Source organism: Bufo gargarizans, chromosome 3 (genome assembly GCF_014858855.1).
Source record: "Bufo gargarizans isolate SCDJY-AF-19 chromosome 3, ASM1485885v1, whole genome shotgun sequence".
Classification (NCBI taxonomy): Eukaryota; Metazoa; Chordata; class Amphibia; order Anura; family Bufonidae; genus Bufo; species Bufo gargarizans.
Window position 1 is genome coordinate 411,303,627 of NC_058082.1, and position 144,179 is coordinate 411,447,805.

The following is a 144,179-nucleotide window of genomic DNA, read 5'->3' on the forward strand; positions in this document are numbered from 1 at the left end:
CAGCGGGATCTTATTGGTGGCAGGAGGCTATCCAGCTGCTTGCTTTATCAACACATCAGCAACCTACAGTGGGGCAAAAAAGTATTTAGTCAGCCACCAATTGTGCAAGTTCTCCCACTTAAAAAGATGAGAGAGGCTTGTAATCTTCATCATAGCTATACTTCAACTATGAGAGACATAATGAGAAAAAAAAAATCCAGAAAATCACATTGATTTTTAAAGAATTTATTTTAAATTATGGTGGAAAATAAGTATTTGGCCAATAACAAAAGTTCATCTCAATACTTTGCTATATACCCTTTGTTGGCAATGACAGAGGTCAAACGTTTTCTGTAAGTCTTCACAAGGTTTTCACACACTGTTGCTGGTATTTTGGCTCATTCTTCCATGCAGATATCCTCTAGAGCAGTGATGTTTTGGGGCTGTCGCTGCGCAACACAGACTTTCAACTCCCTCCAAATGTTTTCTATGGGGTTGAGATCTGGAGACTGGCTAGGCCACTCCAGGACCTTGAAATGCTTCTTATGAAGCCACTCCTTTGTTTCCTGGGCAGTGTGTTTGGGATCATTGGTATGCTGAAAGACCCAGCAATATTTCATCTTCAATGCCCTTGCTGATGGAAGGAGGTTTTCACTCAAAATCTCACGATACATGGCCCCATTCATTCTTTCCTTTCCACTGATCAGTCGTCCTGGTACCTTTGCAGAAAAACAGCCCCAAAGCATGATGTTTCCACCCCATGCTTCACAGTAGGTATGGTGTTGTTTGGATGCAACATAGCATTCTTTCTCCTCCAAACAGGACGAGTTGAGTTTTTACCAAAAAGTTCTACTTTGGTTTCATATGACCATATGGTTGAAAGAAAAAGGAAAAAGTCTGGTACCGCGTTAGCCAATAGAAAAATAGTTTAGTGCGCTCATTAAGAGAAACAAAATAAGAGTATTGCAGGTTTGATACCTTTTAATGGCTAACAAAAATAGAAGTAATGATGTTACATAGCGAGCTTTCGAGACATCACCAGTCTCTTCATCAGGTGTACTACAAGAATATATGAAGAAACAGCAATATATATACAATAAGAACAGAGGCATGGGGGGAATGAATGGACATTTAAAAAAAAAACAGAACAACATATTAAAGATCTTGAGAATGAGTCCTTAATTATCTTACAGATAAGGGGTGTGAAAGTTTTATGGTCTCTAAATTGATGTTATCTCAGAGACCTGGTGCCCCGACTATGTCTATAGAAGACTCTTTAGATCTTGTAGTGTGTCATAAATCCCGGGGACAATTTCAGTCCAGTATTCAAAGTGTCAAGCAGTGTTATAAATTAGTATTCCCAAATTCTTCTAGCTTTTGGGGTTTTGAAGTTACCTTTTAATATGAGAACTTTCATGTGTTCTACATTGTGTCCTGGGCTACAGAAATGCTTAGCCACAGGAAAGTGTAGCTTCTCTTTAATTGTGTGGCAATGACACTGCTGTCTCTCTCAGAACTGCATACAACTGCTGGGGAGTTTTCTATATAGTAAGGGGTAGGCAACTTTCCTATTGGTTGCTACGGATATTGCTAAGCTCAGACAAAGACATTGCAGCCTTCTCATTGGCCCACAAGCAAGAAGCAGGGAGGGATCATGCGTTCAGATGAAATAAAATCTAGAATATATAGCACTATATTGTAAATCTTTGCTAATTCTTGAAGTGGCGATATTCGCGATTAAAATTCACAATTCGAATATTTGCGCCCAACACTAGTCACAGCAGCCCAGCACAGACAAGTGAGTCTATGTACGAATATAAAGCAAGTCTAGTGAAGATTAGAGCTGAGTCTAGCCAAGGGACTTCACAAGCATCAGTGACCAGGAGGAACTTAAAGGTACCTGGACACAACTGGATGATTAGTGTGCAGAATTATCCTTTTTCACTAAATGGCTTCTGGGACATAGTGAACCTGAATATTTCAGGAGAGCATCCTACATAAATAATGTAGCAGAGAGTTTGCCTGCCACGAGGGAGAATGCCCTTATTGCATTGCTCAATATAAAAGTAAGGAAACCATTATATTCAGTACCTGAGTGCTAGAGATTGAGCGTAGAACTATCTAAGAAGAGAACTTTTGTCTTGCCTGTAAAGTAACATCATTAGGAAAACTCCTTAACTGACAATTGCCAGACCTGTTGTAAGGATCACAGCTAAACTAATTTCTGAATCATCCTTTATGACATATAAGTGCACTTTACTGATGAACTGTACCAACAGTCCTGGGACATTTGATTTAAGCAAAAGTTCAACTGTTTCACTACAACTGACTCCTCATCCTTTCTACTACTCTCAACATTTGCACCTTATGGTGCTGGCATCACAAACACAGTGGCCCAGCCACCAAAACACCTTAGACACCTATACCATCTAGGGCACCTCAACTTCTATCTGGCTGGTGTTCTCTGCAATAGAGAGTGCCCTGGAGGATTTAGTGCTGTCTTCCCCTCCTCTGCAGGCCGGCCCAGGGGACACCTGAACTGTGAGTACTACTACCCTCACTCGACACATCATCACTATTGAACTCACATAACACCCCTATGGCACAGGCGTTGCATATATAGCCACATGTGTTGTGCCCACTGTATATAGTGCCCCCTTTAAATAGCGCCAGGGTATGTGAACCATTTATATAGCACCTCTTGCTCTGTATCCCCTTAATATAGTGCCAGATTTGGTGCCTCCTTTATCTAATGCCAGGATCTATGCCCCCTTTATATAGTGCCTCTTTCTCTTTGCCCCTTTAGTGCCTAGTGCTATGTCTCCCCCTGTAGTGCCCTATGGTCTGCACCCTCCTATAGTGTGGCTCACGTTCTGTGCCCCCCCAATAATGTCCTCATGTTATAACCACTTCTACACAGGCCTTCATCTATGGAACCTTGCAATGCCACCTACATCACAAAAAAGGCTCCAAATAGCGGGACAGGGAGCATTAGAGCCATGCTTTAGCTGCATCTTTGCCAGAAAAAAAGTCCTCTGAAAAAGCCACACATAGCCTGAGCTGAACTCATGCAAAAAGTAGTGTCCTGTTCTGTTTGAACAAACTTTTGGGTAAACTGGGAACCACAGGTAAAAGACCGCTGCAGTATAAAGTTTAGCTACTGAGTTGACATATTACACATACATTATAAGACTAGGTAAGGGTACTTTCAAACTAGCATTAAAGTTTTCCGGTATTGAGTTTCGTCATAGGGGCTCAATACCGAAAAAAAAAAATTAAATGCTTCAGTTTTGTCCCAATGCATTCTGAATGGAAAGCGATCCGTTCAGTTCAGTCCCTTTTATGGTATTTGGCCGGAGAAAATTTTCTCCGACCAAAATTCCGGAACACTTGCCAGATTGCCAGATCCAGCATTAATTTCCATTGAAATGTATCAAAGCTGGATCTGGTACCAGGTGTTCTGGAAAAACTGATCTGATGTGCCAGTCAGCGCATGCGCAGACCTTTAAATCTGTGAAAAAGATCAGTTTTTCCGGATTACATTGGAGAGAAGGATCTAGTATTGCAATGCATTTGTCAGATGGATCCGCATCCGGATCCGTAAACAAATTATATCCGTTTGCATACAGATTTCCATATCCGGCAGGCAGTTCCGGCAATGGAGCTGCCTGCTGGATTCTTCTAACGCTAGTGTGAAAGTAGTCTAAGGGCAAGACAATACTTGCAATAGATGCAGGGAATGTAAATCTTTATGCTACATACAAAGGTGTTTACTCCTTTTGTGTTTATTTGTATACTATACATATTTGATGATTGAATTAAACACCAGAATTTTGTATGCCTTTTTTCTTTCAGAGGACTACCTGCAATTTTGTGAGGTCATTGTAGAGGTTTCCCTGTATATTATATCTCTAAGGCTACTTTCACACTAGCGTTCGTCGGTCCGCTCGTGAGCTCCGTTTGAAGGAGCTCACGAGCAGACCCGAACGCCTCCGTCCAGCCCTGATGCAGTCTGAATGGAGCGGATCCGCTCAGACTGCATCAGTCTGGCGGCGTTCAGCCTCCGCTCCGCTCGCCTCCGCACGGACAGGCGGACAGCTGAACGCTGCTTGCAGCGTTCGGGTGCCCGCCTGGCCGTGCGGAGGCGTGCGGATCCGTGCGGATCCGTCCAGACTTACAATGTAAGTCAATGGGGACGGATCCGTTTGAAGATGCCACAATATGGCTCAATCTTCAGGCGGATCCGTCCCCCATTGACTTTACATTGAAAGTCTGGACGGATCCGTACGAGGCTATTTTCACACTTAGCTGTTATATGCTAAAAATAATGCAGACGGATCCGTTCTGAACGGAGCCTCCGTCTGCATTATTATGATCGGATCCGTTCAGAACGGATCCGATCGAACGCTAGTGTGAAAGTAGCCTAACTAACAATTACTATATGTCCCCTTTCAGACAGACAATAGTAAACCCATATGGCTTCTGGACAGTCAACAAGCACGAGTTTTTAAGCGGCCTACACACAGATGATGTTTGTGTGCGAACCTGTTTTCTCACAGGCCCATTCATTTGCGTGAATGAGTCATATGAAAAAATTAGAGAAGGATAGTGCATACTCAAGTTTTATCACAATGGACCAATGTCTATGCAGGAAATCGCTCATGTGCATATACCCATTCAATTGGGATAATTTATTAAGACTGACTTTTTAGAATCCGGTCTTAAAGGGTTTCTATCACTTCGCTGCACATATTTAGCTGTCAGACACTAGCGATCCGCTAGTGTCTGCTCTGCCCAACCATCCTAATATAATTGCTTTTGGGGCAGCCGTTTTGCTAAAAAAATAACTTGTATTAATATGCTAATGAGCCTCTAGGTGCTATGGGGGCGTCATTAGCACCTAGAGGCTCTGTCTACCTTCAGAAACTGCCGCCGCCCAGCGCGTCCCTCCAGCCCGCCCATCTCCTCCTGAATGCGATCCTCCTTGTGAGCGTATGTATTCTGCGCATGCGCAGTGAATGTCTGACCGCTTCCTTGCTCAGACATCTCCACTGCGCCTGCGCGATGACGCCATAGTGCTCCGAGGAACAGGCGCAGTGGAGATGTCTGAGCAGGGAAGCTGTCAGACATTCACTGCGCATGCGCCGAATACAGGCGCTCACAAGGAGGATCGCATTCAGGAGGAGATGGGCGGGCTGGAGGGACGCGCTGGGCGGCGGCAGTTTCTGAAGGTAGACGGAGCCTCTAGGTGCTAATGACGCCCCCATAGCACCTAGAGGCTCATTAGCATATTAATAAAAGTTCTTTTTTTAGCAAAACGGCTGCCCCAAAAGCAATTATATTAGGATGGTTGGGCAGAGCAGACACTAGCGGATCGCTAGTGTCTGACAGCTAAATATGTGCAACGAAGTGATAGAAACCCTTTAATAACCCCTATAGCTGGTGGTGGATCCACTGAAGTTATGAAGAGATGCAGGACTCTATATAACGTTGGCGTATCCTGCTCCAGTATCTTACATTCTAGTGTCTTAAATTTAGCAGTATCCTGCTAAATGTAAGACAGCTTCCTAGCTGGCTTTCATTTAGACCATTTTCTACACCTAAAACAGGCGTAGAAAATTATGAATAAGGCTGGCCTGCGGGACGGAACTCTTCCCCGCCCACACGCTCTCACTTTTTTAGACCTGGCATATCAGGGACATGCACACATAGGGCTCAAAGGGGGCTTGAGCCCCTGCCACCTTCTGCCCCTGCCCCTTTAATGGCCTTTTTTTTTTTTTCACTTGCGCAAGTGCAAGGCGCCCGCCCAGCCTGCGTGTGTGAGGCCGGGCCCGCACTGTCTATTATAAGGAGAATTATTTCTACTGGGGGGGGGGGGGGGAGCATTATGGTGGGCTTTATTACTCCCCCATAGTATGACCCCCTAGTAGCAGCACCAGCCTCTCCCTGCGTATTTCAGGGAGTGCAGGTTCCACATGTATGCTGGGTTCACTCTGCTTTTTACCATTTTTGGTGCCATAACAGCCTCCATTAAATCCATGTTGGTACCTGCATCCCTGGATTTAATGGAGGCCGTTATGGCACCAAAAATGGTAAAAAGCAGAGTGGACCTAGCATGCATGTGGAGCCTGCACTCCCTAAATTTTATGGTGGCCATTTTGGCACATAACAGGTAGTATTTAGTGATAGGTTCCCATCTTATAGAGATCTCCTTGACGTTTGGCAGATGGGCCCAAATAATTTTCGGCAAAATGTGTGGCGTGCCAGAACCACAGGAGCAACAAGTGATGTGCACGGTGGGCCGATGAGGGACAGTAATAATACAGTTCATCGGTTTACTCACGGTTAGCAGAAAGCCTCCCTGGGCCGGCAGCACAGTGATGAGAAAGACAGCACAAAATCCTCCTGGGCACACTCTGTGGTAGGGAAGCACCAGCCTAGATGGAGGTTGAGGTGCCCTTGATGACGGCAGTGTTTAGGGTGCTTGTGGCGCCTGGGTCCCTTGGTGGTATTTGTAGTGACGCCAGTACCGTTTATGGTGGTACAACCAGTTGTAGTGGTGGTATTGAAGAATGAGGCAGACAGTGGTAGGATACAACTCACAACTTTTACTGTAGCTGGTTTTAGTTGCAGCATATACATCCAGACAGAATATAGTCTCTTGATATTTAGAGGAATTCTGTTGATCCACTGTTAATAGGTTTTGGCTAGGTTCTGACTCAGGCTTCGGCTCAGTATAGGTCTTACTGGTAGGTGACTTGCTTCAGGTCCCTTTTCAACCAGTGTAGTTTGGTGAGGTTGCCCGTGGCTAAAGAATCCTTCACCTGGATTCCCAAAGGTCTTTGATGCCTGGGTAGTGGCTATTATCCTTTGGTTTTTAAGTCCCTTTCTACTTGGACTAGACTTCACTCCTGGGCAGACTTATGCTTGATCTGCACACTCTCTAACTAACAGAAGACTGACCACAGATCAGACCTGAGCTGGGCTAGATGTCCCAGAGTGGTGCTATCCCCATCTAGTGGTGGGATGTATAAAGCACACTTGACCAGCCTATGAACAGGGATACAACAGGTGATGTAATTCAGTAATGCAGTTTTACAGTAATTTTGCAGTTCCCACGTGTCTTGAGTGGGACCCTGCAAATGTATTTGCCAAGAATTTCAAATTTGCTAAATGAGCGTAGCATTAGCACCAGAATGTTTTCTATAATTATGGCATTATTGTACTTTATTTGTGTTTGCAGAGTGCTGTTGCATTGATTTTTTTTCTTTGTGTTTCTAGCCATGGCAGAGTGCACCTGCACATTGGGATGTGCTGACTGATCCCCTTTTTTAGATGCCTTTTAGATATAGAGTCAGGCTAGCTATGTCCTTTTCCCCCAGGGACCTTCCCTCTCGAAGTCACTGCATGGGTCCCTATAATCATATTATAGCATCTTGCTGCTGCCGCCACTCTTTGGGTGGTTAATATTCGCATGTAGCTGTACAGTGGGCCCCCAAAATGAATTTTACTGGTGGGCCCTAGGCACCCCATTCCGACACTGTACAGACTGTAAGATCCAAGAGCATCTTTTTTAGCTGTATTACAGATTCTCTTTAATGGCAATCAGAAAAAGTAGAGGAAGTGAGAGCTGTGTACGTTTCATGTTTTATATATATTCCATCTTTAAAAAGAATGAAAATAACTTTTTTTAAACTTTCAATAACTCGCCAGGACTAGTTCAGTTACAGATGTTTCATTGTTATAGTTCCTGTATGTTCTTTGTTAAAAACTTTACCTACGTAGAGAATGAGTCAGGTAGGCTGTAGGGCAAGGTGGGTGACCTCAGAAAGTTATGCAGCTGGCACATCACCAGTGTTCCTATTATGCCTTCAAACACCTCCCTGTATCTGTCAGACAGAACTATCAACAGTTTGCATTCCATGCAAGCCAAACTTGAGAATTCTTGGATATTACGTAATAACAGGACTGCATTATGGTGTAACATTAAACATGGTCGAGGACCACTCAGACTTGTAAAAAAAAATAGGAACACATCTACCTACTAGAAGTTATATAAACAAAATCTGAAGGTGTCGGCCCTTTACAGCGTAATGAGGGGGGAGTTGCAGAGAGCGATGAGGAGAAAGCAAAGCTATTAAATATTCACTGAGGAAAATAAACTGTCAGATGTAAAAGTTAATTCCCCATTAAAAGTGCCCTAGCTGACCCAGGAAGAAGTACAGCGGTGGCTTAAAAAGATTAAAATAGACAAATCGTCAGGACCAGATGGCATACACCCCTGTATCCTAAGAGAATTAAGTATATCATAGCCAGACCCTTATTTCTGATATTTAAAGACTCTATAATGACAAGGAGTGTTCCACAGGATTGGCGCATAGCAAATGTGATGCCAATATTTAAAAAGGGTCAAAAAACTGAGCCCAGAAACTATAGGCCGGTAAGTTTAACATCTGTTGTGGGTAAACTGTTTGAAGGTTTTCTAAAAGATGCTATCTTGGAGTACCTCAATGAAATTAAGCAAATAGCACCATATCAGCATGGCTTAATGAGGGATCGATCATGTCAAACTAATTTAATCAGTTTCTATGAGGAGGTAAGTTCTAGACTTGACAGCGGCGAATCAATGGATGTCATATATCTGGACTTCTCCAAAGCATTTGACACTGTACCACATAAAAGGTTAGTATATAAAATGAGAATGCTTGGACTGGAAGAAAATGTCTGTATGTGGGTAAGTAACTGGCTCAGTGATAGAAAACAGAGGGTGGTTATTAATGGTACACACTCATATTGGGTCACTGTCACTAGTGGGGTACCTCAGGGGTCACTATTGGGCCCTATTCTCTTTAATATATTTATTAATGATCTTGTAGAAGGCTTGCACAGTAAAATATCAATTTTTGCAGATGACACTAAACTGTGTAAAGTAATGTTAGTACATACTAAATGGTAAAACACTCGGTAACACTGACATGGAAAAGGACCTAGGAATTTTAGTGAACAGCAAACTAAGCTGTAGAAACCAGTGTCAGGCAGCTGCTGCCAAGGCCAATAAGATAATGGGTTGCACCAAAAGTGGCATAGATGCCCATGATGAGAACATAGTGCTACCACTCTACAAAGCATTAGTCAGACCACACATGGAGTACTGTGTACAGTTCTGGGCTCCTGTGAACAAAGCAGACATAGCAGAGCTGGATAGGGTTATGAGAAGGGTAACTAAAGTAATAACTGGAATAGGTGGATTACAGTATCCCAAAAAATTATCAAAATTAGGGTTATTCACTTTAGAATAAAGACGACTGAGGGGAGATCTAATAACTGTGTATAAATATATCAGGGGTCAGTACAGAGATCTCTCCCATCATCTATTTACCCCCAGGACTGTGACTGTGATAAGAGGACATCCTCTGTGCCTGGAGGAAAGAAGGTTTTATACACAAACGTAGAAGAGGATTCTTTACGGTGAGAGCAGTGGGACTATGGAACTCTCTGCCTGAGGAGGTGGTGATGGTGAGTTCAAGAGGGGCCTGGATGGATTTCTGGAGTATAATAATATTACAGGCTATAGCTGCAGCCAGCCAGTAGCTCAGGGGCAACACGTGATGTGCACGGTGGACTGATGAGGGGCCAAATTATAACACACAGTTCATCAGTTTACTCACGGTTAGCAGAAAGCCTCCCTGGGCTGGCAGCATATTGATGAGGTGGACAGCACGAAATCCTCTGGGGCACGGTCTGTGGTAGGGAAGCATCAGCCAAGATGGTGGTTGAGGTGTCCTTGATGTGAGGGGTGCTTAGGGTGCTTGTTGCGGCTGAGTCCCTTGATGGTTTTTGTCGTGACGCCAGTACCGTTAATGATGGTACAACCATTAGTAGTAATAATGAGGTAGACAGTGGTAAGATGCAACTCACAACTTTTACTGGTGTTGACTTTGATGGTAGCAGTACAAAATACAGTCTCTTGCTGGTATGAGAGTTAATCTGCAAATCCACTGTTCCTAGGCTTTCTTAGGCTTGATTTGAGCTGTGGTTAAGGAGTACCTTGTTTCCCTCCAAGCTGAATATTGGGAAAGGTAGCTACCCTGTTTCCCAGAAGTATGGTGTGGCTGCCAGAAGCTATAAGTCCTCCACCATGCACAAAGGTGTCTGTGGCCCTAAATAATGGCTCTTATCACCGATGAATCCTTAGGAAGCTTGTTTCTATTCCAGGGAGGCAAACTCTCTCCTACTGGTCAGGGATGCAAGTGTATAGTCCGGACACAGAAGGAAAACGCTCTTCTGCGCCTCACATCTTGATACTACCTCATAGCGAAGTTGGCTCCACTCACTAATCTGTGTTATGGAGTCTTCACTCTGCATTCTCTCCCACTAATCTAATCTGATCTACTCAGATCTGCTCTAGACTCTGATACATTCTCAACTCTGAACTCCACTGACTAACTAGACCTGACCTATATATATATATATATAAGACCTAAGTTTTATCCCCATCTAGTGGTGGGATGTATAAATTACACCTAATCTGCCTGGTAACAGGGATTTTGCAGATACATTAATACAAAGTCACATAATACAGCATAATACAGTTTTTAGAGCAAAAAGTGCTTTTAAGCAGTGCCCACACGCGTGTAGTGGGATGCTGCATAGCTACTAGAGATGGGTCGTTGATCCAGGGAGTTATTCTGATTGCCTGATTGGAGTCGGGAAGGAATTTATTTTCTCCTTAAGTGGGGAAAATTGGCTTTTACCTCACAGTTTTCTTTTGCCTTCCTCTGGATCAACTTGCAGTATAACAGGCCGAACTGGATGGACAGATGTCTTTTTTCGGCCTTATAAACTATGTTGCTATGTTACTAGAATATCAAGCATTGCATTCTCATTTAACATCTTCAGGCCCAGATAATACTGGCTTAAAGTGAATGAGCTTTGAACATTTTTTACACTAAATTGATTGAAAATTCTGTGACTAGCTAGTGTCAGGATGTTGAATGCTATATTGCACTGCATCCTGAGACTTCTACCTGTCTGAAACCAGAGACACTTTGCAGCATCTCTGTTGGGGTCAAATAAATAAAGGTGTAATAAATTAATCAGGAACATTTGGTTCTTTTTGTAACTCCCATCATCTTCAGTGGGCACCAGACAGGGATATGCCATTAATGCTTAAAATAGTAATGTCCCTTTAAAGACTCATTAATGAGTTTGATCTGTAAAATGGTAGTGTAGCAAGTATAATACCAATATTTAAGTGGTTAAGCTTGTAATATAACATCAGTGTGAGTTTATGAGGGGTTGGTCTTGTCAAACTATGTTGATCAAAGGTAAGGCTAGAGATCTTGCATTTCTGGAATTTTCAAAGGCATTTGACACTGTGCCACATAAATGGTTGGTAGTGAGACTGCTGTGAATAGGGGACATTTGTGCAATTAGGAAAATAATAGTCAGTGATGAAAAAAAGATGCTTATTAATGGAATATACCCAGATTGGAACCATGAGGAACCATATAGGTTAGTATTGGGCTTTTTAATGACCTTGTAGATTACAGGGTAATATTTGAAGATTAAACTTAGGATATGAGGTTTTAAGAGAAGATTAAAATACAATCAGAGAGGCAGTCTAGCCACCAAACAAATTTGCCCAAGCTCTTTTTGGGCTTTGAGAAAATGACATAACAGTTCAGCCTGAGCAGAGCTTTGACAGGAGAGTGAGGGGGAAGCTGCTTTAACCATGAATATATTGGGATCGGTAGCACCTATAGATATTGGTCTGGTCTTGGTTAAAAGCTGACAATCTAATATTTAAAACAAGACCAGAATCTACTTTAGAAGATATATGTCACGGTGGGGAGTGGGGAAAACCCCCACCATACGATGACTGGGGAATAAGGAAAGCAACTAGGCCTGAACACAAGGATAAGGGAGCAGGTCATCTCCTAATGCATCCCTATACCTAGCCCTAACTCCTCACCGTATGAGCGGACCTGTATGGTAGGACCGCTCATACCCTGGATACCTAAGGCCCTGAGTCGCCCTGAGAATCCCTCACAAAGGAGATGAGGAGAGGCGCCCTGTTCTTCCAGGACACAGAACTGCCACCACGACTAGAACCCGTGAATACGCACTGGAGCCCTAACACCAAACAGGACACCGTACCAGCTACTCACACAGGTATCCAGCACACCAGACTCCGCCAGGACCCCATGCCTCAAGGTGCATGGCAGCCCCAGGTGGCACTGCATACAGGCTAGGAATTCTAGCAACCTTGCTGGAAGATTTCACCAAACATACCAGACAAGGAACACCAGGCTAGACAATACAACACACCAAATCATAACCCCACACCAAAAATACAACACATGTAAAGGAGAGAAGACATCGCAGGAGACCTTGATGTCCCACTAGGAGGCCCTCACTCTGGGAGATGGAAACATGAAGACCAGGAGCATAACTCCAACACACACCATGGCTGGAGTACCACTGACTCCTGGCCTCTAGCCCCAGGTAAGATGAAGCACCCAGTGACCACGCCCAACAAGGTTGTTAACCCCTCCAGCACCGAACAGAGGAGGAAACAACTGAAAGCACACACCAGCATAAAAAGCTACATGTTGCCGTAGGCAACAACATGCAAGGCAATCATATCACGGCACACACCACAAAGGCCATGACACTGCCCCCGCATGCTGAAACAGCAACACATTGCCACAGGCAACAGCAAGCGTGGCATAAGTGTCACAGCACACACCAAAGGCCGTGACAATATATCTGTTAGAAATTGGATTAGAAATTAAAGGAGCTGAAAGTGAAAGCAGTTTTCAGCTCCTTTCACTTCCAATGCGATTTCTAACAGCTATACCTCTCTATGTAGTGGAGATAATGCTGAAATTCTGGTCTTGTTTTAAAGCTTAGATTTCAAACAAAATAATTCCCATATATATATATCTGCTACCCAGTCCAAGATATGAAGAGTTAAAGGAGCCCTCCCACCCTTCAGGTGACTGTGATCTCAGCCTGATGGAGGAGGGGAGGGGGCACTAGTCGAGCTGACAGGCTGCAGGGAGAATAGAAATATAAATAATATATACATTTGGCACCATCATAATGACTCACAGAATAAAGTTATCATGTTCATACCACACAGTGAACGCTCCCCAAAATCCCCAAAAATAATGTTAAATCTTTCTCCTACAATAAAATAATAAAAGTTATTTGGTACACTATATGTACCCCAAAATAGTTAATACAGAAAGTCCAACTTGTCCTGCAAAATTCAATCTCCCCTACAGCTAAATGGAAGAAAAAGTTATTACCAGGGAAATGCACTTCAGACATAAATTCAAAATAACAATAAAAACGTGACAGTTTAGGGAGTATTTTCCTAATCTTAATGTGACTGTTAAGGAGTCTAGATGAAAGCAAAGAGCTGCACTTCCAAGGAAACATATCTCACAATTATATATTACATAATAAATGTTAGAAAGATCTGAGAGGAACTTGGGGATACTGGTGAACAGTAAATGTAATGGTCACTAGCATTTAACAAACTTTGCATGAACCAATAGTACAGGTGAATATAACAAACACTGCAATAAGTCTTAACAGAAAAAAAAATCCCTCTTTCTCCGCTTATGAGTGTCACAGTAGGGAGCAGTGAACCCTGACTTGCCTGTCCCACTGTCCCTACCTCCTTGCATGACCTACCCTAAGCAGTGATCCACAACTGGTCGACAATACCTTACTGAAAACGTACTGGGGTCTATGCAAGAAGGGAAGAACAAGGGGAAAAATATTAAACTAATGACAGATCGGTGGCCACAAAAAGGAGTATGATGAAAACAGACAAGCTGGGTCAAAACCAAGAGGGACAAAACCGAATCAGGAATTGTAGATCAAAGTTAGAAATGTGCCAAAGTCAGAAGGAACTTAGAAAACCAGAAACAGACAAATCAGATATGATACGAACGTTGTACACCCCCCTTAGATCAAGCTTGGAAAACCACTAGGACACCAGGATCTGGTTAAACAAATCTGGTCGCCTGAGTGGCCTCTAGAACTATCACCAGGGGTTGAATCTTTTCTGGTGCTGGTTGTTTAGGAGAGCTTTTCAGGAGACCATAGCCTTGGAAGCCTTAGATGGTGGTGCTGTGGCTAACAAAGGTGCAGACATACGTTCTCTCTAGGTCCTTTCTCTAAGACGTCTGCCTATAAGACGTCAGTCCAAAGTCTCGTCTAATGAGTCAGGAGGGGGATATTTAACAAGTATATACTTAAGATATTCAGAGAGCTCCTGATGAATCTGACTCTTGAGTGCTTGGTTATTCCATTTAGATGCAATACACAATTTGCCGCACAATATTACGCACAATAGTCTTCTACTGGTCTATCACCTTGTCAGAGGAAGATCAACTTGGACACTGCTAATGCACTACTATCTGGCTCATCATACAAAATGTGCACAGCTAAAAAAAAATTGTCTACTAAAGGTAATTTAGGGGATTCAGCAGGGTGTGAATAAGCCCATTCCTGTGGGTCCCCCTGTAATAATGAAATAATTTTCCTTACCCTCTACTGCTCTGACCCAAACGAGCAGCGCCGTAGTCTGAAGAACAGACTCTGAAAGACATCAACTGCCTTTTATCTGGTAGTAATGGTCCGGTAGTTTAACTTGGGGTTCCAAAAATGCAGCCTGGACCTCCTCCTGGTGCTGGACTCTTTCAGCAAGACCGTGTACAAGTTGTGTCAGGCCTTGTATCTGTTCCACCAGAGCCACCATACCATCCATTTCAATGACAAGTGGCAACAAAAATTAAACCGCCTGTTATTCTGTCACAGTAGGGAGCAGTGAACCCTGACTTGCCCATCCCACTGTCCCTACCTGCTTGCAGAATCCATCCTAAACAGCGGCCCACAACTGGTTGACAATTCCTTCCTAAAAACATGCAGGGGTCTATATTGGAAGGAAAGAACAGAAGGAAAAATAATAAACTAGTGACAGATCTGTAGCCTTAAAAACGATGAGAATTACAAAAACAGACAAGCAGGGTCAAAACCAACAGAGACAAAAATCAATCAGGAATTGTAGCTCAGAGTCAGAACCGTGCCAAAGTCAATAACTGGAGATCAAACAGGGAAAACCAGAAATAGACAAATCAGATACAATACTAAGCCAGAGGCAAAACCAGGAAGAAATATCAAGGTCCAAAGGTACGACTCTGCTATTTTCATTTTGGTGTTATTCTGGTTCTGGTTAGCCGAGCCATCTCATCGGTTATCCCTGCTCTGTGTCTGTCTATGTTTATTATTTTCTCCTGGTCTTTCATTCCTGTAGACCCCTGCACTTAGTAGGAAGGGACTGCTGTCCAGTTGCAGGCCGTCATTTAGGGCGGATCGTGCAAGTATTTAGGTAGGGACAAAGGTGTGTGTGAAGTTCAGGGCCTCCCTGATCCCTATGGTTACAACAACTATGTACAAATATGCACATGCATAGTACAGTGTGTAGAAGAAGGATCATCATAGACATGGATTATTTACTGTAAGGAAGACTTTTGAGGGACTGTTTTTTTTTTTGTTAATTTGGTGTATTTTAATATTTTAATGTTATTATTTAATTTACTATATCATGCATTGGAAAACTGCATATTTGTGGGATAAAATTGGAAAAAAAGCAATTCTGTCATAGTTTGGATTTAGTTTTTATAGCGTCCATCCTTTAGGCCTAGTTCACACAAACCTTTTTTTTTTTCGAGTGTACGGGCCGTTTTTTTGTGGTCCGTATACGGACTGTATACGGAACCATTCATTTCAATGGTTCCGCATTAAAAACGGAATGTGTTCCGTAAGCATTCCATTTCCGTATTTCCGTTTTTCCGTTCCGTACAAATATAGAGCTTGTCCTATATTTGGCCATAAATCATGGGTCGTGGCTCCATTAAAGTCAATGGGTCAGCAAAAAAAAAGGATGCATACGGAACACATCCGTATGTCACCCGATTTTTGCGGATCATGAATTTTTGAAATGCTAGGCCCAGCCTACTTTTGCCACGTGTTGTGTGTTTACAAACTTTGCCAAGAGCACATGTGCAGGTGCTGAAACTGGCTGCCTTGCAAGATACCAGCATCTCAACATGGATGTTGAAAAGTTGATCTTGCTGATCCAGGAACGTCCCCAGCTTTGGGACACTCGAAGAGAGGAATATCGCGATCGCATCTGCAAGGAGCGGGCATGGGACGAGGTGACCCGTGACATGTTGCCCAGAGAGTGGGAGAAGGCCAGTTCCTCCAAACGCTGCAAATTAGGTATGAGAACTAGGGATCGACCGATATTGATTTTTTAGGGCCGATACCGATAATTTGTTAACTTTCAGACCGATAGCCGATAATTTATACCGATATTCTGGGAATTTTCATTTTTGAAAAAAAAAAATAAATTCCCACAAATCTGCTGAAAATTAATGTTTATTGTTAATGTGTATTTTTTTTTTTTTTGTAAATCTTTCTTTTTCATTTATATTTAATATTTTGGTGTTTTTATTATTATTTTTTGTAACTTTTTTTTTTTAAACAAACTTTTAGCCCCCTTAGGGACTAGAACCCTTGTCCTATTCACCCTGATAGAGATCTATCAGGGTGAATAGGAGCTCACACTGTCCCTGCTGCTGTGTGCTTTGTGCGCACAGCAGCATGGAGCTTATCATGGCAGCCAGGGCTTCAATAGTGTCCTGGCTGCCATGGTAACCGATCGGAGCTCCAGCATTACACTGCTGGGGCTCCGATCAGAGGAGCAAGGGAGAGGGGATCCTGTGGAGGGGCGCACTGCAACTTGGGTGGGGGGGCCCTATGCGCCACCACTGCTTAATACTGGGGGGGGAGGGGGGGGCACACTGCGCCACCAATGCTTAATACTGGGGGGGCTTGGGGGGGAGGCACACTGCGCCACCAATGCTTAATACGGGGGGGGCGCACTGCTCCACCAATGTCTGATACTGGGGGGCTTGGGGGGCGCACTGCGCAACCAATGAAGCTTAATCTCACATTTATTCATATACAGGAGGCGGGAGCTGGCTGCAGGATCACATAGCCGGCTCCCGACCTCTATGAGCTGTAGCTGCGATCCGCGGCACCTGAGGAGTTAACTACCGCAGATCGCAGCTACAGCTCATAGAGGTCGGGAGCCGGCTATGTGATCCTGCAGCTCCCGCCTCCTGTATATGAATAAATGAGAGATTAAGCTTCATTGGTGGAGCAGTGACCATAGCTCCCCCCCTCCTCCTGTCCCCTGTCCTTACATTGGCGGCAGCGGCAGGAGCAGCACAGGGGGAGGAGACACTGCTCCTTCTCCCCTGTGCTGCTAAGGGGAACACGGAGAGCGCTGTCAGCAGCGCGATCTGTGTTCCCCATACACTATCGGAATATCGGCAAAATAGATGCCGATACCGATAGTGTTCAAAATCCTGAATATCGGCCGATAATATCGGTAAATCCGATAATCGGTCGATCCCTAATGAGAACCCATGTTGATGTGTTTTATGTATAAAATGCCTATAATGTAATTGTTACTTGTCAAGCAATGGTGTATATTGGAGTATATTAGAGAAGTAGGTAAATCAGTATCTGTTTATTTTAATGGGCACCATGAGGATGTTGTGTACCACTTGTTTTTTCAATGTGAAAGTGCTCAGCACTATATATTGTTTGATTATTCATCAGCCATGGCCACCGGTGGCTCTCCTGCTGTAGTAAAACGTCAATTATCACCATTGCTGCAGTCTGATATATATTTTCTGTGTGGACATGCTTTGAGGTATACATTTTAAACTGCTTATAGCTTCATATTGTGTATCCCTGTAATGTCAAAATATCAAGTCTGAATAATGTTTAAAGGCCTGTTATGATTACCGGGTTTACAACAACCCTGCTATCTAGTAGTGGTGGCCATGCTTGCATATTATTCTAAAATGTTCCCCACTCTCTGTTGACTGAAACTGGGTTAGTTAATCTTTTTTTCGTGTACTGGTCAAGCACAGTCCATGTGGATGGATTAGTATTTACAACAATAGAAACAAGAAGTTTGTGAAGCGATGTGAACATAAGGTTATTCAGCCTAGGAACATAGAAAATCTCCTGTATATGGTATACAAAATTAAGTATTTGCTAGTTTTAATGCAGTAGTAAACATATTTGGTGGTGTGATTTTATATGTGTGATGACATTTTTTAAGTTATAATTGTTGTTATGTTATAGTTCTACAGTTCAACGCTTAAAGACTCGCTGGCAGTCGTGCCGGGAACTAGTCCAGGCCATAGGGAAAAGTGGCGATGGAGGCGTACGAAAGAAGCCCTATATTTATACCCGGCAGTTGGGTCTCTTAAAACCAGTGCTGGACCTTAGGCCGTGAGTATGAAATGTATAGATTATTTTTTATGTTATCTTAGAAATGTCCCCAAATATATTGGTAGTGGCTTTTTTTTTTTAAATAGTTCTCATTATACCAGTAATGTTTTATAGCCTAGTATACAAATAGGACTGGAGTGCACAAGCCAGGTACATGTTGTTATAATATCTTGTGAGAATATACTGGCCTTGTCACCACAATGATCGTTAAAGTTTTCCAGCTACCATTGTTTATCCTGATATGACCTGCACAAATGGCTGACATTATAAACAGGTAAGGATAGCGATAAGGGACAACCATCTGTGCAGGTCCATATTACATAATAAGGATCTTCGAACCCCGCCTTTTCATATTGATTAGGTATCCTGATAATCAATATGTGACACGTCTACTGGACCCATGTCATCCAGTGTGGTTTGTGAAATGTGGATTATATGTTCATACAAAGTATATATATGTATGTATATATATATATATATATATATATACTGTATACCAATGTTATTTACATTCCTCTCTCAAGACCGAATGTTCAGTGGCCTAGCGCCACTTATAGAACCATTGTCTGCCGAAAAGCAAGACATTTTTGTTTCGGTAATAGCTACTGAGCCAACATTTTAAAAAGCCCTATGGACCCAGTGGAGCTAGTGCGGGCCATCCATAATGTCCATTTCCGTGCTTTAACGCTAAGCAGTGGCAAACCAGCCCAACCTGGGCCCAGTATGCTTTATCAGCATCCCATTCAAGCAACATATTCCCAGCCCCTATTGTCTCAAGAACCAGATTTTGGCCCTCGCCCCCATTGTCCTGTACCAAGGATGAGCTACCCACCACCCCCTAATGTGGCTGGCCCTAGCACACAGGGCCCTTTTATGCGGGAGTTAACCCAACTTTAATTAGTATGTTATGTCTAATTATGTTTTTTATTGCTGAATATTAAGCACTTTTATGTTTTACCTGGGAAATGTTCGTTATAAGTCTAAAAAAATTATCAACAAATCTCTAGCCTTTTATTTTCAAACCATCAACATTTTTACGGTATACAACATTACATGTATTACGGTATTTACATCACTACACTCAAAACATCATACACATCTTTTTAATGGTGAATCATTAAACTCGGGCTGGCAATATACGTAAAGTCAACGCTGCTCAACCTTCCGCCATCCAGCTGTATAAAAACTCTGCGCATTCCCTAAGAGCTCTAGAATATCAACTCAGACTGGGAATTGTAGTTTGTATACAGTTGCAGGGACACAGAGTGGCCAGACCAGCTTAACCCCCAAAAAAACATCATCAACATCTATTCTAGAAACATGTTGTATGTGCTTGAATAATCTCTGAATCCGGGACCTTGAACAGCATCTTGAAGTCTTCTGCATGCCTATGGAAAAATGACAAGTTTGGAATAAGTATTGCAACATATGGGTGCATTTGCAATCATAACATAGGTCCGATTTATTTTTGTGTTTTACGAGGTATTCGTAAAACATTTGTTGTAGACAATCAAATATAAGATTTCTGTAGTTATGAAAATGGCCAAATTTACCAATTTCGACTACACTAATGTTATTTGACTATTCATACAATATAACCCCAGCCCACAAGCCCACGTCAAGGGTCCTCTTTGTCTTGTGAGTCCCTACACTATCAACATATAACCCCACCACCCAAAAACAAATGAAAAAAACTAGGAAAATAAAGTTACTAGGATTACCAGAGTCCAGATTAATTAACACTCTGCCATGAACTACGCCCATCTGCCACGGCACTGCTCCCTCAGGACTTGAAAAATATTCTTCATAGAGGGCCCGAACTGCAAGGGCTGCAGTTCCAGGTCGTCCGTGAAGGGCCTGGTCCAATCCTCCTGATGAAGAAGATGTACCAGATTCCAATTCATCAACTTCTGAGGGACTATCATTATTCCTGACAAAGTTATGCAGGATCACACATGCTTGAATAACACAGGTGGCATTCTCCGGTGCCATCTGTAAGGATGACAGGAATACTCTTCAGTTCTGTGTGAGTATTTCAAACGCACACTCAACATACCGACTGGCTCTACTCAACCAGTAGTTGAAGATACGTCTGCTGTCATCCAGGTTGCGTCTGGGGACGGGTTGCATGACGTGGTGCCAAAGCAAACCCTTCATCAGCCACAATTACAAATGGAGCCGGTGGTCCCGCAGAACCTGGCAGCAGTCTGGGCTCTGGTAGGGCAAGCTGGTTGGCTTGAAGTCTCTCACACATTCTTGAAGCACTGAAAATGCGCGCATCTGCATTGCTCCCATATGCCCCAATATCCACAATTATAAACTTGTAATTACTGTCAGCCAAGGCCATTAGCACGACAGAGAAATACTGTTTATAATTGTAGTACAGGGACCCTGAGTGAGGCGGCTTCTTAACACAAATGTGTTTGCAATCTAGTGCCCCAATGCAGTTTGGAAACTGAGCATCAACATAAAAACCCTCAGCAATTCAGATCCAATCCTCAGCCTTGGGCACTGGCATCACCGCTTCCCTGAGTCGCTGCGTAATCACATCACATGTTTGACGAACTATCAGAGAAATCGTCGAGACTCCCAGCAGGAACTCAAAATGCAGAGATATAAATGAATTCCCTGTTGCCAAAAATCTGAAAAACAAAAACAAAAAGAAAAAAAGATTATATACTATAACAACCACCATTTACAACTAATATAAGCAAAGAAGTGGTTGGTCACCCACTCTGTAAATATGTATAGGTGCTCAACGTCTAGCCTGAATCACCCAGTCAGATAAAATGGAAAATAGAAAAATAGTAGTGTAGACGTGCACTCTATATCTACATGTATGTTTCTCCTGATATAGAGTGTCCGTCTACACTACTATTTCTCTATTTTCCATTTCAAACTTTGGCGCGACACTATCACTCATATAACAACATGATAACATTAATAATGTAATACTATGCACATTCTATAACATAAACGATGCATACCTCAACTTAACGATGAGCCGTTCCTCTGGAGAAATGCAGCGCCTCAGATTTGTGTCCTGGTAGAGGCCACGGTGTGCGGAGTTGCTAACAACAAGTCAAAGCTGTTCACAGACATACAACAATACGGATGAAATTTCTCAGGATGCTGTCGCATTTCCATGTACAGCGTGTGGAAATGACCCTTCCTGTGCCGCTGAGAGACAATAGGGTGAACCCACTGCCTCCTCCTCCTTGGTTCCACGTTTTGCATAGTTGTCTGCGGTTCAAAGTCCCGAGAAAGCAGCCAGCACAAGAGAACCAGTTCCTCCTCAGCCATGATACAGCAGAAAATTGTAGCCAGAAACCAATGTCTGCCGAACACAGGATTCCAAATATGCTCTCAATGCTGAAACAAGCTGATGAAAATCAGTGGTGCACCTACAGGGGGGGTCCAGCGGATCTGGACTTCCCCTAGAACAACCAGACAATATATATATTTTTTTATCCTTCAGGGCCGGACCGCCGATCACCACAGGCGGCGCGGCCCTGGATGTAATTGCGACGGCGGCGGTGGGGGGGACGGGGGGGCAGTAGGAGATGAGCGCTTCCATTGTGGAAGCGCTCATCTCCATATCTAATCCATCTGTATCGCCGTCCTTAGGACAGCCATACGATACCTGTGCTGCAGCAGAGCAGGGGAGGGAGAGGTGTGTTCCTCCCCTGTTCTTCTGATAGGCCGCAGGCACTAATGCCTGCAGCCTATCAGAGGCCGGCTCAGGCGGCGCGATGACGTCAGAAAAGGCCTGCATCACATCGCTGCTGATGGAGGTGAGTATCAGTGTATTTTTTTTGGGGGGGGGGGGGCACTATAGGGGAGAACGGCACTATGGGGCATCTGGTGGTACTTTTTTTTTGGGTGGCACTTCTTACTGGCACATTATGGGGGGGGGGGCACCATGGGGAAGAGGAGCACTATGGGGGCTCTAAAGGGGCTTTTTTTTTTTGCACACTATGGGGGGCACTATAGGGGAGAACGGCACTATGGGACATCTGGTGGCACTATAGGGGCATTATTCGGGGGCATCATGGGGGATAGGAGCACTATGGGGGCTCTAAAGGGGCTTTTTTTTTATTTTACACATTATGGGGGGCACTATAGGGGAGAACGGCACTAGGGGGTATCTAGTGGCACATTATGGGAGGCACTATGGAGGAGTGGATCACTATTGGGGCATATGGTGGCACTTTGAAGGGACATTTTTTACTGGCACATTATGGGGCGACACCATGGGGGAGAGGAGCACTATGAGGGCATCTGGGGGGTCTAAAGGGGCTTTTGTTTTATTGACACATTATGGGGGCACTATAGGGGAGAATGGCACTATGTGGCATCTGGTGGCACTATAGGGGCATTATTTGGGGGCACTAAGGGGGAGTGGGGGCTCTAAAGGGGCCTTTATTCTTATTGGCACATTATGGAGGCATTATGGCATCTGGTGGCACTAAGGGGGCATTTTTTCACTGGCACATTATGGGAGGCACTATAGGGGAGAGCGGCACTATGGGGGAGAGGAGCACTATTGGGGCATATGGTGGCACTTAGAAGGGGAATTTTTTAACTGACATATTATGGGGACACTATGGGGAAGGGGGAGAGGAGCACTATGAGGGCATTTACTGGGGCACTATATAGGGGTATTTTATACTGGCATACATTATGGGGACATTAGCTCAACAGCGGGCACTAAGCGGGGGTATTTCATGTACTGTCATATTGTAGGGAGAATTATTAGTACTAGGAGGTATTATGCTGAGCTTTGCTACTACTGGGAGGCTTCGAGGAACATGTGTAGTGTCCCACTAGGTAAAGATAGGTGCTACACAAGGGTTAATGTGTTTATTGCATTTACTGTCATGTGTAATGTGCATTTCCCTGTGTTATCTGGGTGTCAGGCCTGTCAGGGTGCAGTTTAGCCTCCGAGACGTTAGAGGGGACTAGAGAGCCCTAGATATATATAGGAAGGCCAAACAGGGGAGAGTCAGTGTATGCCATGGGACTAGAAGCGTCACCTAATCAGCCTGAAGCTCCTGAGGCTAAGCTTAGCTCAGTAGAGACACCCCAGTAGTAGGAGAGCACCTCCTGGGAGAAACCTGCAGCCACCTTCCAACCCAGCAGAGAAGTAAGCTGAGAGGCAGAGGTACTGTAATATTTATAGCAAGTGCCAATACTGGAGGAAGGAATTTATATACCAAGGATTCAAGCCAGCAATTAGGCATCCGGGCCTTGGGATCCAGCCAGCTAGAATAGCTGTGGGGATAGAGCAGCATTGTACTGCAAAGCATTAACTGTATACCCTCCAAGTATCTTGCAAGATTGAAACCTGCTGTGCTGTGAAGTAAACCTGCTGTGCATTTGTACTGTAAAAGACTGCATTATACACTACTGCAACTGCTTGTATAAAGTTGGACTGTTTCCTAAAGTAAAGCAACGTTTGGTTTGCCACCTGTGTACTCCATTAATCCTCCTGCAAACCGGTGTGCCACCGTTACAGGCACTGGCGTCACGATTCTTAAAGGGACCTTACCTAAGGCACTCAAAATACCTGCAACATCCAGGGCACCTCACACACCATCAGGCCTGGTCCCTACATCCAGAGTGTGCCCCAGAGGAACTAGTGTCTACCTCTCCTTCACTGTCGCCTGTCCAGGGTTCTCCTCAGAAAAGTGAGTAACCCTTGATTGCCCATAACCGTGACCTCACTATCGCTATACCCTGCAGGCCTGGCTTGCTGCACATGATTACTAGTATGGGCACTATAGGGGCATTATTACTACTAAGTGTGCTCTGGCAGAGAATTATTTCTATTTTAGGGAGCCCTGTTACTTTGGGAGGCACTCTGGTATAGTATCAGCTTAGCACAATAATTTTTTGGGGGACATTATCTTTATACTGTTAGTGTCTGGGCGCAGTTATTTTTTAGAGCACTGTGTGCCTATAATTGTTGAAGGGGGCACTATCTGTGTGGCAGTAGTATTTCCAGTGGGACTGTTTCTGCAGTATAGTATTGGGGGTGGCAGGAAAGGGTGTTCAGAAGATGTGAAGATGATGGAAATGTGGGAAACTAATGTCTGTTTGTTAATCTCTGCAGAGATGGGAGATGGCAGAAAAATCATCATGGCGGTCTGATCTGAATGGAGAAAAGGAGGATAGAGAACGTCTACAACAAAGGTGACATCACTGGATGTAAGAGATATGGGGCGCTATGTAGGAGAGGAGATGCTCCGGCTCCTCCCCCTGCCATTTGCAGAAGGAGGATTCAGAGCTGGGTGAGGACGGTCAAGGGGGGAAGCAGGCCATGGGCGGGTGGCAGATGGTGGGGGGAACTACAGGCCATGAGCAGGATCTGGGGAGGGAGGAGAGCGGAGGAGCTTCCTGGCTGTAGCCGGTTGTCTATTGTATAATGTGAAGCAGGCAGTGCAGCCAGGACAGACCCCCCTTCTCTCCGATTGATGTGTAGAGACAGGCCGCAACTATAGAATGTCAGCTGTACAGTGTTTGTTGGGAGTGGCCTATTATATGTAGGAGGGGCTTTTAATAATGGGCGGGGCCAAAACATTGTTGTATTCCTACAGAGCTTTTAGAATCGCCAAGTAAAAGAATCAACGCAACACACTTACACCCCTTCCTTGCATTTTTAAATCTAAAGGGGGCTTTGAAAAATTGAATTAGCACAGCGCACTACACATGCCACATTTTTTTGTCTTTCGGACCCCCCTAGACAAAATTCCTGGGTGCTCCCCTGATGAAAATGGAGTCACAACTATCACATGACCAAGTTAAATAGGGGGAGTGAAAAAGGGATGTGGCCTAAACTGATGTCAAACCTTTTATATTCTGTTTCTGATCTGCAAAAAACGAATTGCAAACTGGAACCATACGGCAATTTTTTGAGGACATACGGAACGGAAACGGAAACAAAACGAAACTCTAAAACGGAACAACGGACCGCAAAAAACTATAAAAGCCATACGCTCGTGTGAACTAGGCCTTATTCTGTAGTTCATTACCATTATACACTACGTGCAGAATTATTAGGCAAATGAGTATTTTGACCACATCATCCTCTTTATGCATGTTGTCTTACTCCAAGCTGTATAGGCTCGAAAGCCTACTACCAATTAAGCATATTAGGTGATGTGCATCTCTGTAATGAGAAGGGGTGTGGTCTAATGACATCAACACCCTATATCAGGTGTGCATAATTATTAGGCAACTTCCTTTCCTTTGGCAAAATGGGTCAAAAGAAGGACTTGACAGGCTCAGAAAAGTCAAAAATAGTGAGATATCTTGCAGAGGGATGCAGCACTCTTAAAATTGCAAAGCTTCTGAAGCGTGATCATCGAACAATCAAGCGTTTCATTCAAAATAGTCAACAGGGTCGCAAGAAGCGTGTGGAAAAACCAAGGCGCAAAATAACTGCCCATGAACTGAGAAAAGTCAAGCGTGCAGCTGCCAAGATGCCACTTGCCACCAGTTTGGCCATATTTCAGAGCTGCAACATCACTGGAGTGCCCAAAAGCACAAGGTGTGCAATACTCAGAGACATGGCCAAGGTAAGAAAGGCTGAAAGACGACCACCACTGAACAAGACACACAAGCTAAAAAGTCAATACTGGGCCAAGAAATATCTCAAGACTGATTTTTCTAAGGTTTTATGGACTGATGAAATGAGAGTGAGTCTTGATGGGCCAGATGGCTGGATTGGTAAAGGGCAGAGAGCTCCAGTCCGACTCAGACGCCAGCAAGGTGGAGGTGGAGTACTGGTTTGGGCTGGTATCATCAAAGATGAGCTTGTGGGGCCTTTTTGGGTTGAGGATGGAGTCAAGCTCAACTCCCAGTCCTACTGCCAGTTTTTGGAAGACACCTTCTTCAAGCAGTGGTACAGGAAGAAGTCTGCAAGGTAAGAAAAACATGATTTTCATGCAGGACAATGCTCCATCACACGCGCCCAAGTACTCCACAACGTGGCTGGCAAGAAAGGGTATAAAAGAAGAAAATCTAATGACATGGCCTCCTTGTTCACCTGATCTGAACCCCATTGAGAACCTGTGGTCCATCATCAAATGTGAGATTTACAAGGAGGGAAAACAGTACACCTCTCTGAACAGTGTCTGGGAGGCTGTGGTTGCTGCTGCACGCAATGTTGATGGTGAACAGATCAAAACACTGACAGAATCCATGGATGGCAGGCTTTTGAGTGTCCTTGCAAAGAAAGGTGGCTATATTGGTCACTGATTTGTTTTTGTTTTGTTTTTGAATGTCAGAAATGTATATTTGTGAATGTTGAGATGTTATATTGGTTTCACTGGTAAAAATACATAATTGAAATGGGTATATATTTGTTTTTTGTTAAGTTGCCTAATAATTATGTACAGTAATAGTCACCTGCACACACAGATATCCCCCTAAAATAGCTAAAACTAAAAACAAACTAAAAACTACTTCCAAAAATATTCAGCTTTGATATTAATGAGTTTTTTGGGTTCATTGAGAACATGGTTGTTGTTCAATAATAAAATTAATCCTCAAAAATACAACTTGCCTAATGATTCTGCACTCCCTGTAGTATTGCCAAATACTTTTTCTTTTACTACTTTTCTTTTACTACTTAGGAAAAATTGCAGTAATCCAATAACTTTTTTATATTTCCATCTACAGAGTTGTGTGAGGGACCATTTTGTGGTATTATTTTTTTTTTGGGTGGCGAGGTGATGAAAAAATTGCATTTTGATTTGTTTTTCCTCTAAGGTGTTCAATGTGCAGGATAAATACTTTTATACTGCAATAGTTCAGACATTTTCAGATGTGGCGATACCTATTCCGTTTATTTATATCGTTTGTCTGTATATGTGAAATATAGGTAAAACGTGTGATTGAAAAAAAAAGTTCCAATTTTGTTTGTTCTTTATAATTGTTAAAAAAAACTTTTTTCCCACTTATTTTTTTAGCTGCCTTTTTTTATTTTACTTCAGTCCACTTATATCATAGACTGTAATACTAAAGTATTGCAGTCTAGGGTGCTTGTAATTTCTTCCTATAGAAACATCACAATGGAAATCCTGGGAGCTTTCATGAGGCCCCAGGCTGCTATGCCAACCAATCACAATTTTCTAGATACTCCCTGCTTCACACTCCCCTTCCTGCCATAAATATATGGGAAATGTCATTGATTCCCCCCCCCCCCCCCCCATGTGCCTGACCCCTCACAGTGAATATACTTACCTGGGTGCCAGCGCCCTGCGCCGCTCCTGGTCCCCACACTGCTGCTGCTGCTTCTCCCCGTGCACAGATAAAAACATCAGGTGTTGGGGGGAGCAGCCAATGGCAGGCGGGGATGGGGACGAGCCTCTTTAGCATCGCGGGGGACGTTAGGGAGGCTCATCCTCATCCCCGCCATTGACTGCTCGCCCCCGACACTGGATGTTTTCATCCGTGCATAGGGAGAAGCAGCAGCAACGGTGCAGGGACCCAGGTAAGTATATTCCCTGTGAGGGGCCCGGCACATCTATTGATATTGAATAACTTCTTTAAGGGGTTAAAGGTAATCCATCACCATCACCTAAGGATAGCATAACTTCGTGACAGATAACCTTAACCCCTTAAGGACCGGGCTCATTTTCACCTCCAGGACCAGGCCATTTTTTGCAAATCTGACCAGTGTCACTTTATGTGGTGATAACTTTAAAACGCTTTGACTTATCCAGGCCATTCTGAGATTGTTTTTTCGTTGCATATTGTACTTCATGACACTGGTAAAATTGAGTAAAAAAAACAACATTTTTATTTATAAAAAAATACAAAATTTCCCAACATTTTTGAAAAATTAGAAAATTTCCAAGTTTTTTGTTTCTCTACTTCTATAATATATATTAATACATATAAAAATAGCACAGGCTTGTAGTTATGACAAGCTTTGTGTTAACAAACGGACGGTGTTGAACAAGGCCACCAAACGGCTTTGGATGCTAGCCAAACTGGTTGATACAATTGAGGCTAGCATCTGTAAGCCAAAGGAAGTGGCGCTGGTGTCTCAGTCAACAGAGACAATTCCTCTGGCCGTTCACTGCCAGTGCTGTGCCAGTAATTCGGACCAGGTTTCGGCATTACGGACACAGCTGGCGGAGAATGTGCAGTCTACTGTTGACCAAGATGCGCAGGTGGCTAGGTTAGAGTCACAGTTAGTAGAGCTGCAGAGGCAGAAGGAGGAAATTGAGGCTAAGTTGACTCAGTCTTATACTGAGGTCAAGGCCTTCAAGGAGCAGACTGCCTCTACTAATGTGACGGAAGCCAAATTGAAGGCTCAGGTTGCTGTAAGTTCCCAGATAATGACTGGCATGCAACAGGTCATCACCAAGTTGGTGTCGGCCCTTTCTTTTCCTGTAAAGTCAGGGTCGGAAACTCCCCATACTTTGCCCTATGCAGGGCAAAAAGGGGGGAGAGTAGTCTGTGACAGGCCAAATCACCAGACCAAGCCTGTCCAGACTAACAGAGATTTTTCCCTGACTTTGGGGAAAAGTAAGATTGTGAAAAGTGCCTCCCTGAAGATGGAACAATTCAGGGAGCGCGGTTGCAGTGTGGACGGACCTAAGCCATGCCGGGCAAACATCAAATGTTTTGCGTGTGGTGGCTTGGGTCATATAGCGAAACACTGCAAAACACACAAGACAAAAAGCCCAATCAGGTGCTTCAGGTGTGGGAACAAAGGACACATTGCAAGGAATTGCCCTTGTGCAAGTAATTGCAATGTGACCAGTGATGGGATTCGGGTAACAAATCGTGCAGCGGGGTCTAGTCAGCTTGGCCATAAAGGCGTTACCTCTCAGCGACACATGCATCAGGCGCTGAGGGGTCAGAATGGCCAAGCTAAGTCAGGGAACAATTGACACCCCTGTACTATTTTTACACAGTGTGTTCCCTGTGTATGTCCATGTTGTGTTTTTTTGTTATCTGTTTGTACGTTCTTCTTGATGTTGATGGTGGTAGTCCTTGTCTGCGAATGTGTTCCACCATGCTGATTTATGTAGTTTGTTGTAAGTCCCGTCTGCTGTTTTTGTTTCATTCTGTGTCCCCTTGGAGTGGAACTGTGTTATACTGTGGATCGAGAATGTATAGGTTCGCGAGCAGATAATTTCACACGGGAAATCCTGCACAAAGGATGATGCGATATTATTCTGGGCAACCAGGGTCTCAGATCGATACAGATAACATTCAAGCTCAAGGTTTTCGGTAGGGCTGTGTTGCGCTGGGGACTGGGGCAGACAGACAACATTGGTGTAATGTTGTGCTGCGCACTTAATTCTAGTCCGAGCAGGTAGCACAGCTCTGATTGGGATTGGACGCAGAGTGTTTGGCAGCAGAGTGTGGACTGTGTTCTTGTGTTGTGGGGTCCTGGGGAGCCAGGGCATGACTTTGCCATTGGTTCTGCGGGCCTCCACAAGACGGGATCACAGGGGGAAATCAGCCTGGGTACACATGAGTGGACGGAGATACGGTGCCATCAATAACAAGAGGGTGCTTTGTCCACAGCACTTCAGTTATCCTAACCTAGTAGGATGGCCATCCTTATCTGTTGGTGCAGAGGGATGTGTAGCAGAGGACGCGATCCTCTGAAGGTAGGGTTTTCAGACACCAGTGTTGAGATGACGAGGGGTCCTGTGAGATAAAGGGCAGCCCAATACCTTTCTCTACCCATGGGTCAAAGGTATTGGTGCTGGGAATTTATGACATTTAATTGCACTGTTAGGGGAGAAATCCCCCGGGAGCGCCTGGTATTTTCTTCTGACCACTGAAGAAGGGGTGTATACCCTGAAACGCGTCTTGGCCAGTTGGGACAGTGAGCCGTTCCCCAAGAAATCAAGATCTACGAGGAGGAAATAACCATAATCGGGGTGACCTTTTCGCATCTGGAGCACTACCCTGTCTCGAATTAGAGGCTGCATCGTTAAGAAAGATCGATTGTCCTACTACCATTCCAGCCGAGGAGTCACGTCAGACATGACTTTCGAAACTCCATACCACGTGGGACGCCGCGTATGGGTAAGATCGGCTGTGTTTGCGATCCATTATATCAAGCCAGTGACGGAACAGGGTAAGAGATTCCCTTCACGATTACTGATAAATCTGACTATTCTAATTTACTGGAGGATTTAAATCAGACAGTACAGAATACGATTTTTCTGACATAGTCAGATTGTTGATGAGATCCATTTGGAGCCTGATACAGGCTTGAGTTACGAATTTTCCAAGTGTATAAAGTCCCGGTGCGATTATTTCTATTGCGGGGACTGCTGATTATTCGCGTATATGAATTTGTGGACTTTCATGCTTGTCTGACAAATTTTTCTCAGGGCCCTTTTCCATTGGGTATTCATTTTATTTTATGCATTTTATCATATTTTATGGATGTTTTTAACATTGTTATTGTTTGATGCAATGGCGTGTTTATAGGATTAATAAAATCTAGCCATATTCACTTGCTGTTTGTATTCCCTTACACGGAGTGCCCCTCATTTACCTACTATTTTTTCTGATCTATTTGTGCGGTCTGGGTGGACCGAGAGGTGAGCACCCTTATCTATTCGGTCTATAGGTTGAGTCACTGGTTTACACTGGTATTTTCTTATGCCATAGGTGTGTTTTATATGGAGCGGAAGAAAAACCCAGGAGATGCCACAGAAGAGACCAGCTATTCCCCCTGACACTCTTGTGAGGCTCCAGAGGATCCCACTGGATTTTGGCAACCAAGCGACCTCTGTCTAGAGGTGTTCTAGAGATGGAAGACTGTGCCACAATCCAGCGGGAGCATTATCTAAGGCTCTGGAGGAAGACTTGGAGACGTTCGGGTGAAAGAGCTTATTATCACTTGTTTCACCCAGTGAAACTTCTTCTGGTTCTGGTCATCGTCATCTACATTAGACTGTGTATCGGTGGGTCAAGGAACTTATTGACCAAATACACCAGAACCAGACAAGAACTTTACCGAACTAACCGAAGGAGGAGGACATAACGCAAACATTGTTCCTGTAGCCAAATATTGTATGGACACACTTTGTTTCCTATGAGGGTTCGGGACGTATAACTTGCACTACCCTGAAACCCCATAGCACATTGTATTTATTGATTTTGTTTGTCGTCGATTGTGTACCCATAGACACTCTAGGTGCAAATGTGTGACAGCCTATATTTGACTGTACACATTTGCATCCTATAGTTGTTTCCCATTGACACGGGGGTCTACGACCTACCTGTGTCTTTGGAGGTAGAGAGGAATGCCAGGTTGCGTGAGTCTCTATGGGTAAATACATATAATGGAATTTGGTGGTGTTGGGAGGGATGTGACATGTATTTTGTGTGAATGGGGATAAGGTTAGGTCACGATAGGGACAGGCATCCTTTGTTTGCCATTTGCCACCTGGAACCCTGGAACGGTAAAGTTCTTAAGGGAAGGGCTGGATGTGTAGTGTGGCGGAGGTGTTCTCCGCAGTAGAATTTAGGTACTATGACATCACCGCTTAAGAGTCTAACCTGCCTTGTAAAGACCTATTAATCTGTCCACGGGAGAACTGCACCAGTCAAGATGGAAACAGATGTTGGACGAAAGTTGTGATTAAAGAAAGTTGGGACTGAGGTTGTGAGGGTGAACCCGCTCCAGATTCCTTGGAGGCGGGCCATACCTGAAGATCGGCAGAACTACCGAGAGACTGTGGGGGTGTGGTCACTCCAAAGTGGGGGTGGCCGACACTAAAAGACTGTTAAAGAAAGACCAGTTAAAGACTGCGAGGGTGAACCCGCTCCAGATTTGGGGGGGACGACAACACCTGAAGATCGGCAATTACCGAGAGACTGTGGTTGTGTGGCCACTCCAAACGTGGGGAGTCGCCGACACTGTAAGACTCTAAAGATGTCAAGAAAGTTCCCGCGAGAGACTGTGTATCCTGTGGACGGAGGAGTAAGTTACGGTGAAGGGCAGGTTGGAGGAGTATTAGGGATGTCTAAGTACCTAAAGATCAGTGTGCACTACAGTTCTTCCTGAACTTCCACCTAGGATGGGGTTGAGGGGGGGGGGGAAATATCTCAACCCCTTTTCCCCAAGATATTGTCGTAAAATTTCGACAACAGGGGGATTGTTGAGGAAGAGTTGAGACGCTTGCATACAGGGAGTGCTGAATTATTAGGCAAGTTGTATTTTTGAGGATTAATTTTATTATTGAACAACAACCATGTTCTCAATGAACCCAAAAAACTCATTAATATCAAAGCTGAATATTTTTGGAAGTAGTTTTTAGTTTGTTTTTAGTTTTAGCTATTTTAGGGGGATATCTGTGTGTGCGGGTGACTATTACTGTGCATAATTATTAGGCAACTTAACAAAAAACTAATATATACCCATTTCAATTATTTATTTTTACCAGTGAAACCAATATAACACCTCAACATTCACAAATATACATTTCTGACATTCAAAAACAAAGCAAAAACAAATCAGTGACCAATATAGCCACCTTTCTTTGCAAGGACACTCAAAAGCCTGCCATCCATGGATTCTGTCAGTGTTTTGATCTGTTAACCATCAACATTGCGTGCAGCAGCAACCACAGCCTCCCAGACACTGTTCAGAGAGGTGTACTGTTTTCCCTCCTTGTAAATCTCACATTTGATGATGGACCACGGGTTCTCAATGGGGTTCAGATCAGGTGAACAAGGAGGCCATGTCATTAGATTTTCTTCTTTTATACCCTTTCTTGCCAGCCACGCTGTGGAGTACTTGGACGCGTGTGATGGAGCATTGTCCTGCATGAAAATCATGTTTTTCTTACCTTGCAGACTTCTTCCTGTACCACTGCTTGAAGAAGGTGTCTTCCAGAAACTGGCAGTAGGACTGGGAGTTGAGCTTGACTCCGTCCTCAACCCGAAAAGGCCCCACAAGCTCATCTTTGATGATACCAGCCCAAACCAGTACTCCACCTCCACCTTGCTGGCGTCTGAGTCGGACTGGAGCTCTCTGCCCTTTACCAATCCAGCCATAAATACACCATATACATGGTACACATACATAAATACACCATATATACCCTACACACACATACCACCCAACTAAAGAGCTATCAGCAGCGCACAAAGCAATGGAAGTGAACATCTCCAGCTGCCCTGCCACGTCTGCCCATGGTGACCCACAGGGGCTCATGGTGGCCCCTGTGGGAAATATGTGCCCCCTTAGTATATATATATATATATATATATATATGACTGTGGCCCCTTGTTCTATATATATATCTATAATCCCCCTTAGAATAAATATCCCCGTATATGTCCTCCTGATGATACTAATACCCATATATATATATATATATATATCTCCCCCCCCCCTCCCCATACCTGAAACCAGGTGCATCGGTGTGAATGTGCCCCAAGCATTCACACAGATGCAATCTGGGTGATTACATCAGAATGACCGGACTAAGGTCCGGTCATCCTGATGACTACAAAGGACTCAGGTTCAATAGAATCTGAGCCCTTTGTTGTAATTATATCCAGCTTTGCCCCCTGGTAGGCGGCGCGGGAGTGCGGGCCGCCGGGGATAAATATCCAGAGGCCCCTGCACTCAGGTAGAAAGGGTCGGGACCCCACACCTAAGAGGAGAGCGCATCCTGCGCTCAGGAAAAGGACCCCTGCTGCCCCCACCCCCCCAGAAGGAGGAGAGCGCGATCGGCGCTCTGTACAGAGCGGCCCCCTGGCTGGTGAGGATCACCCTAGACGAACGAGCTAAGACTGAGTATCCCCCTCTTATTAACCCCTATCCCACCAATGATACCAATTAACCCTTACCCTATCCCACCAACAATTTCCCCCCTTGTTAATCTCCAACCCCCTACATGATCATATGCCCCTGATTTACCCTTTCCCTACCCTGATATCAACCTCTGGTGGACATTGTGGTATCTGTGCCCCTGATTCTGGTCCCTGATTAACCCCTGGTGGCAACCCCTGACAACCCCTGCATAGTCCCTGCCACCCCCCCCCCCCCTCACTGTACACTTGCAGGGTATTAACCTCTGCATTGCTGTACAGCCCTGATCAGCCCCATTGTGAACCCTTACTTGATATTTGTGGTCTGCTTACACCCCTGTAAGACCACCGTTAACCCTCGTCGTACCCAATAGGGATAGTATATAGTCAGGTGGGGTGGGCTGTTAATATACTTGTATGTGTGAACTGTATAGTTAGTTTATGGGTGGAATTTGGGAACGTGTAGTGTAGTTGAGTACTGTATATTTAGTGCTGTATTGTTAGTGTATTGCGTGCTTAGTGTATTAGGTTTTAATAAATACTGTGTTTTATGTACAACTATCTGTGTAACATGTTGTTATTAACGATAGTTAGTTTAGTAAGGCACATGCAGCTAGCATAGTGATTAGTGTATAGTCAAAGCATTGTATTGTTGTTATATAAAGGTATAAATAGGCGGAGTCATTAATAGATGGCTCCTCCTATTTATGAATATTAATTTATTGATATTTGCATAAATATTGGTGATTAATATTCCCCCTTTACAACTAGCTCATGCAGCTTTATATCTGCTCCCCTATTTTCCTAACATAGCTGGACCAGTGTACAAAACAAGCACTTTTACCTTTTGTGTCACCCCTATCCAGGGGTGGGATTCAAATTTTTCACAACAGGTTCCCTACTCATACACATAAATACACCATATACATGGTACACATACATAAATACACCATATATACCCTACACACACATACCACCCAACTAAAGAGCTATCAGCGGCGCACAAAGCAATGGAAGTGAACATCTCCAGCTGCCCTGCCACCGCCAGAGCACCGGATAGGGACTCAGCCGGTAACACGGTTCTCCGTTCCAGTTGTAATTTTAACAACCGGATCTAGAGAATTGGAGCGAACTGGCTGAATCCCATGCCTGCCCCTATCTCCTCATAGATTGTAAGCTATTGTGAACAGGCCCCTCATTCCTCTTGCAATTATTGAATTATTGACTTGTCTGTTGCTATGTTATTTATGACTGTTTGTACATGAACCAACAAACGGTAAAGCGCTGCGGAATATGTTGGCGCTATATAAATAAATAAATATTATTATTAACCCTTTCATGACCAAGGGTCATTGATGCCCCAGTGTCCAGGTCAAAATTTACAAATCTGACATGCGTCACTTTATGTGGTAATAGCTTTGGAACACTTTTACTTATCCACGCCATTCTGAGATTGTTTTCCCGTGACACATTTTACTTCATGATAGTCATATATTTGAGTCAATATATTTCACCTTTATTTATGAAAAAATCCAAAATTTACCAAAAACTTGGAAAAATTCACAATTTTCCAAATTTCAATTTCTCTGCTTCTAAAACAGAAAGTCATACCTAATAAAATATTTATTACTTAACATTCCCCATATGTCTACTTTATGTTGGCATCATTTTGGAAATGTCATTTTATTTTTTTAGGACGTTAGAAGGCTTAGAAGCAATTCTTACCATTTTTAAGAAAATTTCCAAAACCCACTTTTTAAGGACCAGTTCAGGTCTGAAGTCACTTTGTGGGGCTTACATAGTGGAAACCCCCATAAATGACCCAATTGTAAAAACTACACCCCTCAAGTTACTCAAAACTGATTTTACAAACGTTGTTAACCCTTTAGGCGTTCCACAAGAATTAATGGAAAATGGAGATTAAATTTCTAAATTTCACTTTTTTGGCAGATTTTCCATTTTATAATTTTTTTTCTTTAACACATTGAGGGTTAACAGCCAAACAAAACTCAATATTTATTACCCTGATTCCGCGGTTTACAGAAACACCCCACATGTGGTCGTAAACTGCTGTACGGGCACACGGCAGGGCGCAGAAGGAAAGGAATGCCATACGGTTTTTGGAAGGCAGATTGTGCTGGATTGGTTTTCTGAACGCCATATGTTTTTTATTTTTATGCCGATCGTCTTGTGCAGGGGCTCGTTTTTTGCAGAAAGTGTTGAGGTTTTTATTGGTACAATTTTTGGGTACATAGGATTTTTTGATCATTCATTATTACACTTTATGGGGCAAGGTGACCCAAAAATTGGCTGTTTTGGAACAGTTTTCATTTATTTATTTTTACAGCGTTCATCTGAGGAGTTAAGTCATGTGATAGTTTTATAGAGAAGATCGTTACGGACGTGGCAATACCTAATATGTATACTTTTTCTTATTTATTTAAGTTTTACACAATAATAGCATTTCTGAAACCCAAAAAAATTATGTTTTAGTGTCTCTATAGTCATATAGCCATAACTTTTTTATTTTTTGGGGCGATTGTCTTAAATAGGGTACCATTTTTTGCGGGACAAGGTGACGGTTTCATCGGTACTATTTTGGGGGTCATACGCCTTTTTGATCGCTTGCTGTTGCACTTTTTGTTATGTAAGGTGCATTTTTTTACACAGTTTTTTTTTATGGTGTTTATCGGACGGGGTCTATCATGTGATATCTTTATAGAGACGGTCGTTACGGACGCGGTGATACCTAATATGTGTAGTTTTTTTATTTTTTATAGGAAAAGGCAATTTCTTTATTTTACATTTTTATTTATTTATTTTTACTTTTATTTTTTTTCACATTTTTTTTTATCAAGTCCCTCTTGGATCATGAAGATCCAGTGGGGTTGATGGCTGTACTATACTTTGCAATGCTCTTGCATTGCAAAGTGTAATACATTCTGATGCCCTGTAGGTGGCAACAGCGGACGCTTTTGCAAAGCGTCCGGTTGCCAGGGCAACCATCGGGGCTGCCATCGCAGCACAGCAGCCCCGATGGTGGAGAGAGGGAGCCCCCTCCCTCTATTAACCCCATGGATGCCGCTGCCGCGGCATCTATGGGGTTACAGCAGAGTGTCAGCATAGAGCGGACACTCTGATGATGGCGGCGGCTCAGGAATGGAGCGCCGCCATCAAACACAGCAGGGGGACAGACCGAGCGGGGGGCAGCGCTGGAAGGGGGAAGATGGAAATTGTCGCGGCGAGCAGGAGGAATGGAGGGGGCGGACTCAAGGAGGGAGCACTGTGGACACAAGGGCACAGATAGAGGGGGCACAGATGGGGGGCTGCACAGATCGGGGGGCGGCCTGCAGAGCGCAGATCAGAGCCTGAAACCGGCATTTTTTCACTGCCGCGATCCGATTGGTTAGTCTGCACAAACTAACCAATCGGATCAATTGCTGGCAAGGGGCCACTCTGATTGGTCCCTTGCCGGCATTACTGCACTGTATGCTGTCCGTGACAGCATACAGGGCAGGGGCAGAAGCTTTAATCCAAGCGCTTTGCAGCGCTTGGATTAAAGATCTGCCAGAACGTATATATACGTGGTAGCTGCACGGGGTATGTGCAGCTATCACGTATATATACAGATTGCGGTCGGGAAGGGGTTAATATTATTAATAGGCTGCCCTTACATAAAGCAGATCTGCTTTAATCACTATGTGAGGAAATTACAAGTATAGACATAAAGTCAAATTTCATAATCAGTTTATCATTGTTGGTATACTCATGAGAATACAGAGAAAAGCTGAATGAAGAATTGTGATTTTCCAATAGAAACCTTTCCTGTTTCTATGGTACAAGTCAAAATGGAAAAGGTGAAGGAGACAATTGAGCCTTTGTATAGTGGAGAACACAGGATTCAGTTGAAAGGAGCTACTATGATGCAGTAAATATTCTGTTACAGTTGCGGATGGATTGAAACTGAAATATTGGACATTGAGATAAAGTAAACATTGAATAAAAAATAAATAAATCATTGCTTGCTGTTAAACATTAGGTTAATCCCCAATCCATGTGGCCCATTAGGAAGGGGTCTTCCGCTAGGGTCCCCTCTAATAGCCAGAGCAGAGAACTGTTAGGCCTCATGCACCCGTGGCCGTTGTTCCGTTTTCTGTGATTTCCTGCGGACCCATTCACTTTCATTGGGTCCGTTGAAAACTCGGAAAATGCACCGTTTGTCATCCGCCTCCGTGATCCGTGTATCCTGTCCGTCAAAAAAATATGACCTGTCCTATTTTTTTGACGGAAAACGGTTCACGGACCCATTCAAGTCAATGGGTCCGTGAAGAAACACGGATGCTCACAAGATTGGCATCCGCCTCTGTGATCCGTGGCCGTAGGTACTTTCATACCGACGGATCTGAAGATCCATCTGCATAAAAGCTTTTTCAGAGCTGAGTTTTCACTTAGTGAAAACTCAGATCCGACAGTATATTCTAACACAGAGGCGTTCCCATAGTGATGGGGACGCTTCTAGTTAGAATATACTACGAACTGTGTACATGACTGCCCCCTGCTGCCTGGCAGCACCCGATCTCTTACAGGGGGCGGTGATACATACAATTAACCCCTCAGGTGCCGCACCTGAAGGGGTTAATTGTGCGTATCATAGCCCCCTGTAAGAGATCAGGGGCTGCCAGGCATCAGGGGGCAGACCCCCCTCCCTCCCCAGTTTTAATTTCATTGGTGGCCAGTGCGCCCCCCCCGGCCCCCCCTCCCTCTATTGTATTAATATAATTGGTGGCCAGTGCGGCCCCCCTCCCTCCCTTTATTGTATTATCATTGGTGGGCAGTGTGCGGCCCCCCTCCCTCCCTCCCTTTATTGCACTATCATTGGTGGCCAATGTGCGCCCCCCGGCCCCCCCTCCCTCGCTCTATTGTATTATCATTGGTGGCCAGTGTTCGGACCCCCCTCCCTCCCTCTATTGTATTATCATTGGTGGCAGTGGAGAGCTCTGATCGGAGTCCCAGTTTAATCGCTGGGGCTCCGATCGGTAACCATGGCAACCAGGATGCTACTGCAGTCCTGGTTGCCATGGTTCCTTAGCAATATTAGAAGCATCATACTTACCTGCTGCGCTGTCTGTGACTGGCCGGAAGCTCCTCCTACTGGTAAGTGACAGATCATTAAGCAATGCGCCGCTCAGACCTGTCACTTTTCAGTAGGAGGAGCTCCCGGCCGGTCACAGACAGCGCAGCAGGTAAGTATGATGCTTCTAATATTGCTAAGTAACCATGGCAACCAGGACTGCAGTAGCGTCCGGGTTGCCATGGTTACCGATCGGAGCCCCAGCAATTAAACTGGGACTCCGATCGGAACTCTCCGCTGCCACCAATGATCGGGGGGAGAGAGGGGAGGCCGCACACTGGCCACCAATGATATTAATACAATAGAGGGAGGGAGGGGGGGCACGGGGGGGGGGGCGCACACTGGCCACCAATGATATTAATACAATAGAGGGGAGCCGGGGGAGGGGGGCGCACACTGGCCACCAATGATAATACAATAGAGAGGGGGAGGGGGGGGCTGCACACTGGCCACCAATGATATTCAAACTGGGGAGGGAGGGGGGTCTGCCCCCTGTTGCCTGGCAGCCCCTGATCTCTTACAGGGGGCTATGATACGCACAATTAACCCCTTCAGGTGCAACACCTGAAGGGTTAATTGTGCGGATCACAGCCCCCTGTAAGAGATCGGGTGCTGCCAGGCAGCAGGGTGCAGTTATGTACACAGTTCTTAGTATATTCTAACTTGAAGCGTCCCCATCACCATGGGAACGCCTCTGTGTTAGAATATACTGTCGGATATGAGTTTTCACAATGTAACTCAAATCCGATGGTATATTCTAACATAGAGGCGTTCCCATGGTGATGGGGACGCTTCAAGTTAAAATATACCATCGGATTGGAGAAAACTCAGATCCGATGGTATAATAGGGACTCCTGACTTTACATTGAAAGTCAATGGGGGACGGATCCGTTTGCAATTGCACCATACTGTGTCAACGTCAAACGGATCCGTCCCCATTGACTTGCATTGTAAGTCAGGATGGATCCGTTTGGCTCCGCACTGCCAGCCGGACACCAAAATGACTTTTTCCTTCATGTCCGTGGATCCTCCAAAAATCAAGGAAGACCCACGGAAGGAAAAACGGACACGGATCACTGAACTACGGAACCCGTTTTTTGCGGATCGCAAAAAAACAAATGGTTGTGTGCATGAGGCCTAAAAGAGCTGCATCTTCTCTGCTGAAGACAACCTGATGATGTATAACAAGATCACCACCACCTAATTTTACATTTCCCCTGTGATATCAGCCAGAAGCCAGAACTGTATGCTGATTTTTTATCTGGCTTAATTTGAAAAAGTGCTTGTCGCAGTCAGACAACCCTTTTAATAGTATGGAAGAGTATTTGCAAATGGTCCTGTTTAATATATATTTTTAGTGCAACCTGCAGTAAATTGCTAAAACTTGTTAGAGACCCAAAAGCCCTTTTAAGGACTATAGTTGAATCTGACAGCAATATATATTTTTAGCACAACCTGCGCAAAATAGCTTGCAATTGTTTGGCCACTGCAGACAGCGACATTACGCTACATCTCCTGTCTAACATGTGCGCAGCCTAAAAATATCTGTGACATCCAGTGTACTTTTTCCATAGACGGTGTCTGCTGCGGACAGCTACATTACCTGCGCTACATCTCCTGTATAACGGTTGCGTTTCTGAAATATCAGAGACATTCAGTCAATTTTTTTTGTCCCTGCGCTACATCTCCAATATAACATTAGCGCACCCGAAATATCAATGATATTTAGTGTAATTTTTTTTGCCGCTGGTAACAGCGATATTATCTGCGCTACATCTCCTGTGTAAATTGTGCGCAGCCTAAAAATATCTGTGCCATCCAGCGTACTTTTTCTGTAGGTGGTGTCCACTGCGGACAGTTACATTACATGCGCTACATCTCCTGTATAACGTTTGTGTATCCGAAATATCAGTGACACTCATTCAGTGTAGTGGTGGTGATAGCGACATTACTTGCACTATACCTCCTGTTTAACGTATGCGCATCCTAAAAATATCTGTGACATTCTGTGTACTTTAGTTGCACATACACTTACAAAACCTGCGCTACTGTACGTGTGACATATTTGCAAGCATATATACCATTTAATATGTGCAAGGCGAGCAGTAAGGGACAGGGAAGTGGCCGTGCTGCTGATGGTGCACGCAGAGGCCGTGGCCCTGGGCCTGGTAAAACTGTGCCTGCTGCCAGAGCACAAGAAACACACTCATCCACGATACCTAGCATCATGTCCCAGTTTGCAGGGCGGCGCAGAACACCACTTTTGAAGTCAGACAAGTGCGACTAGGTGGTCGGTTGGATTGCAGCAGATAATGCTTTTAGTCGGTTAAGCACCACCCTGTCTTCCACAGTCTCAGTAGCCAAGAGTATGGTCAACAGAATACTCACCCTGATACTCATTCTACCCACCATGGAGAGTCTTGGCAAACAAGTGATCGCCATTCCTTAATGTGGACCTCTCGCTAAGCCCGCTTGAAGAGGGACATGAGGAGATCTTGTGCCCTGATTCCCAAACTCTGGAGCATCCACAGTCAGAAGAAGATGACGGTGGGCAATGGCAATTAGTGTTTCACAAGGTGGATGATGATGATGAGACACAGTTGCCAATAAGTCAACCTTAATTAGTGTCTCAAGAGGTTCATGATGATGATGAGACACAGTTGTCAATAACTGAGGTTGTTGTTAGGTCAACAAGTCAGGAGGATGACCAGAGTGAGGAAGTGGAAGAGGAGGTGCTGGACAATGAAGTCACTGACCAAACCTGGGAAAGTGGCAAGCAGAGCGAGGGCAGCAGTACGGAGGGGGAAGGATCCTCAGCACTGCAACAGGCTGGAAGAGGCAGTGGGGTGGAAAAAGAGAGAAGACGGGCCACACTAAACAGGCCCACAACTGTTCCCCAGTCTGGCTCTTTATTGAGGAAAGTGCGGACGATAAAAGAATTGTCATTTGCAACCTGTGCCGTACCAAAATGAGCAGGGGCATGAACACTAGCAACCTTACAACCACCAGCATGATCCGCCACATGGCATCAAAGCACCCTAATAGGTGGGCCGAACGCCTGGGCCCACAAACAGTGTCTGCGGGTCACACCAGTGCCTCCTCTTTCCCTGTGTTATGTGCTGGCCAATCCCCTGTCCAAGACCAGGCCCGGATGCCTCCCGCCATGCACCTGGACCTTCGTAAGCACCACAGCTAGCAGATCCACTTCCGAGCCTCAGCGCAGCGTACAGATGTCTATACCCCAGGTGTCACAGACGGTGTACAGGAAACAAGACAAAGCAACATGCATATATGACTGAGTGGATCCAAAGCTAAGGAACCAAAAGGGGGACCCCTGCACAAGACCTGAGACTTTCCCTGGCTGCTCAGCCTATGCAAAGATCCCAGAGGTGGAAGGTTGCATATCCACGTACCTCGACTATATAACCCCTGAACACCCTACAATAGTGAGGGGACACGACCACCGGCTCCCTACACCAGACACGGAGGGAGTCAGGGTCACCTGGGATCCAACAAACAGAAAATAACAGATAAATGTTCAGCACTTAACTTAGTAGCAGACAGGAAAACAAGATCAGCATGCACACATACTCCAGGAAGTAGTATAAGCCGCCCAGTAATGCATTATGGGGCAGAATTTAAAGGGATGCAATCAGTCCAACTCCATGACAGCTGAGAGAGGCTAACGAGATGAGGAACTGAACAGCACAACAAAGAGAACTCAAGGAGGAGGTTCTGAAAGGCCTCTGTCAGAGCTTCTCAGCTGTCTGGTTGTGACAGTACCCCTCCCTCTACGAGTGGACTCCGGACACTCAGAGCCCACCTTCTCAGGATGGGACCTATGGAAAGCCCTGATGAGACGAGAGGCCTTAATGTCCGTCACTGGGACCCACATCCTCTCCTCAGGACCATAACCTTCCCAATGAACAAGGTACTGAGGAGAACCGCGGACAAGACGAGAATCCACAATCCTAGAGACCTGAAATTCAAGATTCCCATCAACCATAATAGGAGGAGGAGGCAAAGGTGAGGGTACAATGGGTTGAACATAAGGTTTCAATAAGGGCTTATGAAAAACATTATGGATCTTCCAAGTCTGAGGAAGATCAAGACGGTACATAACATTTGGGAGTCATGCTCACTTTGAGTTATTTAACCCCTCAATTATCTACATTGTTACCTCTCACATTTATGTCCTATAACCAAACCTGCAATGCTACTATTCTGGCTTGTGCATGTAAATGTCTGGAACACTATATGGGCAAAAGAAGGTGTGTGCTCATGGAGACCACACCTCTATGAGCTTATTGCACATCCCAATCCAAAACTGTAGGCATTAATATGGTGTCAGGGACGGTGTACAGGAAACAAGACAAGGCAACATGCATATATGACTGAGTGGATCCAAAGCTAAGGAACCAAAAGGGGGACCCCTGCACAAGACCTGAGACTTTCCCTGGCTGCTCAGCCTATGCAAAGATCCCAGAGGTGGAAGGTTGCATATCCACGTACCTCGACTATATAACCCCTGAACACCCTACAATAGTGAGGGGACACGACCACCGGCTCCCTACAGCAGACACGGAGGGAGTCAGGGTCACCTGGGATCCAGCAAACAGAAAATAACAGATAAATGTTCAGCACTTAACTTAGTAGCAGACAGGAAAACAAGATCAGCATGCACACACACTCCAGGAAGTAGTATAAGCCGCCCAGTAATGCATTATGGGGCGGAATTTAAAGGGATGCAATCAGTCCAACTCCATGACAGCTGAGAGAGGCTAACGAGATGAGGAACTGAACAGCACAACAAAGAGAACTCAAGGAGGAGGTTCTGAAAGGCCTCTGTCAGAGCTTCTCAGCTGTCTGGTTGTGACACCAGGCGTTTGAACGAAAGCGCAAATACCCAGCGACCCACCCACAGACCATAGCACTAAATGCGCACCTTTCCAATTTGCTGGCCCTGGAAATGTTGCCATTTAGGCTTGTGGATGTAGCAAAAATAACCCCGCCATCTGGTTTTGGAGGGGCCTGTTTGCCAGCATCTTCCCTCAGGATTATGGCCCATATACTAAATTTGAAGGAAAAGATAGACCGGAAAGCCATGCTTGTGGTCTGTCAAATGTGACTTCCATGAAACTCGGGAACCCCTGCTCGGATCTGGGTGAGTTATGGATATGTTATTCGCCCAGATCAGAGCTATCCATGCATGTATAATTTATGGGGATAAGTGGGCTTTTGAGGTGTTTTCTGTGTTTTGGGAAAAATGTGTGTTTTCTGCCTGTGAGGGATTAAGTTAATTGTGTTTGGCAATTGTATCACAGGCGGAGCCCATTGTATTTTGTTAATTGTGTCGCAGGCAATGCCCATTGTATTTTGTTATTTGTGTCACAGGCAAAGCCCATTATATTTGTAGATTGTGTCACAGACAATGCCCATTGTATTTTGTTGATTACGTCACAGGAAGAGGGTTTGTGTTCATTAGCTGGGAGTGTCTAACTGTACAATACTGTGTTAATTGGCTGTTGTGACTTTGTGTCCTGTGCTACACAAGGTCCACATGGGTGGTAACCTTGTGGGGATAGCTGTATATAAGAAATGCTTTTGTGCTCATTAAAGAGGCCTGCTTTACCCCTTCATGAAGTCTTGGCTCATGTTTGGGGGATGGGATAACTACAATCTTGGGGATTGCTATATCACAATACTCCCCTGAGTAGAAGCTCTTGTAAGAGCTTGTTCCTGGTTCCTGCTTCCTCCCCCTGGAAGCTGAAGCCCGGTCTTGGGTCCAGCGTGGGTGGAGGACGGCGAGACCCCAACCAAGCTGCGGCGTTTCCTGGGGTCTGTGGTGGTTACGGTGTTGAGTGGAGTCCTTGGAGCCCTTGGGAAGCACTAGGAGCATCCATCAACGGAGGTATCCAGTCGGGCTGCTAGGCGTTCTGTTACAGTGGACACTGAGGCTTTCCACAGCCTGATGGCAGCAGCTGTCCTGCGGTACTCTGTCCCCAGCCGCCAATATTTCTCACGGTGTGCAGTCCCAGCCTTACACCAGCATGTGTCCCGTAACATCACCCATGCCCTGACCAACGCAGTTATTGGGAAGGTCCACTGAATGTTGCGGAGGCCAGGAGCGAGTCGTACCCTGGGATGGCACAGGTACTACCAATGCCAAGGATTGCAGGCCCTACTTCCATCAGGGTTTCTGCCACCACCTAAGTTAGTGGCTGCAACCCCCCCTTCTCCTCCTCCGCCTCCTCCTCCACTTCCACCTCTGAATTATCATCTTGCAGCACCAATCAGACATCAGTCAGTAGATGGAAACAGTGTAGCACTGCAGTGGGGAAGCTGCAACAGGCCCCGCTTAAACTGATCTGCTTAGATGACAAACAGCACACAGCAGTAGAGCTGTGGCAGGGTATAAGGGACCAGACTGAGATGTCACTCTCGGCACTCAACCTAGAACCAGGCATGGTTGTATCTGATAATGGTCGTAACTTGGTGGCTGCTTTGGAGCTCGGCAAGCTCACACACATACCATGCCTAACCCACATGTTCAACCTAGTGGTTCAGCGGTTTCTCAAAACCTACCCCAATTTGCTGAGCTACTGGTGAAGGTGCGCCGTGTGTATGCACATTTCTGCAAGTCATCGACAGCTTCCTCCGATATGGCAAAATTGCAGCAGCGCTTGCAATTGCCAGCTCACCGACTGTTGTGCGACGTGAGCACGCTCTAGAACTCCACATTCCACATGTTGGCCAGGCTTTGTGAGCAGCAGAGGGCAGTAGTGGAATACCAGCTGCAACATGGTCTATGCCTTTCCAGCCAGCTTCCGCTCTTCACAAGCGATGAGTGGGCATTGATATCTGACCTCTGTGAGGTTTTACACAACTTTGAAGAATCAACAGAGATGTTGAGCGGCGATAACACTATTATCAGCGTAACCATCCCACTTCTGTGTCTATTTAAACGCTCGCTGCTCACAGTTAAGGCGGATGCTATGCATGTGTAAGAGTTGGAAATGGGGGAAGAAAGTACACAGTGTGATAGCCAGACCACCCTCAGTTCATCTTCTTAACACAAATTAGATGATGATGAGGAGGAGGAGCAGGAGACGGTTACCTGCGCTACAAAGGGTAGAACCCATGGAAGTTTTATTCCTTCTGTTCAGCGTGGATGGGTAGAAGCAGAGGAAGAGGGTGAGGAGAATGAGAGTCATCCTCCTGATGATGACAGCAAAGTCCTGTCTGTTGGGATTCTGGCACGCATGGCTCACTTCATGTTAGGCTGCGTTTCCAGCAACCAACGCGTTATACGCATTTTAGACAACACGGATTACTGGTTGTTCATCCTTCTCGACCCCCGCTACAAAGAGAGCTACTCATCTTTCATTCCTCTGGTGGAGAGGACGAGCAATACCAGACGGTGCAAGATAATGCACCTGGGGCATAAAAATCCAAGAGCAGAATATAAAATCATTGATACAGTCCTAACCTCAGTATCTGAGGAAAGGGATTTAGGGGTCATTATTTCAGAAGACTTAAAGGTAGGCAGACGATGTCATAGAGCAGCAGGAAATGCTAGCAGAATGCTTTGGTGTATAGGGAGAGGCATTACCAGTAGAAAGAGGAAGGTGCTCATGCTGCTCTACAGAGCACTAGTGAGACCTCATTTGGAGTATTGAGCTCAGTACTGTAGACCATATCTCCAGAAGGATATTGTTACTTTGGAGAGAGTTCAGAGAAGAGCTACTAAACTAGTACATGGATTGCAGGATAAAACTTACCAGGAAAGATCAAAGGACCTTAACATGTATAGCTTGGAAGAAAGACGAGACAGAGGGGATATGATAGAAACTTTTAAATACATAAAGGGAATCAACAAGGTAAAAGAGGAGAGAATATTTAAAAGAATAAAAACTGCTACAAGAGGATATAGTTATAAATTAGAGGGGCAAAGGTTTAAAAGTACTATCAGGAAGTATTACTTTACTGAGAGAGTAGTGGATGCATGGAATAGCCTTCCTGCAGAAGTGGTAGCTGCAAATACAGTGAAGGAGTTTAAGCATGCATGGGATAGGCATAAGGCCATCCATCATAAGAGATAGGGCCAAGGGCTATTCATAGTATTCAGCATATTGGGCAGACTAGATGGGCCAAATATTTCTTATCTGCCGACACATTCTATGTTTTAGATCCTTGTGGAAAAATTGCTCCAAAAATTTCCAGCTGACAACGCTGGCTGCAGAGTATGTAGTTACTTGGCCAACCAAGGAGGGGAGGCAAGGGGAATACACAGCAGTTCCAACAGAGGCAGTGCAACACTCTCCAAGGCCTGGGACAGTTTTATAACACTGCCAGCACCTTCAACCTGATGCTCGGCCTAGTGTCACAAGGAGGGAAAAATTTTGGAAGATGGTGAAGGAGTACGTAGCAGACCGTGTCAGCGTCCTCAGTGATCCCTCTGTGCCTTACAACTATTAGATGTACAAGCTGGACATGTGGCACGAACTGGCACTCTACGCCTTGGAGGTGCTGGCCTGCCCCACCACCAGCGTTTTGTCAGTGTGTATTTAGTGCTGCTGGGGGCATAATAACTGATAAGCGCATCCGCCTGTCAACTGAAAATGCTGAGCGGTTGACTCTTATAAAAATGAACAAAGCCTGGATTGCCCCTGACTTCTCTACTCCACCAGAGGAAAGCGGCTGAACATAAAGGCACTCTAAATGTGGCTTCTATGGTGTATTGAATACACTGCATTCCCATGCACCCCTTGCACCACTAAAAAGGATATATGGTTCAATCTCCCTTTTCTCGTCCTCCTCCTCCATCATATCAACATGCTTATTAGGCTCACTCCTAATGTTTTAGAGGATCAACTCAGCAGTTGGCCCTCGCCCATACTGTTTTAGAGGGTCACCAGCAGGCCCTCACCCATAATGTTTTTGAGGGTCACCAGCAGGCCCTCAACTATATTGTTTTAGAGGGTCACCAGCAGACCCTCACTCATAATGTTTTAGAGGGTCACCAGCAGGCCTTCACCCATAATGTTTTTGAGGGTCACCAGCAGGCCCTCAACCATAATGTTTTAGAGGGTCAGCTCAGCAGCAGACTCTCAACCTTAAAATTGTTTAGATGGTCAACTTGGCAGCAGGCCCTCCCCCATAATGTTTTAGATGGTCAGCTCGGCAGCAGGCCCTCGCCCAAAATTTTTTTTAGATGGTCAGCTTCACCCATAATGTTTTTGAGGGTCACCAGCAGGCCCTCGCCCCTAATGTTTTAGATGGTCAGCTCAACAGTAGACCCTCACCCCTAATGTTTTAGATGGTCGGATCAGCAGCAGGCCCTCGCCCCTAATGTTTTAGAGGGTCACCAGCAGGCCCTTACTCCTAATGTTTTTGAGGGTCACCAGCAGGCCATCAATCATAATTTTTCAAGGGTGTGTATGATGCCCTACTTTATGTGTAATAAAGGGTGTATTTGGGTGCCGGTTCCTTGTAATTTTTGGAAGCCTTTTCCCTTAGTGCATAGGCTTTATGAGTGTAGAAGTCCCACTACCTGAACAATTGTACCACAATGTGAATGAGGCCCTCCTTTATGTGATATACAGGTTGTATCAGAGTGCCTCTTCCTTGTAATTTTTGGCAGCACTTGCACTTTATATACAAGTAAATATACAGGTAAGAATGTTTCCTAACAATTTTTCCCTTATCTAAAATCGATTTTATCTTCGGTTTGGTGCGTATTATTGTCAGTTTGTAAAAGTGGCGTACTACTCTGAAAAAATTGTTCCCAGCAGCGACCTGGGAGTCTAAGATGCACCCAGATATCCTCCCCATGTTGTTCCCAAATTACTTCACTGGTTTTTCCATCAATTTCTGTCCTTTTACTATGACCCAGACATCCTCCCCTATTCAGAGCAGGGGCTGCCTGGTTTAATGCTCGGGTTCCCCCATTGACTTCCATTGTGCTCGGGTGGCAGGAATTTATCTTCTGCGCTTACTATCTTCTGCTGTCTTGGGGACTGACTAGCTGAGGAGGAATTTGGCTTCTCCTGGGGTCTCTGGACGGTACTCACAGTTAGCTTCACAGGGTATGCTTCATCCTGGAATACTGGAGGTGGCTGCTTGCTTCTACCAGCTGAGGCTGCAAGGCTCAGGCTGGGGATGATGATCAATTGTCTCAGCCGAGACAAGATCCTGGCTTTGGATCCCTATATCTTGGAGCTCCTACACGCACAGCCTCTCCCTAGCCGGGGTGGCTGGCACACTAACACTAACTTCCTTCCCCACACATGAGGCAGGATATGGGATAATCCACTCCGCTCACAGAGGGGGAAGCTGAACTGGAATGAACTATTCCAGTTCAAAAACACTAAACTATAGCTAAGTCCTTGCTGAACACATTGCTGCCACCTGCTGGTGTACATGGAAAATTACAGCAATATATACTTTACAAGGATTTGAATGCACATTTGTGTGGAAGTTACATGAAATTACACAAGATGACAATGTGAATACGCTTAAGAGAGTGTATCGGGGTAAAAGAGTTTTGTAACACAACTCTGGGGTGTTACACATGCACGGTATGTTTGTAATTTTGCCCTGATTCAGCATGCTCAGCAGATTGGCACCATTGTCACACACCACCTTACCAACTGTTAAAATGAGCGGGGTTAGCCACTGATCGGCCTGTGACCGCAGAGCTGAAAGCAGTGCAGGTGTGGCTCTTGGCTTCCAGGCACAACAGCCGCAGCACACCATGGCAACGTCTCACCTTGCACGTCAAATAGGTTTTGGGGAGCTTGGTAGACGCAGCAGAAGAGGTGGTAGCAGTGGAAAAGGAGGAGTCAGCCGAAGAAGAGAAGGAAGATGAAGTAGGAGAAGAAGAGGCATGCAATCCGTGGCGGTAACACCAAATCCACACAGAAGCCACGGGTTACATGCTTGACGGCCGTCAGAAGGTTTACCCAGTGGGCAGTAAAAGTTATGTACCTTCCCTACCTGTGTTTTCTAGACCACGTGTTTGTGGTCATATGTATCTTGGCACCAACACTGTATGCCAGAGATATATTCATTTGCCGCTGAACTTGGCCATATAGCTCTGGGATGCCCTTCTGGGAGAAATATTTCATTCCGGGGACCTTCCATTGTGGTGTGCCAATCCGCAAATTTCTAAAGGCCTCCCTGTCCACCAGTTTATATAGTAGTAGTTGGCAGGCTAGAAGTTTCGACAAGCCAGCGGTCAGCCTTTGGGAAAGAGTGTTATTCGGCGTCATCAACTTTTTATGCTTGAACATTTGGGCCTTGAAAGCCTGCCTTCTGCCAGATGGATGTAACAACGGCACAGTGGAAGATGGAGTGGAGGACAAATTGGAGGAGAGAGGAGAAGGAAAAAAGGCAGGACGTGGAGCACCGGGAGTATGACTTTGTAGGTTCTGACGGCGTTGCTCCCACTGGGCTCGGTTATGGAAGGCCAGGTGCCTTCTTAAGGCGGTCGTCCCTAGGTGAGTGTTCGGCTTACTGCGACTTATGTGTTGACAGCACAGGCTGCGGATGGCAACACTATTGTCAACAGCTAACACATTAAAAAAGCCCACACTGCAGAGCCATGTGCTGCCGTCCTGGGAGTGGTAAAAGTGACTGAGCATGGTTGATGGCTCGCTCCAGATACATTTGCTGTCTGCTTTTTGCCTCCTGTGCCCTGCGAGCTCTGCCTGCTTCTCCTCCTTCTCCTCCCTTTCTGCTGCTCCATCTCTCCCTCTGAACTCCCCTCCTCTTCCTCTCTTGTGGGCACCGACGTGACGTCCATTAATATGTCATCATCACCACCTTCACCACCACTGACATTTGAGATCTCGGAGTAGGCAGTAACAGCGGGGACCTCCCTCTTTGGGTTGATCTGGGTGCTGTCGTCAGAACGCTGGGTGGCAGCCGTTGATACCTCCTCTTCCTCCCTTCTGATGTCAATAATGGCTGCGCATCGGTAAGGTCTGGGACTGGATGGAAAAATAATTCCTCTGACTCGAGTGGAGGGGCTATGGTGGTGGTGGTGCACACAGCAGAGAGTGAGGAGTGTGCAGATACAGAGGATTAGGAGGGTGCAGAAGCAGAAGGGTGAGTGAGCCACTCAACCAACTCTGGTGCGCCTTTTAAAGTAATTGCACGCGCCTTCTCCAACTTGTCACTTAGGCTCTGGCCTGGTGCACCTGCCCGACCCCTACCACCCCTGCGGAACAGCCTGCCTCTTCCTATCTTTTTCAAAATTACCATGTGCCTAAGTCCCTATAAAAGAGCAGTATATGTGGAAGCAGGTATATCGAACCCCTTAATTGGTATTTTGTGGAAGCAGGTATATCGCAGGCCTCAATCCATATTTGGTGGAAACAGGTATATCAAACCTCTTAATCAGTATTTTGTGGAAGCAGGTATATCAAACCCCTTAATCAGTATTTTGTGGAAGCAGGTATATCAAACCCCTTTATCAGTATTTTAATCAGTATTTTGTGAAAGCAGGTATTTCACAGCCCTTAATCAGTATTTTGTGGAAGCAGGTATATCAAACCCCTTTATCAGTATTTTGTGGAAGCAGGGATATCGCAGGCCTCAATCAGTATTTGGTGGAAACAGGTATATCAAACCCCTTAATTGGTATTTTGTGGAGGCAGGTATATCGCAGCCCTTAATCAGTATTTTGTGGAAGCAGGTATATCAAACCCCTTTATCAGTATTTTGTGGAAGCAGGTATATCAAAGCCTTCAATCAGTATTTTGTGGAAGCAGGTATATCAAACCCCTTTATCAGTATTTTGTGGAAGCAGGTATATCGCAGCCTTCAATCGGTATTTTGTGGAAGCAGGTATCTCAAACCCCTTAATCAGTATTTTGTGAAAGCAGGTATATCACACCCCTCAATTTTAATTTTTTTGCCACAACAGTTAAATCATACCACCCTGTTTATTTGGGGAAACAGGTATATCGCAGCCCTCAATCAGTATTTTGTGGAGGAAGGTATATCACACCCCTCAATCATTTTTTTGGGGGGGAAACAGGTATATCACACCCGTTGCATGTAGTTGTTACAATAGCGCTTGTCCCTCTATATGGCTGCGGTATTGCAGCAGAACCGCACACAACTGCTGCACAATAGAAATGCACTATATACTTTCTAAGTTAGAAAGTATATTATAGGTATATCACACCCCTCAATCAGTTTTTTGGGGGGGCCACATGTATATCACACCCATTGCAATTAGTAGTTCCAATGCGGTTGTCCCTCTATAAAGCTGTGGTATCGCAGCAGAACCGCTCACAACTGCTGCACAATACAAATGCACTATAATATACTTCCTATGTTAGAAAGTATATTATAAGTATCCCACACCCCTCAGTATATCACACCTATTGATAGCACACCTATACCAGTCCTCAAAAGGACTTTTGTGGCCCTATTAGCTAGTGTTTGGTGTCCCTAACAGCCTGTCCCTGTTTTACAAAGCAACCTCTCCCTACACTGGCAAATCACAGAATGTAAAATGGCTGCCAGATTGGGTTTCTTTATAGGGTGGGGATGTGTCCATGTGCTGAAACGTCTCAATTGGTTGTCCTGTCCCACCTGATGGATGTGTCATGGGTCAAACTGCAAGGCCATCTCTAGAGCTGATGCCTTCTCAAACAGCTGATCGGCAGGGGTCCTGGGTGTCGGACCCCTACTGGTTAAATACTGATGACCTATCCTGAGTTATAAAATCTTGGAAAACCCTTTTAATTACATTTTGTTATTCATTATTATCTATTTTTCATTTTTCCTTTGCAATGGCTTTTATAATAATGTGTATATTATTTTACAGATTTCCCATAACGAAGCAGCAAATTAATTCGGCTGAATTTCCGCTTTTAGGACTATTGTTTTGCCCCTCCCTGTGTGTCATAACATTAGATTTTTTTTTTTATAGTTTTGTATAATCATGTAATAATCTTGGCCAAAGTATGACAGATCAGAGCTAAGAACAGTAAACATTATAAAGTGTCATTGTTCTGACAAAATTCCTGAACAGGCTGATACTGGTAAGAGGTTTTACACCTTTGGATGTGGTGCCAGTGAACTATGTTACCAACACGTGTTTTCTAAGCTCATGACATGGCTGTATTAGCCATCCATTTTGTATGGATCAGAAATATGGTGTACAGTGGGCCCCTATTATGCCTCCATGAGAAGTAAAAATTATAACGTGCTGTATCACATACCACATTATGCAGGCACTCTCCTCTAGAGGCAGTGCATTGTAATGTGGATCTGTCGAGACTCCATGTGTTATTGTACAGGCTATGCTTATAGACCCTAAGGCCCCTTTCACACGAGCGAGTTTTCTGTCAGTTCTGCGTTGTGTGAAAAACGCAGCATGTTCTATTTTCAGCGTTTTTCACGCAGCCCTGGCCCCATAGAAATGAATGGGGCTTCAGTGAAAAACGCATTACATCTGAAAGGAAGAGCGGATGCAATGTGTTTTTCACTAAGGCCCCTTTCACATTCATTTCAATGAGCATTTTATTTCACACATCAGTTCTGTGTTGCGGGAAAAACGCAGCATGTTCTATACTCTGCATTTTTATAGAATGAATTGGGCTGCGTGAAAAACACATTGCATCCACATGCAGGTGCGGATACAGTGCGTTTTTCACTGATGGTTGCTAAGGGTACTTTTACACTTGCGGCAGAGTGATCCGGCAAGCAGTTCTGTCGGCAAAACATATGCCAACGGATGGCATTTGTAAGACTGATCAGGGTCCTGATCAGTCTTAAAAATGACTGATCAATCAGAAAAATGCATTGAAATGCCGCATTTATTTTATTCACCTTTTTTTCGGTCTGCGCATGCACAGACCCGAAGGACGGATCCAGCATTCTGGTATATTGAATGCCGAATCCGGCTCTAATACATTCCTATGGAAAAAAATGCTGTATCCGGCATTTAGGCAAGTCTTCAGTTTTTTTTGGACGGAGATAAAACCGTAGCATGCTGAGGTTTTATCTTTTGCCTGATCAGTCAAAATGACTGAACTGAAGACATCCTGATGCATCCTGAACAGATTACTCTCCATTCAGAATGCATGGGGATATGCCTGATCAGTTCTTTTCCCTTTTGACGGAACTCAGTGCCAGAAAAGAAAACGCTAGTGTGAAAGTACCTTAGAGATGTTGTTTGTAAACCTTTAGGCCCCTTTCACACGGGCGAGTTTTCCGTGCGGGTGCGATCCGTGCGGCGAACGTATGGCACCCGCACTAAATCCTGACCCATTCATTTCTATGGGGCTGTGCACATGAGCGTTGTTTTTAACGCATCACTTGTGCGTTCAGTGGAAATCGCAGCATGCTCTATTTTGTCCGATTTTGGCGTGACGCAGGCCCCATAGAAGTGAATGGGATGCGTGAAAATCGGATGGCATCTGTGAGGAATATGGATTAATATTTACTGTCAGCCATGTCCTCACACCCCCCATTTGCTGACAGGATTTCCCTGCTTCAAAGCCCCCAGCCCTGATTGTAATTTTATGCACCTCTTGGCATGACTCAGTTGGCCAGGAAGACACCCCTCAGGGGGTCCAAGCTTCAAGGAGAAGTTCACACCTCTGTGCAGCAGTTGGGAGCCACCTGAATCTGCAGGAAAACCCCCCAGCAGGGGGTATCTGCTTTGGCCTGGATCAATGAGATTTCCTAGACATATTGGCACCTACCTCTCATAAGGAATTATGAATCACCTGGCCACCGCAGACGCAAACCGGATACATATTTGTGTCCCGGTGGCCACGAGGTACGGTCCCATGGTCTTTGTTTACTCGTACCCAGTCGGGGTAGGGAGATACCCATATCTCCCCATAGAAGCCACCTACCGGTACCAGGTTTGGGCTCTAATTGTAGCCGGAACCCAGGCAGGTCCATTAGTCCCAGAACCATCTCCCTGTGACCCTCTGGTCTGGAGCTATGACCCCTAAAGGGTTTTGTGGGTCATTCACCGTCAGCCCAGAAGAGGGGGAGTTAACCCCTCCCTGAGGCAGGGAGGGGGTGGGCCAGCTCCAGGTTAAAAGCCTGGTGCCAGCAAGTAGGCGGCGTCTTTTTCTGAAGAGGGGTCACATGCTACACATGTGTTTAGAGGGACCCAGGAAATAGCAGGAGATCACAGCCCCTCGGGTGGCCTCCGGTTCAGGACATCGCCAAGGAACTTTCATCATACTTGGTAACTTACTTTCACCCTGCTTAATCCTATTGTAACCATATACCCTGTAATCTGTAACCTCAGACCACTGTATATATATTGTCTGTGTATAGTGTGTTATATCTAGTGTGCTCTTATAGCGATTAAATCTATAATTTAATCTTGTGCTATCTTGTATCTCGATCACGAATCCCCACGTCCGTGTTTTGGCCTAGTTATAAGCTACCGCGGGTTGGTTTCTGACCCTATATAATCCCGTTAGCGGACCGGGCTTATATCAAACGAGAAACTGGTGGCAGTTACCCGGGCTGAGTGTGGGCTGTTTTCACTGCGGCAGTGAAAAGGCCCTTCCAGCTTGTTGCCTCTCTGTGCCCGCGTGGACAGGAGGTGTGTGTGTAAACTATACCAGCCTGACCTTACGTGCTCCTCTGGAGGGCGTAACTTCATGTTTTTGGTAAACCCCGTGATCATACCAGGTCTCGTGAGCTCGACGTGGTTGACGTCAGCGGACACGAGGGGTGGTATTCATCACAGCATCCGCAAGCAAGTACGGATGCGGTGCGATTTGCACGCACGGTTGCTAGGAGACGATCGGGATGGAGACCCGATCTTTATTATTTTCCCTTATAACATGGTTATAAGGGAAAATAATAGCATTCTGAATACAGAATGCATAGTAAAACAGCGCTAGAGGGGTTAAAAAAATAATAATAATAATTTAACTCACCTTAGTCCACTTGATCGCGAAGCTGGCATCTCCTTGTGTCTCCTCTGCGCTGAGCGGCTGAACAGGACCTGGGGTGAGCTGCTCCATTAAATACCGGTTAAGGACCTTTGATGACGTCACTCCAGTCATCACATGGTCTTTTACCATGGTGAATCACCATGGTAAAAGATCATGTGACGTACCATGTGATGACCGGAGTGACGTCATCACAGGTCCTTAACCTCTATTTAATGCAGCAGCTCACCCCAGGTCCTGTTCAGCGCAGAGGAGACACAAGGAGATGCCAGCTTCGCGAGCAAGTGGACTAAGGTGAGTTACATTTTTTTTAATTTTTTTTTAACCCCTCTAGCGCTGTTTTACTATGCATTCTGTATTCAGAATGCTATTATTTTCCCTTATAACCATGTTATTAGGGAAAATAATACAATCTTCAGAACATCAATCCCAAGCCCGAACTTCTGTGAAGAAGTTCGGGTTTGGGTACCAAACATGCGCGATTTTTCTCACGCGAGTGCAACGCATGACAATGTTTTGCACTCACGCGGGAAAATCGCGCATTTTCTCGCAACGCACCCGGCTCTTATCCGGGCAAAAAAACTGACGCCCGTGTGAAAGAGGCCTTAGTTTTTTTATCACGCGCATGAAAAACACATAAAAACGCATTGCACCTGCGCGGAAAAAACTGAACAACTGAACGTGATCTCAGACAAAACTGACTGAACTTGCTTACAAAATGGTGCGAGTTTCACTGAACGCACCCTGAACACATCCGGACCTAATCCGTCATGCTGGTGTACAAGGGGCCTAAGGCCTTTTTCACACAAGCGTCGCGGATTAGGTCCGGAAGCCTTCAGTGATAATTGAGCAATTTTGCTTGTGCCTGGCGTCCATTTTGTATGCGAGTGTGTTGCGTTATTGCGTTTTACCTGTGTGGATGACAGGCGGATTGCATGCGTTTTTAACGTGCGTAAAAAAAAAAAAAATGATCCATTCTCTAGATTCACCTGTTACTGCAAACACATATAAATCCCCCAGCATGCATTGGTTTTTTGGACAGCTCCATTTGTTTGGGGAGTTTTTGTCATTTTGACCATGTGTTCTTGCACTGGCTGGTATTCTGCTGTTTTGGAGAGCAGCCAGAAATGATAGAGAAGGAACTGCGGAGGAAGCAGATGTTGGTGCATCCTATTATTTTGCATCGGGCCAATTGTTGCTTTGTACTCTGACCTCCGTGTGCACCCTGTGAAGTTCTATAATTATTGCCGCATAGCGGTGGCTACATTTGATCAGATTTTTGTGGAGTTGAGGCTGCCTTGACTTCCAGGGCACCAACATACGGCGGAGTGTGTCACCTGAAGAATGTTTTGGTCCGTGCACTTTTTTTGGTCTTTTTTTTTTTTACCATTTTTAAAATTTTCCAGCTCTGCACCACTTTTTCTGCGTGCGAGCTGTGACCGCCAAGTGCTGTTCACTGCGTACCTGCCTGATCAGCACCTGGGGATTATTTGGGCTGATTTTGTGCTTTGCACCCTGTGAAGTTCTATAATTATTGCCGCATATCGGTGGCTACATTTGATTGGATTTTTGTGGAGTTGAGGCTGCCTTAAAGGGGTTTTACCCATCTTCATGATCATATTTAATTTAATTATATAACCCCCATGGAACAATTGTCTAATTATATTGCTTTAAAAAAAACTTACTGTTCTCTCTATAATTGAATTGATCCTATTTAAATGTTTATATTCGCTGCCCATGGATGCGGCCACCGCTCGCCTGTCGCATCCATGGGCCGCGCCTGCGCAGTTGTTTCCCTTCCGATCCTGTGGCCAGCCTCTCACTCACACTGTGAGCGCGCACATCGCTGGCCGGCCGCGCATCCGCGGATCCATATTCTTTTGAGCCGCGTCTAAAAGAGAGCCGCGCATGCGCGGCTCCAACGCAGCGCAATATAATATAGTTCTGCGCATGCGCGGCCGCCCAAACAGTTTGTGTACGGAAGAGACGAGTCCGGACAGCGTCGGAGAGCCATCGGAGGAACGGGAGACTACTTCATAAGGGGTGAGTATTATTTTTACATGCACCACCAATTCCACCAACGATTGGGGGCATATGGAGGCACTTGGGGGGCTGATGGAGGCATATGGGGGCTGATGGAGGCACTTGGGGCTGATGGAGGCATATGGGGGGCTTATGGAAGCATATGGGGGGCTGTTGGAGGCACATGGGGCTGATGTAGGAATATGGGGGGCTGATGGAGGCATATTGGGGGGCTGATGGATGTAGCAGAACTGAATATGCTGCTGTTCAGCCATAGTTCTAATGGGGAAGGGAATAGACAGATGTAGCAGAGCTGTATATGTGGCGGGTCAGCATCAATGATGGTGGAAGAGAGAAACAGATGTAGCAGAGCTAAATATGCGCTGTTCTGACAGTTCTGGTTGAAGAGATAGACAGATGTAGCAGAGCTGTATATGAAGCTTTTCAGACCCAGTGCTAGTGGGGGAGTAGAATAAAGATGTAGCAGGGCTGTATAGGAAGCCATTAAGCCAAAGTGATGTTAGAAGACTGGAGAAGACACATGTAGCTGAGCTGTATATACATCTATAAAGATACATAGTGTAAGGTTTATATACAACTGGAGTACAGCTGTAATGGAAACAAATCTGTATAGTGCTGGTGGTTGGGGCTGGTCAAGCTTTTGAGCTAATGTATAATATGGAATTATAGTTTTTGATGCACAGAATGGGTTTGTAAAAAACTGTGCAAAACAGCTACGTGTTACTGTACACTGAGATCACTTCACATGGCTCTCTGATGATTCCCCAGCAGGGGAGGGGCCATGTCACAAACACAAGGTGGGGCTGCATAGTAAATAGGCTGATAAACTCAACAAAGTGCCTCAAATCAATTGATCCCTTAGCCTTTGAAGTCACCAGCCACCTGGAGACATATCCACCCCCCTGCAAGAACTAGCTGAACGCCGGGGAAATTTAGGTACATATATATATATATGTATATAGATACTTGGGGCGCATCTATATACATATATATACTCATTATAAACCTGGGGGCATACATGGGCAGTTATAGGCCCATATATATATATATATATATATATATATATATATGTATATGTATATATTTATATACACATACACACCTGGTGGAGAGCCATGGCAGAAACACATATATGTCCTCCTGACAACATATATACACACATATAAGGGGCATAATGTATTCTAAGGGGGATTATAGATATATATATATATATATATATATATATGCTATAAGTGGCCACAGCCATATATATATTATAAGGGGCACGGTCTAAAGGAGGCACATATTTCCCACAGGGGCCACCATGAGCCCCTGGGGATCACCATGGGCAGACGTGCGCAGATGCTGGGCACATCTGCGCACATCGTCCCATGATGCGGTGGTAATGTATGCATATATACCATACATGCCCGCACGTGTTTGCAGGCATGCATGGATATATATGCATACGTCTCAACCCTTCCTCAATAATCCCCCTGTTGTCGGACTATATAATACGACAAAATATATTGGGGGAACGGGTTGAGATATATTTGCCCCCCCCCCTCAACCCCATCTATGGTGGAAGTTCAGGAAGAACTGTAGTGCCCACTGATTTTTAGGTACTTAAACATCCCTCATCCAGCTTCCTCCGACCTGCCCTTCACCGTAACCTACTCCTCCGTCCACAGGATACACCGTCTTCTTCTCGCTCAAACTTTCTTGACATCTTTAGGATCACACACACCCAGTCTCTCGGGAGTTGCCGATCTTCAGGTGTCGTCGTCCCCCCCAAATCTGGAGCGGGTTCACTCTCGCAGTCTTTAACTGGCCTTTCTTTAACAGTCTCTTGGTGTCGGCCACCTCCACTTTGGAGTGACCACACCCCCACAGTCTCTCGGTAGTTCTGCCGATCTTCAGGTATGGCCCGCCTCCAAGGCATCTGGAGCGGGTTCACCCTCACAACCTCAGTCCCAACTTTCTTCTATCCAACGTCTGTTTCCATCTTGATGGTTCTCCCATGGACAGATTAATAGGTCTTTACAAGGCAGGTCAGACTCTTAAGCTGCGATGTCACAGTACCTAAATTCTACTGCGGAGAACACCTCCGCCACACTACACATCCAGCCCTTCCCTTAAGAACTTCACCGTTCCAGGGTTCAAGGTGGCAAATGAATGATGCCTGTCCCTATCGTGACCTAACCTTATCCCCATTCACGCAAAATACATGTCACATCCCTCCCAACACCACCAAATTCCATTAAATGTGTGCACCCATAGAGACTCATGCAACCTGGCATTCCTCTCTACCTCCAAAGACACAGGTAGGTCATAGACCCCTGTGTCAATGAGAAACGACTATAGGATGCAAATGTGTACAGTCAAATATAGGCTGTCACACATTTGCACCTAGAGTGTCTATGGGTACACAATCAACCGACAAACAAAATCAATAAATACAATGTGCTATGGGGTTTCAGGGTAGTACAAGTTCTACGTCCCGAACCCTCATAGAATACAAAGTGTGTCCATACAATAATATTTGGCTACAGGAACAATGTTTGGTTATGTCCTGAGCCTCCTCCTCCGGATAGTTCTGTAAAGTTCTGTCTGGATCTGGTGTATTTGGTCAATAGGTCCCTTGACCCTCCGATACACAGTCTACTGTAGATGACGATCACCAGAACCAGAAGAAGTTTCACTGGGTGAAACAAGTGATATGCTCTTCCACCCGAACGTCTCCAAATCTTCCTCCAGAGCCTTAAATAATGCTCCCGCTGGATTGTGGCACAGTCTTCCATCTCTAGAACACCTCTAGGCAGAGGTCGCTTGGTTGCCAAAATCCAGTGGGATCCTCTGGAGCCTCCCAAGAGTGTCAGGGGGAATAGCTGGCCTCTTCCGTTGCCTCTCCTGGGTTTTTCTTCCGCTCCATATAAAACCTATGGCAGAAGAAAATACCAGCTGCTCCCAGGGGAATTTCTCCCCTAACGGTGCAGTTAAATGTGCAAAAATTCCCAGCACCAATACCTTTGACCCATGGGTAGAGAAAGGTATTGGGCTGCCTTTTGTCTCACAGGACTCCTCATTATCCCAACACTGGTGTCTGAACACCCTACCTTCAGAGGAGCGCGTCCTCTGCTACACATCCCTCTGCACCAACAGATAAGGATGGCCACCCTACTAGGTTAGGATAACTGGAGTTCTGTGGACAAAGCACCATCTTGCTATTGATGGCACCGCATCCCTGTCCACTCATGTGTACCCAGGCTGATTTCCCCCTGTGATCCCATCTTGTGGAGGCCCGCAGGACCAATGGCATAAGCATGACCCGGCTCCCCAGGACCCCACAACACAAGAACACAGTCCACACTCTACTGCCAAACACTCCGCGTCCAATCCCCATCAGAGCTGTGCTACCTGCTCGGACTAGAATTAAGTGCGCAGCACAACATTACACCAATGTTGTCTGTCCGCCCCAGTCCCCAGCGCAACACAGCCCTACCGAAAACCTTGAGCACAACAGTGTTATCTGTATCGATCCGAGACCCTGGTTGCCCAGAATAATATCACATCATCCTTTGTGTGCTGCATGAAGAAGGTCCTTATGCCTTCTCCCGACCAGCGGGATTGCCCGTGTGATATTATCTGCTCGCGACCCTATACGTTCTCGATCCACAGTATAACACTGCTCCACTCCAAGGGGACACAGAATGAAACAAGACAGCAGACGGGACATTACAACACTACATAAATCAGCCTGGTGGAACACACTCATAGACAAGGACCACCATCAACATCAAGAAGAACGTTACAATGGACAACAAAAACACACAACATGGACATGTATAGGGAACAAACGGTGTACAAATAGTACAGGGGTGTCAAATGTTGCCTAGCCTAGCTTGGCCACTCTGGCCCCTCAGCAGCTGATGATTCTGCCGAGAGGTTACCCCTTTATGGCCAAGCTGACTAGACCCCGCTGCACCATTTGTTACCTGCCTCCCATCACTGGACACATTGCAATTACTTGCACAAGGGCAATTCCTTGCAATGTGTCCTTTGTTCCCACACCTGAAGCACCTGATTGGGCTTTCTGTCCTGTGTGTTTTGCAGTGCTTCGCTATATGACCCAAGCCACCACACGCAAAACATTTGATGTTTGCCCGGCATGGCTTAGGTCCGTCCACACTGCAACCGCGCTCCCTGAATTGTTCCATCTTCAGGGAGGCACTTTTCATGATGTTTCTTTTCCCCAAAGTCAGGGAAAAATCTCTGTTAGTCTGGACAGGCTTGGTCTGGTGATTTGGCCTGTCACAGACTACTCTCCCCCCTTTTTGCCCTGCATAGGGCAAAGTTTTGGGATATTCCGACCCTGACTTTATGGGAAAAGAAAGGGTCGGCACCAACTTGGTGATGACCTGTTGCATGCCAGTCATTATCTGGGAGCTTACAGCAACCTGAGCCTTCAATTTGGCTACCGTCACATTAGTAGAGGCAGTCTGCTCCTTGAAGGCCTTGACCTCAGTATAAGACTGGGTCAACTTAGCCTCAATTTCCTCCTTCTGCTTCTGCAGCTCTACTAACTGTGACTGTATCCTAGCCACCTGCGCATCTCGGTCAACAGTAGACTGCACATTCTCCGCCAGCTGTGCCCGTAATGCCAAAACCTGGTCCGAATTACTAGCACAGCATAGGCAGTGAACGGCTGGAGGAATTGTCTCTGTTGACTGAGATACCAGCGCCACTTCCTTTGGCTTACAGATGCTAGCCTCAAACGTATGAACAAGTTTGGCTAGCATCTGAAGCCGTTTAGTGGCCTTGTTCAACACCATCAGTTTGTTCACACAAAGCTTGTCATAACTACAAGCCTGTGCCAACAAATCGGACCACAGCATTTCTGCTGACTTGTATGTGGTGGGGAGGATGGGATTAAATGTGCTGTGTCTGCTCAAGTGTTGCAGTGTGGGGAAGTCCATACTCACCATTTGAGCGTCCATCTTCTCCTTGGGGCCGTACCTCTTCGTCCTAGCAGCTGCTTGGAAGAAGTCCATTTTCCCGGATCGCTTCTTCCCGGACTTGTACGCCGCTCCAATGAAGATGGATCTCCTTCAGTGACGTGTCCTCTTCTCCCTCGCAATCACTTGAGCGATGCAGTGACCGTGTAAAGCAAATAGCAAAATATTAATTCACAGAACAATTATAGATTCTCTGCTAAAGATTTTGATCTGCGCTTGGTGCTGTGAGGAAGAGTAGCGTTACCTGTCCGAATTATCAGGTCCTAGACGCTCAGACCGCTGACCACGTCTCTCCTAGACGCTCAGACCGCTGACCACGTCTCTCTTGCCTGACAATTCACAGGACAACCAACCTCTAGCCTCAAACACCATAAGGAAGAGTCGCGTCACCTGTCCGAATTATCAGGTCCTAGACGCTCAGACCGGTGACCGCGTCTCTATTGCCTGATAATTCACAGGATGACCGACCTCTAACCTCAAAACCAAACACAGATTTCAAAATCTAAGCAGTGGGCCTGACTCGCCAATGTAAAGGGGGAATATTAATCACCAATATTATGCGAATATCGATAATTAATATTCATAAATAGGAGGAACCGTCTATTGATGACTCCGCCTATTTATGCCTTTATATAATAATATCACATACCTTCGCTATGCTTTACACTAATCACTAATGCTAGCTGCATGCGCCTTACTAACTCGCTACCGCTAACAAGTACACGCTACACAAAGGGTACAAATATAACAGTATTTATTAAATACACTAAGCACGCAATACACTAACAATACACAGCATTACACATATACAATCCTAAACTACACTACACGTTCCCAAATTCCACCCACAAACTAATTATACAATACACACATACAAGTAATATTAACAATAACCCACCCGTCTGCACTGTCCCTACGGGGTACAAGGGGTTACCAGTGGCGCTGCAGGGGCGAGTGCAGGCCACAGACACTATAGATTCAGCACTGCAAGGGTTATTTGCCAGTGAGTGCTGAGGTTAATACAAGCAGGAGAGCTGGGGTTCTTGCAGGGAAGGGGTTAATGGATTAGGGACATCAGGGGCACAGAATCAGGGCCACCAGGGTCCTGGCAGGGAAGGGGTTAAACACTCAGGGGTATGAGACCAGCAGGGGAGCTGGGGTGGCAGGGAAGAGGTTAAACAGTAGGGTTAATCAGGGGTAACAAGGGGCAGCATGGGGTCTGGGATACAAAGGGTTAAATCGTTGGTGGGATAGTGGTAGGGAAATAAGGGGGGTGAATATGGTTGGCACTGCAAGGGAGGTACAATGCCATGCCAGCGTATACTCAGCCATCTCCAGGGCCAAATGGGCCTCTCTTCCTTCAGGCATCAGTCCCCATGTGTCTCTGGTTCTAGTCTGGTTGCAAGAGCCCCTTTTTCCTGGTTTCAGGCTCCTATATCAGCCTCCAAACCAGCTCACCTCCCCCCTCCTCAGGGATGTGACATCATAGTGTCACTGTGACGTATGCATGCCAGTTGGCCCCATGAGGCTAGCAGCACCACACGCCCAGCCATGTCACAAACACAAGGTGGGGCCGCATAGTAAATAGGCTGATAAACTCAACAAAGTGCCTCAAATCAATTGATCCCTTAGCCTTTGAAGTCACCAGCCACCTGGAGACATATCCACCCCCCTGCAAGAACTAGCTGAACGCAGGGGAAATTTAAGTATATATATATATATATATATATATATATATATGTATATAGATACTTGGGACGCATCTATATACATATATATATATATACTCATTATAAACCTGGGGGCATACATGGGCAGTTATAGGCCCATATATATATATATATATATATATATATATATATATGTATATATATGTATATATATATATATATATATATACACATACACACCTGGGGGAGAGCCATGGCAGAAACACATATATGTCCTCCTGACAACATATATACACACATATAAGGGGCATAATGTATTCTAAGGGGGATTATAGATATATATATATATATATATATATATATATATGCTATAAGGGGCCACAGCCATATATATATTATAAGGGCACGGTCTAAAGGAGGCACATATTTCCCACAGGGGCCACCATGAGCCCCTGGGGATCACCATGGGCAGACGTGCGCAGATGCTGGGCACATCTGCGCACATCGTCCCATGATGCGGTGGTAATGTATGCATATATACCATACATGCCCGCACGTGTTTGCAGGCATGCATGGATATATATGCATACGTCTCAACCCTTCCTCAACAATATACAGGGAGTGCAGAATTATTAGGCAAGTTGTATTTTTGAGGATTAATTTTATTATTGAACAACAACCATGTTCTCAATGAACCCCAAAAACTCATTAATATCAAAGCTGAATATTTTTGGAAGTAGTTTTTAGTTTGTTTTTAGTTTTAGCTATTTTAGGGGGATATCTGTGTGTGCAGGTGACTATTACTGTGCATAATTATTAGGCAACTTAACAAAAAACAAATATATACCCATTTCAATTATTTATTTTTACCAGTGAAACCAATATAACATCTCAACATTCACAAATATACATTTCTGACATTCAAAAACAAAACAAAAAGAAATCAGTGACCAATATAGCCACCTTTCTTTGCAAGGACACTCAAAAGCCTGCCATCCATGGATTCTGTCAGTGTTTTGATCTGTTCACCATCAACATTGCGTGCAGCAGCAACCACAGCCTCCCAGACACTGTTCAGAGAGGTGTACTGTTTTCCCTCCTTGTAAATCTCACATTTGATGATGGACCACAGGTTCTCAATGGGGTTCAGATCAGGTGAACAAGGAGGCCATGTCATTAGATTTTCTTCTTTTATACCCTCTCTTGCCAGCCACGCTGTGGAGTACTTGGACGCGTGTGATGGAGCATTGTCCTGCATGAAAATCATGTTTTTCTTGAAGGATGCAGACTTCTTCCTGTACCACTGCTTGAAGAAGGTGTCTTCCAGAAACTGGTAGTAGGACTGGGAGTTGAGCTTGACTCCATCCTCAACCCAAAAAGGCCCCACAAGCCCCACAAGTCGGACTGGAGCTCTCTGCCCTTTACCAATCCAGCCACGGGCCCATCCATCTGGCTCATCAAGACTCACTCTCATTTCATCAGTCCATAAAACCTTAGAAAAATCAGTCTTGAGATATTTCTTGGCCCAGTCTTGACGTGTCTTGTTCAGTGGTGGTCGTCTTTCAGCCTTTCTTACCTTGGCCATGTCTCTGAGTATTGCACACCTTGTGCTTTTGGGCACTCCAGTGATGTTGCTCTGAAATATGGCCAAACTGGTGGCAAGGGACATCTTGGCAGCTGCACGCTTGACTTTTCTCAGTTCATGGGCAGTTATTTTGCGCCTTGGTTTTTCCACACGCTTCTTGCGACCCTGTTGACTATTTTGAATGAAACGCATGATTGTTCGATGATCACGCTTCAGAAGCTTTGCAATTTTAAGAGTGCTGCATCCCTCTGCAAGATATCTCACTATTTTTGACTTTTCTGAGCCTGTCAAGTCCTTCTTTTGACCCATTTTGCCAAAGGAAAGGAAGTTGCCTAATAATTATGCACACCTGATATAGGGTGTTGATGTCATTAGACCACACCCCTTCTCATTACAGAGATGCACATCACCTAATATGCTTAATTGGTAGTAGGCTTTCGAGCCTATACAGCTTGGAGTAAGACAACATGCATAAAGAGGATGATGTGGTCAAAATACTCATTTACCTAATAATTCTGCACTCCCTGTAGTTTAGGTGCTCAAGGATTCGGCTCTTGAATTTACGGGTTGTGCTGCCTATGTACATCTGATCGCAACTAGTGCACCGGATAACATAGATAACACCCTCCGTGTTACAATTAATGTAGCTGCGGATGGGAAAACTACATGAATGATCTGAGTTCTCAAATGACTGTATAGGGATCACATAACCACAAGTCTTACACGGATTACCTCCACATCTGGTAAATCCCTTGTATTAAAGGCCAACTTGGTTTGAAATTGGTTCCCATTCTGCTGGAAGTGTAGAGGGATGGAGACAGTGAGCAGGACAATGTAGTGGCTCTTCTAGAAACAATTCTACAGCCTGATTTTAGAGCTTTGTATAAGATGTCATCATCGAACAAGATGGGTAGACATCGCTTTATTGTGGAACTGATTGTATTAAATTCTGTACTATATGTTAAAGAAAGAGTAGGGACATTGTCCCGGTCCCTGTCTCCATGTACTCTCCCACTGCCAGCAGAGACCATTGTTTGTTTGTTGCATCTCGCCTTCCCAAAGAGCATTTCTTTTCTATCCTTACGTATTGCAATGTCTCGCCCTCTTTGTATCATCCACTGATAGCTTCTTGCCCTCAGTCTTTGTTCCACCTTGTTAAATTCCTCCTCAAGTTTCTCTGGTTGACTACAATTCCTGGCAGTGCGTACAAATTCCCCCACGGGAATCGCCCTGATGGTATGTAAAGGGTGGTGACTCCTGGCATTCAAAATTGAGTTGCCAGCCACCTCCTTTCTGTATGTGTGGGTGTACACTATCTCGCCTGGACTGCCGTGGAGTGTCAAGTCGAGGAAATTTATATGGGATTCATGCGCTGAACATGTAAATCGTAGATTATAGTTGTTGTTATTTAAGTACGCCTGGAGGTCTGGGACGGCAGACACACCGCCCGCCCATACCATGAGCACGTCATCGATGTATCTGCCATACCAGACCAAACCAGGCCCAAATGGATTATCCAAATTGTAAATGAACTTTTCTTCCCAATAGGACATGGTCAAGTTTGCCAATGACGGCGAGAACTTGGCCCCCATTGACACTCCACGGGTCTGGAGGTAGTGCACACCATCAAACATGAAGTAATTATGGGTCAGCAGAAATGCCGTCACCTCACAGACAAAATCGATGTAACCAGAACTGAGTCCAGTATATCTGTGAAGGTGATACTCCATGGCCAGCAGGGCAACCCTGTGAGGGATAGAGGGATAAAGGGCAACCACGTCTGCCGTGATCCATCTATAATTTGTCTCCCATACAAAACTGAACATAGCCCGCAGCACATCCGCCGTATCCTTTAGGAACCCCGGTGTGCACCTGACTAGAGGCTGGAGAATATTGTCCAGCCAACTACCCAGGCGCTCAGTGAGGGATCCCATTCCAGAAACTATAGGGCGGAGGAGGGGGGGGGGGGGGTGGACGCCCTTATGGATCTTGGGCAAAGCATGCATAATGGGGGTGACAGGTACATCCACGCACAGATACCTATATTCACTATCACTGAAAATATACCATATAGCCATCCATATATTCTCTTAATGGGTCCTTCAATAGTGTACTGTACGTGGATGTATCTGCCAGCATTTCCCGCAATTGGTTGCCTTATATTTCCTTGTCCATGACGACCACCACCCCCCCCTTATCCGCCATTTTAATGACCAAGGTGTCACACTGCTGCAGCTCTTGAAGTGCTAGAGCCTGAGATTGGCTAAGATTATTAGGCTTTTTACTTTTTATGCTATCTTTATGAATCCTATCTAACTCTTTTTCCAACACTTCTTGGAATACATCCATGCTTCCTGTGCGTGACATCACGGGATAGAACCTGGAATTTTGGGTACGGAATTTGCTGGCTGGTTTCGGCAGCTCCACGATTCCCTGCTCCTCCTGAAGACCCACAAGACAGCACAGGGATAATTGTTCATTGAACATTAAATCTTTGAATGAATGTTCTTCATAAGTCTGTGTTTCATCCGGTGGGGGATCAGGAGGAGCCGGGATATCACGGAAGTGCCGAGACACCGTAATATTACGCACAAATTTGTTAATGTCAAGCATGGTGGAAAACATATCAAAATGGGCTTTAGGTGCAAAGTTAAGACCTAGGGACAAAACATGTTTCTGTTCATTGCTTAAATTGGTACTGGACAAATTAACAACACTTAACTTATCACAATTCATTTCTGTTTCATCTGCAGTCGGGTAGATCTTGGATGCCGCTGTCCGGTGCCTCCGTCCACCCCTAATTCTACGTTTTTTGAAGCATTCACTGTGTCTTTTTTCTCCTTGTCTGTTTTAGACCTTTTGTAATAGGAGGCAGTGTTGCCAATTTCCTCAGGTGAGAGAGGCAGGGCGGAGACATCGGATCCCGGCTCCAACATGCCAGCCGCATGTGAAAATTCAGACCCCTCTGTATCAGAGGAGAAACTAACTCTGGACACTCTCCTGTGTGTTTTCTTTTTCTTGCGGTTTTTGAGAATTGATTTGGGTGTGGAATAAACATTATCCCTTCTCCCCCATTCATAGACCTGGTTGTTGGTATAATCATATAGGTCGCGCTGATATTTAGAATGTTTGTATTCCATAATAGTGTCTTCTAGCTTGGTAATAGATAACTTCATTTCTTCCTCCATTGAGGCATATTCCGTATTGATGCTGAATTTCTCCAGCGATTCTCTGCAAGATTGAATCTCCTGTTGTAGCCCATTCAATTTGTCATTCTCAAAGTCTATAATGAGTTTAATTAATTTCATTGAACAGTCCGACAGAATGCTATTCCATCTGCACACAAAGTCATCTGAAAAAACGGTAGTAGGTACTTTTTTAATCCTCAGCCCACGCAGGATCATACTTTTTTCCATGTATTTGGTGAGAGTAATACAGTCCCACCAGACACGGGTTTCTTGGCTTAATAGTCGTTCCAGATTATTCATTCCACTTTTTCAATCCAGATCACTGGAACCAACCCAATCTTCACCAGAAAAAACGGAGTCCGCTTTGGACTGTCGATCAGGCAGGGTACAAAAGGCCATGATTGGAGAGGTGTGTCCGTGTAACGATCAGTGGCAGTCCGAAATATAAACTTTAAATATAGAGCTAGAGGTAATATCATCTCATCGGGAAACCAGGGGTGTAGTACGGAAACCAACACTTTTTGAAATGAGAGAAAACTTAGTCCAGCTCACCTTCCTGGTGGAATATGTGTTCCCAGCTCCAGAGGCCCTAGGGGAGTGTTCCCTTATCAGGCTGCAGGTAACTTGAAAAGAAAGGTCCCGGAGGCAATGGAGATCCTCTAAAAGCTCTTCTTTATTTTTCACATATGAATAACGGACACAGCCACATCGTTCACAGCATAACGTTGACGCGTTTCGGGTTGGTACCCTTAGTCGTAACACTTTGCTATGTGTGACCCCACAATTTAAAGGAGTTGGAATGCTCCTCCCTCCAAAATCCAAGGAGGGGAGGGTGGAGCCTCCAACCCCATAGGCTATCACACAGTGCATCACACCTTTCGTTAAATACAGCAATCACTAGTGTAATTGGTGACACACTGCGCTGCAGTTCTCTGGTCATATTAACCTCTGGAGTGCCATAGTCTCAACTCCCTGAGAAAAAGCCGCACAGTGTGAACAATTACATCCTTTCACCAGTTAAAAACATGTAATACAAGCAACAATAAACATAACACAAAAATGACCCTGTACCCTGTGATGGGCTGAGAATAAATATAACATGCCTGATTTCATAGTAAATAATTACAGTTTTTCAACGGATACAAGTCATCCTCACCCCTATAACAGGTTGCAATCATATCAACTGTTAGCAAATATCACTGTCTATGTGTGCGTGACATGGGAGGGTAGCTTCCAATTATCCTAGATACCCAGGATCAAATTGTCATATACATGATCTGGTATAAACGGAGGAAGAATACAGCCCCATGTGAACAGCACCATCTACAGAAATATCAGCTGTTTGCAGATCCTGCTGGCTATGTGTGCGTAACATGGGAGGGTAGCCTTCAATTTATCCTAGATACCCAGGATCAAATTGTCATATATATAATCAGGTATGAAAGGAGGAAGAATACCGCCCCATGTGAACAGCACCATTTGCAGAAATAACAACTGTTTTCAGAAACTACTAGCAATGTGTGCATGACATGGGAGGGTAGCTTCCAATTTATCCTAAAATCCAGGATCAAGTTGTCCTATATATGGGCAGGTAAAAATAAATAAATAAATAAATAAATAAATAAATAAATAAAAGGAAGTATACCGCCCCATGTAAACAGCACTCTTTACACTGGTAGATACAGACATAGAATAGGCCCAGAATATTCTGAACTTCCAATAAACTACTGCTATAGAGGATTCATGGACATGCATTCTACTGTACTACATACACACCCCTCACATTAAATAAAGTTTTACACATTTCACACGTTACACCCCAATAAAATAAAAATGTCCCATTCACCCCAATGAGTGTACTCAGCTGAAGAGGCATACGCCATCCTTGCCTCCGATACTGAGTCTGCCAGCGAGGGAGAAGAGGATGCCACTTTCCTCTACTCCTCTACCCCCTCATCATCATAATCATCCGCTGATGAGGGACCCTCTAGAAGGCGCCCCAGGGTAGCAGAGGAGGCAGCCCCCTAGAGTGAGCCCACATGGACCCCACCCGCTGAGAATTATCAGCCCCAAATTCCTGAGTTTGTGGGCAACTCAGGAATTCAGAGATAGACTGTGCGGGCTTCACTGAAATTTATTTTTTTTAAATCTTTTTCTCTGTGGATTTTATAAATTTGATGGTAGCCCAAACAAATTTATATGCCCAGCAATTTTTTTCTCAGCACCCTACATCGCCATACGCTAGACCCCAAGGTTGGACCCCAGTAAATGCAGCAGAGATGATTGTGGCAGGCGCAGCACTATGAAGGGCCTTTTGCGCTGTGGCTTTAGAAGAATTTTGATATATCTGACTTTTAGGCCTCATGCACACGACCGTTGTTGTGTTCCGTGTCCATTGTTCCGTTATCCGTGATTTTCTGCGGACCCATTGACTCTGAATGGGTCCGTTGAAAACTCGGATAATGCACCGTTTGTCATCCGCGTCCGTGATCTGTGTTTCTAGTCCGTCAAAAAAATAGGACCTGTCCTATTTTTTTTCACGGACAACGGTTCGCGGACCCATTCAAGTCAATGGGTCCGTGAAAAAACACGGAGGCACACAAGATTGTCATCCGCATCCGTGTCCACGCATCCGCTTACGTTTTTTTTAAATATCATTTGAAAGGCAAACTTGACTTAGATTTTTTTTCACTTTCCTTCATGTCTGGTGATTCTCCAAAAATCAAGGAAGACGCACGGAAACAAAAACGGAAACGGATCACGGAACAACGGAACCCCTGTACATAACACGTGTTGAAAAGATATCACAAAATGGGGGTATGCATAAGATGGTGGTTCAACTGTTCAATCTTGTCATTCAACATAAAATGGTGGATATATTTCTCTCTTGAGTATCTGTACTGTCACTTCAAGTTATTTTAGCACTTTATGATCTCTCTGAGAGGTATATCTGAGATCTAACGAATAGTTCTACTTGCTGAATTTAGTCGCAATTTGCAATATGCAGTTAGCAGTATCTATTTGCAAGTGGTACATACCCACTTTTCACCAACCACTACATATTCATTTCTGTGAAACACCTGTTAGGTAAAAAGTGCCCTTTCCACCACTTAAAATGTTCATATGGGGGTGCTATTTCTGAAATGGGGTCACTTCTTGGGGTTTTTCATTTCTAGGGACCTCAGGAAATGTATTTAATGCGACATGGCACCTAAAATAAATGTCTGTTTATTCAGGCCTGCAAAAAACAGTTTTTGCACTTTGCCTAGAGACTCGCTGTGTGCCAATACAACGGGCTACAAGTACAAAAGGGGAGAAAATGGGAAACATATACTGGGTGCATTTTCTCCTTTAACCCCTTGTGAAAGTAAAAAATTGGGGTCTGCTAGTAATTTTTTTTATTTTTACAAATGTGTGCTTTGAAATGCTTTCTCTAATATTTCTGCCTTCTGTGAGACACCTGTTTGCTGAAAAGTACCCTTTCCACCACTTAAAATGTTTGTACGGGGGTGCTCTTTCCGAAATGGAGTCACATGTTGTTGTTTTTTTTTTATTTCTGGGGACCTCAGGAATTTTTTTAATGCGGCATGGGACCTTAAAAAACTGTCTGCCAATTCAGGTGTCAGCAAAATCCATATTTAGCTGTTTGAATCTAGAGCCCTGCTGTGCGCCCATATATCATTTTTTTTAGCACATATGGGGTGTTGCCATATTCAGGGGGAAATGGGGAACAAAATGTGGGGTGCACTTTGTCCTGTTACCCCTTTTGAAAGTGAAAAATTTGGGTGTAAAGCAACTTTTTCTGGAAAATTTTTAAATCTTTAATTTTCACAGCCAAGCGTTTCCTAATTCTGTGAAACGCCTAAAGGGTCAAAGTGCTCACTACACACCTTGAAATATTCCTTAAGGCGTGTAGTTTATGGAATGGGGTCAATTTTTAGGGGTTTCCACTCTAGGGGTACCTCAGGGTGTGTTCAATTGCAAGATGGCGTCTGTCAATTATTCCAGTGAAATCTGCCTTCCAGAAGCCATTTGGTGCTCCTTTCCTTCTGACCCCTCTGGGACGCCCATGTAGCAGTGTACAAGCGCATATGGGGTATTGATGTAATCAGGAGAAAATGGGCAATAAATTAAGGGGTGAATTTTTGCCTTTTCTGGAAAAAAAAAATCATTTTCGCAGCCAATTCCATAAATCCCCTTTCAGGACAAAGTTCTCACTACACATCTTGAAATATTCCTTGAGGGGTGTAGTTTCCAGAATGGGGTCACTTTTTGGGGCTTTCCACTCTAGGGGTTCCTCAGGGTGTCTTCATATGTGACATAGCTCCAAAAAGCCAATCCTGCAAAATCTGTCCTCCAAAAGCCCTATAGCACTACTTCCATTTTGAACCTTGCCATGCATCCATACATAATTTTTTGAGCACATATGGGGTGTTGACGTATTTAGGGGGAAATGTGGAACAAAATGTGGATTGCATTATGTCCTATTTCCCCTTGTGAAAGTGAAAAATGTGGGTGTAAAGCAACTTTTTCAGAATTTTTTTTTTACTTTTAATTTTCGCAGGCAAGCGTTTCCTAATTCTGTGAAACGCCTGATGGCTCAAAGTGCTAACTACACACCTTGAAATATTCCTTGAGGGGTGTAGTTTCCAGAATTGGGTCACTTTTGGGGGGTTTCCACTGTAGGGCCACCTCAGTGTGTCTTCATAGCTGGAATGGTAATTGGGAGCGAAATCCGCTCTCCAAAAGCCATATGGTGTTCCTTCCACTCTAAAGCATGCTGTGCGCCCATACATCAGTTTTTGAGCACACATAGGGTGTATCTCCAGATTCAGGGTAACAGATTTTGGGTTTTGTTTGGCTGTTAACTTGATGTGTTGCAGAAAAAATAGATTAAAATTTAAAATCTGCTAAAAAAACGAAATTTTCTAATTTCATTCCCATTTTCATTTAATTCTCATGGGGCACCTAAAGGGTTAACAAAGTTTATAAAATCAGTTTTGAATAGCTTGAGGGGTGCAGTTTCTAAAATGGATTGATTTATGGGTGGTTTCTAATATGTAAGCCCCCTTAAATTGACTTCATAACTTAACTGGTCCTGAAAAAATAGGTGTTTTGAAATGTTCTTAAAAATGTAAAGATTTGCTTCTAAAGTTCCAAGCCTTCTAACGTCCCAAAAAAATGAAATGAAATTTTCAAAATGATCCAAACATGAAGTAGACATTTGGCAAATGTAAAGTAATAGCTATATTTGGAGTTATTACTATCTATTATAAAATAGACGGGAGGACCTACCACCAGCTCAGGGGTACGGCGATGGGGAGTCCCTGTGCCCCGTCGTACGCGAATCTATTCCTGGGCTGGTGGGAGGAGACCCTCATCTTTAGGGAAGATGAAGCGTTGGACACCTATGAAATTGGTCTGTGGGCGCGATACATTGACGACATCTTTATTCTCTGGAATGGAGACCAAGGGGGCTTCGAAGCCTTCGTCCAGCAACTTAACCGGAACCAGATAGGTATGCATGTTACCTGCGAATCGCATCCCACCACTCTACCATTCCTGGATATAAAGATCTCCAGGAATGATAAGGGGGAACTGGACACCTCCATATATAGGAAGGCCAGCTCCACTAATTCCCTCCTGAGATGGGAGAGCAACCACCCTCTCCCACTCAGGAGAGGAATTCCTAGGGGCCAATATCTGCGACTCAGACGCAATTGTTCAGACAAGCATGACTTCATCAATCAGGCAGCCGACCTGAGGATGAGATTTTTATCTAGGGGCTACCCTGATCATGTCTTGAGATCGGCCTATCAGACAGCCTTGTCCCGACCGAGATCTTCCTTGCTCACTCCGAACCAACCATCCACCCCACAAACGAAAATCTTCAGAATTATCACTAATTTTGACAGGGGGTCCAAACAAGTTAAGAACATCATAAAACGTCATTGGGAGGTCCTAAAAATGGACCCTGACCTGAAAGATATGCTGGGTGATCAACCTCAAATCACCTATCGTAGGGGACCCAATTTACGTGATAAACTGGTGCATAGTCACTATGCACCAGATCGCACAAAGTCCACCTGGTTGCGATCCAAGACTGTGGGTTGTCACAAATGTGGAAATTGCGTGGCATGCAAACGCATACAAACGACAAAGTCATTTGTAAGCCACGTGACAGGCAAAACATATTCAATCCCATATTTTATTAATTGTAAATCTAGAGGGGTCATATACCGGATCCAATGTGAATGTGGGATTGAATATGTAGGCAAGACGATCTGAGAATTTAGGAGGCGGATAGGGGAACATCTGGGGGACATCTCACATAAACGGGATACCCCACTATCAAAACATGTACACACTGCCCATAATGGTATTGCCTCCTTGAAGTTCCTGGGCATAGATCTCGTAAAGCCTCCCACTAGAGGGGGTGATTGGGACAAATGTCTCCTCCAACGCGAAACCCGTTGGATCTTCTGCCTCAAAACGTCTGCACCCCTGGGTCTGAACGAAAGGCTAGATTTTGGGTGCTTTGTATAAATTGTGGTGATCCTTGTTTCTCATATTAACGGCGTTACCCCATTCATTGTGATGGGAGGAGTCTTTATGAGATATCTCATTGTGTCATACAAACTCGGCATTAGGTTTAGTATACTCTTTTACTCATCCCTGTTTTCTAAATTCCTGCAAAAAATGTCAGTCTAATCTCGCTATGATTTTGTGTCATAGCCTTACCATGGACGTCTTTATCAATAGACGTACTGTGCGGTTTCCCGACTGTTGACACGTCTCCTAGGTAACCGATTATACCCTCCGCCTCCCCATACCATTGGCTGCCGCTGTCATGTGGTATCGGTGTCGGCGTCTGGTGCGTCACTGCGCATATCTATTATAAAAGTAGAGAAATTGAAATTTGGAAATTTGCTAATTTTTGAAAATATTTTGTACATTTGGTATTTTCTATAAATAAAAATGAAATTTTTTGACTCAATTTTACCATTGTCATGAAGTACAATATGTGCCGAGAAAACATTCTCAGAATGGCCTGGATAAGTAAAAGCGTTTTCAAGTTATTACCACATAAAGTAAAACATGTCAAATTTATAAAAATTGGCCTGTGATTTAAGGTGAAAAGTGGCTCAGTAGTAAAGGGGTTAAGGTAAGGCAATATTATCAGACTCATACATGAATGACCCACTGTTTGCTAATACAAAGTAGTTTAGTCTTTGGCCTGTGTAATCACAACTTTTCCTCTTCTATGTATAAGTACATAATAGTAGTACACATGTATTGTATATAGTACATTATAAGCAAGAAAGTGTGTATGCTTTTGGGCTGGCTACTTTGTATAAAGTCACTTGGTGTTATACCAAGTAATTTATTAGTCGCACCAGAATCAGGTTCCGCAGGGGTTAATCTTTATATTCCTGGCTGTAATGATGAGACTATGTCACCTTTGTGTATCTGGTAATGGTCTGGAAGTTGATGTAACTAAACTGGTTTTCTTACTTTAAAGTATATAACAATAGTGATGGACAAACATCAGCCGGGACTTTTCGCAAATGCGGTCGCGGCGGGCCACATTGACTTTAATGGCAGGAGAACCTTCAAGTCATATTTGCAGCCACCAAATACTTACTAGAAGTGCACAAATAGTCCCACAACATGGATAGTGACATACCAGAGGGGGATCATTGGCTTAAATTCCAACAATAAATATGTATTTTAATCAGGGGCCATTTTTATGCGTCTTAAAGGGAGAATCTCATAAATGTGCCCTGCTGGAGCCTAGAATTTTTTTTATTTTAGGCCACGGGAGTACAGGCCCCAAAATTAGGCATTTACCTGACAGAAACGAACTTGTGATGATGTGGCTGGAGGTACATTAGGCGGTCACTGGATACAAATTTTACTGTAGGCCAGTACAGGTCCCAAAGATTAGGCATTCACCTGACAGAAAAGAAATTGTGATGATGTGGCTAGAGGTAAATTAGGCAGTCACTGAATACAAATTTTACTGTAGGCCAGTACAGACCCCAAAAATTAGGCATTCACCTGACAGAAAAAAAAACTTATGATGATGTGGTTAGAGGTACATTAGGAGGTCACTGGATACAAATTTTACTGTAGGCCAGTACAGGCCCCAAAAATTTGGCACTCACCTGACAGAAAAGAACTTGTGATGATGTGGCTGGAGGTACAATAGGCGGTCACTGGATACATATTTTACTGTAGGCCACGGGAGTACAAGCCCCAAAGATTAGGCATTCAACTGACAGAAAAAAGCTTGTGATGATGTGGCTGGAGGTACATTAGGCGGTCACTGGATACAAATTTTACTGTAGGCCAGTACAGGTCCCAAAGATTAGGCATTCACCTGACAGAAAAGAAATTGTGATGATGTGGCTGGAGGTACATTAGGCGGTCACTGGATAAAATTTTTACTGTAGGCCAGTACAGGCCCCAAAAATTAGACATTCACCTGACAGAAAAAAAAACTTATGATGATGTGGTTAGAGGTACATTAGGAGGTCACTGGATACAAATTTTACTGTAGGCCAGTACAGGCCCCAAAAATTAGGCACTCATCTGACAGAAAAGAACTTGTGATGATGTGGCTGAAGGTACAATAGGCGGTCACTGGATACATATTTTACTGTAGGCCACGGGAGTACAAGCCCCAAAGATTAGGCATTCAACTGACAGAAAAAAGCTTGTGATGATGTGGCTGGAGGTACATTAGGCGGTAACTGGATAAAAATGTTACTGTCGGCCAGTACAGGCCCCAAAAATAAGGCATTCATCTGACAGAAAAGGTCTTGTGATGATGTGGCTGGAGGTAGATTAGGAGGTCGCTGGATGCAAATTTTACTGTCGGCCAGTACAGCCCCCAAAAATTAGGCATTCACCTGACAGAAACGAACTTGTGATGAAGTCAGGCCGGACAGGAGCGCAGCGGTGGGGGAGGACGCGCATGAAGAGGCGTGGCGGCGAGGGAAGGTGAGGTAAGGGTTAAGAGGTGCGGGGGGCGGTATCCAGCGGAGGCGCGAGTTGCCGAGGCAGCGGGGGGCGCGGCAGGAGCAGGGAAGGAGGAAGTGGGCGGAGCAGTGTTCAGTGCGGCCAGGGGAGCGAAACGGACGGCAAGATGTCGGCGCCTGTCCTATCAGTGGATGCCATGCTGGAGCGGTTGCGGCGTGAGGCGGAGGTGCGGGGGCCTGGCTGGCTGCAGGAGCAGGTTGGTGCCTGTTTGGTGTCCCCTGCTCCTGAGATTTCCCCCACAGTTCGGGCTGCCCGGCCGCGGCGTGGGGTTCCGCCGGCGCGCCTAAGCCCTGAAGTCACCCCACGGGCCCGGCGCCGAGTAGGGAGCCCCTCTGTGGACCCTTCGCGGCGGAGAGCGGCCGCTCGGCCTACTGCTTAGTCGTAATGACACCTCAGCACACGTCTAATTTGAATGGCTTTTGTGGGTGCTCGTCTCCTGTTACCTCCTTCCACCCGCGGAGTGAGATTGTAGCTTTAAATAAGTTTTTCAGAAACAGCACACCGATGTAGTTTGTAATTCAACCTTTATTTACCAGTGGTATATTCTCAAGTTATTTTATGACATTTATTGCTGTCTGCAACGTTTCGGGCCCATTTGGTGCCCTTTGTCAAGCTGGATGGAAATACAGACCGGCCATCCAGCTTGACAAAGGGCACCAAATGGGCCCGAAACGTTGCAGACAGCAATAAATGTCATAAAATAACTTGAGAATATACCACTGGTAAATAAAGGTTGAATTACAAACTACATCGGTGTGCTGTTTCTGAAAAACTTATTTAAGGCCGCTCGGCCTACTGCGAGTCGCTCACGCCGTGGAAGGATCCCGTCACGCGGCGGGGCCCTGAGCGGAGCGGGACGCCCCTTCCCCCGCTCCCTGCGGCGGTGCTGGTGGATTCCGGACTGGGAACGGCGGACCGGCCCTGTCCCTCCTTAAGCGGGCGGTCCGCTCGGCTTCTGGACGATGTCGTGGTTCCTCGGGCTGCGCTGGGTGGTGACGGATGCCGGCGCAGGTCCAGAGAAGATGGGAGCAGCGCGGATGAGGATCCCCTTGCCGTGGGGGGCGCCGAGGTCTTCGCCCGGGGCCCGTCCAGTGTTGTGCAGAGGGTCGTGCAGGTGGTCCGGGATGAACAGCCGTCGACGTCCAGGATCCAGGACGGTGAAGTGTCCGGTCGGCGGGAGTCAGGATCTGCGGCAGCGGGAGTCACAGCGCCCGCGGTGCCTGGTGAGATTGCGTGGGGCTCCATGTTAGCGCAGGGTTTCCCGGTTGCTGGGGGGGGGGGGTCCATGGGGGAGTTTGGTAGGGGTTTGGGGCAGTTGTTGGGGGGTCTGGCGGGTTGGTTATCGGGTATGGGGGCGGGTGCGGGGTCTCCGTTGCCGGGGTGGGGGGTGGTACCGGGGTCCGTGGCAGGGTCGCCGGGGGTTGTGGGGGGGTCGGTGTCAGTGGAAACGCAGGCGGGGGGAGAGGAGGAAGTGCAGAGGTTGGATGATAAAGCGCGAGGGGAGGTGTACGTCTGCTTTGAGGGGCCGTTGGGGGCTCATTTGAAACAGGAGGTGAGGGAGAGGATTTGGAAGGGGGAGTATGTGGAGATATTCTCGCTGCTTCCGTTGGAACGGTTTAACCTGGATAGGGGTAGGAAGGATGAGGGTAAGAAGGAGGATGAGGATAAGCGGCGGCATCGGTTGATCCCGCGTACTTTTGCTAATTGGTTGCAGGCGTTTGCCATATTGGCGAGTGTCATTGGGGAGCGGTCGCCGGATTGTTGTTCGGCGCTGTTTTGCTACCAGGACGCGATTGGGGAGGCGTATAGGGTTTATGGGGGTATGGGTTGGCTCCGGTATGATGAGCAGTTCCGGCAGCGGAAGGCGGTTAGGCCCGATATCCGATGGGATCATAAGGACATTGGGTTGTGGTTGAGGGTGACGGCGGCTCCCAGGACTGGGCAGTCCTTTCGGGGGGAGTCCGGGGGGTCTTCCCCGGGTGCCTTGGCAGCGGCGTCGGCAAAGGGGTTGTGTTTCCTATTTAACGAAGGAAATTGCAGATTTGGGGCCAAGTGCAAGTTTAAGCACGAGTGCACGGGGTGTGGGGGGGCACATGGCGCCAACCGTTGCTTCAAAGGGGGCAGGAATAGGGGCGGGGATGGCGCTGGAAAGGGGACGGATGCCGGTGCGGTTGGAAGAGATGCAGGTGTTCCTAGATAGGTACCCGGATCGGGTTGCGGCTGTTTTGTTGGGGGATGGGTTTAGTTTTGGTTTTCGGATTCCGTCGGTTGTTACGGCGGGGCCTATGGTTCATAAGAATCTTAGGTCCGCGCTTGATCATGCGGATGTGGTGACGGAGAAGCTGTGGAAGGAGGTGGAGTTGGGGCGGATGGCGGGTCCATTCAAGGAACCGCCGATCCCGGGGTTGAGGGTGTCTCCGCTGGGAGTGGTGCCGAAGAAGGAGCCAAATAAGTTTCGGCTCATTCATCACTTGTCTTACCCGAAAGGGGCGTCGGTCAATGATGGTATAGCTCCTGAACTTTGTTCGGTGGTCTATACGTCCTTTGATGCGGCTGTGAGATGGGTAAGGCGGTTGGGGCGGGGGACGTTGATGGCTAAGGTTGATGTGGAGGCGGCATTTAGTTTGCTGCCGGTGCACGTGGAGAGCATGGGTTTGTTGGGCTGTTTTTGGGATGGGGAGTATTTTGTGGATCGGTGCTTGCCGATGGGGTGCTCTCTCTCATGTGCATATTTTGAGACTTTTAGCTCATTTCTGGAATGGGTGGTGGTGGAGGTTTCCGGTTGTTCATCTGTTATCCATTACTTGGATGATTTTTTGTGTTTGGGGGCGGCGAATTCACGGGTGTGTTCTTTGTTGCTGCACACGGTGCAGTCAGTTTTTGCGCGTTTTGGGGTACCGTTGGCGCGGGAGAAGACAGTTGGTCCGGTGACGGAATTGTGTTTTTTGGGGATTGTTATAGACACGGAGCGGATGGAGTGCAGACTTCCCCAGGATAAGTTGGTGGATTTGCGTCAGGAGATTGACAGGGCCGTAGGAGGGGAGAAGATTAGGTTGCGGGCGTTGCAGTCATTGTTGGGCAAATTGAACTTTGCTTGTCAAATTATGCCAATGGGTAGGATTTTTTGTAGACGGTTGGCCGCGGCTACGGCAGGGGTGTCAGCGCCGCATCATTTTATCGGGTTGCGTAAGGAGTTGAAAGGGGATTTGAGGGTGTGGGCGGAGTTTTTAGGTCAGTACAATGGTAGGTCGTTGGTCATGGAGGAATTGTGTGATAGTGTGGAGTTGGAGTTATATACTGACGCGTCGGGGGGGGTGGGTTTTGGGGCTTATTGCCAGGGTCAATGGTGCGCAGGCGTGTGGCCGGACTCGTGGGTCAGTCGGGGGTGGGTGAGGAATGTGGCTTTGTTGGAGCTTTTTCCCATTGTGATGGCAGTGGTGTTGTGGGGGGAGAGATTGGGGAACAGGAAGGTGCGCTTTCATTGCGACAATCTGGGGGTGGTTCAGGCTATCAACAGTTTGTCCGCATCTTCTCCGCCGGTGGTGCGGCTGTTGCAGTTTTTTGTGTTGCGCTGCTTATCTATTAATGTGTGGGTGGTGGCGGAGCATGTGGCTGGTGTGTCTAACTCAGTGGCGGATTCTCTTTCTCGTTCACAGTGGGAGCGGTTCCGGCTTCTAGCGCCAGAAGCGGAGGCGGTGGGTCTGGAGTGTCCGTCGTGGCTGTGGGGGATCTTGGAGGAGAGGTGATGGGGATGTTGAGGGATTCGTTGAGTCCGGGTACGTGGAGGGAATATGGTAAGGCGTGGGCGATCTGGGAGTCTTGGAACGGGGCTTGGGGGGCTGGGGGCGGGGATGGGGATGTGCGGTTGTTGATATTGTTGGGACAGCTGAAGGGCGAGGGGTGGTCGGTGTCGAAGGTGAACCATTTTATTGCAGGGGTCGCGTTCGGTTTCCGGCTGCGTGGGCTGCGGGATTTGACGAAGGAATTTTTGGTACGGCAGGTTTTGAAGGGTTGGCGGAGGGGCGCGGGCAGGGGGCCGGATTGTCGTAGGCCGGTGTCTTTTGAGTTGTTGGGGCGGATGGGTGACCAGTTGAGTGGGATTTGCAGTTCCGGGTGGGAGTTGGGGCTGTTTAGGGCTGCGTTTGCGTTAGCGTTTTTTGGCGCCTTTCGCTTGGGGGAGTTGGTGTGTGACAGTGTTCATCGAGCGGGGGGGCTGAGGAGTGAGGATATCGAGTTGTTGGGGGACAGGTTGTCCGTTCGGATTCGCAGGTCGAAAACGGATCAGGAGGGCAGGGGGCGTCGTTTCATGTTGTTTTCGGTTCCGGGGTGTATTATGTGCCCAGTTCGGTGTGTGCGGTCTTATGGGGCGGGCCTGGTGAGGGACGGTGTTCCTTTCCTTAGGCATGAGGATGGTTCCTTTTTGTCTAGGTTTCAATTTCTGGCGGTCTTTCGGAGGTGTTTGAGGGCGTTGAGGGTGCCGGTCAAGGATTATTCTGGGCATTCGTTCCGGATTGGTGCGGCGACTGAGGCCGCTAGGCTGGGCGCCAGTGAAGAAGTGATTAGGAGGATTGGGCGGTGGGAGTCGGTGCGTTTTAAATCTTATGTGCGGCCTGCTTTGTTGTAATGGGATTGGGGTGGTGGTTTGGTGTTAATTATGTTCTTTTGTGTTTACAGGTCGGACGGCGGCGGCGTTGGTGTGGATTTTGGGGCACTCTTATGTGTTTTGGGGTGCGATCAGAGCGGATGTGCGGCCGAGTGGGCGACAGTTGGGTTTCAGTCCGGAGTTGGCTACGGTCCGGTGGTTAGGGGTGAGAGGTATGTTGTGGGGCGGGGTGATGAGGGAGGTGCATCATTTTGTGCGGTTGGACCGTCCCCCGGACGTGTTGGTTTTGCACGTGGGGGGGAATGACTTGGGTAAGCGGCCTTTTAGGGAATTGGTTCGTGATATTAAGTTCGACTTGCTCAGGATTTGGGCTTTGTTTCCGGGGGTGATCACGGTCTGGTCTGACATTGTTCCGCGGAAGGTTTGGAGGGAGGCGAGGTCGGTGGAGAGGCTTAATAAGGCGCGGATCAAGGTGAATAGGGCGGTGGGCCGGTTTATGGCGCGTAATGGCGGGGTGGTGGTGCGGCATGAGGTGCTGGAGAAAGGGGAGGGTGCATTTTGGAGGGCTGATGGCGTGCACCTGAATGCGGTGGGGACGGATCTGTGGTCTCTGGGGCTCCAGAGTGGTGTGGAAATAGCGTTACGTATGTGGGGGGACGCGCAGGGTTGAGGTGGTCAAGCTGCGCGTTGTTGGAGGCGGGGGAGGTCCTTGAAGTGGAGGAATATGGTGGTACCTGAGGATGGGAGGGCCCCGCGGGAGGGGCTGGACTCTCATTGAGGAGCTGGTAGGAACTAATTACGTGGCCATCAGTTGCTGCCTCCGAGCTGGGTTCAACGGCTGGGGGTAAGATGGTGACGTAGGTGTTCCAGTGTTATTAAGTTATTGGGGCTTCTAGGACCTCCCTCGTCATTGGTTAACTTATGTTATTTAATTTGTATGTATTTAAATAAACGGCTGCTGTGGCCGATTAAATCCAAGCAGTGGTGTGGTGTGTTTATTTCTTTGGGGTTTGGGGGGAGGGGCTCGGGGTATGGGGTTAGGTAATTGGGGAGGACCGAGCAAATAGCCAATGCCCTCTTCAAGTCAGGCCGGACAGGAGCGCAGCGGTGGGGGAGGACGCGCATGAAGAGGCGTGGCGGCGAGGGAAGGTGAGGTAAGGGTTAAGAGGTGCGGGGGGCGGTATCCAGCGGAGGCGCGAGTTGCCGAGGCAGCGGGGGGCGCGGCAGGAGCAGGGAAGGAGGAAGTGGGCGGAGCAGTGTTCAGTGCGGCCAGGGGAGCGAAACGCCCACCCACCCTGCCCTGTTGGAGGTGGGGGTAGGGGAGGTGTTGATGTTTGTTGTTTTCTGTGTCGTAGCAGTCGTGGAGGCGGGGGAGGTCCTTGAAGTGGAGGAATATGGTGGTACCTGAGGATGGGAGGGCCCCGCGGGAGGGGCTGGACTCTCATTGAGGAGCTGGTAGGAACTAATTACGTGGCCATCAGTTGCTGCCTCCGAGCTGGGTTCAACGGCTGGGGGTAAGATGGTGACGTAGGTGTTCCAGTGTTATTAAGTTATTGGGGCTTCTAGGACCTCCCTCGTCATTGGTTAACTTATGTTATTTAATTTGTATGTATTTAAATAAACGGCTGCTGTGGCCGATTAAATCCAAGCAGTGGTGTGGTGTGTTTATTTCTTTGGGGTTTGGGGGGAGGGGCTCGGGGTATGGGGTTAGGTAATTGGGGAGGACCGAGCAAATAGCCAATGCCCTCTTCATGTGGCTGGAGGTACAGTAGGCGGTCACTGGATGCAAATTTTATTGTAGGCCACGGGAGTACAGGCCCCAAAAATTTGTCATTTACCTGACAGAAAATAACTTGTGATGATGTGGCTGGAGGTACATTAGGCGGTCACTGAATACAAATTTTTATGTAGGCCAGTACAGGCCCCAAAAATTAGGCATTTAACCTGACAGAAAAGAACTTGTGATGATGTGGCTGGATGTACATTAGGCAGTCACTGAATAGAAATTTTACTGTAGGCCAGTTCAGGCCCCAAAAATTAGGCATTCACCTTACAGAAAATAACTTGTGATGATGTTGCTAGAGGTACATTAGGCAGTCACTGGATACAAATTTTTCTGTCGGCCAGTACAGGCCCTGAAAATTATACATTCACCTGTCAGAAAATAACTTGTTATGATGTGGCTAGAGGTACATTAGGTGGTCACTGGATACAAATTTTACTGTCGGCCAGTACAGGCCCCAAAAATTAGTCATTTATCTGACAGAAAAGATCTTGTGATGATGTGGCTGGAGGTAGATTAGGCGGTTTCTGGATACAAATTTTACTGTAAGCCAGTACAGGCCCCAAAAAATTAGGCATTCACGTGACAGAAATGTACTTGTGATGATGTGAAACGTACGCCGGGCGAACCGCAAGGCCATCTCTATATATCAATGTAAAGTATTCAGTCAAAATCTTGGTGTATGGCCTAATGTTATTTCAACTTGCTAGACACATTGCCATTAATTACTGTAGTGTAAAGTAATGTTCTGAATTAAAAACGTGATTTTTTTGTGTATTATTTTTTATTTTATTTTCATTTCAGATATCTGGTGACTGGCAATTCGTTTTCTTCTTCTTTTGAATTTAGACTAGGGACCTCCACAATTGCTGGCGTGGTACGGGCTACATGTGCCACCATTTGGTTGAGACTCAAAGCTTCTGTGCTGTCACATCCAACCAGGCAGCAGTGGCTTGATATAGCCCAGAGCTTCCAGGAGAGGGCTCAATTCCAAAATTGTATTGGTGCGCTTGACGGGAAGCACATACGGGTTAAGAAGCCACTGAACTCAGGGTCCCGATACTATAATTATAAACAGTTTTTCTCTGTAGTTTTGATGGCCTTGGCTGAAACAAATGACAGGTTTATATTTGTAGATATTGGGTCCTATGGAAGTACTGCAGATGCTCGCATCTTTAGAGCTTCCAGAATATGTCAGTGCCTTCAGTCCAACCAACTGGACGTACCACAGCCAGCAAACCTTCTTGGCTCCTGTGGCCCGCCAGCGCCTTATGTGGTTGTAGGGGATGAGGATTTTGCCCTTTCTACAAACCTCATGCGTCCCATTCCTAGGCGAGGTTTGTATGCAAAGAGGGGCAATTTTAATTATAGATTAAGTAGGGCCAGAAGGTTTGTGGAGTGCGCCTTTGGTATTTTTCTAGTAAATGGCAGGTTTTTCTTTTATCCATACAGCTGGCCGTATACAGCTCGCCATTAGGAATAGACACAGCTCGCCATTAGGAATAGACACTTTCCAACTCGGAAGATCTTGACCTGCTGGACTGAGTGCAGGAATTATTTTCTGATTATTTTATGTCCCCTATCGGTTCTTTCCCTTTTCAGCAGTAGAACTCAACTTATGGCCTTTTTTTTGCCAGTCATTTTCTTTTACCTGGATGGATATATTTTAGTTAGCTTTTGTATTTTGTAGTTAGGGACTCTCAAGATAATGAGAACCCTTTAACGTGGGTTGAAAGCTTACATATTTTGCTTACATATATTGTTTCCAACACATAATGTGAAATATATTCTAATACCTCATCCATACACATTTTTTTAAATGTCGCAAAACATGTATGCATGCTTTCCCATCATCATCATAAATAAAGTTGTACTTGGCTTTATTATGATGTACCACAAAAATATCATTACATGTTTCATGGCACATAACTCCATCTGTATTGTGTTTACTATAGTGTGCTTAAAGGACATTATATTGTGGAAAACATGTTATGTATATATGTATAAATATGTAGAATAAAGTTTAGAAATTTTAAGATATAGGTGAAAACATTTAGTCTGTGTACAGTGATCTAGAAAACAATCTACACAAGTATATATATATATATATATATATATATATATATATATATACAGTACAGACCAAAAGTATGGACACACCTTCTCATTCAAAGAGTTTTCTTTATTTTCATGACTATGAAAATTGTAGATTCACACTGAAGGCATCAAAACTAGGAATTAACACATGTGGAATTATATACATAACAAAAAAAGTGTGAAACAACTGAAAATATGTAATATTCTAGGTTCTTCAAAGTAGCCACCTTTTGCTTTGATTACTGCTTTGCACACTCTTGGCATTCTCTTGTTGAGCTTCAAGACGTAGTCACCTGAAATGGTTTTCACTTCACAGGTGTGCCCTGTTAGGTTTAATAAGTGGGATTTCTTTCCTTATAAATGGGGTTGGGACCATCAGTTGCCTTGTGGAATAGTCAGGTGTATACACAGCTGATAGTCCTACTGAATAGACTGTTAGAATTTGTATTATACCCCACATGTGACCCCACTTTGGAAAGAAGACACCCCAAGGTATTCCGTGAGGGGCATGGCGAGTTCATAGAATTTTTATTTTTTTTGCATAAGTTAGCGGAAATTGATTTTTTTTTGTTTTTTTTCTCACAAAGTCTCACTTTCCGCTAACTTAGGACAAAAATTTCAATCTTTCATGGACTCAATATGTCCCTCACGGAATACCTTGGGGTGTCTTCTTACCGAAATGGGGTCACATGTGGGGTATTTATACTGCCCTGGCTTTTTAGGGGCCCTAAAGCGTGAGAAGAAGTCTGGAATATAAATGTCTAAAAATGTTTACGCATTTGGATTCCGTGAGGGGTATGGTGAGTTCATGTGAGATTTTATTTTTTGACACAAGTTAGTGGAATATGAGACTTTGTAAGAAAAAACAAACAAAAAAAATATATATTTCCGCTAACTTGGGCCAAAAAAATGTCTGAATGGAGCCTTACAGGGGGGTTGATCAATGACAGGGGGGTGATCAATGACAGGGGGGTGATCACCCATATAGACTCCCTGATCACCCCTCTGTCATTGATCACCCCCCTGGTAAGGCTCCATTCAGACGTCCGTATGATTTTTACGGATCCATGGATACATGGATCGGATCCGCAAAACACATGCGGACGTCTGAATGGAGCCTTACAGGGGGGTGATCAATGACAGGGGGTGATCAGGGAGTGTATATGGGTGATCACCCCCTGTCATTGATCACCCCCCTGGTAAGGCTCCATTCAGACGTCCGTATGATTTTTATGGATCCATGGATACATGGATCGGATCTGCAAAACACATGCGGACGTCTGAATGGAGCCTTACAGGGGGGTGATCAATGACAGGGGGTGATCAGGGAGTGTATATGGGTGATCACCCTCCTGTCATTGATCACCCCCCTGTAAGGCTCCATTCAGACGTCCGTATGATTTTTACGGATCCATGGATACATGGATCGGATCCGCAAAACACATGCGGACGTCTGAATGGAGCCTTACAGGGGGGTGATCAATGACAGGAGGGTGATCACCCATATACACTCCCTGATCACCCCCTGTCATTGATCACCCCCCTGTAAGGCTCCATTCAGACGTCCGCATGTGTTTTATGGATCCATTGATACATGGATCGGATCCGCAAAACACATGCGGACGTCTGAATGGAGCCTTACAGGGGGGTGATCAATGACAGGGGGTGATCAGGGAGTGTATATGGGTGATCACCCCCCTGTCATTGATCACCCCCCTGTAAGGCTCCATTCAGACGTCCGTATGATTTTTACGGATCCATGGATACATGGATCGGATCCGCAAAACACATGCGGACGTCTGAATGGAGCCTTACAGGGGGATGATCAATGACAGGGGGGTGATCAATGACAGGGGGGTGATCAGGGAGTGTATATGGGATGATCACCCCCCTGTAAGGCTCCATTCAGACGTCCGCATGTGTTTTGCGGATCCGATCCATGTATCCATGGATCCGTAAAAATCATACGGACGTCTGAATGGAGCCTTACAGGGGGGTGATCAATGACAGGGGGGTGATCAATGACAGGGGGTGATCAGGGAATCTATATGGGTGATCACCCGCCTGTCATTGATCACCCCCCTGTAAGGCTCCATTCAGACGTCCGTATGTGTTTTGCGGATCCGATCCATGTATCTGTGGATCTGTAAAAATCATACGGACGTCTGAACGGAGCCTGACAGGGGGATGATCAATGACAGGGGGGTGATCAGGGAGTTTATATGGGGTGATCAGGGGTTTATAAGGGGTTAATAAGTGACGGGGGGGGGTGTAGTGTAGTGTGGTGTTTGGTGCGACTTTACTGACCTACCTGTGTCCTCTGGTGGTCGATCCTAACAAAAGGGACCACCAGAGGACCAGGTAGTAGGTATATTAGACGCTGTTATCAAAACAGCGTCTAATATACCTGTTAGCGGTTAAAAAAAATCACATCTCCAGCCTGCCAGCGAGCGATCGCCGCTGGCAGGCTGGAGATCCACTCGCTTACCTTCTGTTCCTGTGAGCGCGCGCGCCTGCGTGCGCGCGTTCACAGGAATTCTCGGGTTTCGCGAGATGACGCGCCGATGCGTCCAGGAGGAGTAAATCAACCACCTCCCGGACGCATCGGCGCGTTAGGCGGTCGGGAGGTGGTTAAAGGACATTATATTGTGGAAAACATGTTATGTATATATGTATAAATATGTAGAATAAAGTTTAGAAATTTTAAGATATAGGTGAAAACATTTAGTCTGTGTACAGTGATCTAGAAAACAATCTACACAAGTATATATATATATATATATATATATACAGTACAGACCAAAAGTATGGACACACCTTCTCATTCAAAGAGTTTTCTTTATTTTCATGACTATGAAAATTGTAGATTCACACTGAAGGCATCAAAACTAGGAATTAACACATGTGGAATTATATACATAACAAAAAAAGTGTGAAACAACTGAAAATATGTAATATTCTAGGTTCTTCAAAGTAGCCACCTTTTGCTTTGATTACTGCTTTGCACACTCTTGGCATTCTCTTGTTGAGCTTCAAGACGTAGTCACCTGAAATGGTTTTCACTTCACAGGTGTGCCCTGTTAGGTTTAATAAGTGGGATTTCTTTCCTTATAAATGGGGTTGGGACCATCAGTTGCCTTGTGGAATAGTCAGGTGTATACACAGCTGATAGTCCTACTGAATAGACTGTTAGAATTTGTATTATGGCAAGAAAAAAGCAGCTAAGTAAACAAAAACGAGTGGCCATCGTTACTTTAAGAAATGAAGGTCAGTCAGTCTGAAAAATTGGGAAAACTTTGAAAGTTTGTGCAGTCACAAAAACCATCAAGCGCTACAAAGAAACTGGCTCACATGCGGACCGCCCCAGGAAAGGAAGACCAAGAGTCACCTCTGCTGCGGAGGATAAGTTCATCCGAGTCACCAGCCTCAGAAATCGCAGGTTAACAGCAGCTCAGATTAGAGACCAGGTCAATGCCACACAGAGTTCTAGCAGCAGACACATCTCTAGAACAACTGTTAAGAGGAGACTGTGTGAATCAGGCCTTCATGGTAGAATATCTGCTAGGAAACCACTGCTAAGGACAGGCAACAAGCAGAAAAGACTTGTTTGGGCTAAAGAACACAAGGAATGGACATTAGACCAGTGGAAATCTGTGCTTTGGTCTGATGAGTCCAAATTTGAGATCTTTGGTTACAACCACCGTGTCTTTGTGCGACGCAGAAAAGCTGAACGGGCGGACTCTACATGCCTGGTTCCCACCGTGAAGCATGGAGGAGGAGGTGTGATGGTGTGGGGGTGCTTTTCTGGTGACACTGTTGGGGATTTATTCAAAATTGAAGGCATACTGAACCAGCATGGCTACCACAGCATCTTGCAGCGGCATGCTATTCCATCCGGTTTGCGTTTACTTGGACCATCATTTATTTTTCAACAGGACAATGACCCGAAACACACCTCCAGGCTGTGTAACGGCTATTTGACCATGAAGGAGAGTGATGGGGTGCTGTGCCAGATGACCTGGCCTCCACAGTCACCGGACCTGAACCCAATCGAGATGGTTTGGGGTGAGCTGGACTGCAGAGTGAAGGCAAAAGGGCCAACAAGTGCTAAGCATCTCTGGGAACGCCTTCAAGACTGTTGGAAGACCATTTCAGGTGACTACCTCTTGAAGCTCATCAAGAGAATGCCAAGAGTGTGCAAAACAGTAATCAAAGCAAAAGGTGGCTACTTTGAAGAACCTAGAATATGACATATTTTCAGTTGTTTCACACTTTTTTGTTATGTATATAATTCCACATGTGTTAATTCATAGTTTTGATGCCTTCAGTGTGAATGGAATAAATTGAAATGATATATTGAATATACGCCTATAAATACAATAGAGCAAATAACATGGGGATAGGCGCTAAAACAAAATAATAATGTCTTTATTAATTGTCTGATTAAGAAATAAGGGGTATCAACCGTCAGTATAATGTGCAAAACTGACTTTAACAATTGTGAAAACACTGATATATACCAAATAGCACCACCATCTGGATTGCCAGTGTAGTCTCACAAGCTACTAGCATAAGGGGCTCATTCAACCACAGGGTTCAAGATGTGTATCCCAGGGTGAAAGGTATCAAGGGGATGTATTGGTATGGGAATTTCACCAAACACCACTCCAAAACAGTGAGAGCCAGCGCGCAGACTCTCACTGCACTAATAATCACAGGTGCTGGACTATGGCAGAGCAATAGCATTCACTCCAGGTGGATTAAAGGAGCAATGGTTGCCCTGACATGTCCCTTATTTGCAACAGCTCAACGCTGCGTTTCCATGCATTGGGAATGCATTTCATCAGGAGCTATGTGCACCAGGTTAATACTAGAGCCCAGAGCCTCAGTGTTGTTTTAATAACCGAGGTAATGGACAAACAAACAGTCAGTGATAGAGATCCCTGCCTAGCACCGTTTTCCTCTAGTGTGAGGTAAGGAGCTTTACAAACAGTCACTATCAATGATCACACACATGAATCCACTTCTCATAGTGCATTGTACAGTAACACAAAGAAATCAGCCTGGTCACTAGATGAACGGGACGTATGAGATCGCATCATTGAGGCCGGATGGTTTGATGGTATTCAGAGAAAAAATCCATCTCGGCTCTTTTTGCAACAATATGCGATCATAATCACCGCCCCTTGGTGACGGCTTCACAGAGTCGATCACTTGAAATTTGACCGAAGATGTATCCCCCCTGTGAAGGTCAAGAACATGACGAGCATGAATCTATGTGTCTGTCCGTTTTTACACACTTCTCTTGGAGTGACTCTCCTTCACTGTATATTATAATAAAGATGTCCATGCTGCGATAAATATATAAAGCCGCTTTGTAAATTCCTTGCTTTGTTTATGTGGCGCTTGCTGCGCTTTCCCTGTGACTCACCTTGTTCCTCCACCCTTCAGCCTTTAGTTTGCCTTGTGCCGTGCCTCCTGGCCGGATTGGCTGATTGACGGAGGCGTGTCTAACAGGGCGGGGTTTCACCCTGTAAAGCTCGGTGTTCTGTGGGCCGCTTTGCGGCCACCACAGTGCCGGATTACATGCACACTAGCACGCAGCACCTCAGCCTAGAGGTTGCTAGCTCAGGCAGGATAGTGACTGTTTGTAAAGCTCCGTACCTCACACTAGAGGAAAACGGTGCTAGGCAGGGATCTCTATCACTGACTGTTTGTTTGTCCATTACCTTGGTTATTAAAACAACACTGAGGCTCTGGGCTCTAGTATTAACCTGGTGCACATAGCTCCTGATGAAATGCATTCCCAATGCATGGAAACGCAGCGTTGAGCTGTTGCAAATAAGGGACATGTCAGGGCAACCATTGCTCCTTTAATCCACCTGGAGTGAATGCTATTGCTCTGCCATAGTCCAGCACCTGTGATTATTAGTGCAGTGAGAGTCTGCGCGCTGGCTCTCACTGTTTTGGAGTGGTGTTTGGTGAAATTCCCATACCAATACATCCCCTTGATACCTTTCACCCTGGGATACACATCTTGAACCCTGTGGTTGAATGAGCCCCTTATGCTAGTAGCTTGTGAGACTACACTGGCAATCCAGATGGTGGTGCTATTTGGTATATATCAGTGTTTTCACAATTGTTAAAGTCAGTTTTGCACATTATACTGACGGTTGATACCCCTTATTTCTTAATCAGACAATTAATAAAGATATTATTATTTTGTTTTAGCGCCTATCCCCATGTTATTTGCCTTCAGTGTGAATCTACAATTTTCATAGTCATGAAAATAAAGAAAACTCTTTGAATGAGAAGGTGTGTCCAAACTTTTGGTCTGTGTTGTATATATATAAGTGTATTTGGGTAAGATTCCTGTATAGTATATTACTATACAGAATATCTTACTATACAGTATACTTACAGTACTTACAATACTATACTATTGTACTATAGTGCTATACTATGCAATACTATTCAGTAGACTATTATTAATGTGGTGTATGTCTTGGTGATACATAAATTTAAATATTTAAATGCAACATAATCCGAGCACTCACATACGGGCATATGGAACGAATATCATTAGTATGAATAAAAACATTTAATAAACATCAGAATACAATACAATATAAAAACGGAAAACAAAAATAAAACTCAGATAATGAGACTCCAGTTAAGGAGGCTTGGTTGGAAATATACTCTATATAAAGTGCTTGTGCTTCAGAGTGCATTTCCTAATATGATAAAACTTCCTAAAGACGATGAATAAAGTCAATACTAGGGATGAGCGAACTCGAACTGTATAGTTCGGGTTCGTACCGAATTTTGGGGTGTCCGTGACACGGACCCGAACCCGGACATTTTCGTAAAAGTCCGGGTTCGGGTTCGGTGTTCGTCGCTTTCTTGGCGCTTTTGTGACGCTTTCTTGGCGCTTTTTGAAAGGCTGCAAAGCAGCCAATCAACAAGCGTCATACTACTTGCCCCAAGAGGCCGTCACAGCCATGCCTACTATTGGCATGGCTGTGATTGGCCAGAGCACCATGTGACCCAGCCTCTATTTAAGCTGGAGTCACATAGCGCCGCCCGTCACTCTGCTCTGATTAGCGTAGGGAGAGGTTGCGGATGCGACAGTAGGGCGAGATTAGGCAGATTAACTCCTCCAAAGGACTTCACTTGATTAATCGATCGATCTGCAGCTGTGCATCATTGAGCTGCTGAAATTCAAATGCTCACTCACTGTTTTTAGGCTGCCCAGACCGTTTGTCAGTCACTTTTTTCTGGGGTGATCGGCGGCCATTTTGTGTCTTGTGCGGTGCTGCGACCAAGTGCATCCAAGCTGCGACCAAGTGCATTTAACCCTCAATGGTGTGGTTGTTTTTTGGCTAAAGCCTACATCAGGGTGAAGCTGTCACACCAAGTGCATTTAACCAGCAATAGTCTGTTCATTTTTTGGCCATATACTACATCAGGGGCAAGCTGCGCCCGTCACCAAGTGCATTTAACCCTCAGTAGTGTGGTGCGTCAAGCTGTGACACCAAGTGCATTTAACCAGCAATAGTCTGTTCATTTTTTGGCCATATACTAAATCAGGGGCAAGCTGCGCCCGTCACCAAGTGCATTTAACCAGCAATAGTGTGGTTATTTTTTGGCCATATCCCAGTCTAATTCTGTCACTAAATCCATACCGGTCACCCAGCGCCTAAATACTAGGCCTCAAATTTATATCCCGCTAAATCTCTCGTTACCGCTGTCCTGTTGTGGCTGGGAAAGTTATTTAGTGTCCGTCAAAGCACATTTTTTGTTCTGGGTTGAAGTACAATTCCCAATTTAGCAATTTCATAATTTAGTGGTTCCTGCTATATCAGAGCTATTTGAAATCTATCCCTAAAAGGGTATATAATATTCAAGGTGCACATTGGGTCATTCAGAATAACTTCACACACACCCGCTACTGTGTATTTCCAAGTCTAATTCTGTCACTAAACCCATACCTGTCACCCAGCGCCTAAATACTAGGCCTCAAATTTATATTCTGCTAAATCTCTCGTTACCGCTGTCCTGTTGTGGCTGGGAAAGTTATTTAGTGTCCGTCAAAGCACATTTTTTGTTCTGGGTTGAAATACAATTCCCAATTTAGCAATTTCATAATTTAGTGGTTTCTGCTATATCAGAGCTATTTGAAATCTATCCCTAAAAGGGTATATAATATTCAAGGTGCACATTGGGTCATTCAGAATAACTTCACACACACCCGCTACTGTGTATTTCTAAGTCTAATTCTGTCACTAAACCCATACCTGTCACCCAGCGCCTAAATACTAGGCCTCAAATTTATATCCTGCTAAATCTCTCGTTAACACTGTCCTGTTGTGGCTGGGAAAGTTATTTAGTGTCCGTCAAAGCACATTTTTTGTTCTGGGTTTAAATACAATTCCCAATTTAACAATTTCATAATTTAGTGGTTTCTGCTATATCAGAGCTATTTGAAATCTATCCCTAAAAGGGTATATAATATTCAAGGTGCACATTGGGTCATTCAGAATAACTTCACACACACCCGCTACTGTGTATTTCCAAGTCTAATTCTGTCACTAAACCCATACCTGTCACCCAGCGCCTAAATACTAGGCCTCAAATTTATATCCTGCTAAATCTCTCGTTACCGCTGTCCTGTTGTGGCTGGGAAAGTTATTTAGTGTCCGTCAAAGCACATTTTTTGTTCTGGGTTGAAATACAATTCCCAATTTAGCAATTTCATAATTTAGTGGTTTCTGCTATATCAGAGCTATTTGAAATCTATCCCTAAAAGGGTATATAATATTCAAGGTGCACATTGGGTCATTCAGAATAACTTCACACACACCCGCTACTGTGTATTTCTAAGTCTAATTCTGTCACTAAACCCATACCTGTCACCCAGCGCCTAAATACTAGGCCTCAAATTTATATCCTGCTAAATCTCTCGTTAACGCTGTCCTGTTGTGGCTGGGAAAGTTATTTAGTGTCCGTCAAAGCACATTTTTTGTTCTGGGTTGAAATACAATTCCCAATTTAGCAATTTCATAATTTAGTGGTTTCTGCTATATCAGAGCTATTTGAAATCTATCCCTAAAAGGGTATATAATATTCAAGGTGCACATTGGGTCATTCAGAATAACTTCACACACACCCGCTACTGTGTATTTCGAAGTCTAATTCTGTCACTAAACCCATACCTGTCACCCAGCGCCTAAATACTAGGCCTCAAATTTATATCCTGCTAAATCTCTCGTTAACGCTGTCCTGTTGTGGCTGGGAAAGTTATTTAGTGTCCGTCAAAGCACATTTTTTGTTCTGGGTTTAAATACAATTCCCAATTTAACAATTTCATAATTTAGTGGTTTCTGCTATATCAGAGCTATTTGAAATCTATCCCTAAAAGGGTATATAATATTCAAGGTGCACATTGGGTCATTCAGAATAACTTCACACACACCCGCTACTGTGTATTTCCAAGTCTAATTCTGTCACTAAACCCATACCTGTCACCCAGCGCCTAAATACTAGGCCTCAAATTTATATCCTGCTAAATCTCTCGTTAACGCTGTCCTGTTGTGGCTGGGAAAGTTATTTAGTGTCCGTCAAAGCACATTTTTTGTTCTGGGTTGAAATACAATTCCCAATTTAGCAATTTCATATTTAGTGGTTTCTGCTATATCAGAGCTATTTGAAATCTATCCCTAAAAGGGTATATAATATTCAAGGTGCACATTGGGTCATTCAGAATAACTTCACACACACCCGCTACTGTGTATTTCCAAGTCTAATTCTGTCACTAAACCCATACCTGTCACCCAGCGCCTAAATACTAGGCCTCAAATTTATATCCTGCTAAATCTCTCGTTAACGCTGTCCTGTTGTGGCTGGGAAAGTTATTTAGTGTCCGTCAAAGCACATTTTTTGTTCTGGGTTTAAATACAATTCCCAATTTAACAATTTCATAATTTAGTGGTTTCTGCTATATCAGAGCTATTTGAAATCTATCCCTAAAAGGGTATATAATATTCAAGGTGCACATTGGGTCATTCAGAATAACTTCACACACACCCGCTACTGTGTATTTCCAAGTCTAATTCTGTCACTAAACCCATACCTGTCACCCAGCGCCTAAATACTAGGCCTCAAATTTATATCCTGCTAAATCTCTCGTTAACGCTGTCCTGTTGTGGCTGGGAAAGTTATTTAGTGTCCGTCAAAGCACATTTTTTGTTCTGGGTTTAAATACAATTCCCAATTTAACAATTTCATAATTTAGTGGTTTCTGCTATATCAGAGCTATTTGAAATCTATCCCTAAAAGGGTATATAATATTCAAGGTGCACATTGGGTCATTCAGAATAACTTCACACACACACGCTTCTGTGCATTTCCAAGTCTAATTCTGTCACTAAATCCATACCGGTCACCCAGCGCCTAAATACTAGGCCTCAAATTTATATCCCGCTGAATTTGAATACAATACATTGGGCCAAATAATATATTTGTTGTTGTGGTGAACCATAACAATGAGAAAAACATCTAGTAAGGGACGCGGACGTGGACATGGTCGTGGTGGTGTTAGTGGACCCTCTGGTGCTGGGAGAGGACGTGGCCGTTCTGCCACATCCACACGTCCTAGTGTACCAACTACCTCAGGTCCCAGTAGCCGCCAGAATTTACAGCGATATATGGTGGGGCCCAATGCCGTTCTAAGGATGGTAAGGCCTGAGCAGGTACAGGCATTAGTCAATTGGGTGGCCGACAGTGGATCCAGCACGTTCACATTATCTCCCACCCAGTCTTCTGCAGAAAGCGCACAGATGGCGCCTGAAAACCAACCCCATCAGTCTGTCACATCACCCCCATGCATACCAGGGAAACTGTCTCAGCCTCAAGTTATGCAGCAGTCTCTTATGCTGTTTGAAGACTCCGCTGGCAGGGTTTCCCAAGGGCATCCACCTAGCCCTTCCCCAGCGGTGAAAGACATAGAATGCACTGACGCACAACCACTTATGTTTCCTGATGATGAGGACATGGGAATACCACCTCAGCATGTCTCTGATGATGACGAAACACAGGTGCCAACTGCTGCGTCTTTCTGCAGTGTGCAGACTGAACAGGAGGTCAGGGATCAAGACTGGGTGGAAGACGATGCAGGGGACGATGAGGTCCTAGACCCCACATGGAATGAAGGTCGTGCCACTGACTTTCACAGTTCGGAGGAAGAGGCAGTGGTGAGACCGAGCCAACAGCGTAGCAAAAGAGGGAGCAGTGGGCAAAAGCAGAACACCCGCCGCCAAGAGACTCCGCCTGCTACTGACCGCCGCCATCTGGGACCGAGCACCCCAAAGGCAGCTTCAAGGAGTTCCCTGGCATGGCACTTCTTCAAACAATGTGCTGACGACAAGACCCGAGTGGTTTGCACGCTGTGCCATCAGAGCCTGAAGCGAGGCATTAACGTTCTGAACCTGAGCACAACCTGCATGACCAGGCACCTGCATGCAAAGCATGAACTGCAGTGGAGTAAACACCTTAAAACCAAGGAAGTCACTCAGGCTCCCCCTGCTACCTCTTCTGCTGCTGCCGCCTCGGCCTATTCTGCTGCTGCCGCCTCGGCCTCTTCCTCCGCCTCTGGAGGAACGTTGGCACCTGCCGCCCAGCAAACAGGGGATGTACCACCAACACCACCACCACCACCTCCGTCACCAAGCGTCTCAACCATGTCACACGCCAGCGTTCAGCTCTCCATCTCACAAACATTTGATAGAAAGCGTAAATTCCCACCTAGCCACCCTCGATCCCTGGCCCTGAATGCCAGCATTTCTAAACTACTGGCCTATGAAATGCTGTCATTTAGGCTGGTGGACACAGACAGCTTCAAACAGCTCATGTCGCTTGCTGTCCCACAGTATGTTGTTCCCAGCCGGCACTACTTCTCCAAGAGAGCCGTGCCTTCCCTGCACAACCAAGTATCCGATAAAATCAAGTGTGCACTGCGCAACGCCATCTGTAGCAAGGTCCACCTAACCACAGATACGTGGACCAGTAAGCACGGCCAGGGACGCTATATCTCCCTAACTGCACACTGGGTAAATGTAGTGGCAGCTGGGCCCCAGGCGGAGAGCTGTTTGGCGCACGTCCTTCCGCCGCCAAGGATCGCAGGGCAACATTCTTTGCCTCCTGTTGCCACCTCCTCCTTCTCGGCTTCCTCCTCCTCTTCTTCCACCTGCTCATCCAGTCAGCCACACACCTTCACCACCAACTTCAGCACAGCCCGGGGTAAACGTCAGCAGGCCATTCTGAAACTCATATGTTTGGGGGACAGGCCCCACACCGCACAGGAGTTGTGGCGGGGTATTGAACAACAGACCGACGAGTGGTTGCTGCCGGTGAGCCTCAAGCCCGGCCTGGTGGTGTGTGATAATGGGCGAAATCTCGTTGCAGCTCTGGGACTAGCCAATTTGACGCACATCCCTTGCTTGGCGCATGTGCTGAATTTGGTGGTGCAGAAGTTCATTCACAACTACCCCGACATGTCAGAGCTGCTGCATAAAGTGCGGGCCGTCTGTTCGCGCTTCCGGCGTTCACATCCTGCTGCTGCTCGCCTGTCTGCGCTACAGCGTAACTTCGGCCTTCCCGCTCACCGCCTCATATGCGACGTGCCCACCAGGTGGAACTCCACCTTGCACATGCTGGACAGACTGTGCGAGCAGCAGCAGGCCATAGTGGAGTTTCAGCTGCAGCACGCACGGGTCAGTCGCACTACAGAACAGCACCACTTCACCACCAATGACTGGGCCTCCATGCGAGACCTGTGTGCCCTGTTGCGCTGTTTCGAGTACTCCACCAACATGGCCAGTGGCGATGACACCGTTATCAGCGTTACAATACCACTTCTATGTCTCCTTGAGAAAACACTTAGGGCGATGATGGAAGAGGAGGTGGCCCAGGAGGAGGAGGAGGAGGAGGAGGAAGAGGGGTCATTTTTAGCACTTTCAGGCCAGTCTCTTCGAAGTGACTCAGAGGGAGGTTTTTGGCAACAGCAGAGGCCAGGTACAAATGTGGCCAGCCAGGGCCCACTACTGGAGGACGAGGAGGACGAGGATGAGGAGGAGGTGGAGGAGGATGAGGATGAAGCATGGTCACAGCGGGGTGGCACCCAACGCAGCTCGCGTCCATCACTGGTGCGTGGCTGGGGGGAAAGGCAGGACGATGACGATACGCCTCCCACAGAGGACAGCTTGTCCTTACCCCTGGGCAGCCTGGCACACATGAGCGACTACATGCTGCAGTGCCTGCGCAACGACAGCAGAGTTGCCCACATTTTAACCTGTGCGGACTACTGGGTTGCCACCCTGCTGGATCCACGCTACAAAGACAATGTGCCCACCTTACTTCCTGCACTGGAGCGTGATAGGAAGATGCGCGAGTACAAGCGCACGTTGGTAGACGCGCTACTGAGAGCATTCCCAAATGTCACAGGGGAACAAGTGGAAGCCCAAGGCCAAGGCAGAGGAGGAGCAAGAGGTCGCCAAGGCAGCTGTGTCACGGCCAGCTCCTCTGAGAGCAGGGTTAGCATGGCAGAGATGTGGAAAACTTTTGTCAACACGCCACAGCTAACTGCACCACCACCTGATACGCAACGTGTTAGCAGGAGGCAACATTTCACTAACATGGTGGAACAGTACGTGTGCACACCCCTCCACGTACTGACTGATGGTTCGGCCCCATTCAACTTCTGGGTCTCTAAATTGTCCACGTGGCCAGAGCTAGCCTTTTATGCCTTGGAGGTGCTGGCCTGCCCGGCAGCCAGCGTTTTGTCTGAACGTGTATTCAGCACGGCAGGGGGCGTCATTACAGACAAACGCAGCCGCCTGTCTACAGCCAATGTGGACAAGCTGACGTTCATAAAAATGAACCAGGCATGGATCCCACAGGACCTGTCCGTCCCTTGTCCAGATTAGACATTAACTACCTCCCCATAACCATATATTATTGGACTCCAGGGCACTTCCTCATTCAATCCTATTTTTATTTTCATTTTACCATTATATTGCGAGGCTACCCAAAGTTGAATGAACCTCTCCTCTGCCTGTGTGCTAGGCCTAAATATATGCCAATGGACTGTTGCAGTGGTGGCTGACATGAAGCCTGATTCTCTGCTATGACATGCAGACTAATTCTCTGCTGACATGAAGCCAGATTGTCTGTTACGGGACCTCTCTCCTCTGCCTGGGTGCTGGGCCTAAATTTATGACAATGGACTGTTGCAGTGGTGGCTGACGTGAAGCCTGATTCTCTGCTATGACATGCAGACTGATTCTCTGCTGACATGAAGCCAGATTGTCTGTTACGGGACCTCTCTGCTCTGCCTGTGTGCTAGGCCTAAATATATGCCAATGGACTGTTGCAGTGGTGGGTGACGTGAAGCCTCATTCTCTGCTATGACATGCAGACTGATTCTCTGCTGACATGAAGCCAGATCGTCTGTTACGGGACCTCTCTGCTCTGCCTGTGTGCTAGGCCTAAATATATGCCAATGGACTGTTGCAGTGGTGGCTGACGTGAAGCCTCATTCTCTGCTATGACATGCAGACTGATTCTCTGCTGACATGAAGCCAGATTGTCTGTTACGGGACCTCTCTGCTCTGCCTGTGTGCTAGGCCTAAATATATGCCAATGGACTGTTGCAGTGGTGGGTGACGTGAAGCCTCATTCTCTGCTATGACATGCAGACTGATTCTCTGCTGACATGAAGCCAGATCGTCTGTTACGGGACCTCTCTGCTCTGCCTGTGTGCTAGGCCTAAATATATGCCAATGGACTGTTGCAGTGGTGGGTGACGTGAAGCCTCATTCTCTGCTATGACATGCAGACTGATTCTCTGCTGACATGAAGCCAGATTGTCTGTTACGGGACCTCTCTGCTCTGCCTGTGTGCTAGGCCTAAATATATGCCAATGGACTGTTGCAGTGGTGGGTGACGTGAAGCCTCATTCTCTGCTATGACATGCAGACTGATTCTCTGCTGTCATGAAGCCAGATTGTCTGTTACGGGACCTCTCTGCTCTGCCTGTGTGCTAGGCCTAAATATATGCCAATGGACTGTTGCAGTGGTGGGTGACGTGAAGCCTCATTCTCTGCTATGACATGCAGACTGATTCTCTGCTGACATGAAGCCAGATCGTCTGTTACGGGACCTCTCTGCTCTGCCTGTGTGCTAGGCCTAAATATATGCCAATGGACTGTTGCAGTGGTGGGTGACGTGAAGCCTCATTCTCTGCTATGACATGCAGCAATTGAACTCAGCGATCTATATAGATTTAGTTGTGTGGGTGCAGTGCACAATCTTTTTACCCTGCCCTGAGCCCAGTGACAGAGAAAAATAACTTTTATCCGTCTGTTAGTTAGGTGGGTGGCAGTGACCATTTTATGCAAGCTCAGTGCACTTGTTTTTGGCAATATCCTACATCTGATGCCTCTGCAGCATTAGTCAGTGTGCAATTTAAGCTAGAAATACAGCTATAATTTTGTTTTAAAAAAAAAAAAAAAAACTTTTTGGGCAAAATACTCAATTTTACAGCCCTTGCTGCATCTGTACGTGTGAAATTCAAGCGTTATATACTGCTGTCATATTCTGTTACAAAAAAAACACCCATTTTGGGCAAAGTACTTAATATTGCAGTCTTTGCTGCACCTGTTATTGTTAAAACAAGCTTGAAATACTTCAATAATTTTCTGGCTTTGAAAAAACACACATTTTTGGGCCTCTGCCACATTAGTCAGTGTGCAATTTAAGCTAGAAATACAGCAATCATTTTCTGGATTTTAAAAAACACCCATTTAGGGCAAAATACTTCATTTGCGGCCCTGTCTGCATCTGTATGTGTGAAATTCAAGCGTTATATACTGCTGTCATATTCTGGTATAAAAAAAAATCCATTTAGGGCAATAAAAATAATTTTGCAACCTTTGCTCCATCTGTCATTGTGAGATACACCCTTTACATACTACTGTGCTATTCTGGTATTAAATAAACACCCATTTAGGGCAAAAAACTTAATTTTGCAGTCTTTGCTGCATCTGTATGTGGGAGATACACCCTTTAGATACTGTTGTTCTATTGTGCTACAAAAAAATTAAAAACATTTAGGGCAAAAAACTTCATTTTGCAGCCTTTGCTGCATCTGTCATTGTGAGATACACCCTTTACATACTGCTGTGCTATTCTGGTATTAAATAAACACCCATTTTGGGCAAAAAAACTAATTTGTGGCCTTGTCTGCATCTGTACGTGTGAGACACACCCTTTGGATACTGTTGTTCTTTTATGCTATAAAAACCACCAATTTAGGGCAATTTTTTTTATTTTGCAGCCTTTGCTGCATCTGTCATTGTGAGATGAACGCGTTAGATACTGTTGTTCTATTCTGTTATAAAGAAAAACACCCATTTTGGGCAAGATCCTAAATTTGAGAAATATGAGTAGAATAAGGGACATAGCCCCGGTCGTGGTGCTGCTGATGGACCTCCTGTTGCAGGGACAGGACGTGGTCGATCTGTGCCAGCTACACGCTCAAGTGAAACACTTTCATCAGGTGCGAGTAGACGACAGAACCTTCAGCAGTATTTGGTCGGGCCTAATGCGGCTCTACGAATGTTGAGGCCAGAACAAGTACAGGCGATAGTGGACTCGGTTGCTGACAGTGCCTCCAGTTCCTTCACATTGTCTCCCACCCAGTCTCCTGCTGAAATATCAGAGTTGGCACCTGCAGTCGATGTCCATCAGTCTTTCACCTCACCCCCTTGCAAATCAGCCAAGCAGTCTAAACCCAAAGTCATGCAGCAGTCTCTTCTGCTTTTTGCTGACTCTGTTAGCAGGGTTTCCCAGGGCCATCCACCTAGCCCTGCCCCAAAAGTGGAAGAGATTGAGTGCACCAATGCCCAACAACTTATGTTTCAAGATGAGTACATGGGAGGACCATCGCAGCATGTCTCGGATGAGGACGAAACACAGGTGCCAACTGCTGGGGCTTTCGAAAGTGTGCAGACCTAGAAGGAAGGCAGGGGTGAAGACTGGGTGGAAGATGATGTGGAGGACAATGAGGTCCTCGACCCCACATGGAATCAAGATCATGCGAGTGACCTGTGTAGTTTGGAGGAAGATGCGGTGGTCGCACAGAGCCACCAGCACAACAGAAGAGGGAGCAGGGTGCAAAAATGCAGTGTCCGTCCCCTAGACAGTACACCTGCTACTGCCCACCGCAGCAAGGGACCGAGCACACCAAAGCCAGCTTCAAGGAGTCCACTGGCGTGGCAGTTCTTCAGACAATGTGCTGACGACAAGACACAAGTGGTTTGCACGCTGTGCAATCAGAGCCTGAAACGAGGCATAAACATTCTCAACCTGAGCACAACCTGCATAACCAGGCATCAAAGTGCAAAGCACGAGCTTCAGTGGAGTAGACACCTCAGAAACCAATAAAGGTCTCTGGCTCCTCTTGCTTCCTCTTTTGCTGCAGTCTCGGCCTCTTGATCCACCTCTGGAGTGACAGTGCCACCTGCCACCCTGCAAACAGAGGATCTGCCAGCAACACCACCATCTGGGTCACCAAGCATCTCCACAATGTCCCACGGAAGCGTTCAGCTCTCCATCTCCCAAACACTGGAGCGGAAGAGGGAGTACCCCCTACCCACTCGCGATCCCTGGCCCTGAATGCCAGCATTTCAAAATTACTGGCCTTTGAAATGCTGCCTTTCCGTCTGGTGGAGACTGAGAGTTTTAAAAGCCTTATGGTGGTGGCTGTCCCACAGTACATAGTGCCCAGCCGCCACTACTTTTCCAGGCGTGCCATCCCTTCCCTGCACAACCAAGTGAGGGACAAAATCAGGTGTGCTTTGCGCAACACCATCTGTGGCAAGGTGCACCTCACTACGGATACGTGGACCAGTAAGCATGGTCAGGGATGTTATATCTCCATAACAGCACACTGGGTAAATGCAGTGGCAGCTGGGCCTGAGGCGGATAGCAGTTTGGCGCATGTCCTTCCACCACCGAGGATTGCAGGGCGCTTCAGTTTGCCTCCTGTTGCTTCCTCCTCCTCCTCCCCTTCCTCATCCTTTACCGGCTCCTCATCAGCTCTTGGCCATCACTGGTGCGTGGCTGGGGGGATACAGTGGACAAAGATGATACACCTTCCACAGAGGACAGTTTTTCGTTGCCTCTGGGCAGCCTGGCACACATGAGTGATTACATGCTGCAGTGTCTCCACAACGACCGCCGAGTTGCCCACATTCTAACTTGTGCTGATTACTGGGTGGCCACGCTGCTGGATACCCATTACAAGGACAACATATGGTCCTTAATTCCCTCACTGGAGCGTGATTGTAAGATGCGCGAGTACAAGCACACGCTGGTAGACGCACTGCTGGTGGCATTCCCACCTGACAGCGGGGGCACAGTGGAAGCACAAGGTGAAGGCAGAGGAGGAGGAAGAGGTTGCCAACGCTGCTGAGCCAATTCCAGTACCTCAGAAGTCAGGGTTAGCATGGCCGAAATGTGGAAAAGCTTTGTCAGCACCACCAGCTGATATGGAACGTCTTAGCAGGAGGCAGCATTTCACCAACATGGTCGAGTAGTATGTGTGCACACGCCTACACGTACTGAATGACGGTTCTGCCCCCTTCAACTTCTGGGTCTCCAAATTGGGCACATGGCCTGAGCTTGCCCCTTACGCCTTGGAGGTGCTGGCCTGCCTGCAGCCAGTGCATTATCTGAACGTGTGTTTAGCACGGCAGGGGGCGTTTTCACAGACAAGCGCAGCCGCTTGTCCACAGGGCTAGTCTGTACCTTGTGCAGAATAGACTTGTATACCGGCCTTACCCAGCCATTGTTATACTACAGCACAATTGCTCATTGTTGTATTTTTGATATTTCCTACTCTTTTGGGGTTTACCCTAATAAATATATATATTTTTAAATAAATAAAATAAAACCAAAAACCAGTGTTGGCTACCTCGTCCTCCTCCACTGCTGCTTCCACCTACACTGCTACGTCCACTGCCTCCTCAAACTCCTACTCCATATGGACCTTCACCTCCTAAATCTAGTTTTTTATTTGTACATATTTTATTTTATTTTTAATTTCACTAATTTGTCTGTTAAATTTTCGGGTGACATTAACCAATTTTTGGGTGTGATATACCACTGCTCTATCTAGTAGACAGGTTAAAAAAAATCACTAATTTGTCTGTTACATTTTTGGGTGAAATTCAGCAATTTTTGGGTGTTATATACCACTGCTATACCTAGTAGACAGGTAAAAAAACATTCGCTAATTTGTCTGTTACATTTTCGGGTGAAATTCACCAATTTTTGGCTGTGATATACCCCGGCCCTGCCTAGTTGACAGCTTAATAAATTTCACTAATTTTTCTGTTACATTTTTGGGTGACATTCAACAATTTTTGGCTGTGATAGACCCCTGCTCTACCTAGTAGACAGGTTAATAAATTTCACCAATTTTTCTGTTACATTCTTGGGTTGACATTTTACAATTTTTTCCGTGAATAAACCCCTGCTCTGCATAGGTGACAGGGACCGACATTTAAAAAAATAATCTGTTCCATTGGTGGGTGACATTAACCCATTTCTGGCAATGAAAACCCCCTGCTCTGCATAGATGACAGCGACTTCAATTTCTAAAATTCGTCTTTAATTGGCCCTTTCATTCGATACTTCTGCTTTAATAATTTGTCCCACATTTCTGCTTCATCCCATTACAGTCATTGACCTTCCTTGGATGAGGTCTCCCTTTCTCATGCTCCCTCTCCGGCGTGGAACCCTGATTCGCCGATAACCGTGATCAACATGGTAGGCTCAGAAAAAAACATTGAAAGTTGATAGAGAAGATATCCAAATGGATCGTGGACGTCACAGGGACGTGCGATCAGGCAGAAGTTATCTAGAGACAACAAAGCTGCAGCAGGGCCTCTCCTGGCTAACGTTTCCAAATCCAAAATACCACAGTGACAGTCCCTATAATTTTTTATTAATCATTCTAATAACAGAGCATCTAAGAGTCTTGTATTGTTATTTATCAAAAAACGAATGGCAGGAGCAGCACTCAAATCGGCTTTCCAGAGCTTAAATTGTAGGAATGCAACAGCTGAGCTAAAGACCCTGGATCCAGGGCGGTCAAGTTGAAGGCAGTAGAAAGCATAGGCTACAGCAGCATCTCCAAACAATTACCTCTTTATTCAAAACTACATGGCACGGTGTACAATAAAATGCAAAGTTTCGGCTACATCTAGCCTTTGTCAAGCATACAATACAAGTGATAATACCCACATATAAATAGTTAAAAACATGCACTCCCACAATGTTATTCACCCAATCAAAAAAAGAATCGGTGGAGGGAATCTATTCAAAGCAAATAGTGATGGAGTCACACAGCAGTTCCTACTTAATGTGTGTACGCCTCTCTGGCTCACCTGTATAGGCTTCCCATCATCACGGCTGTGCAGGCCTCGGCGTGCCTGTCGAGTGACTACGCATGTCCATATACGTGAATTGTCCGCGACAGTGCGAAGGCTAATCAAATCTCGCGGGCTTAGACCAGCGGCGTCACCAGCCAATGAGAGACGCCCGCACCGGCGCCGTCATAGCCGGCGTGCAGGTCACGTGACCGACAATCTCAATCACATGACCGCTGTTTGTGTATATGTTGTTAATAGCCACGCTGTGATGCTGTCGCAAACTGTCACGGAATATTACATATCTTCACGAACGGGACCAGAAAGTATACTAAGCACTTGCCCACTATCATGAGGAGGGATGATCAAATATTATAAGCTGTAATAATGATTGGCACATTAATCCTATATCAAAGATGCCCCACACTAATCGGGCATGGGGATCATTACATAGATATACCTCAATCAATACAGTGATTTAACCAGGGGGTGCACATAAATATCCAATGTAAAAACATATGTATAAATACTTGTGACGGATGAAGGCCTATCTGATCCCTGCAACATTGAACTCAAGATTGAGTCCAAAAGGTTGCAAGGACCTTAGGGTATATATCCATTTTAGTTATTTTTTTCTTAGCACAGCGTCCTTGTCTCCACCCCTATGTAAACCGCCCACACTGTCTATCACCCTAAAGCGCAATTGATTGACAGAGTGTCCTGCCTCCACAAAGTGTTTGGCCACTGGTTTGTCCAAGTTTGCCTTGCGAATTGTACTTTTATGTTTGTTGATCCGTTCACGAATCTCCATCGTAGTCTCACCAACATAGATGAGACTACAAGGACATTGTATGACGTAAACAACATCTCGGGATCTACATGTATAGTAGCCATTGATCTTATACTTCTTGCCACTATAAGGATGAGAGAAGTGGTCCCTTTTAAGGATGTTACCGCAATTGCAACAGGACAAACAATAAAAAGTATAATTTCTACGTGAGGCCAAAAGCCTTTGTGTATCCAAGCCTGGACTACCAACGTCCGTCTTTACCAGCCTGTCACGCAATTTAGAGTTCCTCTTGTAGGCCATCATTGGCGGGATCCTAAATTCTTCAATGTCTGGCAAACCTCTTTGTAATATGTGCCACTCCTTTCTAAGGACATGGGTAATGTCTCCACTGTCCTGACCATACACAGATACAAAAGGGACTCTACCCATGACCTTGGCTTTCGATGATTTGTGGAGAACAGAATCTCTGTCAATCAATGACACCCTCTTTTATGTTTTGTCTAGGAGTTTCCTGGGGTAACCCCGTTCAGTGAATCTGTCACACATGGCATCCACCCTTTGTGTAAAGTTGAGGTCATCGGATACAATCCTTCTGACTCTTAATAGTTGGCTCCAAGGTAGGGAGTCCTACATCCGACGTGAGTGGTAACTGTCATGTGTGAGAAGGGTATTTCTATCAGTGGGCTTCTGATGGAGGTTTGTTTTAATTTCACCCCCCACTACATAGACATGCACATCCAAGAAGTGAAGTTCACTTTCAGAGGATGTGACTGTGAACTGTAACCCAGGTACACCTGCATTCAGGTAACATAGTAACATAGTAGTAGTAACATAGTACATAAGGCCGAAAAAAGACATTTGTCCATCCAGTTCGGCCTGTCATCCTGCAAGTTGATCCAGAGGAAGGCAAAAAAAAAGTGTGAGGTAGAAGCCAATTTTTCTCACTTTAGGGGAATAAAAAATTCCTTCCCGACTCCAATCAGGCAATCAGAATAACTCCCTGGATCAACGACCCCTCTCTAGTAGCTATAGCCTGTAATATTATTACGCTCCAGAAATACATCCAGGCCCCTCTTGAATTCCTTTATTGTACTCACCATCACCACCTCCTCAGGCAGAGAGTTCCATAGTCTCACTGCTCTTACCGTAAAGAATCCTTTTCTATGTTTGTTTACAAACCTTCTTTCCTCCAGACTCAGAGGATGTCCCCTCGTCACAGTCACAGTCCTGGGAATGAATAGATGATGGGATAGATCTCTGTACTGTCCCCTGATATATTTATACATATTAATTAGATCTCCTCTCAGTCATCTTTTTTCTAAAGTGAATAACCCTAATTTTGATAATCTTTCAGCGTACTGTAGTTGCCCTATTCCAGTTATTACTTTAGTTGCCCTCCTCTGGACCCTCTCCAGCTCTGCTATGTCTGCTTTGTTCACTGGAGCCCAGAACTGTACACAGTACTCCATGTGTGGTCTGACTAGCGATTTGTAAAGTGGTAGGACTATGTTCTCATCACGGGCATCTATGCCCCTTTTGATGCAACCCATTATCTTATTGGCCTTGGCAGCAGCTGCCTGACACTGGTGTAGGTGAAAATCATCCAACTCCTCAGTTGTACCGGTCCAGATCATAACAATGTCGTCAATGTAGCTCCACCAACACAGGACCCTCCCAAAATACTGGGATTGGTATACCAGTCTGTCCTCCACCTCGGCCATGAAGATGTTGGCGTAGGTGGGGGCCACATTGGACCCCATGGCCACACCTCGCCTCTGCTGATAGAAGGTGTCCCCAAAGAGAAAGTAGTTCCTCCTTTAGGACCACCCCCAAGAGGCGGAGTACAAACTGGCACACCCCCAGTGAGTGTCCCATGTCGGCCAGGGCCACATCGACGACATTTAGACCATATGTATGGTCAATTGACGTGTATAAAGAAACAACCATGTGGAAAAAACAAAATGTCCATAATAGAAGCGCCGATTGCGTCTCCTTCTCGGTCTATTCTGAGGTTGTCGATTGCGCCAGTTGTATACTTTTCCCAACTGGTAATCCTCAAGGTCCCTGTGCCACTTATCATGTTTTATTCTCTCGGTTTCACATTTGTGGCGTTGCATGTGTTGCGCAATTTTGTCAATATGTGTAGCAAAATCATCTGCATTGATTAGACCTTGGATTTGTGTATTTAAATCCACATTGGTTTAGCCATTGATCTTATACTTCTTGCCACTATAAGGATGAGAGAAGTGGTCCCCTTTAAGGATGGGAGTCGGGAGTGGGTAATTGCTGCGTGCCCCCTCCTTAACTTGGAAGCTTCAATACTTTGTCCCACATTTCTGCTCAATTACATTTAATTTCATCCATTGACCTCCCTTGGATGTGGTATCCCTTTCTTAGGCTCCCTCTCCGGCCTGGAACCCTGATTCCCCGCTACCCGTGATCACCATGGTAGGCGCATAAAAGAACATCGAAAGTTGATAGAGAAGATATCCAATTGGATTGTGGACATCACGGGGACGTGCGACATGGTGGAGCAGTATGTGTGCACACGCCTACATGTATTTAATGATGGGTCTGCCCCCTTCAACTTCTGGGTCTCCAAATTGGGCACATGTCCTGATCTTGCCCTTTATGCCTTGGAGGTTCTGGCCTGCCCTGCAGCTAGTGAATTGTCTGAATGTGTGTTTAGCACGACTGGAGGGGGTTATCACAGGATATATTTCCAAATGTTTTGGGGTGTACCCTAAAATAAAAATAAATTTAAAACCAAAAAGCAGTGTAGGCTACCTCCTCCTCCTCCACCGCCGCTTCCACCTACACTGCCACATCCACTGCCTCCTCAACCTTCTACTCCATATGGACCTCGTTCTTCTAGATCAAGGTTATTATTTTCTATTTTTACATATTTCATGTTATTTAAAGTCATTTCCCTGTCGACATTTGTTTGCAGAGCACTTGCCATGCTCTTAACCACATTTTGTTGCCATTTGCAGCCATCTAGCCCTTGCCATGACATTTATACAGCCATTTTAGTGCTCAAAAGTTTGGGTCCCCATTGACTTTAATGGGGTTTGGGTTCAGGTTCAAGTTCGGGTCCCGAGCTTTAACTTTTTTGTGAAGTTCTGCCAAACCCGTCGAACCCGAACCCCAGGTGTCTGCTCAACTCTACTTGTTACCTGTCCCGAGGTCTTCATATGGAAATACCGTCCTCACAGTAAGTAATGAGTCCTCCTGTTACTGGCCCAAACGAAAGCCACACCAAACAAAGGTAGGGAATGCTGGCTTGTCACGTGATGTGTCTGTTTTTGGGATCTGAGGCTTTGTGCCATAATGGAGGGCTGAGAGCTGCACGCAGGCCTCCCTAAAGCCTGATGTGGACTACTGGAAGCAGAACTGCCAGCAAGCACTCTATTATAGTGTATTTAATTCCGGGTTGTATCCACATTTTATGTTTGACCGAGATTGGCTATATAAACAGGGAAGGATCACCATTTGGGTCACCACTCAGGAAAGGGGCAGTTGTATACTCCGCAACGCGTTTGGTTATAAGAGACCCATCCTGACATGTCATTTTGAGATTCTCTGGATGAATCAGAACTTTGTGCTATTTATATACACCATTGAATGGTTGTTTCATTGGATTTACTTCCTCCATATTCGATTGAGGATATCAGGATCATCATGACCAGCCAGAACTTCCTGACAACACATCACGTGACAAGCCAGCATTCACTACCTTCGTTTGGTGTGGCTTTCGTTTGGGCCCGTAACAGCAGGACGCATTACTTACTGTGAGGATGGTTTTTCCATCTGAAGACCTCGGGACAGGTTACAAGTGGTGTCGGCCTCGCACAGCCATGGGATGCCTCGGTGTGTGTGTTACCATTACCACACCACATTTACCAAACTTTGTTTGGATTTAACTATTGCTGTGGTTCTTTCTGACTGACAGATTTTTTCAGAGTCAATTTGTGCACATCCATGGTGTTTCATATGCATCAGCCTGTTTGAAGTTGTATTGACTTTATTCATCGTCTTCAGGACGTTTTATCCTCTTAGGAAATACACTCTCAAGCACAAGCGCTTTATATAGAGTATATTTCCAACCAAGCCCCCTTAACTGGAGTCTTATTATCTGAGTTTTATTTTTGTTTTCAGTTTTTATATTGTATTGTATTCTGATATTTATTAAATGTTTTTTTCATACTAATGATATTCTTTTTATATGCCCCTATGTGAATGCTCGGACTATATTATATTTAAATATTTTTTCTCTTGTTCACTAGGCGGGTCAATTCAGTTCTTGTAGCACCACTGCACGAATTAGGCTGGGTGAGCCTCAATAAATATATATTTTCTTTATAAATATAAATATGCAATGTATATAATAAAGAGAAGTAACAATATAAATCGGCTAAATAAAACTCTGTTTATTATAAAATAAACGTATTTGTCACATCGACTTTTTATTGTACTAAGGTTTTGAAAACAAACTAAATTAAAAAAACGCCCAGGTGGCGAGGGTGCGCCCTGAAACTGCAGGCCAGGGTAGGCTGGTTTGGAAGGGGAGCCCGAGTACTGTGATGGGGCAGCTTGTGAAAAGGTGGGTACAGGCTGCCCATATGAGGACTCCACATGATAATAGGTGGCCCATAATGACCCCTCAGAGGGTAGAATTGTGGAGGAGGTGGTGGTGGAGGCTGTGAGCCCTGGGAAATTGGCTTTTGGTGGGGGCCAAACATGTTCTCATGGAGGCGCCAGTTTTCCAGTGCCCCAAAAATTTCAGTAGGGTCGTTGGGGGGAGTGGCTGCATTCAGAACGATTCCGAGAGACAATTTGGTTCTCAGAATCCATTCTAGAGGCAGCCGCTGCAAATAAGAGGCCAGACTACGGGCATAATGGTCAAACTCATCCTACTGCCGGGCTCTCGATAAATAATCAAGAACCTGAGTGTTTATGAGAGATTCAGCAGGAGGCATTGCTCGTCTTCTGGCCCGGCTGGGTAGAGCCAAAGGGGGGGGGGGGCAGGTGGTGGCCTGGATGGTGCCGTGCTGGGTCCTGGTGCAGTCTCCGCCTTCGCTAGCCCAGAGGGAGTGTCTTCCTCACAGGTACTTGATTGCTGCGGAGACGACTCACCCCCTTTCTCCTGTAGGTTGTCCTCCGTTCTTAAAAAATAGAACAAAAATAGTACATTACTAGATAAACAGTATTTTGTTTTATAACTATTCATGTCACTTATTACTATAATCATCAAATTACTTATTGCACATAGTACTACATGAACTACCCAACATATTACATATGGGGTCATTTAGCTACATTGGGGAAATTAGAAGTGTCATAGCTGCCCATAGAAAAAAAATCCAAATCCACTTGTCATGTTGGTCACCTACTTTTGCTCATGAAAGGAGTTATTTGAATGGTTGTTATTGGCAAATATGCCTTTTCAACATGAATTCCTTTTTTAACAATCACATTACCTACATAGTCTACATTCAGTGTGTATGGATAAACATGTAGTGGTCATTGTGTAGAATTAACTTACGGACGCAGCTCCATGACCTCACAGAGGAACATGAGTTGTTCCCTAAACATACACTGTATATGGCCTTTTCTTTGGGGGCCCAAAACCTCTCCGCCCCTGGTGGTGCATTTGTTTGCGGAACTTATCCCTCCAGCTCCGCCAACGATTCTTTACCTCATCGACTTGTAATAAAAAGACAAGAAAGGAAAATTTACCTAAATATAAAATCTAACAGATAATAACGTATCACATGTACTATGCTATGGAGGATAAACTATAATATGTGCTATGCTATGGAGGATAACGTATCACATGTGCTATGCTATGGAGGATAATGTATCACATGTACTATGCTATGGAGTATAAACTCTCACACGTGCTATGCTATGGAGGATAACGTATCACATGTGCTATGCTATGGAGGATAAACTATCGCATGTGTTATGCTATGGAAGATAAACTATTACTTGTGCTATGCTATGGAGGATAACGTATCACATGTGTTATGCTCTAGAGAATAAACTATCACATGTGCTATGCTAGGGAGGATAAACTATCACTAGGGAGGACAGCAAGGATCACACATGTACAGTGGGGCAAAAAAGTATTTAGTCAGCCACCAATTGTGCAGGTTCTCCCACTTAAAAAGATGAGAGAGGCCTGTAATTGTTATCATAGGTATGCCTCAACTATGAGAGACATAATGAGAAGAAAAAAATCCAGAAAATCACATTGTCTGATTTTTAAAGAATTTATTTGCAAATGATGGTGGAAAATAAGCATTTGGTCAAAAACAAAAGTTAATCTCAATACTTTGTTATATTCCCTTTGTTGGCAATGACAGAGGTCAAATGTTTTCTGTAAGTCTTCACAAGGTTTTCACACACTGTTGCTGGCATTTTAGTCTATTCCTCCATGCAGATCTCTTCTAGAGCAAGGGCAACACAGACTTTCAACTCCCTCCAAAGGTTTTCTATGGGGTTGAGATCTGAAGACTGGCTAGGCCACTCCAGGACCTTGAAATGCTTTTTACGAAGCCACTCCTTCGTTGCCCGGGCGGTGTGTTTGGGATCATTGTCATGCTGAAAGACCCAGCCACATTTCATCTTTAATGCCCTTGCTGATGGAAGAAGGTTTTCACTCAAAATCTCACGATACATGGCCCCATTCAGTCTTTCCTTTACACGGATCAGTCGCCCTGGTCCCTTTGCAGAAAAACAGCCCCAAAGCATGATGTTTCCACCCCCATGTTTTACAGTAGGTATGGTGTTCTTTGGATGCAACTCAGCATTCTTTCTCCTCTAAACACGACAAGTTGAGTTTTTACCAAAAAGTTCTACTTTGGTTTCATCTGACCATATGACATTCTCCCAATCCTCTTCTGGATCATCCAAATGCTCTCTAGCAAACTTCAGACAGGCCTGAACATGTACTGGCTTAAGCAGGGGGACACGTCTGGCACTGCAGGATTTGAGTCCCTGGCGGCGTAGTGTGTTACTGATTGTAGCCTTTGTTACTTTGGTCACAGCTCGCTGCAGGTCATTCACTAGGTCCCCCCATGTGGTTCTGGGATTTTTGCTCACCTTTCTTGTAATCATTTTGACCCCACAGGGTGAGATCTTGTGTGGAGCCCCAGATCGAGGGAGATTATCAGTGGTCTTGTATGTCTGCCATTTTCTAATAATTGCTCCCACAGTTGATTTGTTAGCACGCTGCTTGCCTATTGAAGATTAAGTATTCCCAGCCTGGTGCAGGTCTACACTTTTGTTTCTGGTGTCCTTCGACAGATCTTTGGTCTTGGCCATAGTAGAGTTTGGATTGTGACTGTTTGAGGTTGTGGACAGGTGTCTTTTATACTGATAACAAGTTCAAACAGGTGCCATTAATACAGGTAACGCGTGGAGGACAGATGAGCCTCTTAAAGAAGAAGTTACCGGTCTGTGAGAGCTAGAAATCTGGCTTATTTTACCGAGGAATTTACCAATTAATTAATTAGAAATCCTGCAATGCGATTTCCTGTATTCTTTCCCCCCACAATGGAGTCCAGGAGAAATGGGACTACTTAAAGTGGTACTATTGAAGGCAACAGAAAATTGCATTAGTCTTGTCAGTAAAAGCAAAAAAAGGAAGAGACCACTGTGGTACTCAGCAGAAGTGGCCAAATCATAAAAAACAAAAAGATAGCATTTAGTAATTATAAAAAAAAACAAACGAGGATGACAGACAAATTTCTAAGATTAGGCAGAGAGAGGCCAAACAAGTTATAAGAGCTTCTAAAGCACAGGCAGAAGAGAAATTAACTCAGTCAGTGAAAAAAAGCAATAAGACATTCTTCAGATACATAAATGAAAAAAGGAAACTAAAACAAGGAATTGCTAAATTAAAAACAAAAGAAGGAAGGTATATGGAAGAAGATAAATAACTAGCTGACTGCCTCAATGAATACTACTGTTCAGTTTTTACAAAGGAAAATGAAGGAAAATTACCTCAGTTAGGAAAGAAGACTAATGAATCTTTTGATGCATGTGTCTTTACAGAGGAAGAGATTCTAAGTCAGCTGTCTAAAATTCATACAAATAAGTCACAGGGGCCTGATGGGATACACCCAAAGCTATCAAAAGAGCTCAGCGGCGAACTAGCAAAACCGTTAACAGATTTATTTAACCAATCACTGGTAACAGGAGTCGTCCCAGAAGATTGGAAATTGGCAAATGTTGTGCCCATTCACAAGAAAGGTAGTAGGGAGGAATCGGGCAACTATAGACCAGTAAGCCTGACATCAATAGTGGGGAAATTAATGGAAACCATACTTAAGGAGATGATTGTGGAACATCTAAAATCCCATGGATTGAAAGATGAAAAACAGCATGGGTTTACTTCAGGGAGATCATGTCAAACTAATCTTATTGATTTTTTTGATTGGGTGACTAAAATAATAGATGGCGGAGGTGCAGTAGACATCGCTTTTCTGGACTTTAGTAAGGCTTTTGATACTGTCCCACATAGAAGGCTCATCAATAAATTGCAGTCTTTGGGCTTGGACTCCCATATTGTTGAATGGATTAAGCAGTGGCTGAGGGACAGACAACAGAGGGTTGTAGTCAATGGAGTATATTCAGACCATGGTCTGATTACCAGTGGGGTACTGGAGGGATCTGTTCTGGGACCCATATTGTTTAATATCTTTATCAGCAAAATTGCAGAAGGCGTCGATGGTAAGGTGTGTCTTTTTGCTGATGACACAAAGATTTGTAACAGGGTTGATATTCCTGGAGGGATACACCAAATGCAAAAGGATTTAGGAAAACTAGAGGAACGGTCAAAAAATCTGGCAACTAAAATTTAATGTTGATAAGTGCAAGATAATGCACCTGGGGCATAAAAACCCAAGAGCAGAATATAAAATAAGTTATACAGTCCTAACCTCAGTATCTGAGGAAAGGGATTTAGGGATCATTATTTCAGAAGACTTAAAGGTAGGCAGACAATGTCATAGAGCAGCAGGAAATGCTAGCAGAATGCTTGGGTGTATAGGGAGAGGAATTACCAGTAGAAAGAGGGGGGTGCTCATGCCGCTCTACAGAGCACTGGTGAGACCTCATTTGGAGCATTGTGCTCAGTACTGGAGACCATATCTCCAGAAGGATATTGATACTTTGGAGAGAGTTCAGAGAAGAGCTACTAAACTGGTACATGGATTGCAGGATAAAACTTACCAGGAAAGATTAAAGGACCTTAACATGTATAGCTTGGAAGAAAGATGAGACAGAGGGGATATGATAGAAACTTTTAAATACATAAAGGGAATCAACAAGGTAAAAGAGGAGAGAATATTTAAAAAAAGAAAAACTGCTACAAGAGGACATAGTTTTAATTTAGAGGGGCAAAGGTTTAAAAGTAATATCAGGAAGTATTACTTTACTGAGAGAGTAGTGGATGCATGGAATAACCTTCCTGCGGAAGTGGTAGCTGCAAATACAGTGAAGGAGTTTAAGCATGCATGGGAAAGGCATAAGGCCATCCTTCATATAAAATAGGGCCAAGGGCTATTCATGGTATTCAGTATATTGGGCAGACTAGATGGGCCAAAGGGTTTTTATCTGCCGACACATTCTATGTTTCTAGGTTTCTATTCTGTCTCTCATAGTTGAAGTGTACCTATGATGAAAGTTACAGGCCTCTCTCATCTTTTTAAGTGGGAGAACTTGCACAATTGTTGGCTGACTAAATACTTTTTTGCCCCACTGTATATATATTGGCTACTTACCCAAATTCTGGCAACTTCGCCCTTTGGTTTTCTCTCAGATGGTGGCAAATAGTTCCTGGGTTATTTCCACCCAGGCTGCATCTTTTTTTTTGTAACGATCGTGGTAGTCCCCACTCTGCATATCCCAAATGCAGTGCCTCTCCTGCATGAGGACATGGAGCCTCTCAACATCCATAGCCCGTGGTGTCTTTAGCATGGCTTTTTCAATTGGTCTGCAGCAAACTCCTGCCTCAACTTCCTGTCTAAAATCCATTCTGCGTTGCTAAGTGGCTTGCATTAAAAACGCAACGCAACACATAGCACCCGGATGTTATGCGCTTTTGACGCAGCCCCATTCACTTCTATGGGGCCAGCGTTGCGTGAAAATCCCTGAATATAGAACATGCTGCGATTCTCACGTGACGTACAAGTGAGCGCATGAAAAACAACGCTCATGTGCACAGCCCCATTGAAATGAATGGGTCCGGATTCAGTGCGGGCGCAATTCGTTCACATCAGGCATTGCATCCGTGCGGAATACTCGCTTGTGTGAAAGGGACCTAAGGGAATGTTCACACAGGCTTCGTGATGAAATCTGCACATATTATATCACCCTGTAAACACTATAGCATGATCACAAATACACAATCGAGTTTACTGGGCAAAAAAGTGCAATGTGCATATCCTCAAGAGATGGTTGTGAAATAAAACACCATACAAAAATAGGAGAAGCCTATCCTGCACATGTAGTGAGCCTAGGACATATCTAAATTCTGGAAAAAGAAGATAGCAAACAATCTCATACAATATATTGTGCCCAGAGTATAGCGCTAGCCACCCATCCCAGTGTCCCTCACCTACCCAACGCCTTTCTATGTTAGAAAGTATATTATAAGTATATTACACCCCTCAGTAAGTCACACCTATTGATAGCACACCTATACCAGTCCTTAAAAGGACTTTTGTGGCCCTATTAGCTAGCGTTTGGTGTCCCTAACAGTCTGTCCCTGCTCCACACAGAAACCTCTCCCTACACTGGCAAAAACAGAATGTAAAATAGTGGCCAGATCAGGTTTATTTATAAGGTAGGGGGTATGTCCATGTGCTGAAAAGTCTCAATTGGCTGTCCTGTACCACCTGATGGATGTGTCATGGGTCAAAGTTTTTCACAATGTAAAAGAATATGGCGCCGGCGGACATCTCCATATGTTCGCCCGTTTCGCGAACCGCGAACGAGCAAAGTTAGCCGCGAAACGACCGCCCAGCGAACCGCAAGGCCATCTCTACTGAGTTGCACTGCAAATTCTGCAATCAATAATATCCTGCAATAACATATTTTTTTTTTCTATGAATGAACAGTCAGCCAGCCTTTATTTTTGTAAAACCTCACATTTCTATAGTGTTTTAAAGGCTTATTGCCAGCACCTCCAGCATCAAAAATCCTGCAGAATGTTATAGAGCAGGAGGAGCTACGCAGATTAATACATAGTTCTGTGTAAAAAAGTTTCAGCAAGACTTAAAATTTATGCATTTAAATTCCTGCTCATTCTGGGCTCTGAAGTCAAGGAGGTGGTCCTATCAGTTTTTGACAGCCTTCCTCTATGACTGATAGGAACACGTCCTTCACTTCAAAGCTTAGAAATAAAAGGATTTTTTTAATGAATAAATGACAAGTTTTGCTTAATATTTGTTTACAAAACTATATATCAGTCTCTTCAGTTCCTCCTGCAGATTATGCTGCATTTTAGTGGGGACAAGATTGCCTTTAATATAGCAGTTTCACACCTGGGACCCTTGCCGATCAGTGGCACTTGCAGTAGGCTAGTGACGACGACTGCACTCACTCACCTACTCTATTGGTGTTTGGTAACAACATGTATTTTATTTTCTTGTTTACTTTGAATGGGGCTTTTGTGTTAACATTAACTAATAGAGGATATGTTTTAATATATCTCCCAAGCAATAGGCTAGCTTCTTTATATTCAAACAATTTTTATTGTTCAAAGTAGTCTCATAAACACATAAGTATTTCACATATTCGTTTACAATAGTAAAGGTTTCTTTTGTCCTACTTTGTAAGGAACAATGATAGCAAAAATGACATCTCATGCATTATAAGACAGCACATATCTTGCTAATAGTATAGAACAAGATAAGAGGAAATATAATAACATTAGAATAACAGAAAAATTAAATCATATAACGAGGGAAAGAGGGGGGGGGGTAGGAGAGAGAGAGGGGGGGGGATTGGATGTTGCAGCGCACGTTCCAGCCCCCTCACATAAGGGGATCATAGATCCATTGAGTCTCAAGGACATAAGTTAGAGTAACAGTAGTTTACAAGGATTGAAATCCTCTGTAAGTCACCCAAGGACTCCACACTTTTTGGAACACGTGAGTGGATCTGTTTTCCCAACCAGCTATTTGTTCCATTCTGTAAATATCATCGCATCTATTTACCCAAGTATTTATTGGAGGAGGGGAGGTATCCCGCCATTTGACAGCAATTAAAATTCGTGCTGCAGCCAAGAGATGTGAGATGAGACGTTTGGTCGAACCACAGCACTTTAATCCATCCAGTAGATTGAGTAAGCAGATTTGCGGAGATGGTTGGACCAAACACTTACATATCTCAGTTATTGTTGAACATATCTGTGACCAGTAACCTCCAATTATATCACACTTCCACCAAATATGAAAGAAGGTGCCACGTTCTTTATTACATCTCCAGCATTGTTCACTGACATCAGGGTACATTTTATGTAGGATTTCTGGTGTATAATACCATCTAGTGAGAATTTTGAAATAATTTTCCTGCAGTCTTACACAAGTGGAGATCCTTGGGGTCATAGATAGACATCTGGTAAGCGACCTTTCCTTCCCATCTAGATTTAGATCTGTTTCCCATTTCTTTAGGTATGGGTTGACCTCCAAGCTTGAAAAGGTGAGTATTATAGAATACAGAGTGGAGATCTTTTTAATCGGTTCTTGTTTTTGAAGGGCAATTTTCTCAAACTTAGTTGGTTCTGTCCTATGTATTGGGGACAATGGTCTCAGGTACTCCCTTACATGCAGTCTATGCAGAAAGGACAGAGGGGAAATATCATTCTCCCTATCCCAGTCATTTTTTAACGTACCCCAGGCATCTAATAGATCCACAACTGGTATGGTCAAAGCTTTCACCTTATCAGGCAGAGTGTGAATGAATTGTGGAGATGCATCATATAGTATATCCCTTAATTGTAGCAGAGGGGAAACTTTGGCCGTCAGATAATGAGGACACAATTTTTGTTTCCATAAATGTATTGAATTCTTAGTAATGGGGTTTGCGATACCTAATTCAAGTACAGATTTACCATGTAGAAGCAATGGTCGAATAGCAACTTGGCTTATGGCAAATTCTGATTGAATGTCGAGCCTGTCCCCTTTGTAACGCAACCATTCTAGGCATCTCATTCCATGTACCGCTAAATAATAGCCATGGAAATCCGGCACACCCATTCCACCCTGCTTGATAGGTATAGAGGTGTATTGTTTCGTGAGTCTAGGTCTCTTCTTATTCCACAAAAATTTAGAGAGGATTGCTTCTAACTTTGTGAAAAAGGATCAGGGAAGTGGAATGGGGAGGGTTTGGAGGAAGTACAATACTTTTGGCAATACAATAGTTTTGAGTAGTGAGCGTCTGCCAAACCATGAAGTGAAGGGTATTTCCCATGAATCCAATGTATGCCTGATTTCATCAGATAAACCAGTGTAGTTCTCAATATACAGTCGAATAGGGTCCGACGTAAGTTTAATACCTAGAAACTTAATACTGGAGTTTGACCATTGATACGGGGTGTGGAGCTCCAAGTCCTTCTGAGTTCGGGTGTCCAATGTCACATTCAAAACTTGAGACTTTGTGGGATTAATCAAAAAGTTAGACAGATCACCGAAAAGTTCAAAGAGTGACTGTATAGCTGAGAACGCTTCGTTCGGATTTGTAATTAATACCAAAAGGTCATCAGCGAATGCCGCTAATTGATGGTGAACCCCTTGTAGCTCCACACCCCGTACTCTGTCGTCCTGTCTTATAGCTTGGAATAGGCATTCAACTGTCAAAACAAATAATAAAGGCGACAATGGGCAGCCCTGTCTTGTCCCATTAGAAATTCGCAGAGGGGGAGAGAGTGTACCATTGACCACCACCCTGGCTGATGGTTTGGAATACATAGCCATAACCGCGTTGACATGGTCCAAAGGAATATTAAACTTCGTCAAGGCTTTCCTCATAAACAGCCAGTCTATATGGTCGAACGCTTTTTCGGCGTCTGTCCCCAGAAATACTAATGGAACAGATCGGCTATGTGCGTGATGAATAATGTTGAGAAGACGGGTAGTGTTCATCCTACCCTCTCTCTCCGCAACGAATCCAACCTGTTCACTGTTAATAAGGTTTGGCAATAGCGGTTTAAGCCTGAGCGCCAGGATTTTAGCGAACATTTTTAAGTCATTGTTTAGTAAAGATATAGGTCTATAGCTTGCACAGCTCGTTTCATCTTTTCCCTCTTTAGGGATAATGGTGATGTGAGCCATCAACATCTGGTCTGGCAGAGGGGTCCCTTTAAATGTGTCATTACACAGTTTCAAAAATTGGGGAAGTAGGACTCCCTGAAATTTACGGTAATATATCATTGGTAGGCCATCAGGGCCTGGACTTTTATGCATTGGGGAAGATTTAACCACCTCTATTAATTCCTGTACTGTAACGGGTCTTATTAGAGAGGTTATTTGTTGGTCTCCCAAGACAGGAAGCTTTAGAGTCGCTAACCAATCATCTATCTTTTTTGATCTCTGGTCTCTATCTTGAGGGGTGTCTTTTGTGCGTAGATTATATAGTTCCTCATAAAATTCCTTGAATCTCATTGCTATATCTGCTGTGTTTCTAGCTAGTGAGGATGTAGTTGTGCGAATTCTCTGAATAAATGACTTGGCTTTCCTCTTTTTAATCTGCGCAAGCAAAAACTTTGAAGCTTTGTCTCCATGCGCATAGTATTTAAATCGCGCAGAGAGAAAAAGCCTCGCTGTCTTTTGGTTCAGGATATTTTTGAGGGATGAACGTGTTAGATCTAATTCATTCAGGTCTATCTCTAATCTAGTCCTTTTATGAGAAGTTTCCAAAGCTTGTATCTTCTTTACCAGGGAAACCACCTGCTCTTCTCTTTTCCTTTTAAGGAAAGAGCCCAAGCTAATAAAGTGACTTCTTATCACAGCCTTGTGTGCTTCCCATATCATTCCTTGTGCTATATCTGGAGTCTCGTTTAGCTGGAAATATTCTTCCAACTTTTCTGTGGCTTTACGGATATGTTCCGGTGAGTCTAGTAATGTCTCATTAAGTCTCCAGTTAGACATAGGTTTGGGTAAAGATTCAAAGGTCATCTCCAGATATATTGGAGCATGGTCCGATAATAACAGTGCCTATCGAGGCGTTAGTGCAAGAAGTCAGTTTATAAGTAGGGGCAAACAAATAGTCAAGCCTCTGATATGATCTGTGGGCCACTGAGTAATGAGAGTAGTCTTTAACAGTAGAATTTAATGTCCTCCACACGTCCACCAATCCCAATGAGTGTATAGCTGACTGAACTCTTTTTAAAGCTATTTGTGAGGTGGATGATATTCCCGTCGATGAATCTATAAGCGGGTATAGCGTAATATTTAAGTCTCCCCCAATTATTAGAATACCTTCCATAAAATCTCTTATTAGATTTAGGGTGGTACATATCCATTTAGTTTGTGCAGTGTTAGGAGCATATAAATTACAGAGTGTGTAAGTATTATTCCCTATTGTCCCTTTAATAAAAAGAAATCTGCCCTCTGGATCATCCAGAGTGGAGCTCACTGTCAGAGGAAAATTCTTGTGTAAAGCAATTGAGACCCCTTTTGAGGCTGAGGAGGGCCATGTACCGTGGTACCACCTATTATAAGTAAGATGGCTCATCCGCGGCACATGGTCCTTCTTAAAATGTGTCTCTTGTAACATCAGGATGCTCACCTTCTGCTTGCGCATAAGTTGAATTACCTGGCTTCTTTTAGCTGGTGAATTTAACCCTCTAGCATTGAAGGAACAGACCTTTATGGTAGCCATTTCATGACTTCTTGAAGGTCCAGTGAAAAGCCAATGAAACCTATAGGAGAAAAGTACTGGAACGCCCGCTGCAGGGAAGGAGTTGGGGAAAGGGAGGGAGGAGGGATAAGTAGAAAATGCAAATCAAAAAGAATAAAGAATAGATCATTATTACATGAATCAAAATAGATCTCTTGACATGTAACGTATATGGTAGACAGTATAAAGATAACCATCATAATAACAGAATCTCCTCTTACAAGGAGTTTAGGGGGAGGAGAATTGGACCGAAAACACGGCCATTTCGCATACACAAGCAAGTAAAACTTCCTAATATTTCAACTGGCAATATTATAATAACCACATGTCGTCAGGTGTATAGAGACCTGATAAATCAGGTAATCCCTAAAACAATAACAATGGGTATACCCCCTGCCCACATCTACACCTACCACCCCTCCTCTCTATAATGTATCTTCTAGACAGTAAGGCCTACTGCTAACAAGGAGGGGGGGGGGGGGAACAGGGGAGGAGAGAGTACAACTTCAGTGAACTTCCCGATTCCTTATTGCATTTATCAAAGAATCTCTGGTATGTTTTAGCCTGAATAACAGGTAACAGACTGTCCATAACATCAGTTTACACAGATTAAATTTATGAACAACCCCACTCTATCCGCATCACACTATTAAATATATGACTCAGCAACAAAAGTAAACCTCTTGACTCAATCTGGGTGTAATGTCAGTCGCTTGGGCGTCATCTTGGGTAGGTTCTTCTTATGCCTCTGGGATCTAGAAGATGAAGCAGGAGTCCAGGTAGTCAGCATCGGAACGGCAGGGAGATCTGTGAGATTTTTCACAGTGGTCCAGTCCTGGATATCTAATGGCTCTGTCTCTAGGATATTGTAGATCTGGGTAAGATCAGCAGGGGATCTAATGACAACTTTGCGTCCTGGAGTGTTAATCAACAGTCCAAACGGATGAAGCCAGCGGTATATAATTTTCCTATTCTGTAGGATTTCCAAGAGCGGCTTCAGGGCTCGTCTTTTCTGCAGGGTCATGGGCGATAGATCCTGGAATAAGGTAATTGTGGATCCAAAACAGGCGATCGGGTGCTTATCTCTTGCCACCTTTAACAGCTTTTCTTTGGTACTGAAGCTTGTTAAGCGACATATAATGTCCCTTGGTGCCTCTTGAGGTTTAGGAGGGGGTCGCAGCGCTCTGTGGGCCCTGTCCATAGTGAAATCATCTGTGGCTTCCGGGCCTAGAATCTTTTGAAAAAGTTCCACCATTGATGCCATGATGGCGTCTGAGGGCAGAGTCTCCGGAACTCCTTTTATACGCAGATTGTTTCTGCGCCCACGATTTTCCTGATCTTCCATCAGATTATAAAGTTGATTAATGTGGGCTTGGGCATGGTCAAAGCTATGTGTCACCGCCGTGTTAAAAGCAGTAGTTCCTTCCCACCCCGCCTCAAGGGCTTCCACCCTGTCACCAACCTGTTTCAGGTCTGCTTTAATATCTTGCAGGTCCTGCTTCAGCGGAGCTAAGGCGGCCCCTAGTGCTTTAGTGATAAAGTCTCTGGAGACTGGGAGGTTATCCCTGGGGCGTCTGGTGCTCGATTCGCTGTCTCTTCCTCCATCTGAGTCGGCTGAGGCGTCCGTCTGATCTCCTTGTTCGGAGGCTTCTTTCTCCGGCGCCATCTTGGATTCCGCTCTAGTCGGCCCGACTCCTCTTCTTAGGAATTTCTCCATTTCTCTGTGGGTGGAGGGATTCCCACGTGTGCTAGGAGTGTCTCTGGCTCTATCTCTCCCGACTTTGCCCATTTCTGGATGCCAGCTGCGTCTGAAAAAGCTTGTGTAAGCGTGGCCAGCAGCAGAGCTCACACAGACATGTGCGTCTCGCTCTGCAGCCAAGCTCCCAGGCTAGCTTCTTTAGATTGACACACTGTATTGTTGTTGACAGCAATACGGATGTAGCAGGGTTAACACACATGCTTTATGAGACATGTTATCTAAACTAGATGCAACTAAATGCGTTAAGCAATTGCTTTTCAATGGCTTTTGTTTCAAGATAATGCGATCAGTTAAGAAATTTGAGTTAAGAGTGTGTGTGTTACCCCTGCTACATCTGTATATCACCAGGGTGAGTATAGTCATAAACATACTGTGAGTTTTCTAAAGTGCATCAAGCAGCAAACATAGCAGTGCTTGTCTGGCTGTCCCCCTGCCAACTCAAACTGGGCAAGGTGGTCAGCAATATTCGCAGGAACACGATAGCTCATGCTCCCTGCATGGCATATGGGATAAATTTAGCAATGCAATGCTTTTAGAAAAAGCATTGTGCATTTTAGAAGGTGCTGGCCATGTCCAAGAGACCGTCCTCCCATTTCAGCCTTTCTTATGTTGCAAGGAACTCCCTCCAGGACTTGTAGCAACAGAAGCATCTGCATTGCACTTCTTGACCTTGCATATGCTGGAGCATCTGTACAAGCGAAGGTGAAGGAGCCGGAAAGAACTGGGTCTTCAGGCACTTTTGCTGTATGCTTGCTTGCTTACTTACTGACAGGCATATCATTAACATCCAGCAATCTAATGATTACTGGATAGCTATGCTTTTAGACCCTCACTATCAAAGCAAAATGTTGTATTACCAGGATACACTGTGTACGCAACTTCCTGCAGCTTTTGTCTAGAATTATTTTCCACAAATTTACAAAACATCACATTTGTAATCATGAATGAGGCATAGATCTGTGAGGATTTTTTACACACTTGTGGTTGAGGCTAATTAATAGATCTACCATTACTGATGGTGGCTATTTATCCCTGGCCCCCTTATGCCACTGCCATTGCCTGCTTGTATGGCTGTTGTTTCCACCACCGCTGCAGCTGCTACTCCGTCTAATGCCGCTACTTTGCCCCTACCCAGTTTCCACAACTAATACTCATATTACCCCTACACAGCTGCAGACACATTTACTATCTTTTTTTGTTCCATCTTGTGCTGCTACTGCTGACACTACTATTGCTGCCACATGCCACTATTACTCCAACACACCTTAGACCTTATCTTACCTTTTCCACATCTACACTGTTCTGCTGCTGCTTCCAAAAATAAAGGAGAATATTTCAAGGCTGTTTCTTCTGACAATTAACCACACTGTACTGTTGCTGTTCCAAAAAATAAGAGATAATTTTTAAAGGCTTGTTCATAACAACTATTTATTCTGACAATTAACAGGTGTGTGTATTAATATAGGTAGGCATCTGCTCCCATTAAGGCATCATTTTTGGTCTCTTGTACAGAACAAGCCACTGCGTTTTCTGACATTAACATTTTTGAGTGTATACATAGGGGCAATCATAATGTTTGAACGCTTGGTTCCAACAAGCAAAAGTTTTTTTCCCCATAAGATTCTATAGATGATATATGCCACAAAATAAGGAGTTTCTACATACAATGTGTTGAGAAAGGAAAGTTATTTCCATCAGTCTTGTATAAAAAAAAAATGTTAAGACTAATACAGTATAGAAAAAAAGGACTTTAAAACAATCCAATGATATTATTGGTGCACACAGATTTTACAGTTACAGTACAATTTACAGTTTGACTCCTTCTATGTACATCATAGAATGCCGTCAATGTGTATGACATGTACGGCAAGGCGATCTCAATCACCATGGCTGTCCTGCTGTTACTAACTCTTATCTAGGCCTTTTAACTGCTTAGGCAAGTTTTACACTTGCGTTTATATCTCCAGCAGGCTGTTCATGCAGGGGAGCAGACTGCTGGAGATATCTGGATCTGGCACTCCGGATGCTACCTGACACTCTGCATGCAGCGGCATTTAGCTGGCCATTTCTCATCATATTTGCCTGGTTGCGGCCGGATCTCCTCCAGTCCCTATCATAGTGAATGGGGCCGGATGGTGAGGCGGATGCTTCCGGCAATGCCAGAAAGCAGAGATCCGGCAGGTTTTTCCCTGTCGGAACAGCCTGTTGGATCTCTTTACCACGAGTGTGAAACAGGCTTTAGATGCCATAGTCAATAGTGACTGCAGCACCTAAGAGGCTTTTCAGAGTGACCAACATCACTGATTGACCATGGCATGATTGGTAGTACTCAATTGGTATTGCTGTTTCCCTAATGACCTGAACTATTAAATTATCAAATTATTTAATTAACATGGTGAATGCCGTAGAAAATGAAAAACAATTCAAGAAATTTGTTCAACCAACTTCCATAAGAACAGAATAAAAATTGTTCAAAAAGTTGTTTGTGTCCCTAAATTATACCAATGAAAATGCTAATTCATCTAAAATATAATAAGACAACACAAAAACATATATATTTTTTTTCAAGTGTTGTAGTGCAAAAGTGGAAGAACATAGAAAAGCCTAAAATTATTCTTTCTATGCACTATCATCTTTTCTTGGTAGTCCAGCTCCCTCTAGTGGTTAGTGACAAATCTTGTAAGTAGTAATCGTAGTCATCATCATTTTAGTTTTCTTATTTTCTTATAGTATAAAAAGTTCTGAAACCATATACTGTATGTGTTCCTGAATACTGCTTTTAATTTTGTGTAGAGTTCTTCCTACATACTGGAGGCCACAAGAGATGAGCGAAGTTCTGAAAAATTTAATTCTGACGCTTTGCCAAATTTAACAAAGAAATTTTATTATGGACAAATTACTTTGTCACAAAGTGCATTCCTTTATATGTAGCGGGCACACTGACGGGAAGGTGCAGTTGTGCAGCCCCCCCCCCATTATTGAACCCCTTAGATGCTGCGTTAATAACTGATTGCGGTATCTGAGATTAAAATAAAGAGTAACTAAACCTTTATAGAATTTTTAATTATGATGTCCCTAATGCCCTAGTAAAACTTTTTCTAATGTACTTTATTAAACAATTTGGTATTTTCCTTACTCTTTTACATCCCTAAAGCGCACAATTCACTGTGCGCATAAAAATCTGTTCTCTGGACACCGCTAACAGCTCAGCGGTGTACGGAGTATGGAGTGTGAAATTTATGAGTGGAAAGCAGCAGCGGTGTGAGTACGAGTAGCAATGAGTAGCAATATGCGCTCCTGCCCGTGTTCCCCGGAGGATTACTAACTCCTGGCTTAGTACATGGGTACCCTGTACCCATGTACTATGCCAGGATTATCTGAGCGGAGCAGACTCCTGCTTCTGCCTGCTCCACTAAGCTAAGAGCTGACATGCAGTTCTCTTAGTTTAGTGGAGCAGGCAGAAGCAGGAGCCTGCTCCGCTCAGCTAATCATGATAACTGAGTTTTAAGCGTACAATGAATGGACATAAAAGAGTAACAAAAATTAAAAATTGATTAATAAAGTACATTAGAAATAGTTTTATTAGGGCATTAGGGACATCATATTTAAAATTGTAAAGGTTTAGTTACAGGGGCTAATCCAGTTAAAAAAACTAAAAACATACCTTATACATTTGATCGTGGAAAGGCTATCTTGATTGAATTCACCCCGTGATGACAGCCCGGTGATGTGATGACATCATCAAGCTGGCCAGGCGCAGTGACGCACATGTCACCCAGCATGGGATTTTGCTTGGTTTCTGCAATCGAGATGGCTGCGATGGCCTCTTTGCACGCAAATGGATGAGGTGAGTATTTTTTTTACCGCCATTTCTGGGAAAATAGATTCATTGCCATGAAGTGTAAGGAAATTCAACTTCCATTCGGATACTTCGATTCGCTCGTTACCATATACAACCCCCATATTTTCACAACTAAAATTGACCAATACATTAAAATCCTTCTAGCTAACCCTTGAAATAACATTAGAAGTCCTAATTTTCCTGGAGAATGAGCTGCATTTTTTACACCCTGTACAGAATCCACACCATGTGAACTGTCCCTTACTGCAAATTCCTCCATTCGGTTTAAAACAACCCTTATATGCCCTATCTTTAATATTAGCTTTCAATTTATTAATCAGCGTGAGGTCTAGTAGATCTATTAGATATGTTGCATCCTAAGGGGCTCTATGTTGATTTCGATCTAAGGTCATGTTTAGTTTAAACCCTTAGTGACCACCCATAGATGTTTTTACAGCGGTCACTAAGGGGCCTTAGGCTCTCCCGTGTAGTGGGGAGGGCCAAATGCGATTGCGGGGTGCCGATGTGTGTGAAGGCTGGCAGGGGTCTCATGTAGGAAGCCCCCCTGATGTTAGCATTGGAGCATGTCATGCTCTGATGTGCTCCCTTGACCTGCACTGGATCGTGCAGGGCAAGGGCTTTTTTATTTACAATAATACGCTGCTGGGTGGAAGCTTCTGCCCAGCAGTGTGTTCGGTGACGTCACTGGCTCTGATGGGCCGGCTTTGGCGCTGCGCTAGCCATTTTTCAGGCTAGGGCAGTGCTAAAGCCAGCCCATCAGTGCCGGTGACATCACCAGGCTCACTGCTAGGCTGAAGCCTCCGCCTGGCAGCCCCATGTAGAGCCCAGTACGTCACCGGATCTCCTGAAAATGCCTTTGCCCTGTGTGATTCATTTCATGCTCCAATGCTTTTGTCAGGGGGGCTGCCTGGGTGAAAATATTCAGCTCTGAACCCGGACAACCCCTTTAAAATGCAATGCACTATAGGAATAGTGCATTGCATTTTAGAAGCAATCAAAACACTGTCTGTTATAGTCCCCTTGTGGCACTATTAAATGGTAAAAAAACTTTTAGGGGGGGGCGTGGCCAGCTATGCAGGAGTGAGGACGTGTGTGTTGCGAGCTCCTCCACAGCACCGGAGTTAATCCACCGCCAGCGACCCTTTAATGATGGGCAAAATCTCCAAAAAGACCAGGACTCGCTCTGTGGCCCCCCTGACATCCTCACAGGGGGACATACCCAGGCTTTTTGCCAGGCAGCCTGCAACGCCGGGCCCCGACATGCCTGAGCGCACCGAGCGCTTTCAAGATGGCGCCGCCGGCCCTGATAAAACCCCGCTCACAACAGTATCAGCGGAGCATGGATCTGGGGAGCACTTGCCGATCGGCGGAGAGCCGGGTCCGCATCTGTGCCGTCGTTGAGTAGCAGCCCCTACCAGGCCCAGGCGTCTCATGCCCCGGCAGAAGAAGAAGAACCGGGACCGCACACGGATCCCCCATCTCCAGCCCAGGGAGGAGGCCTGACAGTCGCCACGATGTCTCCCTGCTACCCGGCGATTCAGGTCAGTGAGGAGGAGTTCCCCCACTACAGAGGGCTCCTCAATCAGCCCCTCACCCTGCCGCCCGGGGTCATGGAACCCTCACCCACCCTGCAGCCTTACTGCCCCCAGGGGTGGGATCTCCCACTGGGTCCCCCTGGTCGGGCGCCCCTGCCAGCTTCATGGGACATTCTCTATCACAAGGGGACACTTCTCACTGGGGGCAGCCTGGAATGGCTACTAAAACAGTCCCAAAATCACCACAGGCTGTGGCCTCTCCCCCGTGCACGCTGCGGGAGCCTCCCTCACCTCGGTCTCCTGAGCCGTCCCTAGCGAACTCCCCACGCTGGTCCACAGGCTCGTCTTGGGACAGGTCCCACCCACGCTGTGATGGCACTGCTTCATCAGGCGCACGGACCCTGGTCGCCCCTGCAGTGCCGGCCTCTTGGGGCTCACCACCATTGCCCCAGAGATCTGTGTCTCATGCTCCTCTATCTGATGAAGACTCTCGGCCACCTACCATAGAAGACTTGCGTAACCTGATGCGCTCGCTGCCCACCAAGGCAGATCTCTCTAGTTTTGCAGCTAACATTTTACAGGAATGTAAGAGAGAATTCACATAAGTGCGCTCTGAGATGGCCTTGATTGATACAAAGGTGGACACTGTCCAGCAGGAGCATGATTCCCTGTCTGCAGATGTATTGAAAGATAAACTACAATCTCAGGATGCGCAATTACACGCCTTGCAATATCATCTGGACGACGTCGAAAATAGGAGCCGTCGCAACAACATTCGGATCAGAGTCCTCCCTGAGTCAATCACACAGAGATGCCGTCTCTGTCCTATGACGGCGTCCCCTTTATCTTGCTACAGGACTTATCCCGCTATACCCTAGCCCAGCGCACTGCTTTGCGTCCGCTTTTGCACCTCCTCAAAGAGCGCAGTATCCCCTATCGTTGGGGCTTTCCTTTTGCACTACTTGCGGGTCCCAAGGACCAAGTTGTCACCCTGCGAGACTCTACAGATCTTCCCCATTTTCTGCAGCAGCTGGACTTACCGCCGGTTGATCTGGGGCCTTGGCCTTCTCTTCTCCCACCTGCCTCTGAGTCGACGGGACGACAGCGTCCACCGCCTGCCGAAAAGGCATCCAGATCTGTTACCTCGACCTCAAGAGGACGACGCCAGAAGGGACTAAGCTACTCTAGCCGCAGATCCCCACCTCGCCTTGTTACCTGAGGGACTTCCTCCTTGACCTGGTCCACCGAAGCTTTAGCTTGTTGAATGTTGCTTACTGGCTCATAGTGTTTGCCCATCCTCTTTATGTGTCTTTACGCTCTTAACTTGCTGGTGCTTATAAGTTACTATATGCATCCACCGGTGTTGTGGGGGGTCAGCTCTTGTCTGGCTGACACTTTCTCCCCCAAATAAGTAGGGACTTTCCCTTGGGGTGCTTGCCCCAAGCGACAGCCTCTTTGGACCTTAGGGTCGCCTAAAACCTCTCTACCTTCCCTTTTCAGGGTTTTCTTCCTGTTTGTTTACTTCTAACTGTTTTTTCTCTTTGTTTTTTGTCGGTCGTTTTCCCGTTCCTCCCTTGTGTTTCTCCTCCCTTCCCCCACAGTAATGGGGTCACTGAAGATTTCATCATTCAATGCAAAGGGTCTCAACACTCCAGAAAAAAGAGCCCAGGTACTCCACCACTTCCATCGCCAAAAGGTACATGTTGTTTGTTTCCAAGAAACGCACTTTAAGGAAGGGAGCACCCCGAACATACGACATCGACACTACACAACCTGGCACTTTGCAAATAATGCGGTGAATAAGACTAAAGGAGTCGCCATAGCAATCCACAAGTCACTACCCCATCAAGTGCTGGGGTGTACTGCCGACCCAGATGCGAGGTATCTGGCCCTCACATTGCTTATTGGAGGCCGAGAACTAGCTTTCCTTAACGTATATACCCCCAATCAAAATCAAGCCCCCTTTATTGTAAACCTTATTAATAACATCATACCGCTGCTCCGGGGGACTGTTTTCTTGTGTGGTGACCTTAATATGACGCTTGACCCGACTCTTGACAATTCGACTGGGCGTGCTTCTCTCACATATTCCACCATTAAAAAAGTTAAGCGGGCACTGCTCCAATTGCAGCTGCGAGACGCCTGGCGGATCCAACACCCAGCTGATAAGGATTACATTTTCTACTCTGCCCCCCATGGTTCATACAGTCGTATTGACCATATCCTTATTCAGCAATCAGCCCTGTCCTGGCTTGACTCCACACAAATAGGGAGTATCATTTGGTCCGACCACGCGCCCATATACTGTTCCCTGAAATTGCCTTTCCTCACTAAGCAGGAGTGGACATGGCGATTAAACGAAAGTCTCCTTCTTGATGCGGGGTGCGCTGCTGACCTCACTAGCAGTATAACTAACTTCTTGTCAGATCACAAGGAGGATACCACCCCATTACCGATCCAATGGGAGGCCTTGAAGTGCGTTCTTCGAGGTGTGCTCATTAAGCATGGCTCCCGTCTCAAGAAGGAGAAAGCCCACTCACTTAAGCTCGCTTTACAAAAAGTCACTTCCCTGGAACTTGCCCACAAACGAGCACTTACCCTGCAAACCCTTCACGATCTCCAGAATGCACGTATGGAGGCCAGATGCCTTTTAGACGTATCCTATAAACGCATGGTTCAAATTTGCAGGAGTAAATTCTATGAATACGGGAACAAAAGTGGATGTATGTTGGCAAGGGCCCTAAGGGGAAGACTGGCGGCCTCTCACATTCCCGCTATCAAAAACTCCCAGGATCGTATGGTTCACACAACTACTGATATCGGGGCTACTTTTCACTCCTTCTATTCAAAGCTTTACAATCTACCCCTCAAGTGGAGGGCGGGTCTCCTGCCTCACCTCTTCTACTTCCCAAGCTCTCTGCACTTGACTCGGCCACTTTGGAGGCCCCATTCACAGAGACTGAACGCCACACGGTACTCAAGTCGCTCCCGGGTGGCAAGAGCCTGAGTCCTGATGGGTTTACGGCTAGGTTCTATAAGGCCTTCTCTTCCAATCACTCCCCTATTATGCTTCAGGTCTTCAATGGAGTGTCTCCTGGGCTCCCTTTCCCGGCGCAGACCATGGAGGTGCATATTACGGCTATCCCGAAAACCAGGAAAGGACCCGCACTTGTGTGCCAGCTATCGTCCTATCTCTCTTTTAAACGTTGATCTTAAGATCTTCGCCAAATTAATGGCGAATAGGCTAAACTCTTATCTGCCTTCGCTGGTTTGCGCTGATCAGGTAGGATTTGTGCCGGGGAGGGAAGCCCGGGACAACACTCTGAAAACCCTGGACATCATCCACTATGCTAAATCTAAAAAGGTCCCCCTGATGGTGCTTTCCCTTGATGCAGAAAAGGCCTTTGATCGGATATCTTGGCGCGCCATCCATGAGACTCTCTTACATATAGGCTTGGGCCCGATATTCCTGTCCAGGATCCTGACACTGTACCAACATCCCACCGCTAGAGTCAAGGTAAATGGTACCCTCTCCCCTTCCTTTCCAATCCATAATGGGACACGACAGGGCTGTCCATTGTCCCCCTTGCTATTCGTCCTAGTCATGGAACACCTGCTGGCCTCCATACGTGCCAACCCAGACATAACGGGAATAAAGATAGGATCACAGGAGTATAAGTGCGCGGCGTTTGCTGACGACCTCCTTCTTTACATAACCACCCCACTTATCTCTTTGCCATCCTTATTGCGGGGGATTTCTAAATTTGGTGCTTGGTCCAATTTTAAGATTAATATGTCCAAGTCAGAGGCCCTAGATGTCACTTTGCCAAGCGACCTGACCCCTGCTCTTAAGGCCTCTTTTCCCTTTGCTTGGCCACATAGAGGCATAATGTATTTAGGGATTAAAGTGACAGCAGATCTTTCACGACTTCATAAATTGAACTTTGCGCCCCTCCTCCTACAGTTCCAAAAAGACTTAGACGGATGGCGTAAGCGAGACTTCTCTTGGTTTGGTAGGATTAGTATAATAAAGATGACCCTCTTGCCAAAGCTACTGTACCTTTTGCAGACTATTCCCCTACACATCCTGTCTACTTTTTGGTCCCAACTCCGTAGATGCTTCACGCAATTTGTATGGGCCCCTGGCCGACCACGGATTAAATGGGAAATAATGACTCGCACCAAGGAAACAGGAGGAGTGGGTCTCCCTGATTGTCGACTATATTATCACTCTGCAGCCTATGCCCGACTGTTGGACCTGACGCGTACTGATACTTCCAAGTCGTGGGTACAAATTGAAAATGACACCTCATCGTGTTCGGTATCAATCCTCCCATGGCTAGTAGGCTCTCCGCGCCCAGCGTTGTCGCAATTGTCCTTCTCTGCCCATCATACCTTCACAACTTTAGCATCCATTGGTCGCCCAACCTCGCTGATTGATCCTAAAGGCCCCCTGGTACCAATCACTGATCACCCTAGATTCCCTCCAGGGCACTCACCCAAACACTTTCTTCAAGGTACAAGAACCCGACCGATCAGATTCTGCCAGGTTATCTCTGGTCCCACACTTAAACCCTTGTCCCAGATTCTAGAGGCTCCACTAACCCGTAATTCCTTTGAATACCTGCAGCTCCAACACTTTTATACCTCTCTAAACAGAACCGACACTCTGGCCAGGAAGCTCACTGACTTTGAGCGGATGTGTGTTTCTCCCTCAGTGACCCTACACCCCATATCCTCGGTATACAAGCTACTGATACACCAGCGATCCTCATGCCTTCCTCCTTATTGTCAAGCCTGGGAGCGAGATCTGGGGAATCATTATGCCCCAGCCCAGTGGAACAGGTGCTTCCTTCTAGCGCACAAATCTACGGTTTCAGCCAAAGCTCAGAAAACGAGTTACAAAATTATTTCCAGATGGTACAGAGTACCGGCATTACTCCACAAATGGTTCCCGACGGTGTCGGAACGTTGTTGGAGATGCCTTAAAGAGGAAGGCACAATGATCCACGTATGGTGGAACTGCAGTGGCTTACGACCTTTCTGGGACTTCGTTCACAGAATAATCAAGGAAGTCACTGGTGTCCCCATCCAAAATTCCCCGGAAGCCCTCTTACTGTTCGACAGTGTCCTAAATGTTCCGGCATACAAGAAGTCCCTCCTAAAGTACATGGTTCAGGCAGCAAAGGCAGTGATCCCTAGGCACTGGAAATCTGCCTCCCCCCCCCCCTCACCTGAGGAGTGGTTTGATGAAATTGCTTTGTACCAGAGGCTGGAAGACCTCATTAGTGTTACGCCTGTAGACATCGCACGATCTGTGATGATATGGGGCCCCTGGGAAACCTTTCGCTCTTCAGCCGCATTCCGTGATGCGCAAATTTAACTGTTTCAGCAGAGAATGTACCCTCCCCGCCTCCTTTCCTTCCCCCTGTTCCCTTGTCCAATGTCTTGTTTGTCTATTTGTTGTTATAATTTACAAATCCATCTAGATGTGTCTGATTCATACTCTTTCATGATTTGCACGGTGTAATGACGAGTATGTATTCCCACTACAATTTTGTGGACATCATGCTTGAACTGTTCACACTGTTTGAATATGCGCCTGTCTCTATTTTGGTTGTACCGAAAAACTTCAATAAAACCGAAATGAAACAAAAAAAACATTTAAAAAAATTATTACATTGAAAAAAAATGAAAAAAAAAAATTTGCAAATTTATTCTTAGTTGCCACCAAACAAAATGTAACACCAAGCGATCAAAAAGTGTAATTTACTCAAAAATTATACTAATTAAAAATACAAGTTGTCCTGCAAAAATAAAGCCCTCACACAGCTCCATAGAAAGATAAATAAAAAACACGACAGGGCTGTCCATTGTCCCCCTTGCTATTCGTCCTAGTCATGGAACACCTGCTGGCCTCCATACGTGCCAACCCAGACATAACGGGAATAAAGATAGGATCACAGGAGTATAAGTGCGCGGCGTTTGCTGACGACCTCCTTCTTTACATAACCAACCCACTTATCTCTTTGCCATCTTTATTGCGGGGGATATCTAAATTTGGTGCTTGGTCCAATTTTAAGATTAATATGTCCAAGTCAGAGGCCCTAGATGTCACTTTGCCAAGCGACCTGACCCCTGCTCTTAAGGCCTCTTTTCCCTTTGCTTGGCCACCTAGAGGCATAATGTATTTAGGGATTAAAGTGACAACAGATCTTTCACGACTTCCGAAATGAAACAAAAAAAACATTAAAAAAAATTATTACATAAAAAAAAAAATAAAAAAAAAATTTGCAAATTTATTCTTAGTTGCCACCAAACAAAATGTAACAACAAGCGATCAAAAAGTGTAATTTACTCAAAAATTATACTAATTTAAAATACAAGTTGTCCTGCAAAAATAAAGCCCTCACACAGCCCCATAGAAAGATAAATAAAAAAGTTATGGGTCTTGGGAAGCGGAGATGCAAAAACATTTTTTTCTTTTTAACAAAAGGAGTTTTTTTTTGCAAAAAAGTCGATTGTAGTGTGCTGCTATGATACAAGTATCTATTGGTCCACTGCACCATATGACTGTGGGTATCATTATGCAGATTATCATGTTAGAAGATTGGATTGCTTTGATTTTAAAGGTTTTATAGATTTATATTGATGTTTTGTTTACTACTTGTATTAACATGAATATGTTACTTGTGTTTTAATGTTTTATGTGGAATTTTAATACAACATACGGTATATTTTGCATGGCATGATGGGGTATTTAACCTCTTGGGGACATATGACGTACCGGTACGGCATGATTTCCCGGTACTTAAGGACACATGACGTACCGGTACGTCATGTGTAGTTCCGATCACTGCCGAAAACAATCAGTAGGCACCCTGGGACAATGTGCTGGGGGGGGGGGGGGTCCTGTGACCTCAGACCTGCGGTTTGCAGCATTTACGGGTCGTTGTGGCAGGCGGGTCCCTGTGCTGCTGTAATGGGGACCCTATGGCATGGAAGGCAAAATAAGTAATTTCCCCTAAATAAAGTTAAAAACAAATTTGTAAAAAATAGGGGGAAAAAAGAGTAGACATATTGTCTCGTCCTTGACATCCTGCTCTACAAAAATACCACATAATCTAACCTGTCAGATGAATGTTGTAAATTACAAAAAATAAAACCACTGCCAAAACAGCTATTTTTTGTTAGTTTGCCTCACAAAAAGTGTGATATAGAGCAACCAAAAATCATATGTACCCTAAAAAAGTAACAACAAAACTGCCACCCTATCCCGTAGTTTCTAAAATGGGGTCACTTTTTTAAAGTTTCTACTCTAGGGGTGCATCAGGGGGGCTTCAAATTGGACATGGTGTCAAAAAGCGAGTCCAGCAAAATCTGTCTTACAAAAACCTTATGCCATTCCTTTCCTTCTGCGCCCTGCTGTGTGCCCGTACAGCAGTTTACGACCACATATGGGGTGTTTCTGTAAACTACAGAATCAGAGCCATAAATATTGAGTTTTGTTTGGCTGTTAACCCATGCTTTGTAACTGGAAAAAAAAATTGAAAATGGAAAATCTGTCATAAAAATGAAATATTGAAATTGTATCTCTATTTTCCATTAATTCTTGTGGAACACCTAAATGGTTAACAAAGTTTGTAAAATCGGTTTTGAATACCTTGAGGGGTGTAGTTTGTAAAATGGGGTCACGTTTTGGGAGTTTCTACTCTAGGGGTGCTTCAAATGGGACATGGTGTCAAAAAACCAGTCAAGCAAAATCTGCCTTCCAAAAACTGTATGGCATTTCTTTCCTTCTGCGCCCTGCCGTGTGCCCGTACAGCAGTTTACGATGAAATATGGGGTGTTTTTGTAAACTACAGAATCAGAGTCATAAATATTGAGTACTGTTTGGCTGTTAACCCTTGCTTTGTAACTGGAAAAAAATGATTAAAATGGAAAATCTGCCAAAAAAGTGAAATTTTGAAATGTTATCTCTATTTTCCATTAATTCTTGTGGAACACCTAAAGGGTTAACAAAGTTTGTAAAATCAGTTTTGAATACCTTGAGGGGTGTAGTTTCTAGAATTTTGGGGTGGTTTTTATTATGTAAGCCTCACAAAGTGACTTCAGACCTGAACTGGTCCTTAAAAAGTGAGTTTTTGAAAATTAAAAAAAAATGTCATTCCCAAAATAATCCAAACATGAAGTAGACATATGGGGAATGCAAAGTAGTAACTATTTGTGTAGGTATTGCTATGTATTATAGAAGTAGAGAAATTGAAACTTGGAAATTTGCAAATTTTTCAAAATTTTTGGCAAATTAGTTTTTTGTTATAAATAAAAATTATTTTTTGGACTCCATTTTACCAGTGTCATGAAGTACAATATGTGACAAAAAAATTATAATCTCAGGATGTCCTGGATAAGTCAAAGTGTTTTGTTTTAAAGTTATCACCACATAAAGTGACACTAGTCAGATTTGCAAAACTTGGCGTGGTCCTTAAGGTAAAAATGAGCCTGGCCCCTGAGGGGTTAAGGGTGTTCATGGAAGAAAATGTAGAAACCCGGAAGAGTCCAGTTAGGCTGTTACATGTGATTTTATCAGTCTCCTCTGTGAGTATAATAAAGTGTGTGCATTTCATCCTCTACTGCATTACTTCACCATGTGGGTCGTGGTCCTGTTTTTCCTAGGAGGAACAGTATGACCTGGCTGACCGGAGGTGTTTTGAAAGCAAGCAAGCAATGTAGCTGGGCAGCTAAGACCTGTCCTAGGTTGCTAGTATAGTCTTATATGTGTATACAGCTAAACCTGCCAATAACCTTAATACAGTTCCTATGTTTATGTGTTAAAGACAAAAGCAGAGTTATTTGCTGTGACATCATGTTTTGGATGTCATATAACTGTTATATTTTATGTTCACAGAAGCAGAAAAATATAATATGCCTTTAGGATTCATTTTGCAATATTAAGTAAGCAGTGACACAGCAGAAACGACAGAATGTATAGTGTTAATCTGTTGTTGCTGGGCAGAAGTCTAGACCAATCACAGCCAGCTTCTCACACAGCAAGAATTTTTACCAATCACAGCCAGCCTCACACACAGCCTGTCTGGCAATTCCCCCAACTGCTGCTAGAATCATTATTCACCAGAGACAGGAGCTGAAGAAACATTCACTCCACTGAGAGCTGAGTTTTATGGGAACAAGAGGCCAATATAGGTATTTAAAACAGTTATATAATGTTCATGCTGTTAGTATTGTGATTAGAACTGTATACTGAACCAGTTATATATGTGTTTACTTACAGTTCCACCAAATTGCAAGCATACTGAGGCATACAATTGCATACAAATTAAATTGCAAGTTTCAAATTGCAAGCTACAATTGCAATCATACCATTGCAAGCATTCAGATTCCATATTGCAATACAAATTGCATACAACCATACCAGATCATACTCAACCAATCTGCAAATAGTCACTGCTAACTGCATACTTAAAGTGAACAGTTAGTTAGACCTCAGATATACCTCTCAGAGAGATCATAAAGTGCTTAAATAACTTAAAGTGAGAGTACAGATACTAAAGAGAGAAATATATCCACAATTTTATGTTGAATGACAAGATTGAACAGTTAAACCACCATCTTATGCATACCGACATTTTGTGATATCTTTTTAACACGTTTTATATGTACATGGACTATCTGCTGCGGAGGCGGCAGTGTTATATATGAAGAAAAGTTGAAGTTAATAAAGAAGTTATTTCAAACATTTGGTGTGCTCTTTAAACCTACTGTTTTTATAGAACGGCGCTAGAGGAATTACATAGAGTAATAGACAGTCTGGTTAGACTAAAAGTCAGAGATATCAAAATTCTTCTAATGCCACAGCGCAAAAGGCACTTCATAGTGCTGCGCCTGCCACAATTGGTGTGATGACTTGTTTCAGGGTGGTCAGAAGCATACCCAGTAGCTAAGGCCACAGCCTAGACCACAGCAAAAAAGATTATGTCCGAAGTTGTATGTAGGTATGCGATACCTGAGACCATTGAAAGTGACAGTGATACTCACTTCACAGGTGAAGTGATGCAGGAGATGATAAAAGGCTTTGGGTGTAGAACCGGCCTTACATGCTTCGTACCATCCACAAAGCAGCGGTAGGGTAGAAAAACTGAACAGGACACTAAAGTTAAATATTCAAAAGCCATGGCAGAGACTGGTAAGCAGGGGAGGGCTGGGATGGGGGGAAGGGAGGCAATTGCCCCCCAGGCCGCCCTAAAGCATGTTAAAAATGGCTGCTGGGCCGTCTATAATAATAATAATTTTTTTTTTTATTCCCCTTGGTTCTAGTTGACGGCGGCGGTGGGGGGGCAGTAGGAGATGAGCACTTCCATTGTGGATGCGCTCATCTCCATATTCATCTGTATCTCCGTCCTCAGGACAGCGTAACAGAGGCGTCTCCCTTCCCTGTTCTTCTGATAGGCTATAGGCACTAAAGCCTGCGGCCTATCAGAGTCCGGATCAGGCGGTGCGATAACGTAATTATCATGGCGCCACCTGAGCCGGGCAGTACACAGCAAGGACACAGGCCAGAAGAAGCCTGCATCACATCACTGCTGATGGAGGTAAGTATTAGTGTTTTGTTTTTTTCTTTGCGGGGGGAGCTGGCACTATGGGGGCATCTGGCATTTCTTACAGCCCCATTTTTTTGGGGTGGCATTCTGGGGGCATTTATTTCTTGCCCATTTTAGGGGACTGTTTCTGCAGTATAGTATTGGGGGTGGCAGAAAATGGTGTTTAGAAGATGTGAAGATTATGGGAATGTGGGAAACTAATGTCTGTTTGTCATTCTCTGCAGAGAAGGGAGATGGCTAAAAAATCATCCTGGCGGTCTGGTCTGAATGGAGAAGATAAAGAACGAGAACGTCTACAACAAAGGTGACATCACTGGATGTAAGAGGTATGTGGTGCTATGTAGGAGAGAAGATGCTCCGGCTCCTCCCCCTACCATTTGCAGAAGGAGGTTTTAAAGCTGGGTGAGGACGGACAAAGGGGGCAGCAGGCCATTGGCGGGTGGCAGATGGTGGGTGGGAACCATAGGCCTTGAGCAGGATCTGGGGAGGGAGGAGAGTGGAGGAGCTTCCTGGCTGTAGCCTGCTGTTGTTTATTGTATAATGTAAAGTAGGCAGTGCAGCCAGGACAGGTCCTGCCCTCTCCGTATGATGTGTAGAGACAGGCCTCAACAATAGAATTTCACCTGTACAGTGTTTGTTGGGAATGGCCTATTATATGTAGGAGGGGCTTTTAATAATGGGCGGGGGTAAAAAAAATAGAAATGGCCAGGCAAAAGAATCGGCACAGCATTCTACATGTGCCACATTGGGGGGCAGTAAATGCAATGTGTTCCTGTATAAAGGAAAAGAAAAGTCTGTAAAATGAAAATGGGCCACTAGCTTGGATTTGCCCCCCAGCAGCCCTCCTCTGCAGAGTTCCTGCTGGTAGCCCTCTTTTCAGTAAGGTATACCCCTAACTGTGAGACCGGCCTTAGTCCCTATGAGGTCCTCTTTGGGTCAGCCTCTAAGACAGGACTGTATTTCCCACAGCAGCTCCAGATGCAACATGGTTGTCTGAAAGATTATGTGATCAGTTTGCACAAGCATTTAACTAAAATACATTCTCAAGTTTTTGCTTCACTTCCAGATCCTGATAAAGTACCGGCAACCCACTCACTTGAAAGACACAAGCCTCATAAAAAGTTATTATGTGGGTGTGTCCACTCACTGGAACTAAACCTACAAAAAATGCTCCACAGAGGAGCATAAAGACACCATGCCCAAAGAAATATATGAATATATCATCAATTTATTGAATAGATAATCTAATACATGATAAAAAGACATAAAAATGGGACAAAACATCAGAAAAAATTATATGGCTGTACCGAATCAATGCACCCAAAAAAGATGTAAAACATGTCAAATCAAGGGAAAACTACGGGGGGAGGTTGGTGGGGCAGAGCAAAGAAGTTGAATATAATCACACTCCTAGATAATAGTAGTGCACAAATAATTAAATATCCAAAAGAGGAGGAGGTCCACTAAACCCTCTAAATATAATGTAAAAAGAGACTACCTCAATCACATATTGACAAAAAAATCTCCCACCCACAAAAACCCACCTGCAGACATGATTGGGGGTAAAGAGACCAGCGTGGCCAGAAAACACGTTGACACGCATTTCGCTACCTCTGCTTTGCTTGAGCCTGGAGATTGGGTGGTGATAAAGAGACACGTTAGAAAAGTCCTCAAGCCCCGGTTTGATGGTCAATTCCAAGCACATCAGTGAAGCTCAAAGGAAAGCCTAATTGGATCCACGCCAGCCATTGCAAGAAAGTGTTTAGTCCGGAGACTGGAAAGGATGGTGTTTCTTTTTCCCCCTTGTGTGGCTGCTGATCCTGACTCAAAGACTATGGATTCTAAATGAGATTGTAAAAAATGGATAGTGTTACTCAAAGATGCTCAGTCTTAATAGTATTAATAGTTTTTATGCTCACAATACACATAGATCT